The following is a 144,179-nucleotide window of genomic DNA, read 5'->3' as shown; positions in this document are numbered from 1 at the left end:
ATAATATTTTATATGTCATGTTCCCACAATTCGAACTATGAAGAGGGATGTCGTAATCATAATCGAATTTTGAGAATGCACTATGTATCCTTGACTAAATTTATTAACATTTCTCGATCTAAGCTTTAGAATTTTGAAACGAAGTATAATATTCTCTCCCTTAATTATAGCAAAACAACTTTTCAACCTTTGCAAAGTGAATCTTTGTTTTCTATAATTAATATTGCTAACTTGCAATACTTACCATAATAATCATGCTCTCACTAACATGATGATTATTTTCTTACCAGCATAACACTTATGCTCCCACTAGCTTTGACATGTATTCAGAAAACAATTGAACTTCCAGGGAACAATGCTTATTGAATTCCTTAAGTTCATATTTCTAATACCTAATGCTTTGATAAGCCTTTATCTAAGCTTTTTAAGCTCATACACCTTTGCCTTAGATAGCTCACATGTGTGTCTAAACAATTCAGAATTTATGTTACTAAGTCCCAAATGTTCAGACCAATTGCCAAATCTCACAATTCGACCTATGAAAAGGGATGCCGTAATCATAATCGAATTTGAGAATACAATTATCACAATTGCTATCTTCTTAAAATCTCTCTTAGTGAAAGCATTTCCTCACAATCATTTTCATGAAGGGGGAAAACCTCATGACACTTAGATTTTAAAGTGTATGTGTTCCTATCCATGTGAATTTGCCAAAACCAAAGTTTGCGACAAATCCAAACTCATATGGACCGAACGTGCTCAATCTCGATTTCTTGCCTCATGGTAACACGAGTGCCCACCATGTCTTCCAAGTGGTTCAACAACTCATCGTTACTTATCAATGTACTTGTTGGATTAGTGTCTAAGTCCGTAACTATATTTGATATGTACTTGACCCGAGTGTGCATGGTCCTTTTGGGTTGCCTTCACCAAAGCAACTTGACAAGGTAATTTGATATGAGAGAGAGGATATTATGGTTTATTAATATATTATAAGAATAATATATTAAAGGAGAAATCATATTTATTTAATTAGTATTAGTCATAAATTAATTAGGAATTAATTTGGTGACTAAAAGAGATTAATTAAATAAAGGGGTATAAACTGTCAAATGTGTGATAGTTGAGTTTTGGGCTGGGAAACCTAATGGACTAAGGGGGAACGAAATTATGATGAGGGATGAAATTATGATGAGGGATCATCATATTTTCGTCCAAGGGCCCTATTCCAGAAGGTTCCTTGGGCTACTTGGTGGCTAAGGTATCCATTAGGGTTTAGACTGAAACCCTAGCAGCCTGCACTATAAATAAGACCCCAAGGCTTCAATTTTCGGCCACTTGCTTCCAAGGGAAACCCTAGGGCTGAAATTAGTATCCTCCCTCCTCTCTCATAATTGCCTTCTTGCTTCTTGGTGTTTGTGAGTCATTAGAGGCACTACATTTGTGGTGCTTGCTTTCAAGAGTCTAAGAGATCAAGGAAACTAGTTGTTATTGCAATATAACAACAAAGGTATGTCTTCTACTCTTCTATATGATTTTCGAAAATTATAGGAGCATGCTAGGGTTTATTTTGTGTTCATAAAGTTGTATGTCTTATAGTGAAAACATAGATCCAATTAGGGTTGCATGCACACATAGGATTGTTTGTATAAATCCCATCAGTGGTATCAGAGCTTTTGGTTTTGTTTTCAATTGGATTTGATACATAATATGAACTTGACAAATTAGGGTTTATGGCAAGTAAACCCTAAGGCTTGGCAATTTTCGCAATAAGGGTTTCAAAAACCCTAGTTGGCGATTTTTGATAGGGTTATTAAACCCTTTTACTTAGCCTCCATAATTTCGAAATTAGGGTTAAGAAACCCTAGGGTTTTCGAAAATCCCATGTCCCCAAGACAAGATCCCAAAATTTTAGGGATTTGGATATTGCCATCTTTGTGATTATCAATTTAATTGTTTAAACTAGATAATTGAAGATTTTGAATATCCTTTCCATAAATTTCGAAATCTAGGGGATAAAAAGGATTAGGATAAATTAATTGTTTAATTTAAAGATGATCCTTCAAGATTTAATAGTTTAAATTAATTGTTTAATTTAGGATAATTATTAAATCAAAGTTTTGGTGTTTAAAAATTTTAAAATTAAATAGTTTTTAATTTTCGAAAATTTTAAATATAATTAAAACACTAGTATTTTGAAATGTTTAAAATACACCCTTATACAATTATGATATTATAAGATTAATTATTATATATGTATAAGAATATGCTAGTCTTATCGCTAGTAGACCTCATTCACGAAGCCAGTCTATAAGGTGGGTATAAGGTTGTTGCCTATAAAATGGCGCTTAATGGATGTACACTCACGTCCACCGCTTGCTTGACTGGTGGAGGGTCGTTAGCCGAACGGATAGGATAGGGCACTTAATTCCTCATTATAAGTATAATGGAAATCTTAAAGTAACTACATTGTTTTATAAATTCTCAATCTTAGTTACTTTAAGGTAAAATGTGAAATTGATGTTATTCCATGGAATTACACTTTGTACCCCTGTCAAACGTTAGTGGAGCGTGCGTGGCTAACCGGCACACTAATTTGGGATTGACATTGGTGACAAAGGGTGGCTCGATGTTTTATCATAGATCAATGGAGCGTGCGTGGCTAACCAGCACATTGATTAGGTGATGAAGACATTGAGTGCACCATGTTGATTCGCATGGTTATTCACAAACTTGTTTGCGATCCTCGGCATCCCAGTCGCAAATTTGAAGAGCATATCGAGATTTAAACATGCCATTGAAATGTTCAATGAATCTCAAAAGAAATCTAGGAATTTTCAAATACATTTAAAACTTAATTTCTTTTCGTTTTTCATGGTGAGAATTAGTGAATCGTCATTCACTTACCTTCAAATTATTTACTTTTAGATTACGGCATCCCTTTTCTAAGTTGTAAATAATGTTGTTGGATCCTAGCCCTAATTTCTCATTTGGGTGTTTAATTGGGGATTCATTTCTAATCAAACTTTGTTCCTTTCTATTTCAAATGTCTAACGCAAACGCAAACAACAACACTTATGGGTCATTCTCGTTGATGAACATGTGTCAAAAGGTGACATTTGATGGCTCGAACTTCAACGAGTGGATGAGATACATTCGCATGATAACTCGCTACGAGGACAAAGAATATGTCCTCGACGAGAAGCTAGAAAAGATCAACCCAGAAGAAGCTACTCCTGAAGAGATGGCCGCCTTTGAGGCCCACGAGCATGATGCAACGAAAGTTCATTGCATCATGTTGGCCACCATGAACCTCGAACTCCAAAAGTCCTATGAGGACATGTATCCATATGAGATGCATCAAGATTTGCTGGACAGGTACCACCAGAGTGCGAGGCAAGAGCGCTATGAGATCATTACCAACATGATCACCGCTAAGATGGGGAGTGGAGAATCCCTAACTGCTCATTTGCAAAGAATGCAAAGGTATGTTGATCGTCTTCTCAAACTTAATGTTAAGTTTGATGAGGATTTGGCTATCGATATCATCCTCCACTCCTTGCCTTCCTGCTACAACCAGTTCAGAATGACCTACCATTTGAACAAGGAAGAGGTCACCCTGAGTAAACTTCAAGGGCTCCTGAGGACAGCTGAGAGCAACCTCAAGGACAAATCTATCGCATCATCCTCTACTGTAGCTGCTCCTGTGTTGGCAATTGGCCAAGGAAAGGGTAAGAAGAGGAAGGCTCCTTATAAGAGCCACCATAAGGGTAAGACTCAAGATGGTTCCTCTTATAGTGGGACCAAAGCAGGTTATGTTAAGCCCTCTTCTGACCCCAAGGAAGCAGAGTGCTTCTATTGCCACCAGAAGGGCCACTGGAAACGAAGTTGCCCCAAATATCTACAGGATATTAAAGATGGGAAGATAAAGCCCACCTTTGCAGGTATGTATTTAATTAAATCTAATAACTCATCACTTGCTACTTCATGGGTCCTTGATACTGGATGTGGTTACCACATTTGTTCTGATTTGCAGGGGCTAAGAAAAAGTAGGGAAGTGGAGCATGGAAGGATAAACTTGATCATGGGAAACAAGAAGTCTTCACCAGTAACCAAGATCGGAGTTTATTCCTTAGTGTTGAGTAATGGGTTAGGGCTAGATTTAAATAATTGTTGCTATTCGCCAGATATGGCAAGAAACATCATTTCTTTTCATGGATTGTTTAGACAAGGTTTCAGATATTCGTTTGATAATAGTAATGGTTCTATTAATGCTTATTTGAATGGTGTCTTTTATTTCAATGCATTACCTTGTAATGGGATTTATGAATCTGTGTTAATTATTGATAATTTAGGAAATGATGTTTTGAATATCGATTCGTCCACAAGTTTAGACAAAGCATGCTTGTGGTATTGTCGCCTTGGCCATGTTAACAAGAGGCGCATAGCCCAACTCCAAAAGGATGGAGTCTTGGAGTCATTCGACCTTAGGGACGATGACGTGTGTGAGTCTTGTTTACTTGGGAAGATGACCAAGTCACCCTTTACTGTCACATGTGAAAGGGGTGAGGGTGTATTGGATCTCATACATACAGATGTATGTGGACCCTTTAGATCCACCACAAGGGACGCTTGTCGCTTCTACGTAACTTTACAGACGATTATAGCAGATATGTATATATCTACTTTATCAAGCAAAAGTCAGAAACCTTTGAAAAGTTCAAAGAGTTTAAGAATGAAGTGGAGAATCAGCTGGGCAGGAAAATCAAGATGCTTCGATCTGATCGAGGAGGAGAGTACCTAAGTCTTGAGTTTCACGACTATCTAAAGGAATGTGGAATAGTTTCGCAATTGACGCCTCCTAGAACGCCACAGTTGAATGGTGTGGCTGAGAGACGTAATCGAACCTTGTTGGACATGGTTCGTTCTATGATGAGTCGTGCTTCATTACCAATCTCATTCTGGGGGTATGCCTTAGAGACTGCCGCCCATATCCTTAACTTAGTTCCCACCAAGAAGGTTGCCAAAACACCTCACGAGATGTGGACAGGGAAAGCTCCCTCGTTAGCACATATCAAGGTTTGGGGTTGTGAAGCTTTCGTAAGACGAGAGACTCACGACAAGCTAGAACCTCGTAGTGAGAAGTGTTATTTCATCGGCTATCCACAGAAGTCTTTTGGTTATCTCTTCTATAGACCAAGTGACAATGTTGTCTTTGTTGCTAGGAGAGGAGTTTTCAGAGAGAGAGAACTCATAAGTCAAGGAGACGGTGGGAGTCAGATTGACCTTGAAGAGCTTCAAGAGTCAGGAGATGAAGGAACCTCTAACACTGGCGCTCAACCTGAGGAGGAAACTCCTGTTGAACCAATTGACCAGTCCTTACCTCTTAGGCGTTCCAATAGAGTTAGTGTTCCACCCCAGTTTTATGGTTTCCATATTACTACTGACGGGGATACGTTTATTAGTGATAGTACACTAGTAAATCTGGACGAACCTAATAGCTATAAGGAAGCCATGGCAGGCCCAGAGTCTGCTAAATGGAAAGAGGCAATGGACAGCGAGATTCAGTCCATGTATGACAACCAAGTTTGGAATTTGGTTGATAATGTACCAGGTCGTAAGACAGTTGGGTGCAAGTGGATCTTCAAGAAGAAGACCGACATGGATGGGAAAGTGCACACTTATAAAGAACGATTGGTCGCGAAAGGCTTTACTCAAACTCCTGGAGTTGACTATGATGAGACCTTCTCGCCAGTTGCTAAAATAAAGTCTATTAGGGTAATGCTCGCAATAGCTGCGTTTCATGATTATGAAATCTGGCATATGGACGTAAAAACCGCTTTCCTAAATGGGAAGTTGGCTGAGGATGTTTACATGAATCAGCCAGAGGGTTTTGTCGATGCGAAGTATCCAAATAGAGTGTGCAAGCTTGAGAAATCCATTTATGGATTGAAGCAAGCATCTCGCAGATGGAATCTTTGTTTTGACGAGAAGGTCAAAGAGTTTGGCTTTCTGCGAAACGAAGATGAGTCATGTGTGTATGTCAAGGCTAGTGGGAGTATAGTGAGCTTCCTCGTATTGTATGTCGATGACATACTGCTCATTGGAAACGACATGCCAACCTTGCAGGAGGTCAAGTCCTGGCTTGGGAAGTGTTTCGCTATGAAGGACCTCGGAGAGGCTGCATATATTCTGGGAATAAGGATAGTGAGAGACAGAAGTAAGAGACTGATAGGACTCAGTCACGATACATATTTGGAAAAGGTACTAAAACGTTTTAGTATGGAAAATTCCAAGAAAGGGGAGTTGCCAATCCAATGCAATACCAAACTGAGTAAGACTTAGAGCCCGGGTACAGAGGCAGAGATAGCTGATATGAGCCGAGTACCTTACGCTTCCGCAGTTGGCTCGATTATGTACGCTATGACTTGTACTCGCCCTGATGTGGCCTTCGCTTTAAGCATGGTCAGCAGATATCAAGGGAACCCTGGTAGAGCACATTGGATTGCTGTCAAGAATATTCTTAAGTACCTATGAAGGACCAAGGAATGGTTTCTAGTCCTTGGTGGGAGTGATGACTTAAGGGTGCGAGGGTACAGTGACGCTAGCTTCCAGACGGATCGGGATAATTACCGATCACAGTCGGGCTGGGTCTTTACCCTGAACGGAGGAGCAGTGACTTGGAAAAGTTCCAAGCAAGAGACCGTAGTTGATTCAACGTGCGAATCAGAGTACATTGCGGAAAGCGAGGCGTCAAAGGAGGCTATATGGTTGAAGAACTTCATTGGAGACCTTGGAGTTGTGCCATCCATAAAGGAGTCCATGGAAATTTTCTGTGATAATGAAGGAGCGGTTGCCTTAACTAAGGAACCAAGAGATCATGGCAGATCTCGACATATCGACAGAAAATACCATTTTATTAGACATCGGGTAGAAGAGGGACTCCTCGTTGTGAAGAGGGTATCGTCGGAAGATAACCCAGCAGATCCCCTTACGAAGGGACTGAGTAGGGTCAAGCATTTGCAGCACGCTAGGAGCGTTGGGCTAAAGGACGATATTAGTTTAGATTAGATAGGTAGGAAACTTGTAATGGATAATTTTGTATTCAACATTTGATGATTAAATAAAGGTGTATTATTTATAAGAAAGTTACTATCTTATGTTGATTATTTATCTATTGTTTCGATTTTGCATGTTTTGACTTCCTAAATAATAAGATTATTCAAACAGTCCACAATCGCTCATATGTTGGAAGTAGATATGAAAGAAGATTGTCATAAATTTGTTTGTAGATTGTCTAAAAGGCTTTGGACATTGCAAAGGTTTGCTACAAAGTTTATGAGTGCTTATGAAATATGTTTTGAGCATTGGAATAAACCCGCACTTGCTAATATCACTTCATGAAAGTTATCACAAGTGATCGCAAGATGATAATATCATATAATCTTAAGACCTAGAGATATGGTTATTGTTTGCTAGTTGATTATATATTGATAATACGAAAACGCATCAGTAACTTGATGTTATAAAACGTATTATTGTGTGTAACTTAGCTAGTAGATAATAAAAGCATATAAGTCGAAGTTTTCTGTTCCTTTTATTCTAAGAGAATAAAAGCGATATCTTGGCCACTCGATGATTTGGTTTGAGTTATGTGTCGGGCCCGGTCAGGATGAAGTTGATGTGTTCAACTGAGTTCTATGTCGAACAAATCAGAGATCGAGAAACAAAATGCTGGACAATAAGTGTTGTCAGCATGATATCTAGAACAGAGGATTATACGATCCCTTATCTGAAGGACAAATTATTGATCAGAGTTGACAGCGGCTATTGAAAGCTACGATTGCTAATCGGATTATAAAGTCATATGTGAGATATAGTTACTAGACTTATCCAAGTGGGAGACTGTTGGATTAGTGTCTAAATCCGTAACTATATTTGATATGTACTTGACCCGAGTGTGCATGGTCCTTTTGGGTTGCCTTCACCAAAGCAACTTGACAAGGTAATTTGATATGAGAGAGAGGAAATTATGGTTTATTAATATATTATAAGAATAATATATTAAAGGAGAAATCATATTTATTTAATTAGTATTAATCATAAATTAATTAGGAATTAATTTGGTGACTAAAAGAGATTAATTAAATAAAGGGGTATAAACTGTCAAATGTGTGATAGTTGAGTTTTGGGCTGGGAAACCTAATGGACTAAGGGGGAACGAAATTATGATGAGGGATCATCATATTTTCGTCCAAGGGCCCTATTCCAGAAGGTTCCTTGGGCTACTTGGTGGCTAAGGTATCCATTAGGGTTTAGACTGAAACCCTAACAGCCTGCACTATAAATAAGACCCCAATGCTTCAATTTTCGGCCACTTGCTTCCAAGGGAAACCCTAGGGCCGAAATTAGTATCCTCCCTCCTCTCTCATAATTGCCTTCTTGCTTCTTGGTGTTTGTGAGTCATTAGAGGCACTATATTTGTGGTGCTTGCTTTCAAGAGTCTAAGAGATCAAGGAAACTAGTTGTTATTGCAATATAACAACAAAGGTATGTCTTCTACTCTTCTATATGATTTTCGAAAATTATAGGAGCATGCTAGGGTTTATTTTGTGTTCATAAAGTTGTATGCCTTATAGTGAAAACATAGATCCAATTAGGGTTGCATGCACACATAGGATTGTTTGTATAAATCCCATCAGTGGTATCAGAGCTTTTGGTTTTGTTTTCAATTGGATTTGATACATAATATGAACTTGACAAATTAGGGTTTATGGCAAGTAAACCCTAAGGCTTGGCAATTTTCCCAATTAGGGTTTCAAAAACCCTAGTTGGCGATTTTTGATAGGGTTATTAAACCCTTTTACTTAGCCTCCATAATTTCGAAATTAGGGTTAAGAAACCCTAGGGTTTTCGAAAATCCCATGTCCCCAAGACAAGATCCCAAAATTTTAGGGATTTGGATATTGCCATCTTTGTGATTATCAATTTAATTGTTTAAACTAGATAATTGAAGATTTTGAATATCCTTTCCATAAATTTCGAAATCTAGGGGATAAAAAGGATTAGGATAAATTAATTGTTTAATTTAAAGATGATCCTTCAAGATTTAATAGTTTAAATTAATTGTTTAATTTAGGATAATTATTAAATCAAAGTTTTGGTGTTTAAAAATTTTAAAATTAAATAGTTTTTAATTTTCGAAAATTTTAAATATAATTAAAACACTAGTATTTTGAAATGTTTAAAATACACCCTTATACAATTATGATATTATAAGATTAATTATTATATATGTATAAGAATAAGCTAGTCTTATCGCTAGTAGGCCTCATTCACGAAGCCAGTCTATAAGGTGGGTATAAGGTTGTTGCCTATAAAATGGCGCTTAATGGATGTACACTCACGTCCACCGCTTGCTTGACTGGTGGAGGGTCGTTAGCCGAACGGATAGGATAGGGCACTTAATTCCTCATTATAAGTATAATGGAAATCTTAAAGTAACTACATTGTTTTATAAATTCCCAATCTTAGTTACTTTAGGGTAAAATGTGAAATTGATGCTATTCCATGGAATTACACTTTGTACCCCTGTCAAACGTTAGTGGAGCGTGCGTGGCTAACCGGCACACTAATTTGGGATTGACATTGGTGACAAAGGGTGGCTCGATGTTTTATCATAGATCAATGGAGCATGCGTGGCTAACCAGCACATTGATTAGGTGATGAAGACATTGAGTGCACCATGTTGATTCGCATGGTTATTCACAAACTTGTTTGCGATCCTCGGCATCCCAGTCGCAAATTTGAAGAGCATATCGAGATTTAAATATGCCATTGAAATGTTCAATGAATCTCAAAAGAAATCTAGGAATTTTCAAATACATTTAAAACTTAATTTCTTTTCGTTTTTCATGGTGAGAATTAGTGAATCGTCATTCACTTACCTTCAAATTATTTACTTTTAGATTACGGCATCCCTTTTCTAAGTTGTAAATAATGTTGTTGGATCCTAGCCCTAATTTCTCATTTGGGTGTTTAATTGGGGATTCATTTCTAATCAAACTTTGTTCCTTTCTATTTCAGATGTCTAACGCAAACGCAAACAACAACACTTCTGGGTCATTCTCGTTGATGAACTTGTGTCAAAAGGTGACATTTGATGGCTCGAACTTCAACGAGTGGATGAGATACATTCGCATGATAACTCGCTACGAGGACAAAGAATATGTCCTCGACGAGAAGCTAGAAAAGATCAACCCAGAAGAAGCTACTCCTGAAGAGATGGCCGCCTTTGAGGCCCACGAGCGTGATGCAACGAAAGTTCATTGCATCATGTTGGCCACCATGAACCTCGAACTCCAAAAGTCCTATGAGGACATGTATCCATATGAGATGCATCAAGATTTGTTGGACAGGTACCACCAGAGCGCGAGGCAAGAGCGCTATGAGATCATTACCAGCATGATCACCGCTAAGATGGGGAGTGGAGAATCCCTAACTGCTCATTTGCGAATAATGCAAAGGTATGTTGATCGTCTTCTCAAACTTAATGTTAAGTTTGATGAGGATTTGGCTATCGATATCATCCTCCACTCCTTGCCTTCCTGCTACAACCAGTTCAGAATGACCTACCATATGAACAAGGAAGAGGTCACCCTGAGTAAACTTCAAGGGCTCCTGAGGACAGCTGAGAGCAACCTCAAGGACAAATCTATCGCATCATCCTCTACTGTAGCTGCTCCTGTGTTGGCAATTGGCCAAGGAAAGGGTAAGAAGAGGAAGGCTCCTTCTAAGAGCCACCATAAGGGTAAGACTCAAGATGGTTCCTCTTCTAGTGGGACCAAAGCAGGTTATGTTAAGCCCTCTTCTGACCCCAAGGAAGCAGAGTGCTTCTATTGCCACCAGAAGGGCCACTGGAAACAAAGCTGCCCCAAATATCTGCAGGATATTAAAGATGGGAAGATAAAGCCCACCTTTGCAGGTATGTATTTAATTAAATCTAATAACTCATCACTTGCTACTTCATGGGTCCTTGATACTGGATGTGGTTACCACATTTGTTCTGATTTGCAGGGGCTAAGAAAAAGTAGGGAAGTGGAGCATGGAAGGATAAACTTGATCATGGGAAACAAGAAGTCTTCACCAGTAACCAAGATCGGAGTTTATTCCTTAGTGTTGAGTAATGGGTTAGGGCTAGATTTAAATAATTGTTGCTATTCGCCAGATATGGCAAGAAACATCATTTCTTTTCATGGATTGTTTAGACAAGGTTTCAGATATTCATGGATTGTTTTGATCAATGCACAACCTAGTGTACTCGATCTCCTAGTCCTTCTCTTGACACTTTGCCAAAGAATTAGTCTAATTTCCAATTATGAAGTTTCTCATTCATCACGCAACCTAGTTGTATGATTCCAAGTTTCTGTCCAATTGAAACTTGGGCGATGAGAATCTTCCCTTATTTGGCAAATTCTCGACATTTCCACAAATAACATAATTAAGAATCAAATCCATTATTGTTGATAATAGAAACAATTAAACATCAATTTTTCATACACACCATTGCAAGGATAAATAAATAAGACAAAATCAAAATTTATTTTATTGCGGAAAAATTTGTCCTTACAATGCAATTCAACTGAAAAACTATGATATTTCATATTTCTTATCATTCTATCCTAACTCTAGAGTAGCAGCACAAAAAATCTGATCTTCGAATCCATGCAATCAGAATCCATTTCTTCATGATCAGATTCAGCATGCTTCTTCCTTAAGCTTCCTCTCTTTTCTTTGATCCTGCAAAACATCAAAATGTAATCTTCTCACATCATGTATTAAGAATCAAAAATAGGAACTTACAGAGTTAGATAATGGATTTTACCTGAAGTAGAGCCATATTCCTTGACTTTCCCATCTCTTAGATCTCTCAGGTAGTTTAGGCAGCTTCGTCTCCAATGCCCCTTCTCTAGGCAATAAAAGCAAATGGACTCCTTTGGCACAACACATGGGACAATATCATGCTTAGTCCTTTCTGGACTTCCAATGTTGCCAGTGTCCATTGAAGTTTGGGAGTTTGATTCACCAGAAAAATTTGCTGGACCATCACGCCAAATCATTGCTGATTCAGCAGCTATAAGCAAATAGGTGAGATCAATGAGGGTCACGTCGTGGTCCATCATATAGTACTCTCTAACGAACTCACTATATGATTCAGGAAGTGACTGAAGAACCCAGTCAATAGCCAACATCTCTGAGATATCGACACCCATCATCCTTAAACTATCAATGTGTGACTTTATCTCCAAGACGTGTGCACACACAGGTTTCCCATCTTCGTGTTTACTTGCCAATAGGGCTTGAGTGAGCTTGAACTTTTCAAGCCTTTGAACTTGTGGGTTAGGGAGAATAATTGGAGGAGGTGGAGGAAGTGAAGCATGCCTCTCATTTCCTTGATCGTATCGTGGAACGTCATCTTCATTTGGAAAGCTTGCTCCAAGGGACTTGGGAAGACCATTGTAAGATTTAGACATCTACAAAACGGGAGAAAATTCAAGTTAGTTGATAAGAATCCTTGATGTAACACCCAAATGAAACATCAAGGCTAGGATCCAACACAATACTCTACAACCTAGAAGAGGGATGCTATAATCTAGTTGCAGAATATTTGAAGGTAGGTAAATGACGATTTACCAATTCCCACCATGAAAAACAAAAATGAAGTTTAAGTTTTAAATGAATTGAAACTCCTAGGTCTTTTGAGATTCATTGAACTTTTCAATGGCATGTTTAATCTCGATTATGCCCTTCAAATTTGCGACTGGGATGCCGAGGATCACAAACAAGGTGTGAATAACCATGCGAACCTACGCGGTGCACTCAATGCTACTACCACCTAATCAATGAGCCGGTTAACCACACACGCTCCATTGATCTATGATAAACATCGAGCCACCCTTCACTACCAATGTCAACCCCAAATTAGTGTGCCGGTTAACCACACACGCTCCACTAACGTTTGACAAGGGTACGAAGTGTAATTCCATGGATTAGCATGCAATTTCACATTTTACGTAAAGTAACTATGATTTGGGAATTTGTAAAAGCATTTAGTTACTTTGTACTTCATTATACTTATAATGAAAGGTTTCGTCTTATCCTACCCGTTCGGCTAACGACCCTCCACTAGTCAAGAGTGCGGTGGGTAAGAGTGGATACCCATTCAATCGCCATTTTATAGGCAATTTCCTTAAACACCCCTTATAGACCAGCTTCGTGAATAAGGCCTACTAACGGTAAGACTGACTGTTTACTCATACATATATATAATATTAGACTTTTAATGTTATATAGTATAGGGTGCATTTTACACTTTTAAAATACTAGGTGGTCTAATTTAATAAATTATACTTTTAATTTAATTAAATGTAAACCAAAACTTTATGGAATTATTAACTCTCTTTTAATTATACACTTTAATTAACTAATAAAACCATAAGGGTGTAATTTGAACCTTTTCAAAAATACGAGGGTTTTTAGAATTTAACATTTCAAAATTAAACTTTTAATCAACTTTTAAAAATTCCAAAACTTGAGGGCAAGTTTTGAACTTTTCAAAACATTAGGGTTTAAAATTTAAATCTTTCAAAATTAAACTTTTAATCAAAAATTTAAATTCCAAAACTTGAGGACAAGTTTTGAAACTTTTCAAAACACTAGGGTTTAACTATTTAAATTTCAAAAACAAAACTTTTAAGTTCAAATTTAAACTATAAAACCTAAAGGGGAAAATTGAAACTTTTTCACAAGATAATTCAAATCTAAATTACAAATAATCAATCTTTATCTAATAAAACAAAAGATTATTTAAATTTTGAAAATTATCTTCTATTTTGGCAAGGATAATCACCATATATACATAAAATTCGGATTTTATTGATAAAAACTGTTTTGGTAATTATCCCACAGCAAAATAGGCAAGAAAATCGCAAAAACAGGCTGCCAGATCCATCGACTCGTCGAGTCGGGGAATGGACTCGCCGAGTCGGCCTGACTCGCCGAGTTCATCCACTGACTCGCCGAGTCGGTAAGGCAGGGGCAAAAAAACTTCGTTTTTCATGCAAAAATCGATCAATCAAGCATCAAATTCACTAACAAACAGCCTTAGGCTCTGATACCACTGATGGGTTTCTAGCAATACATCATTCCTATGGTGTACATGCAAACCCTAATAGCTTTTGGATCTAGTTTGTCTAATGAACATGCAATCGAATATCCAAAGCTATAAACCCTAGATCTATCATATAAGAACTGAAATAAGGGTTTAGTAATTACCTTTGATTGTTATATAGCAATAACAATCAATCCTTGGCTTCAGAAAGCTTAGTGCCTCAAGTGTTGCACCTCTAATGGAGTCACAAAATCCACTAAGCAACTTGGATGAAGAGGGAGGAGAGAGGAGGCACCAAAAACGGCTGGAAACCCTAAAGGAAGTGTTCACCACGTTTTTGGGGCCATAAGGGTTCCTTATATATGCCGACTATTAGGGTTTACAGCTAGGAAATCCTAATCTGACTGCTTAAGCCCTAAGCAGCCCATAGACCCCTTCTGGAACATGCCTTGGACAATTTCTAATGGGCTTCCCCATAGAATTCGTCCAACCTATTATTCCAAGGTGATCCATAGCCCAATTGCAATTATCCTATAATTACAATTCCAGTCCCTTAAGTTTAATTAATCTCTTTTAGCCACATAATTAATTCTTTATTAATTCTTGACTAATATTAATTAAACAATATTATTTCTCCTTTAATATATTATTCTCATAATAAATTAATAAATCATAATTAAACCTTTCTCTCCTTAATTCATCCTACATATTGCTATGGTGAAGGCAACCCAAAAGGACCATGCTCATAATCGGGTCAAGTACATACCAAAATAGTTATGGACTTAGACACTAATCCAACAATGGAACTATATCACAATTGACCCCCAAAGAACATCTTAGTGCAATTATTTGACTAAGAAGAGGAATCAGATATTGTTGAAATAGTTCAGTCGAGAGATGTGTCATACTTCGTTTCCAATCAAGTTTTAGAGTCATACTCTTGTAACTACAAATCGTATCTTGAAGATTGTTTCGTACTAAGTAGGTTTATAACACCTCATAAAATGTGGAGTAATAATGTTTTCTTACTCTGGCACAATTTGAATTGGTAATTGTGATGTTTTTGGATTTAAAAACAAAGGATGAACTAAGAACAATTCAATGACGTGTTTTCTTGACAAGAATCCACACTAACTTTTGAATATTTGTTTTGCTCGTCAAGGAATGCTCCTTGAGAGAGAAACTTATATGTCAAGAAGTCAGTGGGAGTCTTAATGATCTTGAAGAGTTTCAGGAGTCAATCAAGAATAAACCTTTTAGTAATCACTAGCACATGACCTGAGGTTGATAACCTATCGTGTTAAGTTGACACATTCTTGTTTCTGTGCATCTTCCAGTTGATTTGGCGATGCTTATGAGTTCTATAGTTCTCATTTGATTGGAAAAGGCGGATCACGTTGGTCAGTGATTGTACATTGATCAATATGCGTGAACTTCTTAAACAACATGGAAGCACTGGTAGGCCTCTGTGCTGCCAGATGGCAGGAAATTAAGAATAAGTAAAGTTTAGTCCATGAAAGTTAAAATTGAATTTGTCATAAACCTTGTCTTATGTTTGTAGGTTGAAAGTGATAGATTCACATAGATAGGAACACATACACCATAAAATCTAGGCGACAAAAGGTTTTGCTCTAATTCATAAAAATGATCATGAGGAAACACTTTCGCTAGTAGATTTTAAAGATCTGATAAATATCATTATGATTAGTGGTTGTGATAATTGCATTCTCAAATTCTCAATATGATTACGACATCCCTTTTCATAGTTCGAATTGTGAGAAATGGCAATGAACTGTTTGAACGTTTAGGACTTATAGCTATAAGTTCCGAAAGGGTTTGAACACACACATATTCTATCTAATGAAGGTGTATAAGCTTGAGAAGTGTAGATGAAGACTCATCGAAGCATCACGTATCAGAAATATGCACTTTAGTAAGAAAGTCAAAAAGTATTGATCTCTAGAAGTCCAGTTGATTTCTGGATACATGTTAAAGCTAGTGTGAGCATAGTTGTTATGCTAGTGGGAGCATAATTGTTATGCTAAGTGTTGCAAGTTGGCAATACTATTCGTAGGAAACAAAGTTTTCAAATTTGCAAGTTACAAAGTTTGGAATTGTTTCACTACGATAAGCTTAGGGGAGAGGGCACTCATACTTCATTTGAAATCTAAAAGTTTAGATTGAAGTTTTATTGGAACTTAGTCTTGGACATATATGAATATCGTGTTGAAATGATTCAACATAGGAAATTCGATATATTGAAATATTATAGCAACAGACTGATCAAACATCAGGTCTCTATGTAAGACATTATGTATCGAATTCCATATGCTTCAGATATAGGATTGATTACATATGCTATAATATTCACTTGTTATGATTTTTCCAAATACCTTGGGTATTGAGAAGGGAAAAGGACTAGAACTTGGTGTGACTAAAGTTGTTAAACAACTGTCAAGAATTGTCTGGGGTTTACTGAAGATTGGTTGCTTATGGACAGTTGGAAGTATAATAGTATTTGGACGGACCATTTTGACATAATTCTGAGTGGAGGTGACTCTTGTTCAAAATTGATAGTCATATGGGAATATGGAAATATTTCCATATTGGAAGTTGATGATAAAATCTACATGTGATTTAGGAACTTTAATGCAAGGAAGGTGTTCAAGGACTGTGCCTTGAATTTGAATCTTCTTTACTTTGGAATTATTTTTAGTAACAAAGTTCCAATAGTACATTTTGTAATATCGTTGGCTAAGTCTCTATGACTTTGAAGCTTACACATAACAGAATAACAATGCATATAAAGTTGGAACACTAACACATTTAGTAGTAACAAAAATTTGAAATTGTGAAATGAGCACCATTGGAATAGTGTCTAATCGATCTGTTCACAAAGGAAGGACCATATAAAGACATAGTATGCATGTTTATAACATGGCATGACTGATGTTTAATTCAAGTGTTTAGTTGATTACTCGGAACATTATACAATAAATAAAGTCTAATTAATATGGTGATTAAATAATAAGAATTTTATTTATATTCAATAGTTTTGAGTCCATAGTTAATTAGGTTATTATTGTGTGTCACTTAGCATGTTTTACTTCCCGAATAATTGGATTATTCAAACATCCACAGTCGCTCGTACTTTTGGAAGTAAGTAGCGAATTAAGTCTGTCATGAACTGGATTGTAGATTGTCTGAAGAGTTTTATACATAGCAATGGTTTTGCTACAATGTTCATGAGTACTTGGAAATGGGGATTTTGAGTATTGGATAAACCCACGCTCAGGGAATTAATTCATGGATTTTATCACGAGTAATTTTGAGACGATAATATCTTATATTCTTGAAACGGATATATATGAGTTGTTTACGAGTCAGTTGTGCATCGATAATGCGTAAACGCATCAGTAAATTGATGTTATAAAACGTATTGTTGTGCGTGATTTGATGAGTGAATAGTACAAGCATATAAGTCGAAGTTTATCCGTTCCTTTTGCCCTAACGGGAAAAGCGATATCTGTAGGCCCCTCGATGATTTGATGATGACATCTAAAGCGCTTGACCAAGCCTGGACTGAATTGATGTGTTCAATTAGTAGTCTGATTTCAGTCGTCATAAATCAGAAATCGGGAAACAAAACTTGGACAATGAGATTGATTATAATCCACGTCTCATGTCCTTACGATATCTTGTAGAACGGAGGAATATATGATCACTTATCTTAGGACACATAACTGACTAGGTCAGAGTTCGTTAACGGCTTTGAGAGCTACAATTTGCTAATCAATTTTTGAAAGATATACTGGCAACTATAGTTATTAGAATTATCCAAGTGGAAGACTGTTGGATTAGGTGTCTAAGCTCATAACTATACTTGGTATATACTTGAATTGATAGTAGCACAGTCCTTTTGGGTTGCCCCCATACTAACAACTGGACATGATGACTTTTGGAGAAAGAGGTTGAATTTATTATTTGAATAATAAATTGAGATAATTGATTTTTTAATGTATTATGGAAATAATATATTAATTAGAAATCATATTATTTAATTAATATTTAATCAGAAATTAATTTGGAATTAGTTTGGGATTAAAGGAATTGATTAAAAATACAGGGGTTGTTTAGCAATTTATTGATAGTTAAGGAACTGAGCTCTTGGACCACCCTAGAAGGGTTCGACGGAAACTTCTAGGGAGGCCCTAGATATTTCGTCCAAGGCCTTGGATGGGGAGTCCATGGGGTTCTTAGGCCTTAAGTTAAGGAATTAAGGTTTCCTCCAGCAAACCCTAACTTTGACTCTAAGCTACATCAGCTATATAAATGATTTCACCCCTTCATATTTTTGGCCACTCTAACCCTAAGAAGGATAGCTGAAAATCTCAAGCCTCCTCCCCTCTCTCCTCTCTCATCTTCTTGCTTAGTTGTGAACCATTAAAGGCGTGACACTTGAGACGCTTGCTCTCAAGGTTGAAGAAGACTTGGTTTTTCATTGTTATTACAACATAACAATCAAAGGTATGTTTACTATCTTTTGTTATGATTTTCAAAAATAGTATATGCCTTCTAGGGTTTTCCTTTTGATGTTCAATACCTGTATGTTCAATTAAAGAAAACATAAATCAAAGCAATTATGGTTGCAAGCACAAATGATTGTTTGTCATACTCAAAACCCATCGAATAGAACATTTATTCCATTTGAATAGAACATTTATTCCAAATGAACTTAACCGATTGGGTGGAAATCATTATTGACAAGTCAAAATGATCAAATGTATGCTGTATCACTTGTTTTTCTTTGAATTTAGACATGAAAACGTAAGGTGCACGAGACTACTACAAAAATAATCAAGTCTATAATAAGAATTTATGACTGATGAATAAAAAAATATTAGTTTTACCATCCATTTCTCAGTTAAATGTTTTCATGTGAGGTGTGAAGAATCAAAGTCCCCAATTCACACATGTTGCTCTCAATAGTCAACAACATATATAAAATAAAATAGCTACCCGAGCCCTAGTACAAACAATATAAAAACCCAAAACTAAGCAAACAAGATACATCCATCCATATATATTAATTTATAGACCATGAAATTGGCATGGCAATCAACAAAATTTACAAAAAATAATATAATAAAAAATAAAAAAAGATTTACAAATTGCCGATTAAAGAGTTGGAGATGTGCTCATTAGTCAACTCTAACTTTCTACTCCAACTCCAATCCCTCTGTCTGTCTGTTTTATTCTTTGTATCGTCTTTCTTCCTCTATATATAATATAATATAATCTCAGGGAACCGACTTCTTATACATCACCAACGAGTTTATAAACTCCATCACCTGTGTACACCAAAATTTTCATCTCATTAATTAGTTAATTTATTCATATATAATCAAAAATAAAATTACAAAAATTAATTTATGAACAGAAACTCTATCGAACCTCTGATGGATCTCTGAGAGAGTAATACGCATTGCTTTCCTTGGGTGCAGGAGACACCAATATACCATAACCACGACCACCCTCTCTCAGAAACTGTTTAACATATTATATTTATAAGTAACATGTAAAATATAAGTAATCTCGATCACCAAAAACAGGATATATTTATAGGTATTATATGTATGATAACTAAGTTTAAGTTTAATTACCTTAAATGCATCTTCATCGGTTCTATCATCCCCTACATATATGGGGAACACATCATCGCAATTACTTAACCCAAGTGATTCAAGCAAGAACTCAACAGCCTTCCCCTTGTCCCATTTAAGCACAGGCCGAATCTCTAAAACCTAAATAAACAAATTTTGAAAAAAAGAAACAAGTTAATTCATGTGTCTATTTTATTTTGTGCTGGGTGGAGAAAGTAAATAAAGAGATCATAATATTAATAGTTCATACCATTCGACCATGTGTCAATCTGAGACGCGAATACTGTTTCAAAGTGTCGTGGACATATTGTGCAACTGTTGTCCAACTCTGTGATTATTAATTAAAAAAAAAAAACATATATTCAACAAAAGTTTAAGCAAATAAACAAAAATGTTGAAACTTAAACTAATGTATGTATACCTTTTCATCTACATTACGGTAGTGCACGGAGACACAGAATTTGTTGTTCTCAACTTTTGCCCCTTGAATGTTTTTGGTCAACTCAACAAGCCTCACAAAAACCTCATTGATCATTGGTAGAAATTCACTAGCAGGCTGGTATAACTTTCCTTCTTTAACCTATTTTTAACCAAACCAAATAATAACATTTAGATTAGAATTAGATTACTCTCTTTATTTGTATATTTATTTATTTATTTATTAAGCAAAAAAGTTGTACCTCATCATTAGTGGCAGTGGTATTATTATGATCAGTTGGAGGTCGAACAGGGCCCATGATGTCCATCCCATGACTTCCAGCATAATAAAGTTCTTTCAGTCCTACAAACTTGCGCACCTAAACAAAATAAAAATAAAAATCATACACCCGAAAAAATAAAATAAACAAATATCCAACCAAAAACTATGAAAACAACTTCAAATACCTTTTCACGACTTCTGCCACTGATAATTGCAGTTGGGATGTATTTTGCAATATTTCTCACAGCTGCACGCATCTGTTTACAGCTATGGGCATTAGAAGGAATTCCATATGTGTGTATTTTGTGAGGTTTGAAAAAACTAAGAAGATTAATTAGATTCTCACAGCATTAGACATGAAAGCATGATCTGGATTATCCACAATCGGGGATAGTGTTCCATCATAATCAAGAAACAATGCTATTCTCTTGCCTCTTGCATTGTTTGCAATTTGTTCGAATGATGTAAGAGCAGAATGATACTTAAGCTGAAAATATAAACCCAAGAAAGTTAAATTAGATGTTTTGCTTTTCGTGGTAGAAAGGTAGGTAAATAAGTTTATATGGGAAGAGCCAAGAGGAATAATACCATCCAATCACGGTAAGCCATGTCAGCATCATTTGATGAAAAATCAGTGCCATAATATTTGGTTACATTCCTAGGAGAAGAGGATTTCATGGCATCCAACCAGTTAGTAGAACGAACATCATCAAGCACTCCTCCAGGTTTCTTCCATGCGATTGTTAGAAAAGGGGTTTGAGAGAAGTGAGTACGTAGGCCCAATGAATCATGAATTCCTAATCGTGGTTTGTTAACCGGAGTAGGATCATTGAGTACAGGGGCACTATGATTAGCCTTAAGATCCATTACGTCTTCAACAGCAACTGCCATCTTCAGATGTTGAAAACTGTAGAGACAAGAGAAGTTCAAGATTAAAGAAAAACTTCAAAAGAATCCAAATTTCAACCTAACTTATAGTGCAAACTTTGCTAATAATCGAAAACCACATGGTGGGGACTAGGGATTTGTTAGAAAGAACAATTGCATCTGGAATAATCCAATATGGTCCAATGTTTGGGAGGCAATGAATAAGACAAGAACACAACAATTAATGATATGCAAATAAACTCGGGGCAAATCATAGCTTGCTAATTCCATGACAACGCATAATGCACGCGTATACATAGCTGTCTGAGCATGACTACTTTATGTAGTCATAACCATGCACATTAAAGGTGGAAATAGAACAAGAACAAACTTGGCTGCAATGATACAATAAAAATTACCACATATGTGCCTATTTATTAAAAAGAATCTGCAAAAAAATCTTTTTTCTATACCACCTATGTATAGAAAAAAAGAATCTTTTTTCTGCAAAAAGAATATGTGCCTATTTATTAAAAAGAATCTGCAAAAAAATCTCATCTTCTTTTGTTTCTTTTTTCTATACCACCTATGTACTTTTTTTATTGTTTAAAATCTTGCCCTCTAAGGAAAACAATAGAAAAACACCAGGGCTCGTTGTTCAATTGTAGAAAAGGTCAAATGAACCTGGACATGACACATAACTATCACATTAAAATAAGTCAGTCCAGATTACAGAGTCAAACAAAAAGAAAAAAATATAATATTCAAATTGAAAAATGTTAAAGATCATAAAAAAAAAAATTAAAGCAATCAACACCATCTTCCCTTTGTTCCAAAACACAGAATCCCTTTTCCAAAGGATACAAGAACTTACAAAAAATTATTTTCAGCAATACCATGAGAAAATAAAACTCTTTTGCAGATGCAATAGAAATGGAAACTAAAAGATTCTTAACTGTAAGCGGATTCAGGAAACATACAGAGCTTCAGTTATATGCAAACAAAAACAACAAAGAGATACCTTCATGCAATCAATGACAATAAGCAGTCAACTGCTACACCTAAAACATCATCTCAATCATAAATTACACAAAACCCTTTAGAGACAGAAAAACAGATGCCAGATATCGTAACCTAAACATTCATTTCGTACCAATCAGAAATTCATAAAAAGCTCGGCAGGCTTGATTTCAAATGCACGCTAAAGAAGAAACTGAGAACCTTATAACAATCGTCAAAAGACTACTCAACACGCATATTAATTTAATTTGAATACGAAAACTTAGAGCGGAAGGTCATAACAAGCATACTTAACACGTTTTGCCGAATAAACAAAGCAAAGAGAATTTTTTATATCTCGCAATAATAAATCAGATTAAATGATTGTTCCACATACGTTCGGTGAGAAATCTGTTCCTGAAGCTGTGATATGACTCTCCAAGTCGAAACGAAATACCTCAACACGATTTGAAGTAGAACCTTCAAAATCAAAGAAAAAGCCTCGTCAACAAACAGATTAATAACCGAAACGGAAATGGCAAAAACACGATAGGAAGTAAAACTTTAAAAACACAGAATAATGAAACAGCATTACCTTGAAGATTATAGAAGCCCTAAGAACTGAGTGTGAGAGAGAGAGATGAAGGGGATATAGATACAAAACGCGTATACGTAAGGAGAGGAAGAAGGAAAGAGCATATGAGGGTTAAAGATGAGGTTTATATAGAGTTGAAGGGCGCGCTCGAAACAGCAAACGTCCGTCGGTAAAGCTTGAAAGGGTCCAGTCAATGCTTAGGTACACGCGTTTAGTAGCGCGTGAATGAGCGTTTGGAAACGGCGACGCGGACAAAGAGTCATATACACGTGGAAACAAATGAGGACACCTGTGACATTGTCAGATCTGACGGGGCCATGTTGTACGCCGAGTGGTGAAAGACTCGTCGCTTTCGGTTACAGCTGGATTGGGCAAAACGTCGGTGGCGGTTAGGACTTACCCGCCGTTTGATAATAACACCCTAACTTGCTTTCCCCACCTACTTTTCCAAAAAATTTAAATATCTTTCGATCTTTTATTTTTATTTATTTAAAATAAATATAATTTTATAAATTTAACATAATAATCAAATTTAAATTAAATTTAATGACACTTATTACCGGTCTAAAATAGATAGAAAGATAATAGAAACAAAAAATAAAAAGATATTTAATTTCTTTATTTTTTTTATAAAGATTGGTTGGTGTTAATAATATGTTAATTGTTAAAGCATGTTATCAAGTAAGAAAGTCAGCGACATTTTATAACACATATTAATTTTTATGTTATTATTTTTTTTTTTTTTTATTTGTTTCTTTTTTCAACTTATTTCTTATCAATTTATTTATTTTCTATTTTTTCAATTTTATTTTTTTTTGTATTTTTTATTTACGTTATTATATTTATAAAAAAATAAGACATGTAATCTCATTAAATCCTAAATCAGGTGTAACAACTAAAAACTAAAAATAACATTACATACACATAATAATAACTAGAAAAGATTCTCGGCGTTGCCGGGGTCGGAAGGTATTGCTTTGTAAAGTAAAGTAGTATATTGGTTGCTTTTTGTCCGTTAATGTGAGGGTAATTTGGTCTTTTCAGGTAGTAGGGACTGAATTTGTCACCATGGGTAAACCATATGGACCATTTATGTAATTTTGGCGGTGGTGGTGGTGGTGGTGATGGCAGATGGTGGGTGGGTTTATGGTATTGGGTAGGTATTTTCTAATAAATAAAACATTAATTTAAAACCAAAAAGAGAATGTTAAATTTGCTAAACCACAGGGACCAATCGTGTAATTTTGTCTAACAATAATAATAATAATGATGAGGGACCATTTCTACCAAAAGACTAAATAGTAATAATATGTAATAAAAGGCGATGGTCATTAAAATTCAAACCAAAGTGAAAGGGTTGTTTGTGAACAAAAGCATAAAGATGAAGGGTCAATGTTATAAGTTGGAGGACCAATTAACAAAAAAGTGTCACTTTACTGTTAAAATCTTTCATAACTTTAATATATATATATATATATATATATATATATATATATATATATATATATATATATACACACACATAATAATAATAATAATAATAACAATGAACGCAAAAAATGTGATAGTCCGAATTTAAAAACATAAAAACAATACAATAGTCTTAATCCAAATATTTCTTTTAGATCCTCTCCTTCATTGTTCGGAGCACTTACACTTGTCGTGTTCCATATATTCCTCGCTAGTCCGAAAAATTGCTAAATCCTTCATCATTTTATTTATCTCCTCTTACCTGCGAAGGAACTCCAAGTGCTCACATTGCGAACTTCATTAGAACAGATGTATTTGTGTTTGGTGGAAGGGTGTTCAAGTTTTGCTTCATAGTTTGGTTGAAAGAAAATGTGGTTGATTTTTGTATAAAATGAGAGTAACAGAAGAATCGTGTAAGTAAAAAAATGGGTGTATGTGTGTATTAATATGTAACGTAAATAGGTTGAAAAATAATTATTTTTTCACATCTTCTATGACTGTTCCTTCCATTTTGAACATTTTTGAAGTCGTTACCAATCGCTACCATAGCAATGGGAGGCAACGCCACGGCCCTTAACGACATAGGGGCGATGTGCATGCGTTATGGCGTCGTGATGACGGTTCAACGTACACAAAAACGGCTCTTCACAGCCCCACACCACACAGTCTAATTTTTTGTTTAAAACTCCCAACAAATAGCCACAAAAGCTTTTTTTTAATCAAGCTATTCAAAGACACAAAATGCAATTTTACGGGGTTATTAGGGTAGGATGTCATCTTTTTCGTCCTTAACTATATTTCTTTTCATATCAATGTATATTTCTTTTTTCACTTGGTCCCTAAATAAACTTCAAAACCAATATTGTGATGACTTGTACTACATGGAATAAAAAAATATAAGTTTTATTTGATAATAGTCAAAAGACTAAGGGATGGTCAGGTTGGCCATGACAAATTGGCTTCAAAATCTTACCATAATAACGGAGGCAACATCACGGCCCTTAACGACAAAAGGGGCGGTGTTCATGCGTTATGGCGTCGTGATGGTGGTTCCACGTAGACTAAAATGACTCATCACAGCCCCACACGACACAATCTAATTTTGTTTAAAACGTCCAACAAATAGCAACAAAATCTTTTTTTTAATCAAGCTATTCATTAAAAGACACAAAATGCAATTTTACAGGGTTATAAGGGTAGGGTGTCATCTTTCTCGTCCTTACCTATATTTCTTTCCATATCAATGTATATTTCTTTTTTCACTTGATCCCTAAACAAACTTCAAAACCACTATTGTGATGATTTGTACTACATGCAATAAAAAGTATAAGTTTTATTTTATAATAGTCAAAAGACTGAGGGATCGTCAGGATGGCCATGCCAAATTGGCTTCAAAATGGGAGGCATTACGTGGGTGAAGTGGTGTTCCTTTAGGGGTTTTAGAATAGCTTATTCAAAAGTTTACCGAACATCTTTCTTAGTAGCAGGGTCTGAGGAAAGAATAGGAAACATGATTTCATTATATTTCTAACTAAGAACAGTGTCTATGACAAGAATATTTTTTTGATTGGGGCGATATGAAACATCCCAAAAATATAGTCCAAAAATTTCTTTTTAAAATCATTTAAGAAAACCATAATGCATCCACATCATAATAAAATCACAAGTCATGTATCCAAAACATCATATCCAAATACTGTATCAAAATATCAGAGTCTAAAACATCCCAGGCTGAAAACTGTGGTGTGTGTTATGCAGTCATCCCAAGCTCTTCCTCTTATTAGCGGAAGTATCTGAAACCAAAACTGAAAACTGTAAGCACAAAGCTTACTGAGTCTCCCCAACTACCACATACCATACACATATCACATAAACATATCTTGGGCCCCGCCCCTGCTACATCGGGTCATAGCCCGACCTCGGGCCCCGCCCGGCATCAAACCATATTCGGCATCGGGCCCCGCCCGGCATCGAACCATATTCGGCATCGGGCCCCGCCCGGCATCGAGCACATCTCGGAATACATATGAGCATAATCAATTAATACACATAAAACTAAACATATAACATGTAAACATTCCTCAGGCCCCGCCCGTCATCAGACCGTAATCCGGAAGCATACTAACATTCCTCGAGAACCGCCCCGACATCGAATCGTGATCCGGAAACATACAAATACAAACACATGCAATAATCACAAAGACATCAAGCATACAAGAATTCTTTGGGACCGCCCCTGCATCGGATCGAAATCCGGAAAAACATATAAACTTACTTCGGGCCCCGCCCGGCATCGGACTGTACTCCGGAACTACTACTAACTAAACGGGCCGGCCTTGGTGCTTTATACCCGTTCCTACTGGAAGAGGACTCACCTCGTATGCTAGCTGTGAAATCTCGTGTGAGGAATCTCTGACGGCTGATCCAACGACTCCCCTGCTATCAATTTCACAATAACCCTTAATCACAATCTGATAATCCTTCTTAAGGTAAAATGACTATTTTACCCCTGATCAAAGTCAACATCCTGGTCAAAGTCAAAGTCTAGGTCAACTCCCAGTCGACTCAACTCATCGAGTTACCTCCTAACTCGACGAGTTCGTATACTACTCAGGCACGTGATCAACCGAGTCAACTCGTCGAGTCCCTTCATAAACTCGTCGAGTTCTACCTGGCATAGAATCGGGACAACCCGACTCAACTCGTCGAGTCGCTTTCTGGACTCGCCGAGTTCCCCTGTCTGTTTGGGCTATCTTAATGGATTAAGCCCCTACACCTCATATCCAAGCTTCATACTTCAGATAAACCCTGAAATTTTCCTTTTAAGGGTAAAGTTTCTAACTTTACCCATTAGTACCTCTTCTTTAAGGGTTTAGCTCAAACCCTAATTCATTAGGACCTAGAACTTGGTCCTTAAGCCATCCATACACCAAACTAAAGCTTACAACCTCAGATCTAACCCCTAACATTTACTTGGACACGTAAAGTTCCCACCTTTTTCCACATGCATGGCCTTTTGGGGCTAAAAAGGCCAAATGACACACTATGGCTTGCATGGGGGCTCCAATGGCATAAAGTTTGAACCTTTATGTCATATCAGCCCCTCTAGGTCCTAGATCTGGAAGAATACCCACTTGGATCGATCATTCTCCAAAAGCTATCATTCTTGGACCAAAAACCCTCATAAAAAGGACATAAAGAGATCTAATGAACTAATAGCCAAGATAGAAACTTGATTACCATAAAATGTAGCAAATGGTGTGTAGTTTCTGGATCTACTTTTTCCCTTTTGAGCCGTCTATCTTCTTATTCTTCCACAAGCTTCAAAAGTACACAAAGATCACTCCAAATGTCTCACACTCTCAAATAAAGCTCTAGGGTTTCGTGTATTAGGGTTTGGGACATGGAGGCTGGAAATGAGGCCAATGGGTGGGGGTTAAGGAGCTTAAATAGGGTGCACAACCCTGAAACTAGGGTTTCACTCTGGCCGATCTACTCGCCGAGTCGAGGGCTCTTGACTCGTCGAGTAGATAGCTTAAACCCCGCGCATAATCTGCCCCCTACTCGACGAGTTAGGGCCACCAACTCGTCGAGTTGCCCTTCCAAAATAAATAAATTAATGAGTTAAATGCATACCAGGAACCAGGCGTTACACGATAGCTCTGAAAAGATAGATTGTCAATCTTTGCTTTTATCTCAGGGAAAATATGTATGGTAGGGGCTAATTCAAAACCCTCTGGTAAAATAAGAACAGTCCCCACATTTAAATCCATTTTGTAACATCCCAAAATTCAAGACCAAAAATTTTATTTTTAATTTAATTATTATAAAACTATTTCTCTGAAAACATCATAGAAACAACTCATATCCAAAACCAATGTATCAATAGTCAAAAAATATCATGATAAATCATCATCAGAGTCATAATCTCAAAATCACTAGTGCGGAAATCATAGTGTGATGCGATGCGATCATTCCGGCTCCTTTCCTCTCGAATAAGAAGTACCTGAAACCAAAACTGAAAACTGTAAGCACGAAGCTTAGTGAGTTCCCCCATCATACCACATACCATACAATAAACATATTGTCAGGCATATCTGGGTGCCCGACCTACCCTGTTGAGCATACCTGGGTGCTCAACCTACCCATGTCAGACATACCGGGGTGTCCGACCTACCCCTTTCAGGCATACATGGGTGCCCGGCCTACCCATGTCAAGCATATCTAAGTGTCCGACCTACCCTCCGGTTTATTTCACCCGGTTATGGGGACTATTTCACCCCTTACCACTACCACATAATATTGTCAGGCATATCTGGGTGCCCGACCTACCCTCCGGTTTAGCTCAACCGGTTATGGGGTCTAATCCACCCCTCCTACCACTACCACATAATATCATAGCATACGAGCACATACTGTCAGGCATATCTGGGTGCCTTTGACCCAATTCTACTGGAAGGTAACTCACCTCGAATATCGGAAAGTAACTGAAAATCCTCAGCTCCGAAAATCCACCCAACTCAAGCTCCTATACATAAAAGATTTCCTTAATTACCCTTTCATATTCATCACCCCTTAAGGGTCAACTCTAGTCAAAGTCCAAGTCAAAGTCAACATCCTGGTCAAAGTCAACATTCTGGGTTGACTCAACTCGCCGAGTTCCATAAATCATAAAACCCTGAAATCGCGATCCAACTCGTCGAGTTCTTTCACGAACTCGTCGAGTTCCTCCTATCAACAGAATCGGGACTTCCAAATCAGTTCGTCGAGTCCGTCCTTGAACTCGCCGAGTCCTTCCTTTTTCAGAATCGGGACACTCTGACCCAACTCATCGAGTTCCTCTATGAACTCGTCGAGTTCTTCAATATGTTAAGGTGTCTTAATGTATTAAGCCATTATTCTTCGAATCTAAGTCCCATATTCCAGATCTGAGTCGAATAAACATCTAGGAGGGTAAAGTTTCTGACTTTACCCATTATGACCCATCCTAGATGAATTGAGCCCTAACCCTAGTTCAAAATAGCTTAGTTCCATCTTCAAAAGCCTTCAAAACTTCAAGATAAGCCAAGGGGTCATAGATCTGGACTCTAGGGACAGTTTATCCACGTAAAGTTCCTATCTTTACTTGCATGCATAGCCTACTTGGCTCAAAAGGCCAAAAAGATGATCCATAAGTTGCATGGGACTTCCATGGCCCTAAAGTTGGCACCTTTATGCCATGAAGTCCCCTAAAGACCCTAGATCTGAAGGGTTTTCCCATAAATGGCGTCCAAGTCCCAAAAGCTAACATTCTTGGACCAAAATATGGAGAGAACATCCTAAAACTAGTTCTAAGCATACTATAAGCAAGATAGGAGCTTTATACCTCTGATGAACTAGAAATGAAGCTAAACTTCTGGACCTACTCTTCTCCAACATGTCCTTGTTCCTTCTCCAAGTATCTTCTTCTTCAAAACCACCAAGAAAGCACAAAAAATGGCTCAAAACTCTCAAAAGTGAATTAGGGTTTCGTGGCTAAGGTTTGGAACAATGGAGGCTGTAAATGAGGACACCTTATGGAGGTTAAGGTGTTTAAATAGGGTGCAAAACCCTGAAAATTAGGGTTTCATTCTGCCAATCCTACTCGTCGAGTTGAGGCTCCTCAACTCGTCGAGTTGACTTCGCATCCCGTGTCCCAATCCATCTCTACTCGACGAGTTTGGGGCCTCCAACTCGTCGAGTTTCTATACAAAAATGAATAATTTAATAATTAAATACATACCATGAACCAGGCGTTACACAATTTTTTACCATTAGCAAGAACTTGTTACAGTTGCATATCATAAGGAATTCGAACAACTGCTTCAAATACAGTACCGGGAAGTACTATTTGCGGAACCTCAATATCCATTGGTTTATTAGCTAAATGATTACTCGTGAATTGATTATGTGCTTTTGAATGTTTGGATTGTACAATTCTACTTCTACTTATTGTGGTGTGGTATTATTGACAATAAGAATTGTATTAGTTCGTTTATTTAGGGTCTTTGGGGTTGTTTATTTAAAACAACTCATGTTTTTTGTTTTGTAAATAATGTTATTAGATTATATGGTATCAATACGAAGTTTCAAAAATATTTTTATTAGTTTAGAAAAAAGTATTAGGAAGAAACGACTTCTCAAATACGTCATCCTTATTTCACACTTGACGATGTTGTCTTGCACTATGCGTTTTCTACAAACTTTATAAGTCCGAACTTACTCATTGTTAGAGTTTTTGAATTATAAAAAAAAATTACCATGTAATACATTGGATTCCTGATAAGTGGATATTTGACATGCAATACATAGGATTCTTTAAATTGGACATCTGGTCGATTTTCTTGATATTTTCGTCCTTAATATACATTTTTTTTGGAATAATACATTTCCATGTTAGCCTTTGATGGGAGTCTAGTTGTTGAGGAATGAAATTCGATACATGAGGTCCAAGGTTCAAACATTGGCACATTTAAAATATCGTTAGTGTTTCTTGATTGACTTCACATATGGATCTTGGAACGGATTCACATTAACTGTTTAGATTGTACGGTCTACCATTTTTTTTACATTTATATGTTATTCTTTTGTTCCTTGTGCGTCTACAAGACAGAAAAAGTTTGTGTCTAAAGCTGGAAGGAGTGTTGCCACTGAAACCACACTCCCTCTTATGCCACGTAGACACCAACTCATATTTATTCTCATTTCATCAATTTGATACAACAGGGTGGGAATGGAAAAAATGTTAGGAGAGAGAAAAGAAAGAAGATGATTGGTTGAGAGAGGGAGAGAGAGAGAGAGAGAGAGAGAGCAAGTAAAAGAGAAAGGATAGAATGGGGAGTGTGGTCGGGGATTACCGTGGTGCGGCCTCCACCGCACCCAAACCGCGGTGGAGGGGTGGTGTTCATGTTGAGGTGACAGGAAGATTGTGGTCTGTACCGCAGCCACTACCTCAAGTCTAAGGGTTTTTTTTGTTAAGTACTGAATTTATAAAGTCGACTGATTTGATAAAGATATTTGAACAGGTAAAACGTTGCTGATATAAATTTTGTTTCTTTTTTGGACAAAATGCAATGACTGAATCTAAATAAATAACTATTTTACCCTTTTGTTTTAAAATTATAAATTATCATTTATTTAATAATTATTGTAATTTTTTTGGAACGGCTGAAATATATTAAACTAGCAAGAAGCTAGAGAGAAACAATTACATCAAAACAAAACCTAGAGCGGTGTTATGAAGCCAAGCAGCCTAACTTATCTTAGCTTTGTTACATCTATTAGAAACCCAAAAGAAAGCCTTATATATGACATCATCAAATAAACAAGACTTATTTGGGATAACCGTTCCAAAAATGGTGGAATTTCAAAAATTTTAAATGCACCAAATCGTTGTCAAAACGACTTCATCAAAAACCTTTCGTCCCCCCCCCCCCCAGCTCAACGTGACACCATCAGACCAAGAGAGTAACGACTGCACATAAATCTTGTCAGGAAGACATAACCCCCACCAAATAGCAATTTGGCTCCAAATATGATTCAACTCATAACATTCTGTAAAAAGATGATCAATGGTCTCCACTGCACAAGAGCAAACCAGGCACATAATCGACGCCACCGTAATAGCTTTGGAAGATAATCTCTCTATCCCTCTCTCTCTCTCACATATAAATACTATGAAGTTGCACCCTCCAGATGAGAATATTGAGTTTAATGGGAATCTAATTATTCCATCTAATAGTTGTATCACCTGAAGTAATCAAACCACTATCAAGAGAGAGAGAGAGAGAGAGATTGAGACGATCTGAAGAGACTGAAAAGGTGTTAGAAGTATCTAGATTCCATCCCAATCTATCTGGGATGGGCCGAGGCTGAACACCCTGGATCAACATCGAGAAAGTATCCCAATGGTCAATACCTCCCTAGCACCCGTCTGAAATTATCCACATCCCATCAAATTAAAAAAACGGTCTCTAACAGTAGAAGTATGGTGGTTATTTAATGTGAACACTCTATGGAAAGAAACAGCAAGCATAGTATCACCCAACCAGACATCAAGCCAAAAAGAAGTGTACGCTCCATCCCCTATCCTAATAGGACAAAGAGCATGAAAATCAAAACCACGATCATTAAGATTAGCTAACATCATTGTAATACCGTTTTGTGGACCTAACCAAGTTCGGCTCAGGATCAAAGGAAAAGAGTGACCATCCAACCCATACAAAATTTTCACCACCCTAACCCACATCAAGTTTGGGTGACGAAAGAATCATTAACGCCACCGAAGTAGTAAAGCCCTATTATAGGCAAAAAAAAGGTTACCAACTCCCAAACCTCCATCATCTCTCGAAGCAAGAACTATATCCCACCAAACTCAATGAATACAATGGTCATCCAAATTAGCTCCCCAGAAGAACGAAGCTCTCATCCTCTCTAAAGAGTTCAACATCGTGATTGGAACAAGAAATATGGACATCATATAACTACCTATGGACCCCAAAACGGACTTAATCAAAGTAAGACGCCCACCAAAAGAAATACATTTTGCCTTCCAACTCGCCACTCTACTCCTAAAACGATTTATAATAGAAGACCAAGCCTCAACTCTAGTCATATTCTGACCAACTGGCACTCCCAAATGAATAAAAGGGAGGGAACCCAAAACACACCCCATACGAAGAGCCAAAGAAGAAACTTGATCAGCACAAACCCCCCACACCATACAACTTACTATTGAGTAAGTTGATTTTCAGACCTAAAGCCAAAAAGAAACATCAAAGAATACGAACTATGTGAAGAGCATTCGTCTTATCCCACTCTGCCATCAAAACTACATCATTGTCATAAAGAAGATGAGACATATCAATGCCCCCAATGAAAACCCCCTATAAACATTAGCCATATTCGTCATATTCAAAGCTACATGCAAACCCTCTATGGCCAAAACAAATAGAAAGGGTGATAAAGGATCAACCTATCTCAGACCTCTATACATGTGGAATTCTCGAGAAGGAGAACCATTCACGAAAACCGAGACTGTAGAAGAAGATAACATCTCCATAATCCAGTCACACCACAACGACCCAAAACCCATAATCTGCATAATCTCCATCAGTTAATCCCAAGATAAAGAATCAGTCTTTCTCAAAATCCACTTTGAAAATCAAAAGATGATTTTTAGAAGCCTTACTCAAAGCTACGATCTCATTAAGAAGAAAATGACCATCTAAAATTTTATGCCTTTAATAAAAACAGATTGCTCCATGCTCACCACGCTACCAATAAACTCCACAAATCTATTAACTAACAGTTTACCAATAATCTTATATTGGCAACCAATTAGATTAATATGTCTAAAATCTATGACAGACATCGAGTCTCTAACTTTCGGAATCAGAGTAAAGAATGAAGCACCCCTTAGGAATCAAGGAGTGGGTGTAAAAATGAGTCACAAAATCAACAACTTCATCCTCCAAAATATCTCAATAAAGTTTAAAAAACCAAAAGAAAACCCATCCGGTCTAGGATCCTTTGTCGACCTACAATCCCAAACTGCCTTTTTTATTTCCTCATGAGTGAAAGGAGCATGAAGGAACTACATAAGAGAATCCGACAACATGGAGAAATGAAAAGCATCCATCAGTGGTCGAGGGTCACTCTGCTTCGAGAAGAGAGATTGAAAATACTCTCGAAATTCCTCCTTCACAATAACCGGATCATCAACCCAAACCCCATCCTGTAAAACACCACGAATATCTATTTGACGCCTCCTACGCTTTATGGATCCATGAAAGTATCCTGAGTTTTCGTCCCCCTTAATACCCCCACTGAATCTTTGCCTTTTGGGATTAATCCAACTATATATATTAGGTTTTTTATAGATTAAATGCATCAAGTAAAAAAGAAATACACCCTAAATTTGGTTCATATGGAGTATAAATAATATAGAATTTGTCATGGTAATATGATTCCTGTAAAATGTTAAGTTCATGATCACTAAACTCATCATAATTCCTATATTCATAAAAAATAAATTGGTTATCAGTTATCACCAACCGATGGCTTAAAATATACAATAATTCTTTTAAAAAGAGGTTATCTTAAATGTACTCGCTAGGGGTGAGCAAACCCAAACCAACAAACCGAGAAACCGAGTAAAACCGACGAAACCGAAACCGAAAAAACCAAAACCGGAGCAAAACCGACGATTAGGGTTTGAATTTTTTAAAAACCGAAAAGTCGGGTTCGGTTTCGGTTTTTTACCCAGAAACCGACCCATCCAACCCGAGAAACCGACCCATACTTAAAACCGACAAACCGCCCCAAGAAACCGATTCATCCAACCCGAGAAACCGACTCATACTTGATTGTTTTTTGGTTATAATAGACTATTCCAGGCTTTTGTTGTAACTTGTATTAGACTATTTGGTTGTAAGACTCATGTTTTTTGAAGTATTTAACTTCAATTTGGTGTTTTTGAAGTATTTAACTTCTTGCTTCATTTCTCGAAAATGGGTTAAAACCCAAAACCCATGGGTTTAAACCCAGAACCCATGAGTGTATGGGTTAAACCCAAGAAACCGAAAAACTGACCTCAGAACCCAAGAAACGGATCCTATTGGGTTCTGAAAACCAGAAACCGAATATTTATGGGTTGGGTTGAGTTTGGGTCCAAAACCGATCCAAACCGACCCATGCACAGCCCTAGTACTCGCATCCACATTTACATGACATGGCTCCCATACACATAAAATCATTATTTTTGGAGTTATTTAGCAACACCTTTAAAAAAAAGACAAAACTAAAAAATAAATAAATAAAATTAAAAAGATAGACTTTGGTGGTAAGATCGGTGGTTTCCACTTTTCATAAAGACAAAACTAAAAAATAAATAAATAAAATAAAAAAGATAGACTTTGGTGGTAAGATCGGTGGTTTCCACTTTTCATGTATTTTGCCTACTCTCTGAACAAAGATTCACCGATTCTCACGTGTATGTGTGGATTGTTAGGGTATCATCTTTTTTGGAAAGTGGAAAGTAAATCAAAGACTTGAATATATATCTTATATGGTATAAAGTGTCTATCTTCGTCAAGTCTCCATATCTAAAGGGAATGTTGTTACATCCCAAATCAGTGTAACATTGTGGTTTATATCATTATATATGTTCCAGTCTTTTTTTCATAATGGCTCTTTTCCATAGTAAAGCAAGGCCTCCATATATATCGTATATGGATGGATATCGATGCCACTAACACTCTTTCGCTCGTCTTGCCGTTGGATGGTATTGTCATATCCCCGTTAAGAATAGATCATGTTTGGTGTGTCGTGTTGTGTTCAAAGTTCAACACAAACTTAATATGATTTAGCATGTGTTTTTCGTATTAAATATGATTAACTGTAAATCAAATAAAATAATGATTATTTTTTTGTTATTTTGATCATGTTCGTATTATATAAAATATTGTCGTGTCATACAAAATAAATCACAATTGCTTGATTTGACACATCTACTTGTAAGTTTAATGGTAAATGATGTACAAATAGAAATATAAAAATTATATATATATATATATATATATATATATATATATATATATATATATATATATATATATATATATACCCATGACATAGTTTGTTACTCTATCAACTCATTATTCATTTATATAAATTGGCAAGAAAAACACCTATGTAAGAAAATAAAATAATGAAGTCAAATACATCTAAATGACTTAGATGAGTTTGCATTTACGAAAACATGATGTTTCAATACTATACATATGAATTTTATTTATTTATTATTATTATTATTATTATTATTATTATTATTATTTTTTGCGATGGTGAGTATTGATAAAAGAAATTACAAATTAAACGTATATTTTTCTAACGAGAAATCATCTCAATGTTAAAGTCTATACAATTCCACCATGAAACAACATCATTTGAGATACTTAAATCTTATATGATTATCGCTATAGCATATTTGATGATGATGCAAAATTAAATGTATTTATCAAATACTACTTTGTTGCAATTGAATGGCAAAATATAACAACATTTCATGCAAGTGTTATTTGTCTTGATAAAAAAAATGGTTGGTTGATTAAAATAATAAGTATCAATTATAAAGAATTTACGGGATTGTATGCTAGTTTTTTTTATTAGTTAGAAGTAAAAGAAGTAAATTAGAAGTAAACTAGTTAGATTTAAAGAAACAAAGTAATTAAAACTATGATTATTTATTCTCTTTATTAACCGGGCGTGTTTAAAATAAAGTTTTTAAAAGCTTTTTTTAAAATAAAAGATTCATAATTTAAAAGTTATTTTAAGTAGTTTTCTGGAGCTTTTAGTTTTTCCAATGTTTTAGCTTTTAATTGTATCTAGTTTTATATTTTTAAAATCGAACTATTTTTACCAAATATTTATATACAAATAAATACTACAATTTACAGTTTCAAACTACCAGCTACTAATTACAAACTATCATGTATAATTTTTCAACTACCAGTTAATTTTGTCAAACACATCATTTGTCTTTTAGCATTTATATCACCATTTTATTAATTTAAAGATAATATTAAAAAGTAAGCTCTAAAAAGTAGAAGTATAATAATATACATATAATGTGTGTTTGTCAAAACTAACTGTTATTTGAAAGTTAGTAGTTGGTAGCTTTTATTTATACATAAATATTTGGTAAAAATAGTTGTTAGTTTTTAAATATGTAAAATTAGTTAGAATTTAAAAACCAAAAGCTTCTAAAAAGTATATGAATTTTGATGTAGTTTTTGAATTCATAGATTTTTTTAAGTTAAAAGATAAATATTCAAAAACTTTCAAAAGTTTCGTGTCAAATACGTTCATAATACATATATTGTAGATGGCTATTATTACGAGCTTCATATACATACAATTAAAATTTAAAAACCAAAAGCTCACAAAAAGTATATGAAGTAGCTATAGAATTCATAGTTTTGTTTTTAAGTTAAAAGATAAATATTCAAAAAGTTTCAAAAGTTTCGAGTCAAACACGCCTATAATATATATCTTTTAGATGTTTGTTATTACGAGCTTCATACATATACATTTAAAATTTAAAAACCAAAATCTACCAAAAAATATATGAAGTAGCTTTTAAATTCTTAGTTTTTTTTTTTAAGTTAAAAGATAAATATTCAAAAACTTTCAAAAGTTTAACGTGACATGCTCATAATACATATCTTTTATATGTTTGTTATTACGAGCTTCATATACATACAAGGAATATATGTAATACTTTGGCAAAAACATGCAATCGGCCCGTTTACAAAAATCTTACATCATTTCAATCTTTTTATTAACTATTACCAAAAAATCTTGATAATTTTTATTTTAAATTGTCCTACATATTGAAGATGTTGAATAAGAAATTATTACATAAAATTTTATTATCGTGTATGTTACTACATATTTGTATGTTAAATATGATATTATAATTACATTTTTTTTTGTAATCAACTGGATAACCGGTTATATACTAGACATTTTTATGTGATGTATATGTTACGTCATCCTACACATCTATAATCTTTGGGCTATATATGTTAAACTAATGTAACATCCGGTCCACCAGGGGCGGAGCTTCAACGATTGATTCGGGGGGGCGGAAATATAGTATGTATAAAAATTGGTAAGCAGGGGGGGCCACAGCCAAAATTTTATAGTTTTGGGCCTAAAACGTATAAAATGAAACTAAAAGGACTATTTATAACCAAAAATTCAAGGGGGGGGGGGGGGGGGCACAGCCCCCCCTAGCCCTAATAAAGCTCCGCCAATGCGGTCCACGTATGAATCAATTTTCTTGTATTTTCTTTAAAAGGGGTGGCCACGACGTGGTGGAGCATCACCACGACATGACGTATCAGTTTGGATCGCGGGATTGAAATAACCCACCACGAAGTGGCAGATGTTTTTAAGTGAAAACCCTAATTTCGGGTCTTGGACCCTATATAAGGAACATTAAGGTTAGGGTTTTAGCCTCCATCTTCCTCCTAGCCTCAAAAACCCTAACTTTAGCCTCCATTGAAGTTGTGAGTTCATTCTTGGTGTTTTTTGGTGATTCTAGAAGGAGAATAAAGCTTTTGGTGAGGTGGTTACGTGGCAAGCATCATTTCTTTAGCTAAGCTCATCTCTTGGACCTTGGTGAGTGCCCAAGACTCAACCTTTTCTAGCCATGTTGCTAGATCTCTTGTTTTTGTCCCCTTTTTCCATGATTTAGATGTACTTAAGTGATAGGATCTCATAAAGTTTGCAAATTTATGAATCTCCATGTCAAAATGAGCAGGTAGTGTCGTGGACCTGGATTATGATCAAGTTTTGATGTCATACATGGGATTTTAGTCATTAAACCCTATTTTTTTTCCCTAAAATGGAAAAAGGGTGTTTAGACATGCAAATTCATAAAGCCAAAATTTTAAGGTCACTTTGGAGTGTGAAACCATTCTGGAAACATTTGAGGTGCAACTCTAAGGATTTGGTTCTTAATGAAAGTCTTGATGCATTAAGTCACCATTAGTGGTTGGGTTTGGGAGTTTGGCTTATGGAAGGGTTTGAGGGTTAAAGTTGGAGACTTTACCCATTAAGACCATGGGAAGGACCAGATTTGAGCCTTGGAGTTTTTGTAGTTGAAGGAAATAGGACTTAATGGATTAAGTTGTCCAGACGCATCAACACGGTGTGGTTGAGGTCGCCACAGCGTGGTGACTTGGTCAAGACCCGCCTGTTTTGTCGGTTTCCGGCCACGACGTGGCCAAGGAGACCACGACGTGGCGACTGGCTGCATTGACTTTTGACTTTAACTTGGATTTTGACCAAAGTTTGACCTAGGGGTATTTTGGGTATTTTGATCTGTGTTATGAGTTTTGGTCAATGTATTTATAAAGGTGACTGGTAGATTCGATTCCGGAGCAGCGTGTTGTTTTAGTTTCTCATCTGTCTATGAGGTGAGTTTCCCCACTGTATGCATAGGTCGAAGGCACTAATGTCGGCCTATTATTCGGTTATGTAGAATAATAGCTGATATGTGATATATACTTGTTTGTATGATCGGGTTGAAATATACCCCTGGGCGGGGCCCACTATCATATTATCGGGCTGAAATACACGCTAGGGCGGGGCCCACTATTGTATACCGGGTTGAAATACACCCCAGGACGGAACCCACTATGGCATGTTCAGGTTGAAACATACCCCAGGGCGGGGCCCATATTTGTTTATTGGGTTGAAATATACCCCGAGGTCTAGGCCCAATTATATGTTTGGTATGTGGTACTTTGGAGAATTCACTAAGTTTTGTGCTTACAGTTTATGTTGATGGTTTCAGGTACTTCCGATTCGAAAGTGAAGGGCCCGACGTGATGACACAGCATCCTCCCCTCATGATTTCCACACTTTTCGAATATTATTACTCTGATAATCTTGATATTGTACATTATGAATATTTTGGAACAATTTGCTGATTGAAACTACTTAATTTAAAACGAAAAAATTTATCATTGTTTTTGGGTCGTTACAAGTTGGTATCAGAGCCTTGGTTTGAGGGATTAGGGCACACTCTCGGGTGTGTCTGAACTCAAACTGAGGAATTGGTAATCTTTTGGAAAAAAAACAAGTGTCTAAAAAGTTCTTTGTAAGGAAAATAAGTTTCTGGAAAGATTTTTATAAAGAAAAAGGGGTGTGATGCGTGCAATTAGCCGAACTCTAGTAAGTGATTCCAACAATGCCCATATATGTTGATATGATATATGATATGAATGTTTACATGCTAGGATAAGGCTAGGGATACTTTCAGGAATTGCATGATAGATCGGCATGATATGTGATGCCTTGTAGCCTAGGAGAATTGGATGATATGCTAGATTTGGAAGATATATTGGTAGAAGTGATTGCTAAGTGTATGCTTTCAAAATTGTATACGATTAGGATCATATTTCCTATATTGTGTATAATTTGCATGCATAAGGCAACCTGCAGTGAGAGTGGAAATTCTTAGCATGGTAGTAGTAAATGAGCTTGAGATGTCCTTTAGTTGTTTTGTAGCTTGGAGTGTTACTGCACGAATGCTGCTTGCTTTGTGCATTGTGGGACCCCTAAGTGATAGGATTTAACTATTAAGTGAATATGTTAAGTTTAATGTTGCAAACGTTAAATAAACCCAGAGTCATTGTAACGTCCCAAAATTTAATACCAAAAATTTCATTTTCATAATAATAAAATCACCAATCAAACATGTTTATAAAACCATAAAGGAAAACAGAGTATGTCAATCAAACATCCGAAATACATCAGATTCAAGTAAGACGAAAATCATGGTGTGTGTGCGATGCGATCATCCCGAGCTCAACCCCTTTGATCCGGAAGTACCTAAAACATAAAGTTAAAACCGTAAGCACGAAGCTTAGTAAGTTCCCTAAAATACCGCATACCATACATATCTGCCAGCTCAAGGCTGTGTCGGGTCTATTTCACCCTCGAGTCTGTTTCAACTCATGTGTCGGACCAAAGCCGTACCGGGTCTATTTCACCTCGAGTCTATTTCAACTCATATGTCAGCACAAGGCTGTACCGGGTCTATTTCACCCCACATATATATACCAAACAGGCACACATTCATATAACACATACAACAGGAGTCACAAAGACTACAAGCACATAACATGTCCTAGTGTCCTACAATATAGTGAGAAAACTCACCTCAGTCTGTTGTCTGCCAAACAAACGATCGAGCTGTTGAACCGTAAAATCCCCACGCTAATCAATCAAATAATTATTTTACCTTTTCCTCACCTGATCCAATAACCAAGGCCCAACCCAATGGCACCAAAAGCCCAATATGACCCAATTTCCTAAATGATACCTAAAGCCCATTATGGTCCCAAATCTAAGAAGGCCCAAAGCCTAACAATGACCCAAAGTCAGAAAGACTAGTGGCCCAACAAGGCCCAAAACCCTAATAGTCCAAATATGGCCCAAATCACAAAAGTCAACGAAAGTCAACAAGTGTTGAGTACGCCCAGCGTACTCAGACTTAAGCCCAACATATGCCTCCTTTGGCTAGTACGCGTTGCATACGAGCTGGGTACTCCCAATGTATTCCACAGCAAGCCCAACTTGCCATTAAGTGCTTAATTGGCTAAGCCACTAAGTCCATTTCTCATATCTGATCCTAAATGATGTCTTAACACGAAAAGTTGGTAACTTTACTCCTTTGCATGTCTTAATCGGACCCAATACTTGATTTTTACCAATAAAACCCATAATAAGAACCCTAACTCATGCATGGTCCAATACAACACATCAAGATTGCATTTTTATGCACAAGGAACCTCCAAAATGCTAAGATCTATCATCCCTAGCTTCTGGAGTAGCTCATACTCACAAGCATGACTTAAGGGACCATAAATGTATAAAAACAAGCCCTAACTAGATCTAACATAATGAACCATCAAGTTAAGAGTTGTATACCTCCAAAAAGCTTTCCAAGTTAGTGATGATTCTGGATCCACAAGCTCCAACCACACCAATGAAACTTCCAAGTGTTCTTCTTCCTTCAAGATCACCAAAAACACCTTCAAAGGTCACTTCCACGCTTAAAACACTCAAATGGCAATTAGGGTTTCGTTCTCAGGGTTTAGAGAGGTGGAGGCTGGTCATAAGAAGGTCCAATAGCAACTTAAGGTGTTTAAATAGTGCACAAGCCCTAAAAATTAGGGTTTGTCCCAGGTGACCGTACGCCCTACCCCACGTACGTGGGTGCCTCCGCGACCAAGATATCGAGCCAGTACGTCCAGCGTACTCCTAGCGTACGCCCAACGTACTCGGGTAGGGACCAATATGCAACAGTTTTAAGGTTAAGGACAAAAATGAAAAATACCTAAAATGCAAAAGTTACAATTATCCCTCACTTGAATCAGACTTCGTCCTCGAAGTCCGTCTCTGCGAACAACTCCGGATAAGGCTCCATCATCTTGACCTCGGGCTCCCACGTCCATTCTGATCCTTTGTGGTGCTGCCATTGCACCTTTACCAGATCCACCGACTTGTTACGCAGAGTCTTTGTCTTCCTATCAAGGATGGCAATAAGTATCTCAATATAATTCAGACGATCATCCACCTGAATATCCTCTAATGGAACCACCGCGGAATCATCAACCAAACATTTTCGCAGTCGAGAGACGTGAAACGAGATATGGATCTAACTAAACTCCTCGGGTAGATCTAAGCGATAAACAACCCTGCCCACCCAGGCCAAAACCCTGAAAGGATCGATATACCTGGGGCCCAACTTGCCCCTCTTCCTGAATCAGGTGACACCTTTCCAAGGTGACACCTTCAGGAGAACCATATCTCCAACCTGGAACACTAGATCTGATCGACGCTTGTCGGCATAGCTCTTCTGTCGTCTCTGTATTGTCTAAAGTCTACCCCGAACCTACTGAATCAACTCAATAGTCTTGAGTACCACATCAGTACTCCCCATGACTCGCTGACCGACCTCACCCCAACACATCAGGGTCCTGCACTTCCTCCCATAGAGCATATCAAAAGGAGGTCGATCAGTGATGGCGTGCTAACTGTTGTTATATGAAAACTCCGCCAAATGAAGATACGTATCCTAACTCCCACCGAAATCCAATAGACATTCCTGAAGCATATCCTCCAAGGTCTGGATAGTCCGCTCACTCTGTCCATCAGTATGCGGGTGGAAAGTCATGCTGAAATGCAGATGAGTATCCAGCTCCTCGTGAAACCTCTTCCAGAACCTGGAAGTAAACTGGACATCCCTGTCTGAAACCACTAAATCCGGCATCCCATGTTGTGCCACAACCTCCCTGATTTAAATGTCAGTCAACTGTTGGATTAGATGTCTAAGCCCATAACTATTACTGGTATGTACTTGACCCGAGAGTAGCATGGTCCATTTGGGTTGCATATCATCAGGACAATTTGTTAGGATGGACTCTTGAGAGATGGTTAAATATGATTTATTAATATATTATAAGTACTAATATATTAATATGAAATCATATGGTTTTAATTAGTATTGATCAAGAATTAATTTAGAATTGATTTAGTGATCAAAAGGAGACTAATTAAATCTATGGGGACTAATTATGTTAATTAGTTATATTTATGTGTGTTGGGCTTATGATCCATGTTGGACCAAGTTTATGTATGGATACATAAAGAGTTGGGCCACATGAACCATGGGTCATAAGACCCATGGGTATGGATTTGGGTTATATCCATGACCCTAGAAATCCCACATATAAATACATACTTCATTGCCCAAAATCGTGACTAAGGGATTCTTGGAGTTCATGGTGGTTTTGGGTGCATGGAGATTCTCTCTCAAGTTCCTCCTTTGTTCATGATGTGTTGTGATTCCACTTGAGGCTTCCACACTATTGGGGCTAATCTCTTAAGGCTAGATACATCAAGACTTCAATCTCCACCATAAGGTATGTTATCTTAACTAGATTCATCTGTGGTATATGATAATTGTATGCTAGTTATAGGTTTAATACCTTGGAAACACCATTGCATGTATAATTAGTGAAAACATAGATCCAAGGTATTTAGGGTTGCATGAACACCTTAGGAGTGTTAGAATGCTCAAAACCCAACAGTGGTATCAGAGCCTAGGCTTGTTTTCAATTTATACATGCTGAAATAGCTTAAAAATCGAAAATTCTGGCTTCCTGGGCACTGGACTCGCCGAGTCCATGAAGAAATTCATCATACTCGTCGAGTAGGTTCATACACTCGACGAGTAGAAGCCCCTGCCAGCATATTTTCGACTTTTAAGGCTGGAATTGGTCTAGAATCATTACCTTAAACTGTTTTGGACTTATAAAACATGTTTTTGATGTGGTAATGATTATGGTAAACCAATTTTAAAGTCATTATCAAAGTTTCAAGTTTTATATATGTTTATATGATTCTTGAAAATTGTTGATGTGGATTGTTCATGCTTATGAGTTTTGGTAGATCATAGGAGTTATATGCAAATTGTTTGTTAGTGTAATTCTTGATCTTAATGAAATTGTATGGACTCCATAACTTGTCCTCAAGTTATGGATTACCTAAAGTTTTTTGTGTCACCTTGTTTTATGAGTTAATTTAGATTAATGAAAAAATTATATGTCAGTTGTTTTCAATCCAAATTGATCTAAGGGTAGTTCATAAAATGTGTTTTTGTAACTTGTCCTCAAGTTATATGAAAAGTCACATTTATGAATCTTAAAACTCATAAAAGTGTCATAGGTTACAAAATGAAGAGTCTTTTTCTCATAAATAGTTTTATGGACTTCATAACTTGTCCTCAAGTTATGGATGTTCAAGAGTCTCTTCATTAAAGTTTTTAAAACTTTAATTAAACTCATAAGTTATGAAAATTCCAAGAGTTTGAAAAGTTTCAATACTTGCCCTCAAGTTTTGGAATTTGCAAAGTTACATCCCCATGTATACTTTAATTCCAAATTAAACCTTAGAATTTTAAAAGTTTAAAATTCAACTTTATACTATTATAATATTAAAAAATTAATGGTTATATATATGTATAAGATAAAGTCAATCTTACCGTTAGTAGGCCTCATTCACGAAGCCGGTCTCTAAGGGGGGTATAAGGTTACTGCCTATAAAATGGCAGTTTAATGGGTGTCCACTCACCCACCGCTTCCTTGACTGGTGGAGGGTCGTTAGCCGAACGGGTAGGATAAGACTCTAATTCTCCTTTCATTAAAAGTATAATGATAAATACTAAGTAACTAAACACTTATAAATTCTCAATCTTAGTTACTTAGGAAAATGTGAATTTGGTGCTAACCCATGAAATTACACTTTGCACCCTTGTTAAGTCGTTAGTGGAGCGTGTGTGGTTAACCGGCACACTAACATGGGACTGACTATGTCTGGCAAAGGGTGACTTAAGTTTTATCATAGATCGGTGGAGCGCGTGTGGTTAACCGACACATCGATTGGGTGATAAAATTAAGGGTACCAAGTCAATTTGCATTGTTATTCACACCTTGTTTGTGATCCTCGGCATCCCAGTCACAAACTTGAGAGGGCACAATCGAAATTTAAACATGCCATTTAAAGTTTAATGAATCTCAAAATATCTAGGAGTTTCAATCCAATTAAAACTTAATAATTTATTTTGTTTTTCATGGTGGAAATTGGTAAATCGTCATTTACCTACCTTCAAATACTTTGTAGCTTGGATTACGACATCCCTCTTCCAATTTATAAAATAGTTTGTTGGGTCCTAACCTTAATATTTCATATTGGGTGTTATGTTAAGGACTTAAATCAACTGAAACTTGAATTTCTCCCTCATAGATGTCTAAGTTCAGACAACTATGGTCTTTCTCATCCTTTTGGATAGAGCTTCACTTCCTCTACCTCCTCCAATAATTCTCCATGACCCACAAGTTCAAGGTCACTCAATCCCTAATTGGCAAGCAAAGTCTATATGTTCTTACATCTTGGAGATTAAGTCACATATTGGCAAGCCAGGAGATTTGGGTGTCAAAGTCTTAAGGGAGTTGACTGTTAACTAGGCTCTTCAATCACTTCCTAAGTCATATAGTGAGTTCTTTAAGGACTACTATGTGACAGACCATGACATAACCCTTAATGATCTTACATATTTGCACAATGCTACTGAATCAGCAATGATTTGGAGCAATGGTAAAGCAAATATGATTGAAAGATCTATTTCCCATGCTTCCATGGACATTGGTAATGGGAAATTAAGACTAAGTCCTTACTCACATGCATGTGTGAGTCAAGTGAAGGACTAAAAGATTGGGTACACTTGGTTGTGCGCTGGTCAGGTCCACCACAAATATCGATAAGATTATTCGTTATGATTTACTAAAGTTTAGTAAATATGGTTATACTTACAAGTTTAAGTGTAATTCTGAAACATTGGAAAAGTTTCAATGTATGGCAGGACGAATAAGAAGAATCAAATAAGGGAGAAAGGTAAAAGTTTCTCCAATCTAAAGAGATGGGAGAGTACTTGAGTATCGTGTTTTATGATTATCTTAGTGATTATAAAACCATATCATAATTGATCCTCTAAAGACACCTTAGTGCATTTGTTTGGCTAAGGAGAGGAATCATGAACTGTGGAAATGGTCATATCAAAAGATAAATCATACTTCGTTCCAAAACAAGTCTTAGAGTCATACTCTAAGATTGTAACTTGAGTCACATAATTTTAAGAAAGGTTTATAACACTTATCAAATGTAGAGTAACATGTTTCTTACTCTTGTACATTTGAAGTTGGTAAGTTGTGATGTTTTGGATAAAACAGAGACCAACTAAGACCAATTGTGAGAAGTGTTTATCTTGATAAGAATCCGCACTAACTCTTGAATATTTATTTTGTCAAGGAATGGTTCTTGACAAGAGAATCTTATATGTCAAGAGGTCAGTGGGAGTCTTAAAAGATCTTGAGATAGTTTCAAGAACTAATCAAGAGTATTGTTAATCACTAGCCCACGACTTGAGGTTTGTAACCTATCGTGTTGACATATTCTTATTTCTGTGTCTATTCTAGTTAAAAGTTGACTATGCTTGTGAGCTCTATGAGTTCTCAATTGTTTGCATAACAACCTGGAAGCAATGGTAGCCCCTGCACTACTAAGTGGCAAGAAAATGAGATCGGTCAAGTTCAGTCCATATGAATTTGGATTTGTCACTAACCTTGTCTTATGATTATGGTTTTGACAAATTTGCATGGATAGGAACACTTACACCATAAAAAAAAATCTAAGTGTCATAAGGTTTCTCTCCGATTCATGAAAATGATGGTGAGGAAACTCTTTCACTAAATAGATTTTAAGTAGATAGCAATTGTGATATTTGCATTCTCAAAGCCATTAGTGGAGCGCGTGTGGTTAACCGGCACACTGGCATGAACTTGTGAGAATGGCAGAAGGTCTAAACATTATGATTACGACACCCCTCTTCATAACTGCTTAGACACACATGTGAGCTGTCTAAGAAAAGGTGTATGATTTTGATAAAGTCTTATCAAAGCATCTTGTATCAGAAAACTGAACTTTGGTAAGAAAGTCAATAAAGTATTGATTTCTAGGAGTCCAGCTGATTTCTGGGTACATGTCAAAGTTGGTGGGAGCATAAAGTGTTATGCCGGTTAAATTATAATTAGACAAAATTACAAAAATGGTCCCTGTGACTTACCAAAAGTCACAAAGTCAGTCCTTATTAATATTTTTTGATGCAAATGGTCCTTGTGGTTTGCGAAACTTGCAAAGTTGGTTCTTTTTACTAACACCGTTAGTAAAACGCCGTTAGGGACTAAATCTGTAAGGGCGTTTTCGTCTTTTCAAGTATAGAAGGACTGAATTCGTGACATTTGAGAAACCACAGGGACCATTTTTGAAATTTGTTTGAAAAAATAAATTAATTTGCTGAAGGTAGGGGGAAGGCTCGAACTCACGACCTCCACCCCCTTTATTTGACCAAAACCATAACCAGTTGAGGTGATTGCTCACTTAGTTATAACACCCTAAAACTAATTTATATAATAATAAAAACGTTAATATTTAAATAATAAATAAATTACAAAAAACATTTTTTTTACTTAACTTTTTTTTAAATAAAACAAAAAGTATTTTAGTCGTATTACAAAAAAAATTGTTTTTTACAAATAATTTGTATGTATTTTTATGTATTTATTTTACGTAAAATATATTTTTTTATTTCTTTAAAAAATAAGTTTTCATATAAAAAATATGTTTTGGTATATTATATTTTTTATGTCTTTGAAATAATAATAATTAACACTACTCATGACATAAAAAAATGTATAAATTCTATTGAGCCGCTAGTTCTAAAACCGTTTTTTCGGTTATATGTATTAAAAACAACTTAACAACGATTATGTTATGTATCTAAACAATTAATACGGTTTTTTTATGTCAAGAGTACTATTAATTATCGTTATTTTAAAAAGATATATCATTATTTCTTTTCATCTTCATTTCAATCATACGATTTAAAACTTGCAATTAAGATGAAATACGTATTTTAAATAAGATATATAATCGAATATGTTTTTTATGTTTTGTTAAATACATATAACCAAAAAACGGTTTTCAGAAAACTGATTGGTCCAATCAGTTTTCTAAAAACCATTTTTCGGTTATATGTATTTAAAAAAAGATGAAATACGTATTTTAGAACTAGCGACCCAAAAGAATTAATATTTTTTTTTTATGTCATGAGTAGTATTAATTATTATTATTTCAAAGACATAAAAAATATAATATACGAAAACATATTTTTTATATGAAAACTTATTTTTTAAAGAAATAAAAAAATATTTTTTACGTAAAATAAATACATAAAAATACATACAAATTATTTGTAAAAAACAATTTTTTATTTTGTAATACGACTAAAATACTTTTTGTTTTGTTTAAAAAAAAGTTATGTAAAAAAAATGTTTTTTGTAATTTATTTATTATTTAAATATTAACGTTTTTTTATTATATAAATTAGTTTTAGGGTGTTATAACAAAGTGAACAATCAGCTCAACTGGTTAAGGTTTTGGTCAAATAAAGGGGGTGGAGGTTGTGAGTTCCAGCCTTCCCCCCTACCTTCAGCAAATTAATTTATTTTTTCAAACAAATTTCAAAAATGATCCCTGTGGTTTCTCAAATGTCAAGAATTCAGTCATTTTTACTAACAAAAATGATCCCTACCTTCAGCAAATTAATTTATTTTTTCAAACAAATTTCAAAAATGATCCCTGTGGTTTCTCAAATGTCACGAATTCAGTCCTTCTATACTTGAAAAGACGAAAATGCCCTTACAGATTTAGTCCCTAACGGCGTTTTACTAACGGTGTTAGTAAAAAGGGCAAACTTTGCAAGTTTTGCAAACCACAAGGACCATGTGCATCAAAAAAAATTAATAGGGACTGACTTTGTGACTTTTGGTAAACCACAGGGACCTTTTTTGTAATTTTGTCTTATAATTATCATGTTAGTGGGAGCATGATTATTATGTTACGTGTTGCAAGTTAGCAATGTTAATTATAGAAAACAACAGTTTCAATTCGCTTTGAAAAGTTGTTTTGCTATAATTAAGGGAGAGGATTTTATATTTCATTCCAATTCTACAAGCTTAGATTGAGATTTTAATCAACTTTAGTCAAGGATATATATGAATGTTATGTTGGAATGGTTCAACATAATGAAATTCTATATATGTGGCGTTCTCAAAATTCGATTATGATTACGGCATCCCTCTTCATAGTTCGAATTGTGAGAACATGGAAAATAAAATTTTTATAGCATGAATCGTGTCCCATATGCTTCGGGTATAGGATCGATTACATCCATTCTAAATTTTCCAAATGCTTAGGGCATTAAGAGGGAAAAAGGAATAGAACCGGATATGACTAAAATGATTAAGCAATTGTTGAGGACAATCTGAGGTTTACCAAAGATTGGTTGCTCGTGGACAATTGGAAGTATAGTGTAAACTTTGGAAATGACCATATTGACATATTCTGAAAAGAGGAAACTCTTGTTCGAAGTGATAGTCAAAATGGTAATATGGAATTGTTTCCATAGGTGGAAGTTATTCTCTGAATCTGTGTAAGATTAGAAAACTTAAAGCAAAGAAGGATGTTCAAAGGAATGTACTTTGAATATGAGACTTCGTTTCCATGGAATTGATCTCCATTGGAATACTTTGTAATGTCTGTTGCCAAGTCTTTGTGACTTTTGTGCATAGTCATTACAAGAGAATCATTGCATATAAGTTTAGAATCTAACAGATTACAGTAAATGGCAAGAGTTTGGTATTCTTACATTTACAAAAGGGATTGGGATTGTGAAATGAGCATCATTGGAGTCGTGTTCAATTGATCTATTTCACAAAAGAAAGGACCATAGGTAAACATAGTGTGCATGCTTGGAGCATGGCATGACTATTGTTTTAATTAAAGTATTAAGTTGATAATTCGAAACATTACATGAATAATGAGTAATCAATATGGTGCTTAGATAAATGGTGTTTTTTATTTACTCTCAAAGTGTTGGGGCCATATAGGATTAGTATTATTCTTGTGTTTCACTTTGCATGTTTTGACTTCCCGAATAACTAAGTTATTCAAACTGTCCACAGTCAATCATACTTTGGAAGTAGGTATTGAGGCAAGACTGTCATGAATGGGTCTGTAGTCTGTCTAGGTGGCTAGACTTAGCTGTAGTATTCATGAGTGCTCCTGGAATAAGATTCGAGTATTGGATTAAACCCACGCTCATTTCAATCACTTCATGGATTTTATCACGAGTGAATCATGAGACGATAATATCTTATGTTCTTCAAACCTAGAGATATGAGTTGTTAACTATGAGTTGGTTATACATTGATTGTACGAAAACGCATCAGTAACTTGATGTTATAAAACGTGCCTTTGTGTATGATTCAACAAGTAGTTAGTACAAGCATATGAGTCAAAGTTTATCCACTCCTTTTACCTCATAAGGATAAAAGCGATATCTGTGGGCCCATCGATGATTTAGTGATGACACCCCTAAGTGCTTGGCCAAGCCTGGACTGATTTGATTTGTTCAATTAGTCAGTTGTCATAAATCGAAAATCGATAAAACAACAAATGGACAGAGAGAATGATTATAATCCATGTCTCAGTCCATATGATATCTAGAATGGAGGAATATATGATCACTTATCTAATGGACGCGTCATTGATTTGTTCAGAGTTCGACAGTGACTTTAAGAGCTACGATTGCTAGTCGGGTTATGAAGTCGTACTTGCAATAATAGTTTTAGACTTATCCAAGTGGGAGACTGTTGAATTAGATGTCTAAGCCCATAACTATTATTGGTATGTACTTGACCCGAGAGTAGCATGGTCCATTTGGGTTGCATATCATCAGGACAATTTGTTAGGATGGACTCTTGAGAGAAGGTTAAATATGATTTATTAATATATTATAAGTACTAATATATTAATATGAAATCATATGGTTTTAATTAGTATTGATCAAGAATTAATTTAGAATTGATTTAGTGATCAAAAGGAGACTAATTAAATCTATGGGGACTAATTATGTTAATTAGTTATATTTATGTGTGTTGGGCTTATGATCCATGTTGGACCAAGTTTATGTATGGATACATAAAGAGTTGGGCCACATGAACCATGGGTCATAAGACCCATGGGTATGGATTTGGGTTATATCCATGACCCTAGAAATCCCACATATAAATACATACTTCATTGCCCAAAATCGTGACTAAGGGATTCTTGGAGTTCATGGTGGTTTTGGGTGCATGGAGATTCTCTCTCAAGTTCCTCCTTTGTTCATGATGTATTGTGATTCCACTTGAGGCTTCCACACTATTGGGGCTAAGCTCTTAAGGCTAGATACATCAAGACTTCAATCTCCACCATAAGGTATGTTATCTTAACTAGATTCATTTGTGGTATATGATAATTGTATGCTAGTTATAGGTTTAATACCTTGGAAACACCATTGCATGTATAATTAGTGAAAACATAGATCCAAGATATTTAGGGTTGCATGAACACCTTAGGAGTGTTAGAATGCTCAAAACCCAACACCAACTTCTCCACAGAGATACTCTCCTGAATCGGAATGAAATGTGCGCTCTTGGTCAATCGATCCACGATGACCCATATCGAATCCACTCCGCGCGCTGTCTGTGGCAACTTCGTGATGAAATCCATAGTAATCTCTTCCTATTTCCAAATGGGAATGTATAATGGCTGCAACTTGTCGTAAGGTCGCTGATATTCGGCCCTGACTTTCCTACAAGTCAGGAACCTCTCCACATACCATGCCACATCTTGTTTCATGCATGGACACCAATAGTCGAGCCGAAGATACCTATATGGAACCCACCAATAGAGAACATCGATTTGTATGCCTCCTCCATCAAAACCTGGCGCGCACCTCCCAAATATGGAACCCACACCCTCCGATGAAGGGTCAATAACCACGGACTATCATAATCGAAGGAAGCCATCTGACCAATTATACGCTCACTCTTTTGGTGCTCTTCCTTCATACCCTCAACCTGAGCCTCTCGGATCTGCCCTAAACGTGGAGTAATCACCTTCATCCTCAAGCACATATCCCTGATCGGAGCCGCTACCTCCTTGCGGCTGACAGCATCGGCCACCACGTTGGCCTTCCCCGGGTGATAAAGGATCTCACAATCATAATTCTTCACCACATCCAACCATCTACGCTGCCTCATGTTCAAATTTGGTTGATCTATCAAATACCTCAGGCTCTTGTGATCCATGTAGACAGTACAATAAGACCCAATAGAGGTAATGTCTCCTAATCTTGAGGGAAAACACCACAATCCCAACTCTAAATCATGTGTAGGATAATTCACCTCATGAGGCTTCAGCTGCCTCAAAGCGTAAGCAATCCTATGATCCCGCTGCATCAACATTGGTCCCAAACTTGTGATAGACGCATCACAATATACCTCAAAATCCACAATACCCCCCGACAAGCTCATAATCGGAGCCTCGCATAATCGCTGCCTCAATCTCGAAAGATGCCTGCTGCTTAGGCCCCCAACGAAAAGCGACGGTCTTTTGGTCAACCGAGTCAAAGGAACCACTATCTTGGAGAAATCCTGAATGAATCTCTGATAGTAACCCGCTAGTACAAGGAAACTCCAAATCTCAGATGGAGACCACGAAACCTCCCACCCATCACTGCCTCGACCTTGGCCGGATCGACCAGAATATCGTTCTGGTTGAAAAGGTGCCCCAAAAACTACACCTCGCACAAATAGAACTCACACTTGGAAAACTTCGCATATAGTCTCTCCCTCCTTAAGGTCTGCAATACCTCCCTCAGATGCTCCTCATGTAGCTACTGGGTCTTGGAATAGACCAGGATGTCATTGATAAACACAATCACAGACTGATCCAACATAGGTCTGCATATGCGATTCATGAGATCCATAAATGCGACTAGAGCATTGGTGAGCCCGAAGGGCATCACCACAAACTTGTAATGACCATAACGAGTCCGGAAAGCCGTCTCATGCGTATATTCCTCCCTAATCCTCATCTTATGATAAACCGAATGCAGATCAATCTTAGAGAACCAAGATGCACCCTGAAGTTGGTCAAATAAATCATCAATCCTCGGGAGTGGATAACGGTTCTTCACCATTAGCTTATTCATCTCCCGGTAGTCGATACACATCTGATGCGACCCATCCTTCTTCTTTACAAACAGGATCGACTCTCCCCATGGCGAACTACTCGGCTGGATAAATCCCTTGTGTAACAGCTCCTGCATCTGTGTAGAAAACTCATGCATATCAGGAGGTGCTAATCGATAAGGTGCTTTGGCTATCAGAGCCACACCAGGAACCAAGTCAATCCGAAACTCCACCTGTCTCTCCGGAGGCACTCCAGGTAAATCATCCGGGAATACATTATGATATTCCAGAACAACCAATACATCATGCAAATACGCCTTACCCTTCTCCCGGGTATCCATCACATAGGCAACAAATCCAGAACAACCCTACTGAAGATAACGCTTGGCCCTAACTGCTGAACATGAAACCATCCCACGCTGAACACCATCTCCCTGAATCACCAACTGTTGCTCATAATCAATCATTGCCCTATTGGGGCTCAGCCAATCCATCCCCACAATAACCTTGCTCTCATGTAGGGGAATATGAACCAAATTAATCAGATACCGCTCACTGAACAACCCTAGAACACAACCCCGATGAACCCTAGATACTCGCACAGGACGATCATCAGCAATCTCAACCTCTAATGGACAATCCAGCTCCCTGGGAGCATCGACAAACCTCTTGTTGAGCGCAAGAGATACAAAAGATCGGGTAACCCCCGAATAAAACAATACTAAGGCAGAGATACCATTCACAAGGAATGATCCTAAAACAAAACACACGAATATAAGCAGATGAATCAACATAAATAAAGAGATAAGTAAAAGATACATACCCGTCACCACATCAGGTGTTGCACGAGCCTCCTCGGCCTTCAGCTGGAAAGCCCTGTTCTTCACAACAGGTGCATCCTCCTTGCCCTGGCGGCCATCCGTGATCCTCAATTTAATAATATATAAATTGAGAAATCATATTATTTAATTAGTATTGATTAAGAATTAATTTGGAATTAATTTTGTGATCAAAAGAGACTGATTAAATTAAGGGGACTGATATTGTAATTAACTGTTAATTGCAAGATGGGTTGTGGACTCCCAATAGAAGGGATGGACGAATTCTATTGAAGCCCATAGAAGAATTCATCCATATGGGGCCTTCTGGAAGGGTCTACTGGGCTGCTTAAGGATTAAGCAGTTTAATTAGGGTTTTGACTGAAACCCTAGCAGCTCAGCTATATATAGAACCCCTATCCTATGACTCCAATTTTCGGCCACTTGATCCCAAGGAGAACCCTAGCCGATTTTTGAGTGCCTTCCAACCTCTCTCATATTCTTCCAACTTGCTTTTGGTGTTTGTGACTTATTATAGGTATCTGTTGGATTAGATGTCTAAGCCCATAACTATTATTGGTATGTACTTGACCCGAGAGTAGCATGGTCCATTTGGGTTGCATATCATCAGGACAATTTGTTAGGATGGACTTTTGAGAGAAGGTTATTTATGGTTTATTAATATATTATAAGTTATAATATATTAATATGAAATCATATGTTTTAATTAGTATCGATCAAGAATTAATTTGGAATTAATTTAGTGATCAAAAGAGACTAATTAAATCTATGGGGACTAATTATGATAATTAGTTATATTTATATGTGTTGGGCTTATGATCCATGTTGGACCAAGTTTATGTATGGATACATAAAGAGTTGGGCCACATGAACCATGGATCATAAAACCCATGGGTATGGATTATGGGTTATACCCATGACCCTTGGAATCCTACATATAAATAGGTTACTCCATAGCCAAAATCACCACTTCTTTTCTTAGAGAAATATGGAGGTGTTTTGGTGCATGGAATTCTCTCTCAAGAGCCACCTTTGTCCTAGGTGTGTTGTGATTCCATTTGAGGCATTTCATACTATTGGTGCTAAGCTCTTAAGGCCAAATACATCAAGACTTCAAGCCACATAAAAGGTATGTTTCCCTAACTAGTATATTATATGGTTTATGTCAAATGCATGCTAGTTATAGGTTTAATGCCTTGGAAACCATTTGCATGTATAATAGAGAAAACATAGATCCAAGGTATTTAGGGTTGTATGTGCACCATAGGATGTTGTAGTATACTAAAACCCAACAGTGGTATCAGAGCCATGGGTTGTTTTCTATTATATTTGATGCAAATGTATTTTTTTTTCAAGTTGAAGAAAAAAAAAAGAAAAAAAAACATGAAGTTTGTCAAATTTTATGATAATTACTTGATTTTATGAAAAACGAATTATTTGTAAAATTTGAATCATTTGTTATATGAGTTGAATTAGGTCAAGTTTAGTAAAAGATAAAATGATATGATTATTTTTTTAGTTTTAAAAGTTTGATCCAAATGTTTTAAGGAGTTACATATTTTGTCATAAAATTTTGGAGCTCAAAAGTTTTTTTTAAGTTGTGATCTTAAGGGTTTTTGAAACTTCCATAAGTTATGGATATGAAAGTTTTTTAAAAAAAAAAATTGATTCAAAGTTTTTATGGAGTTACAAAATTTGGTGTTAATGTTTTAAAGAATTCCATAACTTGTTCTTAAGTTATGGAACATGGAAAATTTCATCATAAAACACCATTAATTCCATAAGTTATGGAATCCAAAGGTTTTCAAGAATTACAAAACTTGCCCTCAAATTTTGGAATTTGGAAAAAGTTTTTTTTATGATAAAAAAAAGAATTGAATTCTAAAACTCTTGGGTTCATAACTTAAACAATTAATTAAATGGTTTTAATTTTGAATTTAATAATTGGAATTATGATGTTTTTATTGAATAATTCAATTAACTCTTATGGACTTTATTAATAGATAATTAAAGTGTTTAATTAAAAGAGAATTAATAATTCCATAATGACATGGTTTAAGTTTAATTAAATTAAGAGTATAGTTTAATTAATAGATTAAACCACCAAGTATTTTAAATGTCTAAAATACACCCTTATACTATTATAATATTAAAAGTTTAATATATTATATGTATAAGAGCAAGTCGTCTTACCATTAGTAGGCGTCATTCACGAATCCGGTCTATAAGGGGGGTATAAGGTTACTGCCTATAAAATGGCAGTTTAATGGGTGTCCACTCTCACTCACCGCTTCCTTGACCGGTGGAGGGTCGTTAGCCGAACAGGTAGGACAAGGACTATAATTCTCCCTTCATTATAAGTATAATGATAAATACTAAGTAACTAAACACTTATAAATTCTCAATCTTAGTTACTTAGGAAAATGTGAATAAGGTGCTAATCCATGAAATTACACTTTGCACTTTGTTTAAGCTGTTAGTGGAGCGTGTGTGGTTAACCAGCACACTAACCTGGACTTAACAAGGTAGGCAAAGGGTAACTTAATGTTTATCATAGTATCGTTGGAGCGTGTGTGGTTAACCGGCACATCGATTGAGGGGTAAATATTAAGGGTACCAAGTATATTTGCATGGTTACTTCACACCTTGTTTTGTGATCCTCGGCATCCCAGTCACAAAACCTGAAGGGCACACTCGAGATTGAAACATGCCATTGAAAAGTTCAATGAATCTCAAAAGAACCTAGGAGTTTCAAAAACCAATTAAAACCTAATAATACATTTCGTTTATCTTGGTGGAAATTGGTGAATCGTCATTCACCTACCTTCAAATATTTTATAGCTTGGATTACGGCATCCCTCTTCCAAGTTATAAAATAGTTTGTTGGGTCCTACCCTTAATATATCATATTGGGTGTTATATTAAGGACTTAAATCAACTTTACGTGAATTTCTCCCATTGTTGATGTCTGGTTTAGACAACAATGATCTTCCCAAACCAAGCTTTCCTAATGAATATGACTTCTCGAGTTTGGCTCATGGAAGTCATACTTCTCTTCCTCCACCTCCTCCAATTATTCTCCCTAACCCACAAGTTCAAGGTCACTCAAGCCTTAATGGCAAGCAAGGTCTATGTGTGATCACATCTTAGAGATGAAGTCACATATTGACAAGCCGGGAGAGTTGGGTGTCAAAGTCTTGAGAAAGCTGGATGTTCAATCACTTTCTAAGTCACATAGTGAGTTCCTTTGGGACTACTATGAAACATACTATGACATGAACCTTAATGATCATATCTATTTGCTTGGTGCTGCTGAATCAGCAATGATTTGGAACGATAGTAAAGCAAATTTGATTAGAAGATCAACTTCCCAAAAACTTTATGGGTAGTGACAATGGTGACACTGGAAATCCAGAAAAAGCATTCTCTTCCCAATGGAAAGGGATTGGCCATAGTCAACCCGGTTGACCAAATGGTAAAGAGAAAGGCTAAGTCTGAGATAGTCCCATTACCAAAGGGTCCATATGTTTATTTTGCCAAAGGAAGGGGCGTTGATTGCAAAGCTGCCAAATTTACCTAAGGATGTTAAAGTCAATAAGTTTGACTCTACATCAGGTAGAGCCCATTATCTAACTCTGTTAAGTTCTATTCTGAGATCCTCATTACATGATGTGACTGGGTCACATGTTGATGTTTTAAGAATCAAAGAATAGAGAGAAATCTTAAAGGAAGTATATGCTGATTCTGATCGCGAAGATGGATTTCGATCGCATCAGAATTTTGAGCAGTTGCTTAAGAAGTTATGATATATTGCTAACGAATAGATAACAACAATTTTCCATGTGGATTGTAAGGATAAATTTTTCCGCAAAGTTTTAAAATAAAAGAAAATTGTTTAATTTTATTTATTTGAAGTATCCTTACAATGGCATTTGTGGAAAATTGTTGCTTATATGATTCCACTGACAACAATATTGGAAAATGGATTTGATTCTTTCATTTGTGGTAGTGTCTAAATTTACCAAATCAGGAAAGTTCCTCATCACCCAAGTTTCAATTGGACCAAAACTTGGAATCATGCAAGTTGAATAGTATGATGAATGAGAACTTTCAAGCATTGGAAAATCAAGACTAATTACTTGTTCATATGGATGTGTGAGTCAAGTGAAGGACTAAAGGGATCGAGTACACATTCTTGTGCACTGGTCATGTCCACCACAAAGCTCGTTAAGACTATTTGATTTACTAAAGTTTAGTAAATATGGTTATACTTACAAGTTTAAGTATAATTCTGAAACATTGGAAAAGTCTCAATGTATGGCAGAACGAATGGGAAGAATCAAATTAGGCAGAAAGATAAAAGTTTCTCAAATCTGAAAAGATGGGAGAGTACTTTAGTATCATGTTTGTGATCATCTTAATGATTTAGAAATCATATCACAATTAGTCCTCTAAAGGTCATCTTAGTGCATTCTTATGACTAAGAAGAGGAGTCATGAATTGTTGAAATGGTTAGATCAGGAAGATGAGTCATACTTCGTTCCAAAACAATTCTTAGAGTCATACTCCAAGATTGTAACTTGAGTGACATATCTTAAAGAAAGGTTTAAAACACTTGTCAAATGTAAGAGTAAAAGTGTCCTACTCTTGTACATTTGAAATTGGTAAGTTGTGATGTTTTGGATAAAACAAAGACCAACTAAGGCCAATTGTGTGAAGTGTTTGTCTTGATAAAGAATCCGCACTATCTCTTGAATATTTGGCAAGATAGTTTTATATGTCAAGAGGATAGTGGGAGTCTTAAAGATCCTAAAAAGAATTTCAAGAACTAATCAAGAATAAAACCTGAGGTTCTACACTAGCACACGACTTGAGGTTTATAACCTATCGTGTTGACATATTCTATGCCCATTCCAGTTAAAGTTGGCTTTGCATAGGAGTTCTGAAAGTTCTCAATTGGTTGCATAACAACTTGGAAGCAATGGCAGGCCCTGTACTGCCAGGTGGCAAGAAGTTAAGATTGCATAAGTTCAGTCCATATGAGTTTGGATTTGTCATTATCCTTGTCTTATGACTATGGTTTTGACGATTCACATGGATAAGAACATATACACCATAAAATCTAAGGGTCATAAGGTTTCTCTCCGATTCATGAAAATGATGGTGAGGAAACACTTCCACCAAGTAGATTTGAAGCAGATGGCAAAAGGTCTAAACAATTGAGACTATGATTATGACATCCATTTTCATAGTTCTGAAATTGTTTAGACACACATGCATTCTATCTAAGGGAAGGTGTATGATTTTGATAAAGTTTTATCAAAGCATCTCGTATCAGAAATCTGAACTTTGGTAAGAAAGTCAATAAAGAATTGATTTCTAGAAGTCCAGCTGATTTATGAGTACATGTCAAAGCTAGTGGGAGGATAAGTGTTATGCTAATAATCATCATGTTAGTGGGAGCATGATAATTATTGTTAGTGTTGCAAGTTAGCAATGTTAATTATAGAAAACAAAAGTTTCAATTTGTGAGGCTGCAGGGATTGAAAAAGTTGTTTTGCTATACTTAAGGGAGAGGATATACTTCATTTCAGTTCTAAAGGCTTAGATTGAGACCTTAATCATCTTTAGTCAAGAATATATATATGAATTTCATGTTGGATTGGTTCAACTTAAGGAAATTCTATATATTGCGTTCTCAAAATTCGATTATGATTACGGCATCCCTCTTCATAGTCAAATTTTGAAAACATGGCAAATAAAAATATTGTAGCAAAAGACTGGTCTAGAATCATGTCTTTATGTGAGACATCATGAATCGTGTACCACTTGCTTTGGGTACAGAGGCATTAAGAATGGAAAAGGTCTAGAATTGGATATGACTAAAATGATTAAGCAATTGTCGAGGACAATCTGAGGTTTACCAAAGATTGGTTGCTCAGGGACAGTTGGAAGTATAGTGCTAATTTTGGAAGGACCATATTGACATATTCTGAAAAGAGGCATCTCTTATTCAGAAGTGATAGTCAAAATGAGAATATGGAGTTGTCTCCATAGGTGGAAGTTATCTGTGTAAGATTAGAAAACTTAATGCAAGAAGCATGTCCAAAGCAATGTACTTTGAATATGAGACTTAGTTTCCATGGAGTTGATCTCCATTGGAATACCTTATAATGACTGTTGACAAGTCTTTGTGACTTTGTACATATTCATGACAGGAGGGTCAGTGCATATAAGTTTAAAATCTAAACAAATTTCGATAAATGATAGGAATTTGAAATTCTCACATTTTTCGATAAGGATTTGGGAGTGTGAAATTAGAATCATTGAAATTATGTTCAATTGGTTTATTTCACAAAGTAAGGATCATAGACAAACATAGAGTGCATGTTTTGACTAGTGTTTTTAATTCAAGTATAAAGTTGATAAAACCGAAACAATGAATAATGAGTAATCAGTATGGTGATAAATAAAAGTGTTTATTTATATTCATAGGGTTTGATACCATATTTGATTCATTTATTCTTGTGTTTCACTTTGCATGTTTTGACTTCCAGAATAACTAAGTCGCTCTTCCTGAATGATTAAGTTATTCAAACCATCCACAGTCGGTCATATGTTGGAAGTAGATTTGAATCAAGACTGTCATGGGTTGGTTTGTAGAGGTCCAAGTTGGTGGACAAAGTGGTGCTACAACACTCATGAGTGATCTTAAGTTCCGAGTATTGGATTCAACCCGCGCTCATTTGAATCACTTCATGGATTTTATCACGAGTGATCATGAGACGATAATATCTTATATTCTTCAAACCTAGAGATATGAGTTGTTACTATGAGTTGGTTATACATTGATTGCACGAAAACGCATTGGTAACTCGATGTTATAAAACGTGCCTTTGTGTATGATTCAACAAGTAGTAGAACAAGCCATATGAGTCGAAGTTTATCCATTCCTTTTACCTTCGGGATAAAATCGATATCTGTGGGCCCCTCGATGATTTAGCGATGACACATGTGAGTGCTTGGCCAAGCCAGGACTGATTTGATTTGTTCAATCAGGCAGTCATCATAAATCGAAAATCGGGAAACAACAAATGGACAGAGAGAATGATTATAATCCATGTCTCAGTCCATATGATATCTAGAATGGAGGAATATATGATCCCTTATCTAATGGACAAGTCATTGACAAAGGTCAGAGTTCATTGACAAGATCAGAGTTCGACAGCGGCTTTAAGAGCTACGATTGCCAGTTGGTTTTTGAAGTCATACTCAATAATAGTTTTAGACTTATCCAAGTGGGAGACTGTTGGATTGATATCTAAGTCCATAACTATATTTGGTATGTACTTGACCCGACCCGGCATGGTCCATTTGGGTTGCACTTCACCGACACAATTTATATGGATAGTCTTTTGAGAATAGTATATTTATGATTTATATTAATATATTATAAGTTCTAATATATTAATATATAATCATATTATTTAATTAGTATTGATCAAGAATTAATTTATAATTAATTAAGTGATCAAAAGGAACTAATTAAATATGGACTCTTAGATATATATATGTGTAGTGGGCCAAGTTCATTTAGGTTGGGCTAAGTCTTCATGGATAGTCCATGGAGCTTTAACCCATGGATCCTAGGAAATGAAAGGTCATGGGTATTAGGGTTTAGCCCTAATCCTCCACACTATATAAATGGTCTTATGGTTCATGAAATTATGTTAGTGGCTAGTGTGGACACACTAAAGAGGGCAATAACCGATTTCATAGTGTGAGCCAAGTATCCATATTCTCTAAAGGTTTTCCAAGGTGTTTTGGTGATTTGTGATTCCACTTGAGGCTTCCACACTATTGGGGCTAAGCTCTTAAAGCTTGAAGACATCAAGCTACATCAAAAGGTATGTCATCTAACTAGAACTTTGTAGTATAGGTGCTTCATAATATGCTAGTTAGGATGAAACCTTGGAATATTTAATATTTGCATGTATAATAGAGAAAACATAGATCCAAGGTTTATAGGGTTGCATGTACACCATAGGAGTGGTAGAATGCTCAAAACCCAACAACTGGATCGGCTCACAAAATGCCTGATATCGCTCCTCAACATCTCATGGTATCTCACCTTCTTCATCTCCTCGTCCGCCACATATTGCAGAACCAATAACACCCTCTCACAGAACATAGAAGTGAACTCTTCCACCGTCTCAGTAGTCCAGAGCAGGTCCTGAAACTCCCTCGCCAACTACTGGACCTCAATCATAGGCACAAATTCAGCTCGGAACCTCGTCACAAAATTCTCCCAAGTCATCGGCTCAACCACCTTGCCTCCTAAGGTGTATCCAACTTCCTCCCACCATCCTCGGGCTCTGTCTTTCAGAATACAGGATGCAAGTATGACCTTTGCCTCCTCGGGACAAAGGCTAGATCGAAAGGCATTCCTGACGTTTTCCGACTAACGCCTACTCGCAATCGGGTCCTTCTTCCCGAAGAACTCCGGAGGCCCACATGCCTGGAACTCACGGAAAGTCAAAGAGCGGGTTCCCACCATCGCCACCATCTCAGAACGAAAAGCGACCAAGCCCTCATCCAGAATCTCCAGAATAACCTCCTTGACCGTGCCAAAGATCGTAGGAGTCTGCTCAAGAATACTGCAGGTAATCTCTGGTGAAATGAACTCTCGCATCTGATCATCCATATACCCGACTCCAGAGCCCGAACCCGAACCATCACCGGCACCAAAGCCGCTACCAGAACCTCCTCGAGTGACCACCATACTAAAAATAAACCATATAAACCATTAGAATATAGTCGAAGAATCTCACATTCTACAAGATTCCTGGTATCATCGTGACTTTCCTTTACTCGAGTACAGATCCTCTACTTCCAGTAGTACGGGCCCATACTCCCTTCCACATCTACCCGTACTTTCCTCAAGGATCGTCCCAATTCCTCTAATCACTCCCTTATCAATCTAACTAACCCTCAACAAGACAAGGCTCTCGGCACCGAATCGCCTCCTAGGTTTTCCTAGGGAAACCACCACACCACTCTCCGCCATCAGCTGCAGAAGGAACTCCACCTAATCCCCTCTAACTACCTCACGAATACAATTACATATCACTGACACCAGATAATTCTTCAAATGAAAGGTATCACGCTACAACATTTGGACTCAAACAAGAGCTGTGGAATAGATTTAAAACATAACCTTCTAAAAATATTTAGTCTTAATAATATGTAACTTAACATATTCGCTTACTAGTTAGCTGGTGTTAATGGGAACTCGTAAAATCACAAAGCTAGCAACATTCGAGCATCGAGTAATCGGAATCAATCATAACCTAAACAGGCCATCCTATCACTGACTGATCAGTACTAGTATGCAAGTCCACAAGCTCATACAGCAGGCATACAATGCATCTCTCTCCTAGCATCTTGTCATGAAATCTTGAGCAGATCCTTAGCCCTAATCTATCATGCGATTCACAGATTCACAATTCAAAGCATAACATAAAACATGTATGGGTATTTTGGGAAAACTTACTTGAGGTCGGTAGATTGCATGCACCACACCCCTTTCTTTTATTAGAAAAAATCTTTTTGTAAAACATTTTTTATGAAAAATCTACGAAATCCTCAGTTTGAGTACAGACACACCCGAGAGTATGCTTGAATCCATCAAACCAAGGCTCTAATACCAACTTGTAACGTCCCTAAATTTAAGACCAAAAATTTCATTTTCATAATAATAAAATCACCAATCAAACATGTTTATAAAACCATAAAGGAAAAACGAGTATGTCAATCAAACATCCCAAATACATAAGAGTCAAGTAAGGCGGAAATCATGGTGTGTGTGCGATGCGATCATCCCGAGCTTTTCCCCTTCGATCTGGAAGTACCTGAAACATAAACTGAAAACCATAAGCACGAAGCTTAGTGAGTTCCCTAAAATACCGCATACCATACATATCTACCAGCTCAAGGATGTGTCGGGTCTATTTCACCCCCAAGTCTATTTCAACTCATGTCTTGACCCAAGGCCGTACTGGGTGTATTTCACCCCTAGGTCTATTTCATCTCATATGTCAGCACAAGGCTGTACCGGCTCTATTTCACCCCCGGGTCTATTTCAAGCCACATACATATAGCAAACATGCACACAAGTATATAACACAAACTGTAGGAGTCACAAATACTACAAGCACATAACATATCCTAGTGTCCTACAGTATGGTGAGCAAACTCACCTCAGTCTGATGGCTGCCAAACAAATGATCGGGCTGCTAAACCGGAAAATCCCCGCGCTAATCAATCAAATATAACCCCAATTAATAATTTTCCACAAACCATAACTAGGAATCTAGTTCATTTGTCCAACACCCAGGGTAAAACACCATTTTACCCTTTCCTCACCTGGCCCAATAACCAAGGCCCAACCCAATGGCACCAAAAGCCTAATATGGTCCAAATTCCTAAATTATACCCAAAGCCCATTATAGGCTCAAATCCAAGAACGCCTATATCCTAACAATAAACCGAAGTCAAAAAGACTAGTGGCATAACAAGGCCCAAAACCCTAATAGTCCAAATACGGCCCAAATCACAAAAGTCAACGAAAGTCAACAGTTACTGACTTCGGTTTATTGTTAGTACACATTGTGTACGAGCTGGGTACGCCCAACATACTCCATAGCAAGCCCAACTCGCCATTAAGTGCTTAATTGGTTAAGCCACTAAGTCCACTTCTCAGATCTGATCCTAAATGATGTCTTAACGCGTAAAGTTGGCAACTTTACTCCTTTGCATGTCTTAATGGGACCCATTACTTGATTTTAAATAATAAAACCCATAATAAGAACGCTAACTCATGCATGGTCCAATAGAACACATCAAGATTGCGTTTTTATGCACAAGGAACCTCAAAAATGCTAAGATCTATCATCCCTAGCTTTTGGAGTAGCTCATACTCACAATCATGACTTAAGGGACCATAACATGCACAAAAATAAGCCCTAACTAAATCTAACATAATAAACCATCATGTTAAGAGCTTTATACCTCCAAAAGTTTTCCAAGTTGGTGATGATTCTGGATCCACAAGCTCCAACCATACCAATGCAACTTCCAAGAGTTCTTATTCCTCCAAGATCACCAAAAACACCTTCAAAGCTCACTTCTAAGCTCAACACACTCAAATGGAAATTAGGCTTTCATTCTTAGGGTTTGGAGAGGTGGAGGTTTGTCATAAGAAGGTCCAAGAGCAACTTAAGTTGTTTAAATAGGGCACAAACCCTAAAAATTAGGATTTTCCCCATGTGAACGTACGCCCTATGTACTTCCACGTACGCCCGCGTACGTGGGTGCCTTCGCAACCAAGTTATCAAGCCAGTACGCCCACCGTACTCCTAGCGTACGCCCAACATACTCGTCTAGGGACCAAGATGCAAGATTTTTAAGGTTAAGGGCAAAAAGGAAAAATACTTCAAATGTAAATGTTACAATGATGGATTTAACCCTATTGCGCAGTTCTTGTCTGAGTCCAACCATTGTAGGGTTGAGTCTTTTACCCGAAGTACCATCTAAGCTATGTTGCTTGTGATTATGTTCATCAAGTAGTTAGCTGACATTAGTGGGAGTTCCTCAGCAGTTGATGGCAGGTGAGGTCAGGAAACTAGGAAGTGTCGTGGTGAGTTTGGTTACGCTGTTTAGCAGGTACTTGGAGTACCCGTTTGAGAAGGTGACTTAGAGGATTCGGGATAATTTTTGAAGAAAGTATGGATAGGTGTAGAAGGTAGTATTGGGCCCGTACTACTGAAAGCATAGGATCCGTACTCGAATCAGGGAACCTCATGAGGATTCTAAGAAACCGGTAAAGGGTTAATGTGTAGATTTCTGATTACTGGGTAAAGTGTGATGGATTAATGATGACCTTTTGGTCCTTTTTTTAATAGGATGTTGATGCATGGACGAGAAGCATGGCCCTCTGAGATTGGTGTGGGAGATACAGGATTATATGACTGGATTACCGCTGAGGTTTCACAAATTTTATTGGAAGAGTTGCCCGATATCATTGGTCGGATCACCGATAGGATGATTGTTAAATTAGAGGAGCGGACCACAATCTTACGTGGTGCAAGAGAAGTTGTTGAGGTTGTTAGAGAAGGAAATCTTGATGTGGGGGCACAACCAGGAAAAAGAAGGCAGGCACATGATTCAGAATGATTGGAGGGAGGTGGAGAGTTCGATGTAGGTGACTTGGGTGCTGGAAGTTGGGGGACTATGATATATGTGGCAAGTGTGGGGGAACTCACAGTTTTTCTTATCACAAGTTTAGGTGTTTCAAGTGTGGAGAAAAAGGGCATGTGCACCGAGATTGTAAGAAGGATCATATATGTTTTCATTGTCAACAACCAAGTCATTTCAAATCCGGCTGTCCTGCATGGGTGGCGAAGGGAATGCAGACCCCAACACCCATCCTCTTGCAGGAGGTCAAGGTCGAGCCTCGAGAAATCCCCGTTATGTATTTTGAATCCCATTTCTGATAACCCCATCTAAGGTTCAGTGTTCCTTTATGATTGATTAAGTCATCATTTAAAGAATTCTTATACACCATTTTCCATATCGAGAGTTGTGCTTATACGAAGATTGGGTATTCTGCTTGGGAGACCAGCATTCAGATTGGCATGTAGAATTAGCACAATGGGTCAGAGGGGTTGCAGTATAAGTTCATTGGGTCATTGTAATTCAAGATAGTTGTGGAGTGTAAAGGAATGGTCGTAACGTGGATGCAAAGGAGTCGCTGCCAGGTTCATGTCTTCAGGAATTGTGAGTGGGATCTTCGCATCAGGAGATATTAAGAAAATACCTTATGAAAGCTAAATGTCCCCTTCTAGGACAACTTAGTCAGAATTCAAGAGCACCTGTGTCGCTCATGATGGATCTCAGTTGATTGTCGATAGGCTTTGAATTGATTGCTATTGCAAGTAGGGCACGACCAGTAGTGAACCATCACTCCAGAGTGTGAGTGATGAATTAACTGCATGGGTTTGTTTAGATGCTAGGATTGACAATAGGATCTAAATGGACTTGGTTAGAGATGTTCTGATTGCATCGTTTTCTTTCGGCAAGTGGGTAGTTGGATTGGTGATCCGTCTGTTTCGGTCGAGGGTTATAGATCTTGGTTAACAGCTGGAGTGGCTCAAGGATTTGGAATTATATCATGATTCACGAGAAGTGCTTTGGGTAGCGAAACATTCAACTTGGTTTGGAATATGGGTAACCTAGCTTGTACAGTCTTGGAATCCTAGTTCCTGGAAGCTCGGGATGATAGGAGTCGAATAGTAAGGTTGTGAGATGGTTCGGAAATCAAGTGATTATAAGAATGGCGGAGTGAAATTGAATCCAAGTGGGGAAGAACTGTTTGGATTAATGAAAATGATTCAGGGCATGGAACAAGGAAGGGTTCCATACCCTAGGTAGGTGGAAAGCCAATTCTGAGGATGGTTTGAGCTGATGTTTATCTAAGTAATTATGTGGAGTGGTATGTTTTTATCAGGAAAGCATATGATGGAAATTCAGGTTATCTTGTCTGAGAGCATAGGATATCAGTAGTAACGCATTTTGGGTTTGTAGCTAGACTTCGGTCGAGGGTTGTGTTAGAACCTCTCTGCATGTTCTTGTCTGATAAAGGCTTTGAGGTTTAAAGCATGATCCGAACGCTTGTTGGAATTCGATAGATTGGAGTTCCGAATTGTTTTGCCTCTCGACTAAATTCCTCGTGGATAGTTGGTAAGACCATGGGTCAGGACCATGGTAGTGATAGAAGTGTTGTAAGACTGTGGGGTAGCCGTAACATTCACTAGGGTGGAAGGTAGTGGTCGAAGTGTTGTAAGACTGCGGGGGTATCCATAACATTCACTAATTTGACTCAGTGTGGTAGAGTCTGGGTTCCGACTACTGGTGGGGTGAGACAGACAGTTCTTATGAGGCACATAAGTCAAAGTTTTCGATCCATCCGGGGGCCACAAAGATGTATCGAGATCTGAACTTGAGTTATTGGTAGCCGTGTATGAAAAGGGAATTAGCTTTGTTTGTTGAGCGGTTCCTGACTTGCAGGAAAGTTAAGGCCGAACATCAGAGACCCCACAACAAGATGCATCCGTTACCCATTCCCATGTGGAAGTGCGAAGAGATTTCCATGGATTTCATCACAAATCTTCCAAGGATGGAATGTGGAGTTGATTATATCTGGGTCATTGTTGATAGGTTGACTAAGAGTGCTCATTTTATACCGATTGTCGAGAGTATATCTGCTGAGAAGCTAGCCGACATCTATATTCGGGGGGGGGGGGGGTGGTGGTTCGGTATGGAGTGCCAATTTCAGTGGTTTTGGACTGGTATGTTCGTTTTACTTCCAGATTTTGGGGGAAGTTTTATGTCACAACTGTCATTTTTGCTAGGAAATTCTATTCTCGTGAAAACATCATCTATTTTAAAACTTGTACTCTAAGTGTATATCATATCCTATGCTCAATCAAAATCATTCATTTGAAATCAAAACACACTCAAGAGGTTCAAGATCTAATACAATACACCTCATATGTTCAACTAAGGGCTGAAAACCCTAAAAATCTTGGTTCAAGATTATTATGGACTAGGATTCTCTTATTGGGCCTAATGGACCAATAAACTTTCAATTTGACTATTTAGGCTCTAATTGGACCCAAAATCATGAAACTATATTATTTTGGGCCATGTGGGCCTAAAATAATTCATTTTATCTCTAATAGGCCTTGTTGGGCCATAAATGATCCCAATTGCCCTAATGGGCCGTAAAGCCTTCTAGTTGGGCTTCATAGATTCGAACAAGTCAAGAGAAGGCCCAAATTTTTTCAATCCCTTCTTCATAGCCCAATTATTGGCCCAAATATAAAAAAAATAAGAGGATTAAACTTGCATGTGCCACCTCAATATTGCATGGTGGTCACCCATGCACCAAAACCACCATAAAACAATGTAAGTTCTCATGTATCTAGGCAAGTCTTCTCTCTCCCTCTCCCCTCTTCAAAACTCATGGCCATAAGGCCTCCTCACCATCTTCATTTTCTCAAACTCTCACAAGAAGTCTCTCAAGAACTCATCCTCCTTCCTTTAAATTTTCGAGTTTTGGTGTGTAGTTTCAAGAGGATCTTCATCTAGATCATAATCTTTGGTAAGTACTTACTTAGATCTATGATTTAACTTCTTGATCTCTTCAAAGATCTCCTCTTACACCCATATTTTTGTGGATCATGTTCTTAGAACCATCTAAGTTCAAGATCTACTCAAGAAAGCTTGCTAGGATCAAAAATCTTCTTCCACTTCTTCATCAAAACCAATCCATCACCCCAAGGTGAGTTCATACCCCCTATTTTCGATTTTTACTTGGTTTTGGGGGAGAATACAAGTTTCTTTATGTAGATCTATGTGTATATGCATGAATATGTTTGTTTTTCATAACTTATTTGTTGATTATGTGCTATTTACTTCATAAATCTAAAAATATGTTAAGAATATTAAGTTTATCACTTGGATCTACATGAAAACCTTGAGGAAAGTATGTGTTATCACATATAATACATGTAAACTAGTAGATCTTGGATTTATACACTTAAAATAGCAAAAATGAGTGTTGTGTTCAAAGATCTATAAACTAAACTCAAAATTCAGCCCTTGACAGAAAAGTTTTGGTCCAATCTCGAACTGTTTTGACCACCTAAATGATAATATTTTTCAAAACTGTTTTACAAGTAAAAATTTCAGGTTTATAAATTTAAAATGACTACTCTCACGTTTTCATACGATTTTTCTACAATTTTTGGCAAATTTTACAAAACTGCCTATCAGATTTGATATAATTACGGACCAGCCTGTGAAGGTGAGAAATTTCACACTTGTTAGAGGCCATTAAAAATTATGAGAAACATTTTGAACAAAGTAGACAACATTTCCAAACTTCCAGAATTTACGGATCCAAATTTCGACTTACGATGATTTTTCTACAAATTTGCGAACAACTAGGTCAGAAAGGCCAAAAACCAGAAAAATGTGTGTTTTCACAAAAATCAAGCCAAAAATGATATTTTTGACAAAAATGGGTTTAAAATGTTATTTTTACCACAAACTAGTCATAAACACAAGTTTTGAACAAAATGGGGACTAAAGTGTTATTTTTACAAAATTGGGCCTTCATTGTAAATTTTTGGCTTATTGGGCCAAGAACGTCATTTTTACAAAAAGTGGGCCTTTTATGCTATTTTAGTGAATACTGGAACCAAAACCAACAATAAACTAACAAACGGATTAATTTTGATCATTTTCTAGGTTATTGGGCCTTAGTGGCCCATTTATATGTTTGATAGGTCCTGAATACTATTTATATGTTTATTGGGCCTTATTAACCCATTATCATGTGTGACGGACCTTGGATACTATTTCCGTGCTATTTGGGCCTGTAAATACTTTACATCTGAGATGGGCCTTAGTTGTCCTTTTACATATATTTCGGGTTCATGTTATATAAATCTCATTCCTATTAGGTCTTAAAATGACTCACATGTTTAGCGATGCCCTAGTGGTTCGCTTACATGGTTCGTTGGACCTGGAATGAGTTTTATATGTTTATCTTCGCATAAATTCGATTAAGGATCTAGTGAGTTTTTGTCGGTTGCACCTATTAAGTGTTCGATCGTAGCCTGTAGTTATAATAAGAGTCTCTTTGAGGGAGAGCGGGGTTTTGTGTATAGATCTATACGGGGATGACACCCCACACCTGAGTTGTTCGCTACAGTTAGACTACATCAGTCTAGGGTGACTATAACCTTATTCTATTTTTCAGTCGGCGTTCACAAACGCCAAGACAGGTGAAATTGTCATTATTTAGTATGGTTATGACAGCTCACTTAGAGGAATTAACGTTATGAAGTTTGCGGAAGACTATTTTCTTTTATATTAGATTACTAGGAAACTTATTCACACTGGTACCCCACCTCGGTGTTGGTACGACAACATTATCTATTTTCTTTTATGATTGGATTACTCGGTAACTTACTCACACTGGTACCCCACCTCGGTGTTGGTATGACAGCATTAACTATTCTTCTTTTACGGGCAACATCGGGTTGTCCGGGGACATTCTATATACATTCTCTTCAATCACTTTTGACATTCTATTAAACAATAACACACATGCATTAACACAGGATCAGACATAAACATACCAAACTATTTTAAGAAAATACAGGATTTTCTTGTGATTACAAAGTTATACAAATCATTTTCTCAAATATACTTATGAACTCACCAACATTATATATGTTGACGTTTTCAAAATAACTTGTATTCTCAGGGACTCGTTAAGCAGAAGAATCAACAAGAATAGAGGATTTTGTTTTGTGTACTGTCAAACATCATACATTGAATGTTTTGGTCATGTTATTTAAAAGATTGTACTTGATGTAAACAATGTCAGTTGTATTATATTATGCATGGTAATGATGATTTTATGTTTCATTTATATTCACTGTAATGATATTTCAAGATGAAGTCACGCACAAGCCCCCGAACGTTTCCGCCGTCTGGTTCGGGGGTGTGACATTTTATGAGGAGTTGGGTACTCAGTTGCATTTTAGTATAATATACTACCCCCAGACCGACGGTCAGAGCAAGCGGACAATTCATACGCTCGAAGATATGCTCCGAGCATGTGTTTTAGATTTTGGAGGAAGTTGGGATACTTATCTTCCACCGACCGAATTCTCTTACAATAACAGTTATCATCTCAGTATTAACCAACCACCATTCGAGATGTTGTATAGGAGGAGGTGCAGGACCCCAGTTTGTTGGGGCGAGGTTGGGCACCGGGTCATGGGGAGTACTGAGGTGGTACTCAATACTACTAAGTTGATTCAGCAGGTGCGTGACAGGTTGCAAGTCGTGCAAATCTGACAGAAGAGTTGTACAGACCGGAGATGTTGGGATCCCGAATTTCAAGTGTGGGACTTGTTGCTTCTGTAGGTGTCACATTGGAAAGGTGTCATCTGATTCCGGAAGCGGGATAAGTTAGGCCCCCGATTTATTGGTCCCTTCAGGATTACTTCCCGGTTGGGCAAGGTTGCATACCGCTTGGATTTTCCTGATGAGCTTAGTCAAATCCACCACACATTTCATGTTTCTCAGCTTCGGAAGTGTGTGGCTGATGATTTGGCGGTTTTTCCAATGGATGATATTTGGGTTGATGATCGCCTAAATTACGTTGAGAGACCAGTGGCGATCTTGGATAGGAAGACGAAGGCCTTGCGCAACAAGGTGGTATCTTTGGTCAAGGTCCAATGGCAGCATCAGAAAGGTTCCGAATGGACTTGGGAGCCTGAAGCAGAAACGCGAGAGCGCTACCCTGAGTTATTTGTAGATGAGGACTTCGAGGACGAAGTCTAATTTAAGTGGGGGGGGGGGATTTGTAACATCCGGTCTAGGTATGAATCAAGTTACTTGTATTTTCTTTAAAAGGGGTGGCCACGACATGGTGGAGCATCACCACGACGTGGCATATCAGTTTGCACTGCAGGATTTAAATGAACCGCCATGATGTGGTCTTGGGGCACCACGATGTGGCAAGTGTTTTTAAGTGAAAACAATAATTTCGGGTCATGGACCCTATATAAGGAACATTAAGGCTAGGGTTTTAGCCTCGATCTCCCTCCTAACCTCAGAAACCCTAACCCTTGCCTCCATTGAAGTTATGAGCTCATTCTTGGTGTTTTTTGGTGATTTTAGAAGGAGAAGGAAGCTTTTGGTGAGGTGGTTACGTGGAAAGCATCATTTCTTTAGCTAAGCTCGTCTCTTGGACCTTAGTGAGTGCCCAAGACTCAACCTTTTCTTGCCATGTTGCTAGATCTCTTGTTTTTGTCCCTTTTTTCCATGATTTAGATGGACTTAAGTGATGGGATCTCATAAATTTTGCAACTTTATGAATCTCCAGGTCAAAATAAGCAAGTAGTGTCTTGGATTTGGATTATGATCAGGTTTTGATGTCATGCATGGGATTTCAGTGATTAAACCCTATTTTTGCCCTAAAATGGAAAAGGGATGTGTTGGACATGCAAGTCCATAAATACATGATTTTCAAGGTCACTTTGGAGTGTGAAACCATTCTGGAAACTTTATAGGTGCAACTTTAAGGATTTGGTGCTTAATGAGAGTCTTGATGCATTAAGTCACCATTAGTGGTTGGGTTTGGGAGTATGGCTTATGGAAGGGTTTGAGGGTTAAAGTTGGAAACTTTACCCATAAAGACTATGGGAAGGACCAGATCTGAGCCTTTGAGTTTTTTTAGTTGAAGGAAAAAGAACTTAATGGTTTAAGCTGTCTAGACGCATCACCACGGCGTGGTTGAGCTCGCCACGGCGTGGTGACTTGGTATAGACCCGCATGTTTTGTCGATTTGCGGCCACGACGTGGCAACTAGCTGGGTTGACTTTTGACTTTTGACTTTTGACCTGGATTTTGACCAAAGTTTGACCTAGGGGTATTTTGGGTCTTTCGATCTGTGTTCTGAGTTTTGGTCACTGTATTTATAAAGGTGACCGCTAGAGTCGATTCCGAAGCAGCATGTTGTTTCCTTTTCTCATCTGTCTGTGAGGTGAGTCTCCTCACTGTATCCATGGGTCGAATGCACCAATATCGGCCCATTATTCAGTTGAGTAGAATACTAGCTACTATGTGATATATACTTGTTTTTATGATCGGGTTGAAATATACCCCAGGGCAGGGCCTACTGTCATATTATCCGGTTGAAATACACCCCAACGTGGGGCCCACTGTTGTATGTCGGGTTGAAATACACTTAGGATGGGGCCCACTATGGCAGGTTCGGGTTGAAATATACCCAAGGGTGAGGCCCTAGGGTGGGGCCCATATTTTTTTATTCGGTTGAAATATACCCAGGGATAGGCCCAGTTACATGTTTGTGCTTACAGTTTATGTTCATGGTTTCAGGTGCTTCCGATTCGAAAGTGAAGGGCCCGGCGTGATGACACAACATCCTCCCCTCATGATTTCCGCACTTTTTGGATATTATTACTCTGATAATCTTGATATTGTACATTGTGAATGTTTTGGAACAAGTTGATTATTGAAACTATTTAATTTAAAACGAAAAAGTTTATCACTGTTTTTGGGTCGTTACAACTAATATGTAACGCCCGCAGATTCGGGCTAGTCAATTTAGAGACAATAAACGTTAAAAATACTTTTTGATAGGAGATTATTTAGGATAAATAATCTTAACAAAAGTTATAGTTTATGTCACAATGAATTCATACACATAAAAAACGTTGAAATCGACATATAACGAAGAAGTTATGACCCGTTGAAGTTTCAAGAATAAACCGACACAACTTTGTGTATCGTAAAAAGTAACTTTTTGACAATTAATTTTTATCCTTAGCAATCAAAACGAAAGTCGTAGTATAGGTTAAACCGAGAGCGTGCATATAGATAATGTCCAAATTTGACTTCGTTTGAGGAAGTTATGATTTTTCTAAGATTTTGCATAACAGTATACTTCCCGGAAATCGGATTTTAGACCGATCAAATTTTAGACCACACAATCTAAAAGAGAATTGAAGATCTTGTTAATAGGAGTTCAACGATAAAAATACAGTAAAAACGGAGCTCGTATGCGAAAGATATGGACGAAACTTAGTCCATACTCTTCGAGTGCGGCGAATTCGATACAGATTTGTAAATATGAGATAGAATGAGAATTAGCCGATGGAGTCTAAATTAAAGTTGTATCACTCGTAAATACCAATACATGGATATAAAGAACGTCGATAATAGAGCTCGTATGCTAAAGATATGGACACAACTTAGTCCCTACTCTTCGAGCACGATGAATTCGATACAGACTTGTAAATATGAGATACAATGAGAATTAGCCGATGGGTTCTAAATGAAAGTTGTAGTACTCGTAAATATCTAAGAATGGATATAAAGAACGTAGAAAACAGAGATCATACGCAGAAGATACGGACGAAACTTATGGACTACTCTATGATCAAACCCCTATAAATAGAGGATGAATTCTTCATATTTCCTTACTCCATTCCTCTAAACTCTCTCTAGAATCCTTATTTCTTTATTGTTTGATTTCTCCTAGTTTTAGGGTCCGATATAGAAACTATGAGTCGTCAAAAAGCCAACGAAAATAAGTTTTAGAGTCGAAGTTCTGCCCGTGCAATTTCCCGGTTTTCGTTAAAAGCCCTGTAAGTTAAACTACACTATTCTGTTTTCAGTGTAACTTATATTTATAGTCATAAGTCGTTATTATGAACCTATAAATAAGATTTATCAGTAATTTCAAGTCATTATATTGATTGATCTAATTACGGGGATGATGTCTAGGTTGGATTTAGTGAGGTATTTAAAGTAGGATTTCCAAACAGTATACTTCCTATACCAAACGGACCCTACTTCCGATATGATCCTACCTGGTTGTTCCTTACTTGATAGATCATGAAAGTAGACTTTTTAGTTAATGATAAATCTAGACTAATAATTAGTCGCAATAAATATTAGACTAAAACTTAGTGATAATAATAGTAGGTTACGTCGACAGAAAAGACAATTGCTAGAAGCGAAGCGTTGTCCGATGAAGCGCTGGTATCAGATTAAGCGAACTAGGAATTTGTAGGATTTCTAGACTTCAACTTAGAATGTTAAGCGATGAATCTTGAGGAGTGTGTCTATTATATTTTATGTACTACACCTGAATAGACACGAGCACTAGCTTATTTCGGGAAAATGCCTAAATTGCTTTTACGTGCTAAATGATTTATGCTATAAGATGCCTTGTATGCTTTATGATGCTATCGTTTGATCGGATCTATGGTCTATTGCCGACCGGATATAGAAATTTCATGTGTTCAAATTTCTAAACGTTTAATTACGGTATTAGAAATGACATGTAACTTTTCAGAGTAATAAGGAGCATTTCACATCTAAACCTTCTTTATCTATATTCTCGTCCTGATATACTGAACGCATGCTTCGTTGACCACAACGTCATGGTGAAGACTCGTAGCGAATTGAGTAAATGGAGGAAATAAGAAGGTTTACGATAATGAATGACACCTATCAGAATATATCGTAAGAGTGGTATCTTGCCTTTAGAATGCATCTGATAAAATAACAGTATATCTATAGGAGTACGGTACATCCAAATGTACACATTTGATTGGCGGGATGATAGAACGATTGGTGTAGTTCCTGAAGTTGTCCTATCTTCTGTCGTTTCCAGCACCAACCGAGTTGAAGCAGAATTTATGTTGAAGATACGCATGGAAGAAGTCCTAGTAGAGTCTAGGGAAATTTTTATGATTAGTTGGACACATTCGTATGTGTTAAATCGTTTTGTGATTTTAGGAAATAAGAACTTGGGGATTGCGAGACAATACTTGGGACGAGTATGAGTAGGTGTGAAAGGTAGTAGAGGCCTATACTACCGGAAGCACATGCTCCCACTTGTATCAGGGAAAGTCACAAGGTTACCAAGGCGCTAGTAATTGATTCCGTTTTGTTCATGTCTGTCGTTACCATCATTTCGGTAATGACCAAGAAGATGATTGATATTCCGACCCTAGGTGTCATATCAAATCGATTCCGGATGAGATAAGTATGATACATGGTTCAGAGATCCAAGTTTGATGTAGCATCTGACTTAAGCCAAAAGATTGAAGTGAAAGATAATCAAAGCGATCAATAGAAGTATCACAATCACCGTTAAAGTAAGAAGCTTGTAGATAGAAGTGCTACATGCTAGAATGTGATTAAATCACATTAGAACATGAAGGAAGGTATATTCCATTTTGGAATTTGACTCTAAAAGACATGAGTCTAAGCATTGCATCATACGATGAGAAGTCATTAGAACATGACCCATCGGTCTATTACGATAATCGAAGTAAAGAACTTATCTTAAGATACGTCTGTTTACGAAGGAGTAGGAGTCTCCAATAAGGATTGATTTTGTAACTCGAAGGTTACAATTAAAAGTCCAACATAGTATGAAGAACGGGTGGAAGATTGAGCACTGCCAACAGTCAATAAATCCAAGAGTTGGATACTCATTTGAAAGGACATAAGAGTTACGGTTATTACCTAGGATGAAAAGATAATGTATGGAGTCATTATACAAGCTCTGTTACGTTGATGATTTCGGGAGATAATCATCCTAAGGGAAGATAATTGTAACGTCCACATATTCGAGCTAGTATAATGAATATAGTATAATGATGATTTCGGGAGATAATCATCCTAAGGGAAGATATAGTTTATGTTACAAGGATTTCATACATATAAAGAACATTGAAATCCGACTTATACCGAAGAAGTTATGACCCGTTGAAGTTTCACGAATAAACCGACACAACTCTACGTATCGTAATAATTAAATTTTTTACGAAATACTTTTTAGCCTTAGCAATCTAAATGAAAGTCATAGTATACGTTAAACCGAGAGTGTGCATATAGACAATGTCCAAATCTGACTTCGTTTGAGGAAGTTATGATTTTTCTAGGATTTTGCATAACAGTATACTTCCCATAATCGAATTTTATACCGATTGAATTTTAGACCACACAATCTAAACGAGAATTGAAGATCTTGTTAATAGGAGTTCAACGATAAAAATACAGTAAAAACGGAGCTCGTATGCGAAAGATATGGACAAAACTTAGTCTATACTCTTCGAGTGCGGCGAATTCGATACAGATTTGTAAATATGAGATAGAATGAAAATTAGCCGATGGAGTCTAAATTAAAGTTGTATCACTCGTAAATACCGATACATGGATATAAAGAACGTCGATAATAGAGATCGTATGTTAAAGATAAGGACACAACTTAGTCCCTTCTCTTCGAGCGCGATGAATTCGATACAGACTTGTAAATATGAGATAGAATGAGAATTTGCCGACGGGTTCTAAATGAAAGTTGTAGTACTCGTAAATATCTACGCATGGATATAAAGAACGTAGAAAACAGAGATCGTACGCAGAAGATACAGACGAAACTTATGGACTACTCTATGATCAAACCCCTATAAATAGAGGATGAATTCTTCATATTTCCTTACTCCATTCCTCTAAACTCTCTCTAGAATCCTTCTTTCTTTCTTGTTCGATTTCTCCTAGTTTTAGGGTCCGATATAGAAACTCTGATTCGTCAAAAAGCCAACAAAAAGAAGTTTTAGAGTCGAAGTTCTGCCCGTGCAATTTCCCGGTTTTCGTTAAAAGCCCTGTAAGTTAAACTACACTATTCTGTTTTCAGTGTAACTTATATTTATAGTCATAATTCGTTATTATGAACCTATAAATAAGATTTATCAGTAATTTCAAGTCATTATATTGATTGATCTAATTACAGGGATGATGTCTAGGTTGGATTTAGTGAGGTGTTGTTGGAACCTGAAAGTAAACCTCTAGCAATCCTAAGTCCGGATTCAAAAGTACTTGCATTCCGGAACAAATGGTCCGGAGTGAAATGTGAAGAGTGGTCCGGAATCTGTCCGGACCAGAAAAGAAGAAGATGCGAAGCTGAAGGCATTCCGGAATGACACTCATGTCCGGAATGGATGCTGATCCGGAGCAACTCTATTTTGTAATTGTGCATTTATTTAGTTTGTCTTTGTATTGATGTGACATTTCATAGGACTTAGTCTTTTGTTGTATTTAGACAATCAGAATGTCAGGAACATTTCTATTGTCCAGTCCTATGTAAGTATTCTAGTTAATTCATTGTATCCTTCACTCCTATTTATAGGAGCATTCAATACAAGTCAACCACGGATCTTTCACTCAACTTTTGGAATCTCACAGAGTTTATTTAAAACATTCTACTTGTTCTTCATTTATTAGCTTTACCTTGATCATTCATTCTCATTCCTCATTTAATGACTTGATCATTTATTGAATATATTATCTAAGACTTGACTGGTCTTTCCAGGCTTGGCTTGAACATCTATTAGCAAGCAGACATTGAAACTCATGCCAGAAGATGAAACTCGCCCAGCTCCTCTAACTGCAGATGATATCGAGAAGCTGCATGTTGATCAAGTTGCTTTCTAAGAAATAGTGTTTGGTGTTCCTCCCTCACTCTTCGAGCACATCAAGTTGTGTAAATCAGCCAAAGAGATTTGGGATACTCTTCAGGACCTGATTGAAGGTTCAGAAAATATGAAAGACAAGCGCCTCACCTCAGTTGTCAACGACTTCGACACCTTCACTACCACTCTTGGTGAATCAGTGGCCTCAGCCTCCAACCGTTACCGAATCGTGGTCAATAACATGACTGCTCATTGGATTGTCCGAACTCCTTTGGAGTACAATCTCAAATTCATAAACAGTCTCGGCAAAGGATGAGGAAATGTAAAATCTTGTCTCCAAAGCAATGGTTCCTTGAAAAAGTTGAAGCTCTATCAACTTTTTGATGAACTTCAAGGACATGAGTCTAATGTTGCTCAAACCATAAGGGAACTCTCCTGAGGTCCTCTTGCCCTTGTCAGTTCTTTCGAATCAACCATTCCGAGCTCATCTTCTTCAGATCCCTTTAAACCTATTGTTCCATCTGTTCAAAAATCCGCACCCATCTTACCCACACAAATCTATCATGTTGATGATTCCGAAGCCATGGACTCTGAACTCTGTTTCCAACAGGAGTTCGCTCTACTCTCAATGAAGTACAAACGTCCTTTCAATCCTTCTTACAAACCATTCCAAAACCGATTCCATGCTCCTCATCAGAACAATCCTCAACCATACTCAGGTCCGGAACCTAAACCAACTTAGGAAAATCCTCCTGCATACAAACCAAACATAACTAAACATAACTCTTCTCCGGAACCCTCTCAGAGTTCCAAATCGGACAAACCAAAAATTGTGTGTCATAAGTGTGGACATGCAAACCATTTTGCTAAATATTTTCTGGCTGATGCTCCACAGAAACCAAAAATCAAGGATTCAGCTTACTACGTCCAAAGAGCACAAGAGATGACTGAAAGCGAAAAAGCCTTTGTAACTACGGTTACAAGATATGTTGAAGGATATTGGTCATCCGGGGATGATGATGATATGGTAACTGGAAGGAACATGTGTCTGATGGCAAGACAAACGATTGAATATGATGAAGGATATTGGTCTTCTGGGTCGGAAGATGAAGATGATGTTGTTGAACCTCACTACTGCTACATGGCCAGCAATGATCCACTCGGTCGAAGCATCGTTCAGCAGGTAAAATCTATGATCTCTGATAATAATTTTGATTTGTCTCTTTGTAAACCTTATCTGACCCAAATCCAAACAGATATGAGCACCATTTATAAAGCCTATGAGTCCGCCATAGAAGCCAGTGAGAAGAAGGACTGTGAACTAAATCGTCTTAGGTTACGTTTTGAGGATAAAAAATTGAAAATCGAGTCTTTAGAGCATGAGCTTGTAATGTCAAACGATGAATGTATCATTTTGAAAGATAAATGTGAAATCACCTATTCTGAACGAAATGTTTTAATTTCTGATAACAAACGTCTCAATGCAAAGATAGATGCTTTGCATAATTCTGTAGACATGCTTGAAGCGGACATTCATATAGAATTCCGGACCAATCCTCTTTTGGTCCGGTTAGACGACTTCCGGACCACATGTTGGCCTTAATCCCTTCCGATTCTATTTATCTGAAACAACACTTAGAGACTTTGGTTGTGTTTGACCCAACACAATCTTCCCCAGTCTCAGTTGAGCCCACTTTGGAAGAGGCCAATCCTAACACGTCCGGACCTAAGGTTAAGAAATCTGCCAAACGAAAGAGTTCTCCCACCAAGCGAAAGCCTAAAAAGAGAACCAAAGTTAGCTCTTCCTCTCCAAAGGAATATGCTCATGACATTCAGGCTGACTCTAGCCGTCCGAACACCCCTCCTGCCCACTCATCTGAGGTACCCCTCAATGTTTCAACATCACCTACACACACTTACAGGGAGTCTCCACATAATCCACCCTCACCTTCTCAAAAAGGTGATGCCGGTGTTGACAATAGTTCCTTGAAGCCCCCCGGAACACACCCACAAGTCTCATTTGATATCCCTATCGTTTCTCACACAAGCACACACTCCGGAAACCCTTTTTCAGGACGCTAAACACTCCGGAGTTGGAGCAGCCCCTCCGACTCCGGATGCCCCAACTGGTCTGATACCCGAAAGGTGTACAGGACGACCAGGTGCTAACGATCCTCAATGGGAAGATTATGTTAACTGGGCTGTTTCGAGACATCCGGATCTGACTAGAGCTTAAGTGGAGGGCACTCTCACTTCAATGTATAACAGAGCTCATTAAAGCAATCTTCCGTATGTTCCTCCTACAGATGATGATGTCAATCGGGAACTTGCTTCGGAACAACCTCCTATCACCACTCACACCAACGTATTCCAAACTGATTCTGATGAAGAAATCTCCGAAGAATTTCTGATCACTGATGAAGGCAATTCTGTTCATGACCCCAACTTCATGTCATCCATCCACTTTCAATCCAAGCCATCAACTTCCAAGTCTGCTTTTGACTTCGGATCATCTTCTTCAACCACTCTGGATGGTGAACCCAGCTCCAAACTACATGAAGATGATGCTATCACCAAACCTGGTCCCTCCACACATACTTCATCACATCAAGCTCCTTCGCAACACTCAGATTCTGACTCCGAATCCTCTGCTGGTGATCACATTGACCCCTTTGCTCTCCTTGACATTCAAACCAATGTGTCTGATACGATGTAGAAGGTCTCCTCAATCAAAACATCCGTCACAGAGCTCAACACAAAGCTGGATCAAAAGGTTTCCATATTGGATTCTAAACTCGATGCCATCCTTCAGTCTCTCTCACATCAGTTCGGACCTTCAGTTGCGGAACGAGAAGCCCAACTGGACCAACTAATTTCCCTCCGGCTCAAGCACTCCATCGAGGAAGTTGAAACCAAATATGATATTTTGGTTGATCACGATCTCAACACCATTACCTCCATGCTCAAAGTCCATGATGACTTGGTGTCTACTACCAATGATCTGATTAAGCAGACCCACATTCGTCATGAGAAACAAATCCAAAGGCTGGAGAAGGAGATCAAGAAGAAGGATGAAATGAACCTGATCATTCAACAAGTCCTCATCAAGCTTCTTCGCTCCACTTGGAACATCGTTGATGTTCCGAATCGGAAGTTTGATGAGATGATAGCTATTCTTAGTCATTTGTTCGATCACCTTGCTACTCAAGCCCCCACTTCTGAAGCATACGATACCCTCACTCTTCAACTCAACACCGTCCTTAAGAAAGTTTTCTCCAAATTTGACGATCTCAAGGAAGCTTTAGTACGTGCACCGGGTCCAAGATCCACCGATGCAAGAGGGGGAGAAGGTCCAAGCAAACCATGGAAACCTGCCTCAGAGTTCACACTCCGAGATGAAGACTTGAATTCCGACGATGAAGTCCAAATTATGTCCGGACTTCTAGGAAATTCCTCTGCTGATGATGGAGAAGACAGTGACGAAGAAAAATATGTCACCAACGGAGTTCTAGGCCTTGAATCTCCAAGGAAAATATTTCCAAAGGTGCTGACTGAGGAAGAGAAGAGAATATGGTCTGCAACCTCTTGGTCATCCTCTTTACCAAATACTCTTCAAAATGCCATTCAAATGGCCAAGGCGAAATATCTCCTCACAGCTGAAGCCTTCCGAACCACTCCTTCTATGCTCCCTCCTATTCCGGCTCCAAAAATTGCTCCAATAGACCAGGGCTCTCCACTCCGGATCCCTGATGACATTCCGGAAGATCCTCTTCCGAATCCCACTCCGGAATTTGTGGTGGATGAAAACATGAAGCTCGTCATGGACGCTCTAAAAAGAAACAAAGGCAAAATGCCAATGACTGTTGAACAACAAGCCTTCCACTATGGACCTCCTCTCAAGCAAAAACAAGGATGGTCTCAGGAGGAAATCAATAAGGCATTAGAGGACAGCATCCGGATCCAAGCTCTTAAGGATAATCCTGATCTGATGTGTGGCATCTCTCCTCTTTGCCGTGAAGGCATTCTCCAGGATCACGAAATCATTCCGTGTATGTACTACGATGTTCCTACCAACGATTCCAAACAGCTCGATCTTCCTCTCTCTCCATACAGCAAGTATTACATCAAGTTTTCTCCTCTTCACCCAAATGATGTTCTGGAAGTGATCCTCCGGACTGAAAGAGAAAGGCTTGAGACATTCTACTCCAAGAATGCTCAACTCCTTAAGGAAGTATGGACTAGAAAGAGAATCACCAAAGTCCATGGATTTTCAAGAAAAATCCTAGTGAAATTCGAACTCAACTGCCCACTATTTCGATTTCACGTCTTCCGAAACAAGCCTAACTACCGAACCTTTTCTGATGCGGACTTCCCTTCCATGAATCCGAACGATATTCTGACTCTTGCTGCTCACTTTCGAGGAATGCAAAACAACGATATCGACATGGGTGCTTACCATGCTGCTCTAAGCTTCCTCAAAGATTACGTAACAGAATTTTACAGATGCGACTATGAGCTGGCTCATCTCTACGGAACTGAAGACTACGTTGCGAAGATCACCTATGTTCTTCCGGAAGCTGATCTGCTTGAAGATGGTCCAATTGATGACCCGGTTCTAGGGTTTGTTTACACAACCAAGAAGACAAACAAGAAGGACTTTTTCCGTGTCCTTGACAAACACCCAGTCCCGACCAAAGCACTCCGGAAGTTCATCTCTCGTGCATCAAAGTCTAAAGCTCCGGAACAGGTCAAAGCAAAGTTTATAAGTCAACTGACCTGGTACATTGAAATCAGAGAATGGTTGTTCCGAGCTTTCTCCTTCATCAAGGAAGAAGCAATGTAATTGGATGGATTGCTAAGTTCACTTAGGGGGAGATTGTTGGAACCTGAAAGTGAACCTCTAGCAATCCTAAGTCCGGATTCAGAAGTACTTGCATTCCGGAACAAATGGTCAGGAATAAAATGTGAAGAGTGGTTTGGAATCTGTCCGGACCAGAAAAGAAGAAGATGCGAAGTTAAAGGCATTCCGGAATGACACTCATGTCCGGAATGGATGCTGATCAGGAGCAACTCTATTTTGTCTTTGTGCATTTATTTAGTTTGTCTTTGTATTGATGTGACATTTCATAGGACTTAGTCTTTTGTTGTATTTAGACAATCAGAATGTTAGGAACATTTCTATTGTCCAGTCCTATGTAAGTATTCTAGTTAATTCGTTGTATCCTTCACTCCTATTTATCAGAGCATTCAATACAAGTCAACCACGGATCTTTCACTCAACTTTTGGAATCTCACTGAGTTTATTTAAAACATTCTTCTTGTTCTTCATTTATTAGCTTTACCTTGATCATTCATTCTCATTCCTCATTTAATGACTTGATCATTTGTTGAATATATTATCTAAGACTTGACTGGTCTTTCCAGGCTTGACTTGAACATCTATTAGCAAGCAGACATTGATCTTAAGCATTCACTCAAGGTTTGAGTTCTCAAACCTTGTCCCTGCGTATTAGATCTATCTTGTTTTCACAGGTGTTTAAAGTAGGATTTCCAAACAGTATACTTCGTATACCAAATGGACTCTATCTCCGATATGATCCTACCTGTTTGTTCCTTACTTGATAGATCATGAAAATAGACTTTGAGTTAATGATAAATCTAGACTAATAATTAGTCGCAATAAATATTAGACTAAAACTTAGTGATAATAATAGTAGGTTACGTCGATGGAAAAGACAATTGCTAGAAGCGAAGCGCTGTTCGAATTTTGAATCATCACTTTAACAAGTGAGTGCATAGTTACTTTTATCTTACACATAGATATGAAGTATTTAATATTAATACATGTTATACGTGCTTATTATCTGTGTTCCTGATATCTATGCTAGATGAATGATTTATACATGTTTTACTTGATTTAAACTGTATATGTATTTTTATACCTATAAATATATTGTGTAAAGATGGGTAGATGAAAGATGATATGGATGATGAGAGATGAAAGATGATATATATATATATATATATATATATATATATATATATATATATATATATATATATATATATGTTGAGAGGTGTAAGATGATGAGAACCCTTGACTTTAAAGTTGATCTAGTCATCTAGAAGAGTATAGATGACGACCACATACTATTTTAGACAGTCCAGTGGAACGCTAGCAGGCTCGCAACCTGTATGTGTTTGTGAACGACGTGTTCACCAGATGTACTCTAAAATCCCTGGAAAATATGGACTTAGTGCCTTATGAATGAACATTGGCACCTATGGACTTGGTGCCTAATGGATAGCATTGGCAGCTGTGCCTAACAGATAACATCACCAACTATGGACTTAGTGCCTGTCACATAAAATCTGGCAGCGATGGACTTCGTGCCTATTCCTTAAGAAAATCCTTAGGAATAAATATTGAAGAATAGATGATTCTTAGGGTAGATCCTTAAGAATAAAGAAGATAATGGGGATGGGTAATCGGGTGAATTGTTGGACATGAAGTTTGTGAAGAAACAAATTAATTATATTATTGTGGGTTGAAAACCCTATGTAATCACTAGGTTTCCCAACCTGACCCACTCAGTATCACAGGTATCGATGCAAAGATAAATTACACTGAGAGATTAAAGGAGATGTAATCATTAGTGAAAATGAATGTAAGGTCTGTTTATACTTATGTTTCTATATTGACGATGACATCCTAATGTTTTAATATAAATAAAATACATTTCTTCGGAAATGCTTTGATAATATATTTATCATATTTTTTGGGACAAATTCCGCAATAAAATAACAGTATATCTATAGGAGTACGGTACATCCAAATGTACACATTTGATTGGCGGGATGATAGAACGATTGGTGCAGTTCCTGAAGTTGTCCTATCTTCTGGCGTTTCCAGCACCAACCGAGTTGAAGCAGAATTCATGTTGAAGATACGCATGGAAGAAGTCCTAGTAGAGTCTAGGGAAATTTTTATGATTATTTGGACACATTCGTATATGTTAAATCGTTTTGTGATTTTAGGAAATAAGAACTTGGGGATTGCGAGACAATACTTGGGACGAGTATGAGTAGGTGTGAAAGGTAGTAGAGGCCTATACTACCGGAAGCACATGCTCCTACTTGTATCAGGGAAAGTCACAAGGTTACCAAGGCGCTAGTAATTGATTCCGTTTTGTTCATGTCTGTCGTTACCATCGTTTCGGTAATGACCAAGAAGATGATTGATATTCCGACCCAAGGTGTCATATCAAATCGAGTCCGGATGAGATAAGTATGATACATGGTTCAGAGATCCAAGTTTGATGTAGCATCTGACTTAAGCCAAAAGATTGAAGTGAAAGATAATCAAAGCGATCAATAGAAGTATCACAATCACCGTTAAAGTAAGAAGCTTGTAGCTAGAAGTGCTACATGCTAGAATGTGATTAAATCACATTAGAACATGAAGGAAGGTATATTCCATTTTGGAATTTGACTCTAAAAGACCTGAGTCTAAGCATTGCATCATACGATGAGAGGTCATTAGAACATGACCCATCGGTCTGTTACAATAATCGAAGTAAAGAACTTATCTTAAGATAAGTCTGTTTACGAAGGAGTAGAAGTCTCCAATAAGGATTGAGTTTGTAAGTCGAAGGTTACAATTAAAAGTCCAACATAGTATGAAGAACGGGTGGAAGATTGAGCACCGCCAACAGTCAAGAAATCCAAGAGTTGGATACTCATTTGAAAGGACATAAGAGTTACGGTTATTACCTAAGATGAAAATATAATGTATGGAGTCATTATACAAGCTCTGTTTCGTTGATGATTTTGGGAGATAATCATCCTAAGGGGAAGATAATTGTAACGTCCGCAGATTCGGGCTAGTTAATTTAGAGACAATAAACGTTAAAAATGACTTTCTGATAGGAGATTATTTAGGATAAATAATCTTAACAAAAGTTATAGTTTATGTTACAAGGATTTCATACATATAAAGAACATTGAAATCCGACTTATACCGAAGAAGTTATGACCCGTTGAAGTTTCACGAATAAACAGGCACAACTCTACGTATCGTAAAAGGTAAATTTTTGACAAAATACTTTTTAGCCTTAGCAATCTAAATGAAAATCATAGTATACGTTAAACCGAGAGTGTGCATATAGACAATGTCCAAATCTGACTTCGTTTGAGGAAGTTATGATTTTTCTAGGATTTTGCATAACAGTATACAACCCAGAATCGGATTTTATACTGATTGAATTTTAGACCACACAATCTAAAAGAGAATTGAAGATCTTGTTAATAGGAGTTCAACGATAAAAATACAGTAAAAACGGAGCTCGTATGCGAAAGATATGGACGAAACTTAGCCCATACTCTTCGAGTGCGGCGAATTCGATACAGATTTGTAAATATGAGATAAAATGAGAATTAGCCGATGGAGTCTAAATTAAAGTTGTATCACTCGTAAATACCAATACATGGATATAAAGAACGTCGATAATAGAGCTCGTATGTTAAAGATATGGACACAACTTAGTCCCTACTCTTCGAGCGCGATGAATTCGATACAAACTTGTAAATATGAGATAGAATGAGAATTAGCCGATGGGTTCTAAATGAAAGTTGTAGTACTCGTAAATATCTACGCATGGATATAAAGAACGTAGAAAACAGATATCGTACGCAGAAAATACGGATGAAACTTATGGACTACTCTATGATCAAACCCCTATAAATAGAGGATGAATTCTTCATATTTCCTTACTCCATTCCTCTAAACTCTCTCTAGAATCCTTATTTCTTTATTATTCGATTTATCCTAGTTTTAGGGTCCGATATAGAAACTCTAAGTCGTCAAAAAGCCAACGAAAATAAGTTTTAGAGTCAAAGTTCTGCCCGTGCAATTTCCCGGTTTTCGTTAAAAGCCCTGTAAGTTAAACTACACTATTCTGTTTTCAGTGTAACTTATATTTATAGTCATAATTCGTTATTATGAACCTATAAATAAGATTTATCAGTAATTTCAAGTCATTATATTGATTGATCTAATTACGGGGATGATGTCTAGGTTGGATTTAGTGAGGTATTTAAAGTAGGATTTTCCAAACAGTATACTTCGTATACCAAACGGATCCTCCCTCCGATATGATCCTACCTGGTTTTTCCTTACTTGATAGATCATGAAAGTAGACTTTGAGTTAATGATAAATCTAGACTAATAATTAGTCGTAATAAATATTAGACTAAAACTTAGTGATAATAATAGTAGGTTACGTCGACAGAAAAGACAATTGCTAGAAGCGAAGCGCTGTCCGAATTTCGAATCATCACTTTAACAAGTGAGTGTATAGTTACTTTTATCTTACACATAGATATGAAGTATTTAATATTAATACATGTTATACGTGCTTATTATCTGTGTTCCTGATATCTATGCTAGATGAATGATTTATACATGTTTCACGTGATTTAAACTGTATATGTATTTTTATACCTATAAATATATTGGGTAAAGATGGGTAGATGAAGGATGATATGGATGATGAGAGATGAAAGATGATATAGATGTTCAGAGGTGTAATATGATGAGAAGCCTTGACTTTAAAGTTGATCCAATCATCTAGCAGAGTATAGATGACGACCACAGACTATTCTAGACAGTCCAGTGGAACGCTAGCAGGCTCACAATCTGTAGGTGTTTGTGAACGACGTGTTCACCAGATGTACTCTAAAAACCCTGGGCATCTATGGACTTAGTGTCTTATGAATGAACATTGGCAACAATGGACTTGGTGCCTAATGGATAGCATTGGCAGCTGTGCCTACCACATAACATCGACAGTTATGGACTTAGTGCCTGTTACATAAACCCTGACAGCGGTGGACTTCGTGCCTATTCCTTAGGAAAATCCTTAGGAATAAATATTGAAGAATAGATGATTCTTAGGGTAGATCCTTAAGAATAAAGAAGATAATAGGGATGGGTAATCCGGTTAATTGTTGGACATGAAGTATGTGAAGAAAAAAATTAAATATATTATTGTGGGTTGAAAACCCTATGTACTCACCAGGTTTCCCAACCTGACCCATTCAGTTTATTTGTATCACATGTATCAATGCGAAAATATATATTACACTGAGAGATTAAAGGATATGTAAATCATTAGTGTAAATGAAATTAATGTTTGTTTATGCTTATGTTTATGTATTGACGATGACATCTCAATGTTTTAATATAAATAAAATACATTTCTTCATAAATGCTTTGATAATATATTTATCATATTTTTTGGGACAAATTCCGCAATAATATTCTTCAAAAATGATACTCCAATTTTAAAATAAGCATAAATAAAATTTTTAAAATGACCGTGAATTTGAGGATATCACATAATACTTCCTCCGTCCCATATTAATAGTCCATGTTTTTTTTTGGTTTGTCCCGAAATAATAGCCTACTTCTAAAAATAAATATCCCTTTTACCAAAATACCCTTCATTATTAGTTAAACTACCATGAAATTAAATCCAACAAAAGTGTACAACTGTCATTTCATTTAATAAAGTTAATGATAATTAATGTTTCCTTAATTTGTGTGTTTTTTGTTTATAGACAATAATTTTGGGACGCAGGGTTTATTTTATATTAATTATGTCACTAAACTAACATTATTATTCCAATTAAGTAGAAAAATAACATTTTATCCGTTTAGTAATTGGACATTTAATTCTATGGTAACAAAATTATCCAAATAGCTGATTTTCTAAGTCTATGAACTTTTTGGTAAGACCATCTGGAATACTGACCTTGAAGGCGTTCGTGGTTGACGTGGTCACAGTCGTGGTCCGTGCACACCACCCCGACCATTCGTGGTTGGGCGTTTTCATGATCGAGTGTTGTGACGAAGACGAGAGACAAAGCCCAATCAAGGCTTCTTTGATCGTTTCAAGCTTGACTAGCCATTTCAACGACTATTTTTTCAAAAAATTAATTTTTTTTAAAACAACCATTTTACCTATATAAATACCAATATATACAACTTCATTTTTTACATCATTATTTTCTTTCTCTATTACACAATTACACACAACTTTCACTACAACAAAAAACCATGGATCCCAATCAAAATTCCCCACCCCCCTCCCCCCCAACTATTAAAACCGCAGACCCGATAACGCTTTTGCGTTAGATATAACTCCCCGCCAATTCCCGACCATAGAATCACCTCATGGTGGTTTTGTGAATTTGCTCCAAGCCGGTTCCTCTATCCAATAAACACCACTTTTTCAATCACAATTCCAAGCTTTCTCACCGTATCAACAACAATTTTAACCCGATTTCGTATACTAACAATTTTTCCAACCACAACCTTCACAACCACAATAATCACAACCACCACCTTCACAACCCCCTCTTTCGCCATATTTTGTGTTGGAAACACAACCTTCACCACCACCACCCCTAACCACAAAAGAAAGAGGAAAAAAACTTGACCGAACCAATACAACCGATAGGGTTCCATGGATAAAAGAGGAAGAAGAAAAGCTAACGGAGGCGTCATATCGTCTTGACAAGACCCAATTGAAGGAGATAGTCAAACCATCAATTGTTTTAGGAGAAAATGAGAAGCGTGTTCTACGCGTTAATGTGAAGTGAAAATCGAAATCCCGACCAAATTAGCTTGAAGTGACGTGATTTGCAACTAAAATGCACCGAGTTTGGTGGAATTTACAACAATCTCAAAATTTTACACAAAAGCGGGTCAAAAGATTTCAATGTCTTTAAAGCGGCTTTGGATCAATTTGAAAAAACAACGCCAACCCGCAAAGCTTTTTCATTTGTGAAACCGTGGCTAAAATTGAAAGATGTTCCAAAATGAAAAGAGCAAACAAAAAGAATTCCACAAAGCTCTTTCGGTTTAAAGCGTTCAAGAAACCCCGACGCAACTTCTCAACAATCGGACGGACGAACACACATCGACATCAACGATCATCTAATAGATCTTGAAGACGAGCAACCTTTTCATCGGTCCGTTGGAAGAAATTAAAAAAAAAAAAAAAAAAACCGAGTTCGTCGGCTTCAGGATCTAGCGTCATCGATCATTTTGGAGACAAATTTGATCGGTATGTCCAAATTCAAGAAACCAAGGTGGAGATGTTGAGTCAAGTTAAACAGGAAAATGATAGAAGCGCAAACGTCATTTCAAGAAGGCACAAACGACGTTTCAAACAAAAACCGATATGGAGATTTTGAAGATGAAAGCGAACGATCTCGAAGGCGAAGATTTGGATATATAAGAATATGGGTAGTTTTTTTAGTTATGTTTGACATTTTTAGTTTTTTTTAACGTTGCGTTTTTTTTAAGTGGTGTAATTTTTTTAAATGTAATTTGGTATTTTAATTCAATACTAGTTTAAAAAATATATGTTTTTAATGTATTTTTCAATTAAAAAAAATAAAAAATGATATGAAATAGTATGTTTAGTGATAGATTGTGGTGATATGTGATACTTTAGACGCCGTTATAATAGTTAACGATAATATTATGGATGACCTAAAAATAAGAATTTCTCAATTTCTATTCGTATCAAAACAGATAAAATAATCATTCGTTTAAATCAATCAATTAATCTCTTACGTTAAAATTGTATTTGTACGTTTGCAATTATTAACAAACTTTAGACGCCGTATCGACGGAATGTTTGACGAAACCCTGATGTCTTCGACACTTTCTAGAAGTTCTAGAATTAAAAAATGTTTCGTTCATTAATTTGAATTTTTTTAATTAAACAAACATTCACATTGTAAAATTGTGAAATATATAATTAATTTATAAGAGGCTTAAAATGGAAGTGAGAATGACGCGCTAAATATGTGGTCTTTGGATACCTCGAAGCGCACAGTCCTTCGTTTTCCGTAACCATTGGCTGGCGGATAGTAATGGCCCTTGACCAAGTCAAATATTGACGACACACAGAAAACAAAGGCCCCACGTTTTGACAGTAAGATTTTTTTAATTTTTTTTTTCCTTTTCAAGGAAGTTGAGGCCACCATGACCATGACCATGTATGGTGACTTGGTCCCATTTTGACCGCAGCAATTTTAATTTAGTTTTGTGTTTTTTTTTTTTTTTTTTGGAACGGTAATAATTATTTATTTTTCTTTTTTCGGAATTGAAATTAGGACCTCCTAATTAATTGTTAGTTTTGTATTAAATGATGATAATTTAAAATAAAGTTTATCAAACACTGTATGATGAAATATATGTATACTACAGCCAGGAAAACAAAAAAGCATATCCAAGAGAAAAAACACTTCAAACTGCATACAAAATCAGTCAAATATGAGAAAGATAGATACGAAATCCGGATCAAAAAGATAGAGATATCAGAAATCCGGTATGGAATGCTAGATCAATCTGAAAGATGAGGCATGAATGCTAGAAGGCAGGGATAGGTATTCAACCAGAAACCTGAACCCTTTAAGTCGTTCCTTCTATGGGTAAGTCAAGTTCAGTTAGAAAGTCCTTCCCTCTCTGCTCATCCTTCCCCGTTCCTAGCTTAGCTCTCACTATTGAAGCTCGTACGCAATGAGCCTCTCACGTCATGACCTGAAGAGTGTAGGTTCGAATCCTGCCACCTTTCTTGTGAATCATCCTCTTACCACAGTAAGAGATGATGGAAATAACAAAACATAAATTTTGAAATGAGACGACTCTTTCTTGAACTATATGAATTGTTTCATTATTCGTTATTTCTGGGTCTTTTCATTATTATCATAGAGCAAAAGCTCTATAAATGTTGTTATCGATTTAAAAATTTTCTAGTGTTCTATTTAGACTTACATCACGATATCTTTTTCTTCCTCATTCTTATTTTGGTTTTCGTCTCACGGATCTTGGTTCGCGCTTTATGGCATTTCCACTATAATAAGTGTAGGGATTCATGGGTACCTAAGATTGAGAAAACTTTTTCCATTTCTACGTGTATTGTTTGTTTCTATATGTATTTCACAGGGGTCGTGCAAATAGCGCAATGCGCTGACAATCCAGATCTGGAATTGCGCTTAGGCCCACCAGGAACGCCCCTAGAAAGGGGGGAGTCTCTTCCTAATCTAAATGAACTGCCAAAAATAGTGTATGAACAACGGATTCAAATTCCAAACAATAAATTTATCAACGTTGAACTTCAGGACAACGAAATGGCTTCTCTAATAAATCGACTTCCTAAGGCAGAACTTCAAGACGTAATTAGGGCAGACTCCATTCTAAAGCCACTAAAGGAGTTCAACGCAGAGCAACAAGCCCAATTAAGGGATATAGCTATTCGACACTTTGAATTCAAAAATGAAATCATCGCCAAAATGAAATCCCTTTATCCCAACGATGAATGGGAATTGACAAAAGTCATTCGAGAGAAATTCTTTCAAGGACGACAAAAAGATCGGGAGTCTTCCTTGGAAGATCTCCAAAGGATGCTTTCCGCTTTAAACGAACAAGGAAAATCCGCAAGTTGTTCCAAAAGACTCCGATATAATATTTCCTATTGGAATTGGAAAGAATGAGAATTACTATTTTCTATACAAGTCTATTCTACTTTGTACTTGGTCATGCAAGAGATCCCCCCCGAAAACATAAAAAAGTAGATTCGCTACCTCTGAACGGAATGGCACATGAGGTGGCGGGTTTGGCTAGGTAACATAATGGAAATGTATCGGACTGCAAATCCTGGAATGACGGTTCGACCCCGTCCTTGGCCTCGAGGAGTGGTGAGCAGCACGGAACTTGAATCAATCTTTTGGCATATAATATAGGGGGCTAGAAATCCACAGACAACATTCTGGAACTTCCAAACCAAAGAAATGCAACAGGAAATGAAATGTTACGCTTCAATAGAATGAATTCGGTAGTATTCTACCCTATGGTAGATCGAAGGTCCTGTGCCACTTGAACTCAAATCTATCTTACCTTCAATCCATCGTTGTCCAGCCAAGCCAGCCCATAACAAAATGTTAGACCGGCTGACACAACCGAATTGGTTGAGGAAAAGGAAAGCCCAGCGACCAAGCACTCCCGCCCCCAAAAGCGGAGACCGAAGAACCGCCAGGTTGTCGAGGACACGTCTGAAGAGGAGGCCGGCGGCCTCTAAGTTTACCACCCTACCCACTAATGGACTCTGAGGGGGGAAGGTGAACGGGAACCGACCGAAAACCCGAACCGCTTGACCCCTTCATACTCGATTCATTAGGGTTGGGGATGGATGGAACCAATCAGAAGTGAAAATCGCGCAAGCGAAGCCGGGAAACGGACCGCGGCGACATGACACTGAAAACAATGAAAACCAAGGATAAAAATAACTACAATAAAAAAAACCAAAAAACAAATCCAAGAAAAAAAACCATTTCAAAGCATCATGACATTGATAACAATGAAAACTATTGTTTTCAATGTTCTATTGCTTTGAAGTAGTTTCTGTTTTGGGTTGTTTTTTGGTTTTTCTTGGGGAAAATGACTTAGAAGAGTAACTACCTCTTATCCATGTTCACATATTGGAAACTTCTTCTTTTTTGTACATAAAAAAGCAACTAACTTGTTTTAACTGTGTAGCATCCCAAAAATCATGACCAAAAATTTCGTTTTTAATTTAATACTAAAACCATAATTGTCAAACCATTAATTTAATACTCCGGCATCGGGCCCCGCCTGGCATCGAGCCCCGCTCGGTATACAGATCTGTCTCGCTTAGGCCCCACCTATCTCCGGGCCCCACCCGCTAAACACATACAATCATATAACATGCTAATACATAAAGAAACATACTCTACTGTATCCCTGTCCTAAGAAACATACTATGCTAATAATGAGATACAAAACCTCGTCCGTACTCAACTAGTGATGAGATACGGGACCTCGCTCACACTCACCTCCCTACCAGGCACATACAAGTATCACACAGACAACAAGTATAATCTAACATACAAACATTCCTCGGGCACCCGCCCGGCATCGGACCTTGGTCCGAAATAACATACTAGCCTACAATGCCTAGGGCTAACCCTCGGGTCTTCCTACTCATAGACTACATGGGTTGGCATTGTGGCCTTAGACCCATTCACACAGTGAGGAGACTCACATTGCACTGCTGAAGCCCTGGCTAGAACTAGCTGAGGACGGACGAGGTTCTGTATCTCATTATTAGCAGAGTATGTTTCTTAGGAGAGGGATACAATAGAGTATGTTTCTTTATGTGTTATAATGTTATATGATTGTATATGTTTAGCGGGCGGGGCCCAGAGACAGGCGGGGCCTAAGCGAGACAGATCTGTATACCAAGCGGGGCTCGATGCCAGACGGGGCCCGATGTCGGAGTATTAAATTAATGGTTTGACAATTATGGTTTTAGTATTAAATTAAAAACAAAATTTTTTGTCATGATTTTTGGGATGTTACACAGTTAAAACAAGTTAGTTGCTTTCTTATGTACAAAAAAGAAGAAGTTGCCAATATATGAACACGGATAAGAGTTAGTTACCATCCTAAGTCATTTTCCCTTTTCCTTGTTGTAGTTGGTTGTTTTTGGATGTTGGTAGTTTGAGATGCCGTTTGGCTTGTTTGTTGTTGTTTTTTATTTTGTCGTTTTGGTAGTCTTGTTTGTTTTCTTGTTGGTTTTTTCTTGTGTATGTACTCTTTTCCAGCCTCATGCTGGTATTTTTTATTCTAATTTTTGATTGTCATTCAATCTATATATATATATATATATATATATATATATATATATATATATATATATTGTAACATACACGTTCGGTTATCGTGTTATGTAATTTTAAAGTGAATAATATAAAGAAATATTATGTAATTTGAGCGTTGAGTTCTAACATATAGTTTTTACTAGAAATGAAGTAAAACTATGTTTAGAATCGCTCTGAAAATATTGGAAGTCTTATGAGATTCCAATCAAAAGTCAAATATTGAAATTTAATGAAAATATAAAATTTAAAATAAGTGAAATTTTATTACTGAAAGTTGTATATAATTTCATTAGAAACATTTAGGCGAAAACCTCATCAAAATCCGAGTTATAACGAAGAAGTTATGACCGATCGAAGATCCGCGACAGAACCGGCACGACACCGTATAACGTAAAAAGTGAGTTTTCGATAAACTACTTTTTAGCACTTATGATCTAAATGAAAGTCATAGTATTCGTTAAACCGAGAACTTTCATAAAAAGAGCGTCTAAATCTGACTTCGTATGAGGAAGTTATGATTTTTCTAAGTTTCGGTATAGCAGTAAACAGCTAAAAACTCGAAATAAAGATCAAGTGATTTTTTAGCCGATACAACCTAAAAGAGAATCGAAGGTCTCGTTAATAATAGTACAACGGTAAAAAGACAGACGAAAACGGACGTCAGATGAAGAAGTTATGAAATTTTAACGGACTTTTCCTGTCTCGGCCCGTTAAAAATATAATATTAATATAATATTAAAAATAAAGTCAAAATTAGCCGACGAAGATGTAGAGCATAATTTCACCTACGCGTGGATATAAAGAACGTAAAAAACGGAGCTCGTATGCGAAAGATATGGATTTTTGAAGTTCGGAGCACAAACTTCGAGAATTTGACTTCATTCACGACGTGAACACAGTGTACACGATGTGAACTCAATGAACGACGCGTTTCGAGCCTAGAAGACACATGCCAAGCCTAGGGGATGACCGGGATCAAACCTCACGACGTGAACAAGCATGGTTCACGTCGTGAATCTCGAAATTCAGCCTATAAATAGGAATCGAAGCCCTCCGGTTTTAGGTTACAATTTCTCACTCTCTCTCACTTTTTACTCTCTTCCAAGCTACTTTTAACCCCCCTAAAGTCCCGGTATCATCCCTAAAACCCGAAGCAATTCCCGACGCCCCGAAGTTCCCGATAAAATCATCTTTCCAGTCGAAACTCTGCCCGCGTAAAGTCCGGATTTTAACTAATATCCTCGGTTTCATCAAAGAAAGCTAATTCCTAGAAACGAAGTGCTGTCCGAATAGTCATTTCATTATTTGGTTGATTAAGGTAAGTTCAATATATATGAATAATTGTATGTTATGTGTTATATGTGCTATGTGCTTTTCCGTGTTATCATATCGTGTTATTATTTCCGCTATTTTGATAGCAAAGTTGTACCTTTGGCCATGTGATCAGTGAAAGGACTTAGATTCACAGTGGTATTGGTATGTAGCCTCTGGCCATGTAGAGCATGTCTCGTAAGAGAATGACTTCTATTCTATGGCACTGGTAGAAGGTTAGACAGGGCTGAAAGCCTGAAATCTACCAAAATGTTTAATCGGAAAGTGTATGTCTTCTGTGCCATTTGGGCCGAAGTGTTGTTGATGTATATCAAGTATTGAAATTGTTATTTCTTATTGATTGATATGGAAAGTTTGTCGCATGATTCACATATGCCTTTGTTGTTCCTTGTACCCCGTTGCTTCTGCCATATTAAAGTATATATATGACATAACGTTATATTGTATCTATTATTGAACTCACATAGCGTCATCGCTTACCCCTCTCAATGTTTAACAATTGCAAGAGATAAGTAAACAGTATAGTCGTATACTGTTGGAAGGTTTAGAATAGTTATAATATTACTTTTGTATTTGGGTTTATGTTTGTATAAAAATTATAATATCCTGGGTAGTTATGTAATATACTAAAACTTAGTCGGTTTGTATCCAGTCCTTTGTAATCAAATTATCAATGTAAAATATTATTTATGAATATGCATGTAGCATGTTTTGGAGTGACAATGTCTTTAGTACGAAAGTTAGGGTCTTTCAATCATGGTATCAGAGCACTAGTTTAAGCGAACTAAATATCACGGATTGATATTTAGACTTAAACTGTCTAACGTTCAATATATGAACGGAGTCATTTGTAAGTATATGGATACAAACCATAGGAAAGATTTAAGTGGGGTATTGGGTAGTGATAAAGCCTAGTATTTTAAAATATTAAGTTACTTCCAAATTTTTATAGAATTAGTTTAAGTGAACTAGGAATTTTGAGAATTTATGGACGTAAACATGGATTGCTAAGGGATGATGGTACGATATGTGCCTAGTATATTTTAGGTTGAATACCTAAATGACCACAAGAACTAGAATATTAGAGGAGATATGCCTTATATTCTAATATGTGCTAAATGATAAATGGATATAGCATGCCTTAGGTTGCTTACTTATATTGCTATTACTTGAGAAAGTTAAAGGTCTGTTGCCGACCTTGGTCTGGAAGTGAAATTCCTTTCGACTTAGGAAAAATATTAGCATATGCTAGATCGAGCTTATGGATAAAAGAATTCTAGAAGATGAATTTAGGAAATCCAAGATATGTTTGATAGAAACGGGAAATTCACAGTTGAGTCTAGGAGAAATTGTCGTATGTACTTGTTTGAACACATTCATGTGTGATAAGTTCCTTTGTAAAATTTTTTGATATGGTGACTTGGGGACTGCGAGACAATTCTTGCAACGAGTATGAGTAAGTGTGAATGGTAGTAGAGGCCTATACTACCGGAAGCACAGGGCTCACAATTGGATCAGGGAAAGTCACAAGGTTACCAAGAAGCTAGAAATTGATTCCGTTTTTGTACGAGTATGTCATTACCTTCGTTTCGGTGATGACTAAGAAGATGATTTTCGTTCAGACCTTAATGGTCGTAAAGAATCGAGTCCGACTAAAATAGATCTGCGAAGTGAGGTGATTGGTTCAGAGAACCATGTCTCGTGTAGTGACGAAATTTCAGTCAGAGAATTGAAGAAGGAGATGGTCAGACGGAGAGAACAATCCAAACAGTAGAAGATATGCTTTGTACATATGTCTCGGAGTTGGTGCGCATCAAGTGGAAACACGATCGAGGCCCAAATTATAAATTAGGAAAATAAGAATGAGATAAGAGCGAAATATTCCCAATCATTTATATCGTTATGATTTCGGGGACGAAATCCTCAAAAGGAGGAGGTATTTGTAACATACACGTTCGGTTATCGTGTTATGTAATTTTAAAGGTGAATAATATAAAGAAATATTATGTAATTTGAGCGTTGAGTTCTAACATATATTTTTTACTTGAAATGAAGTAAAACTATGTTTAGAATCGCTCTGAAAATATTGGAAGTCTTATGAGATTCCAATCAAAAGTCAAATATTGAAATTTAATGAAAATATAAAATTTAAAATAAGTGAAATTTTATTATTGAAAGTTGTATATAATTTCGTTAGAAACATTTAGGCGAAAACCTCATCGAAATCCGAGTTATAACGAAGAAGTTATGACCGATCGAAGATCCACGACAGAACCGGCACGACACCGTATGACGTAAAAAGTGAGTTTTCGATAAACTACTTTTTAGCCCTTATGATCTAAATGAAAGTCATAGTATTCGTTAAACCGAGAACTTTCATAAAAAGAACGTCTAAATCTGACTTCGTATGAGGAAGTTATGATTTTTCTAAGTTTCGGTATAGCAGTAAACAGCTAAAACTCAAAATAAAGATCGAGTGATTTTTTAGCCGATACAACCTAAAAGAGAATCGAAGGTCTCGTTAATAATAGTACAACGGTAAAAAGACAGACGAAAACGGACGTCAGATTAAGAAGTTATGAAATTTTAACGGACTTTTCCTGTCTCGGCCCGTTAAAAATATAATATTAAAAATAAAGTCAAAATTAGCCGACGAAGATGTAGAGCATAATCTAACCTACGCGTGGACATAAAGAACGTCAAAAACGGAGCTCGTATGCGAAAGATATGGATTTTTGAAGTTCGGAGCACAAACTTCGAGAATTTGACTTCATTCACGACGTGAACACAGTGTTCACGATGTGAACTCAATGAACGACGCGTTTCGAGCCTAGAAGCCACACGTCAAGCCTAGGGGATGACCGGGATCAAACCTCACGACGTGAACAAGCATGGTTCACGTCGTGAATCTCAAAATTCAGCCTATAAATAGGAATCGAAGCCCTCCGGTTTTAGGTTACAATTTCTCACTCTCTCTCACTTTTGACTCTCTTCCAAGCTACTTTTAACCCCCCCTATAGTCCCGGTATCATCCCTAAAACCCGAAGCAAGTCCCGACGCCCCGAAGTTCCCGAGAAAATCATCTTTCCAGTCGAAACTCTGCCCGCGTAAAGTCCGGATTTTAACTAATATCCTCGGTTTCATCAAAGAAAGCTAATTCCTAGAAACGAAGTGCTGTCCGAATAGTCATTTCATTATTCGGTTGATTAAGGTAAGTTCAATATATATGAATAATTGTATGTTATGTGTTATATGTGCTATGTGCTTTTCCGTGTTATCATATCGTGTTATTATTTCCGCTATTTTGATAGCAAAGTTGTACCTTTGGCCATGTGATCAGTGAAAGGACTTAGATTCACAGTGGTATTGGTATGTAGCCTCTGGCCATGTAGAGCATGTCTCGTAAGAGAATGACTTCTATTCTATGGCACTGGTAGAAGGTTAGACAGGGCTGAAAGCCTGAAATCTACCAAAATGTTTAATCGGAAAGTGTATGTCTTCTGTGCCATTTGGGCCGAAGTGTTGTTGATGTATATCAAGTATTGAAATTGTTATTTCTTATTGATTGATATGGAAAGTTTGTCGCATGATTCACATATGCCTTTGTTGTTCCTTGTACCCCGTTGCTTCTGCCATATTAAAGTATATATATGACATAACGTTATATTGTATCTATTATTGAACTCACATAGCGTCATCGCTTACCCCTCTCAATGTTTAACAATTGCAAGAGATAAGTAAACAGTATAGTCGTATACTGTTGGAAGGTTTAGAATAGTTATAATATTACTTTTGTATTTGGGTTTATGTTTGTATAAAAATTATAATATCCTGGGTAGTTATGTAATATACTAAAACTTAGTCGGTTTGTATCCAGTCCTTTGTAATCAAATTATCAATGTAAAATATTATTTATGAATATGCATGTAGCATGTTTTGGAGTGACAATGTCTTTAGTACGAAAGTTAGGGTCTTTCAATCATGGTATCAGAGCACTAGTTTAAGCGAACTAAATATCACGGATTGATATTTAGACTTAAACTGTCTAACGTTCAATATATGAACGGAGTCATTTGTAAGTATATGGATACAAACCATAGGAAAGATTTAAGTGGGGTATTGGGTAGTGATAAAGCCTAGTATTTTAAAATATTAAGTTACTTCAAAATTTTTATAGAATTAGTTTAAGTGAACTAGGAATTTTGAGAATTTATAGACGTAAACATGGATTGCTAAGGGATGATGGTACGATATGTGCCTAGTATATTTTAGGTTGAATACCTAAATGACCACAAGAACTAGAATATTAGAGGAGATATGCCTTATATTCTAATATGTGCTAAATGATAAATGGATATAGCATGCCTTAGGTTGCTTACTTATATTGTTATTACTTGAGAAAGTTTAAGGTCTGTTGCCGACCTTGGTCTGGAAGTGAAATTCCTTTCGACTTAGGAAAAATATTAGCATATGCTAGATCGAGCTTATGGATAAAAGAATTCTAGAAGATGAATTTAGGAAATCCAAGATATGTTTGATAGAAACGCGAAATCCCCAGTTGAGTCTAGGAGAAATTGCCGTATGTACTTGTTTGAACACATTCATGTGTGATAAGTTCCTTTGTAAAAATTCTTGATATGGTGACTTGGGGACTGCGAGACAATTCTTGCAACGAGTATGAGTAAGTGTGAATGGTAGTAGAGGCCTATACTACCGGAAGCACAGGGCTCACAATTGGATCAGGGAAAGTCACAAGGTTACCAAGAAGCTAGAAATTGATTCCGTTTTTGTACGAGTATGTCATTACCTTCGTTTCGGTGATGACTAAGAAGATGATTTTCGTTCAGACCTTAATGGTCGTAAAGAATCGAGTCCGACTAAAATAGATCTGCGAAGTGAGGTGATTGGTTCAGAGAACCATGTCTCGTGTAGTGACGAAATTTCAGTCAGAGAATTGAAGAAGGAGATGGTCAGACGGAGAGAACAATCCAAACAGTAGATGATATGCTTCGTACATATGTCTCGGAGTTGGTGCGCATCAAGTGGAAACACGATCGAGGCCCAAATTATAAATTAGGAAAATAAGAATGAGATAAGAGCGAAATATTCCCAGTCATTTACATCGTTATGATTTCGGGGACGAAATCCTCAAAAGGAGGAGGTATTTGTAACATACACGTTCGGTTATCGTGTTATGTAATTTTAAAGGTGAATAATATAAAGAAATATTATGTAATTTGAGCGTTGAGTTCTAACATATAGTTTTTACTTGAAATGAAGTAAAACTATGTTTAGAATCGCTCTGAAAATATTGGAAGTCTTATGAGATTCCAATCAAAAGTCAAATATTGAAATTTAATGAAAATATAAAATTTAAAATAAGTGAAATTTTATTATTGAAAGTTGTATATAATTTCGTTAGAAACATTTAGGCGAAAACCTCATCGAAATCCGAGTTATAATGAAGAAGTTATGACCGATCGAAGATCCACGACAGAACCGACACGACACCGTATGACGTAAAAAGTGAGTTTTCGATAAACTACTTTTTAGCCCTTATGATCTAAATGAAAGTCATAGTATTCGTTAAACCGAGAACTTTCATAAAAAGAACGTCTAAATCTAACTTCGTATGAGGAAGTTATGATTTTTCTAAGTTTCGGTATAGCAGTAAACAACTAAAAACTCGAAATAAATATCGAGTGATTTTTTAGCCGATACAACCTAAAAGAGAATCGAAGGTCTCGTTAATAATAGTACAACGGTAAAAAGACAGACGAAAACGGACGTCAGATGAAGAAGTTATGAAATTTTAACGGACTTTTCCTGTCTCGGCCCGTTAAAAATATAATATTAATATAATATTAAAAATAAAGTTAAAATTAGCCGACGAAGATGTAGAGCATTATCTCACCTACGCGTGGATATAAAGAACGTCAAAAACGGAGCTCGTATGCGAAATATATGGATTTTTGAAGTTCGGAGCACAAACTTTGAGAATTTGACTTCATTCACGACGTGAACACCGTGTTCACGATGTGAACTCAATGAACGACGCGTTTCGAGCCTAGAAGACACACGTCAAGCCTAGGGGATGATCGGGATCAAACCTCACGACGTGAGCAAGCATGGTTCACGTCGTGAATCTCGAAATTCAGCCTATAAATAGGAATCGAAGCCCTCCGGTTTTAGGTTACAATTTCTCACTCTCTCTCACTTTTTACTCTCTTCCAAGCTACTTTTAACCCCCCTAAAGTCCCGGTATCATCCCTAAAACCCGAAGCAAGTCCCGACGCCCCGAAGTTCCCGAGAAAATCATCTTTCCAGTCGAAACTCTGCCCGCGTAAAGTCCGGATTTTAACTAAAATCCTCAGTTTCATCAAAGAAAGTTAATTCCTAGAAACGAAGTGCTGTCCGAATCGTCATTTCATTATTCGGTTGATTAAGGTAAGTTCATTCCTAGAAACGAAAGTTAGGGTCTTTCATATATATATATATATATATATATATATATATATATATATATATATATATGGGACAGTTCAAATAAAAACAGTAAATAGTGTGAGAACGTAAAAACACCTTTTTATGTTATTAATCTGCAATGAATTTTGTATCGACAACTTTATGTCATTATTTAGCAAAGAATAAATGAATAGTCAAAAGTTAAAATTAAAATTAGAATTTACTACAAAAATGCACATATATAAGTTTATTATAGAATAATAACATTGTAATGAATATATGACTAATCGAAAGTTAATATTTATATTAGAATTACTTCAACAATACATATATACAAAATTCATTACAGAATAATAACATAAACATAGTGTTTTTACGTTGTCACACTATTTACTGTTTTTATTTGAACTTACTTCTATATATATATATATATATATATATATATATATATATATATATATATATATATATGTGTGTGTGTGTATAAGGAAACTGGAAATATAATTTTTTAAAGAATCTATTGTTCTGAAGCGAAATGGTTACCAAAAAAGTAGAACATGTGTGGCACCGGAAGGAGAAACAACAAGTTGGTAACGGGTAGAGAATGAAGCCAAAGCCAACAGAAGAAGGAGAAGGCAATCTAAATTTTATGGAAAATGAGGTCGACAATAAAAGGAGCAGGATGCAAATCATGGAAGGAGGGTAGAAGGCGATGGAGATTGAAAAATGATGACATATCTTTAGCAATAAAGATTTTAGGTTTATTCAACATAATAATAGATAGGTTTTGTATATTTTTTGAGATTTTGATTAATATTGATATCTTATAGGACCTAGAGCGAACAAATTATAAATCGCCTTTTCTTAAACCTACAATCATTGGTCGTCATGAGTCATTAAGACCTTTCCTCCGATTGATCACACGTCAGCTTCTCGAAGACCCCTCTTCATCATCGAGTAGTGACCATGGTCAATCTTTTACAATTGAATAACTCACTTCATTATGTGTATAGGGTAACCAACGTGCAACACAATGTTCATGTTCTCAATGACACGAAGGTGATATACTCCTCGTGGGTCAAGTTGTTCAAGCTTCATGCTTAGATCTATAAGGTTTATCAATACATCGATGATATGACACCTCTACTCGCAATCGACCTATTTTTGAATTAGGGAGGGAACATTAACACTAGAACTAGGTATCAAAACCAAAACTTCGCAAATGGTTTTGGAAGGAAAATATTGTAACACCTTGTTTCGAATCGTTCCTATTTCGGGGCCATGATTCGAAGATCAGTTATCATAAGGCTATGGGAGTTTGGGAATGAGAGATTTAGACCCCTTTGGGTGTGGATAATGTAGATTAGGTTTGTGTTTTGGAGCCCAAGGGTATAACCATAAAGTGATAGTTCGGGCCTTTTATGAATTTTGGATTTACGTTTGAAACGTTTTAAGGCAAGATTGAGTTGATAAAAGTGTAGAGCTTCTCATTACCTTTTCGGGGATATATGGATCGTTGAAATCGGACTTAGAACGAAGAAGTTATGGTTTTCGGAAGTTTGGTGGTTTTAGGGTTAAGCCTAGTACACTGGGCGTACATAGGAGTACGTTGGGCGTACTAGGCAAGTGGATCGCGGGTACTCTTTGGAGTACGTTGGGCATACCGGGAGTACGTAGGATGTAATGCAGTATAGTGCAAACCCTAATTTAGGGTCTTGGACCCTATTTAATGGCCTTAACTCAACTCCAAACCCTCTTACCTTCAGCCTCCATCCCATTAAACCCTAGATACGAAACACTAGCCCCCATTTGAGTGATTCTTGAGTTCTTGGTGTGATTTCATGTGTTTTGGTGCACATTAAAGAAGAAGGAGCTTCTTGAAGGAGAGTTGGATTACTTGGAGCTTGTAGATCCAGGCTTGGTTTTCCCTTCTACATCTTCTGGAGGTATAAAGTTTCAACCTTGATGGCTTCTTGTATAGATCTAGTTTTGGGTGGTATTTTATCATGTTTTGGTCCCATGATTGTGGTTCTTGTGAGTAGAAGGTACTCCAAAACCTTTGAGCCTCATATTTGGTCTTTGTTGAGGTTATTAAGTCATAAAGTTTGGATCTTGAGGAGTTTAATCCTCTCATGCAAGTATTGGTGGTCTTATTATGAACTTAAGAAGCTTAGATTACCGTTTGGACCTCGTTAATCCATGCAAAGTCATAAAGTCAGGAACTTTATGACTTAAGACACCTCTTAAGGGTCAGATTTGTGTTTGGACGTTCTTGTCTTAACCATTAAGAGCTTAATGGTGAGTTTTGGTCCTCTGACGAGTACATTGGGCGTACGTAGGAGTACGCTCAACATAATACATGGATTAGGCTTCACGACTTGTACTTTGTGCATCGGAGAGCAGTATGCAGGGCGTACGAGTTCAGTATGCGGTACGTACTCCCGAGAAGTCCCTATTTTTCTGCTTTGTCGAGTTGTACCGTGCGCATTGATGGGCCATACGCAGGGCGTACAAGTTGGTACGCATGGCGTAAGCTTCTTGGGCCCTCTTGATTTTAGGCCACATTTTTGGACTCTATGGTTGTGGACCTTATGGACTTGGGCATTGGGCCTTAGGACTCTCTATTTGGGCTTGGGCCATTAGTGGGCCTAGTTTGGGCTTGGGCAATTTTTAGGCCTCATGATTTTTGGGCTTGACCTTAAGAATGTAACTAGGGTTGGTATTGATTGTGTTCAGTGTGAGGAGCCATTGTACAACAAGTTTGGGTGCGAGATTTGCTATATTCTGATTGAGGTGAGTCTCGTCACTGTACCCGTGGGTCGAAGGCACCCACTAGGATTCGTTATGCTAGTTGTCTTTCTGATTCTTGCATGGTATGTTGGGCTAGGCCCATTGTATGCTAGGTTGGGCCCATGGTTTAGGAAGGGCTAAGCCCATTGTATGTTATGTAGAGTGCTAGTTGTCTCAATGACTCTTGCATTTGTATGTCGATCTGGGCCTATTGGTTTGGCAGGGCTGGTGTAACACCCCAAATTTTTCAAAACTTTTTCAAATGTAAGGGTTTTAAAAACATTTAGGTGTTAACCCAAGTTTAACAAAAAACGGTCCTAAAAAACACTTACAAATTTAAAACATTAGGTGTTACCATTTAAGCACCAATACAACCATATCAAGCAAATAAGAATTACACCAATACAATTAACAAGGAACATAACAAGTTCCACTCCATTCTCTATCACGTGACTTCTAACTTCCATCTACCTTTCTCTCTCCTTAAGTGTAACCTGAGATACATGACATTAAAAAGAGATACATAATACAATAAGGTCTCATGAGCTACGCGGGTTTGTGACCCAAAACATTTATCATCTTTTCATCAAAAACGTTTCATCTTTGCAAAACATAGTTTTAGACCATAAATCAGTTTCAAGCATTTTCAAGGAAAACTCGTTTCGTACACATCATAAATATCATTTCATTTCATTTCATATCTTATCATTTCATTTCAAAAGACATCTTTCCATTTTCCATTTTATCTTATCACTAAGGGCTAATTCCGGTATTAAACCGTTGCCAATTTTATACTTAGGGTCTACGTCCAATAAAGGAATCACTCTTAAGTCTAGATCAAGGTGGAAAGAACAAATCAATCCACCAATGCATCATTTCCATTAGGACATCTATCTCGCAAAGGGGAGGCGCGACCCCGATAGATACCTCTAGTGCCTCTTATGAGATATCATGGCCCGGGAAGTTTTCATTTCATTTCTTTCCAATTCTTTTCATTACTTTCCATTCCTTTTCATTACTTTTCCATTTCTTGTCATTACTTTCCATGATTTGCATATTTCATATGTCAGTATCAAAATACTCATTTCAAACACGTTATCAAAACATATGTTCTTACAAAACATTCATTACTTTCAAAGCATTCTTACTTTCAAGGCATTCTTTCAAAACATTCTTTTCAAAAACATTTAACACTTTCCTTTAAAAACATTTCATATATCAAAGCATTTTCATTTTAATAAAAATCATTTTTCCATGTACCCGAAAGTGGGAAAATGCCAACACGTACTCATCTCAATCACACATAGGTTAGCTAGTGCTCTTCTAGTTCCTTTCTCTAGAGAAATCCTCTTCAAACACTACCTACACCATATATGGACACAAGTCATTAAAATGACCAAAATACCCCTCAAAGCTTCAAATACTAAATTTTATTGCTTCATACTATTCCTCATGAAAAAATATGAATGTAGGCGAAAACTGTGCGTAAATCCGAGTCTGTATGCAAAAGTTATGAAGAAAACAAGGAAACCTCTAAGAGGGACTTACACGGGCCGTGAAAATTAAAGCATGAATTTCCACGGGCCGTGTTTTCATGTCTGCACACACAAAAAACTCGATTTTTCTCTAAATAACACCCTACTTGGCATAGTTTTTGAAGACCCGTTTCCCATTCACTTTGTGCCATTTATTTAGGTTCACACACATGATTAGGAGGTGTTTTATCATCCTAAAACACCCCACTTAATTCATGTCACACCCCCAAACCGAGACGTCGGAAACGTTCGGGGGCGGATGACGTCATGTACAGTATCACAACAATTGTATAATAGTAATCAAAGCAACAACAACCATTGTTTTAATAATATAGAGTTTACATTGTATTCGAATCACAGTTTGATTGACTCCATAAGTAAATAGCAAAAACAAAGACTTGAAGCCACTATGCTCCATCTTCTCGAAACCTGAGCGTGTGCCTGTCTACTAGTTTCCTGAGAATACAAATGATTTTGAAAGTGTATCAACATTTAAGTTGGTGAGTTCATAAGCTTTTTGTTTTAGAAAATAAGTTGTTTGTTCCTTGAAAATGTTCGCGTGTTCCTCCATAAAATCCTATATTTTCTTAGTAAAATGGAATGTAGTCTTAGGCCCTTCACACCAAAATGTATAAATGTTATCTTACACTAAAGTAGTAATATTACGTAGTTTTAATCTATATAAAAGCCATTTGGATGTATGATTTCCGAAATGAAAGTTGTTCTGTACTTGAAAACAGTGTAATGTAGTTTTATGATGATAATAAAACCCCTTTTATGTGATTTTTAAATCCCCGTAAACCATATGTATTGTTAATACCCCATGTGAGTTATTATAACCATGCTATGACCCAGTCGGCCTTGTAACGACGTTCTTCAGGCGTCAGAATCGTTATGACATTTGTCACCCCAGACCTGCCGGTCTAGCTGTTGCATGCAACTTAGGTGCGGGTTTGTCAGACCCAATATAGATATATACACAACTATCACACTCTCACAACAAGAGACTCTGGTTACAATTACAGAACTTTAAATGCAGTACTTTAAAAGTACTGTGAAGCAGAATATCTCTCAAATTTATTCATTAATAGGTTAACGTAAAGTGAAATGAAAACTTCTTTTTGTAATGAAATGAACCTTTCCTAGTAAGTTTGTGGTGTAAATGAAACATAAACTATACCTATTATAATTTATCATTAATATTTTGTAGAGAAGAAAACCCATATATGTATGATTATTACTCTTTTTGTGGGAGTAAAATAGTATGGAAAATAATCATTTTGTATTTCTATGATATTACACACTTTGCTCAACAAGTTACAAAGCGTAAATAAATCTATAACCCATTTTTCTAGTTTTACCCTTTCTATTCCTGTTGTTAGAAAAATTATAGAAAAATCATCGTGAGTCGAAAACTGAATCCGTAAACTCTGAGAGTTTATAAAATGAGTCTAATTTCTTCATAATTTTTATTATGATTTTTAGTGGTCTCAAACAAGTGTCAAAATGTTCATCTTCATAGACTGGTCCGAAATCATTTCTGAAATGATAGGCAGTTTTGTAAAAATCGCCATAAATTGTAGAAGAATCGTATGAACGCGTGCGAGTAGTCCTTATAAATATATAAACCTGAAATATTTGCAACTTATACATTTTTGTAAGATATTAAGTTTAAGATGGTCAAAACAGTCCGTTAATGGACCATAAATTTTCTGTTGAAAGGTGTTGATTAATTTTAGAATATGTTTTGGGTGTTGTAACTTGTATTCCCCACCCCCCTCTTAAAACTTGAGGAAAACATGAAAAATGTAGGGGTATGAACTCACCTTGATTGATTTCTTGTAGAGTGGAGGGTTGAGGATGAAGGATTTCGAGCTAAGAACACTTGAAAGAAGCTTGAAGATTTGAAGATCCTAAGAACCAATATTTAGATATTTGTGTAAACGATTCACGATTTGTATCAAGATGTGAAGATTGCATAGGAGTTGAAAGAAGATACTTACCAAAAATGGAGGAAATACTCAAGAACAGCCCTTGCAAAAATCGTGACTGAGGAAGAGAGAGAGAGAGAGAGAGAGAGAGAGAGAGAGAGAGAGAAAGAAGTTTGCTTTTGGTGAGAGAAAGTGAAATCTTGGAGAAAAAGAATGAAGATTTCTTGGATGGATTTAATTAAAGGAATCTGATGGAGTGTTGGGAGAAGCGTAAAAAGGATAATAATTTGACTAGGTAGAGTGTGAATAGTGACATAAAGTAGATGTAAAGTTGACTTGTGTCATAACTTTATGGGAAAAGTCAAAGAGTGTATTTATGTCCTCTTGATATTATCCTAAACAAAAATAAGATTTATAATTAATGAATCTTCATGACGTGGATAATATATGAGTTTAGAGGGTCTAAAATGTCAAAATTATGAATTGGGTGTAAATCCCACGTCAAAATCATCAAAAACGGACTCGAAATGCGAAACTGGTCAAAAACCGGACTTGAGAAGCGAATCTGCGAAGCTGAGAGGGTTGGACGTGAAGGGAGGGTTCGCAGCGAGGGCGGCTGATGCGAGCGTGGGGTTCGTTGCGAGAGGTCGGTCCAAAAACGAAGGTTGGACCTGATGCGAAAGTCGGAAGAGGCTGCGAGCCTGGCCGAGGATGTGAATGGGTCCGACGTGCGAAAGTGTCCGGCGCGAGAGAAGGCTTCGCTGCGAGAGTTCCCGGTCCAAGAGGCTAGGGTGCGAATCTTCCCGGTTAGACACGATGAGAGGGTTTCGCTTCTTGAGAGGGTTTTGCTTCTTGAGAGGGTTTCACACCCATTTTGTTGTTTTTCATATTTTCTTCCCGTTTCATGTGATTTTCAAATAATTGAAGGGTCGGGATGGCACAGATGTTTATGAAAAAGTTGAAAGAGATTTTGAGAGTGATTTGGGAGAGAGAGAGAGAGCGATAGAGTGAGAGAGATTGAGAGAGTCTTTGTTTGTAGCCTTTTTTAGTGTTTTATCTCGTAGTGCTAGGTTTGTAGGCCCCACTACGCCATGTTATGAGTGTTATACGTCCCCGAAGGATACGAAATTGAGTTTTATCGAGTAGTTACGCTACTCACCCTATTTAGGGTTTAGATTTTTCTGAACATAGGAAACTTCCGAGTGATACTTTGTACCAAGATAAAGAGTTGTACATTAGTAAACATAGAGCAAGCCCTAACATATAAGTACTAGTTGGGTTGACCGGTTTGACTTGTTGACTTTATTTGACTTTGACTTGACCAAAAATATACGGTTGTCACAATTCATTAAGTGCTCATTGAAACCATTTAAGAACATATTGGTTCTCAAATTCCATAAGAAGGGTTAAGTAGCCAATTGTTCAATTGAGCATTCCAAAACTCACAAGTTTTATTCCCAACTTATTAAATACTCACATGTAAGTTGTCAAGCATATAAAACCCCCATTAATCTCATTTAAAATGCCTAATCTAACTATAGAATCCTCAATTCCATTCCATGTTCCAAAATTTCCCTTGGGTTATAACAATCACTAGAGATGGATCTTTGCTAACATTCCTTCATGTTTATGTTTCACTATCATCTCTTGAGTGTCAATTCATGTTCATGAATATCATTCACTTCTTATATGAGATTCATTATGTAATTATCAATAGATTTCCCAAAATGCTCTTATGGCCAATTATTCCATAAATTCAACTATAGATCACTCAATCCTTCATGTTCTTGCATTCAAATCATATTGTTAGTATCAACTCATGATTATGAGTATCATATACTCATCAAATGCTCACATTCCAAGAATTTCATTGTTTTCATCACAATTTCTCACATAACCATCTAAAACCCATTTTTATGCTTGATTCTACCATCATTGATGAATTTGAGCATTCCAATTAGTTTTATTGCTATCAAATATCATATAGGTCATAGAATTCGATCTCATTTCATCATCAATTGCAATATCCCCAATTTGGGTTTCGAGGGTTCATGGAGCTTTTACCCAATTAATCAAATCCACCAATACAATGATTGGATTGAGATTAGAACCATGGAAACCACTCAAGGGAGGTTAGAAAACCAAACGCTAATCATTTATTGAGGAAAAAATTGACATTAGGGTTCAATCCCCAATAATAAACTCGAAAAATAGAGGTAGTGTAGAAGGATTTATACATTCTTAACCTTTAAAAGTATTGGTGATCTTATTAAGTCATAAAGTTTGGATCTTGTGTAGTTTAATCCTCTCATGAAAGTATTGGTGATCTAATTATGAAGTTAAGAAGCTTAGATTATGGTTTGGACCTCATTAAGCCATGCAAAGTCATAAAGTCAGGAACTTTATGACTTAAGACACCACTTAAGGGTTAGATCTGTGTTTGGACGTTCTTGTCTTAACCATTAAGAGCTGAGTTTTGGCCCTCTGACGAGTATGTTGGGCGTACATAGGAGTACGCTCAGCATAATACATGGATCAAGCTTCATGGCTTATACTTTGTGCATCGGAGAATAGTACGTGGGACGTACGAGTTTAGTACGCGGTGTGTAATCCCGAGAAGTCCCCATTTTTCTGCTTTTTTGAGTTGTACTGTGCGCATTGATGGGTCGTATATGGGGCGTACAAGTAGGTACGCAGGGTGTACGCTTCTTGGGCCCTCTTGATTTTGGGCCACCTTTTTGGACTCTAGGGTTGTGGACTTTATGGACTTGGGCCCGTATTGGGCTTTAGGACTCTCTATTTGGGCTTGGGCCATTAGTGGGCCTAGTCTGGGATTGGGCCATTTTTGGGCCTCATAATTTATGGGTTTGACCTTAATAATGTAATTAGGGTTGGTATTGATTATGTTCAATGTGAGGAGCCGTTGTGCAACATGTTTGGGTGCGAGATTTACTATCTTCTGATTGAGGTGAGTCTCCTCACTGTACCTGTGGGTCGAAGACACCAATTTCGGCCCACTAGGATTCGTTATGCTAGTTGTATTTGTGACTCTTGCATGGTATGTTGGGCTAGGCCCATTGTATGATGGGCTAGACCCATTGTATGATGGGCTAGGCCCATTGTATGTTGGGTTGGGCCCATGGTTCAAGAAGGACTAGGCCCATTGTATGTTATGTAGGGTGCTAGCTGTCTCAGTGACTCTTGCATTTGTATGTCAGGTCGGGCCTATTAGTTTGGCATAGGTTGGGACCCATTATGGTGGGATGGGCCCAATTTGTGGGCTAGGCTCAATCATATGGATGATATGTGGTATTTTGGGGAACTCACTAAGCTTTATGCTTATAATTTTTATGGTTATGGTTTCAGGTACTTCCGATTCGAAAGGGAAGGGCCCGACTTGATCGCTGCGCATCCACCCATGTTTTCGCAACTTGATGATTTTGAGATTGTACTTTGATAACTGTTTTATTATGATATACTTTGAATATTTAGAAAAAGATAATTGATGTTTTTGGTTGAATTAAAAATGAAATTTTTATCTTATAATTTTTGGGACGTTACAACTATATTGTAAGTGTATCGGTCGCTCTAGTTGTAACATACGTTATATCTTGGATAGTATAATGAACCACCCCTATTTTTTATACTAATCAAAACTATCTAATTCCTTTTTTTTTTTGCAGAAAATATGATGCCATAGTATTTAATCAAAAGTTTAATAGTAAGAGGGTTATCCAATCACGATATCAAAACATAAATTTAAGAGAAATCACTACAACAATGTGGCCTTCTAAATATCTAGCCCTCTAATCTCCTCAATTATTAGTCTCACCTGAATACATGTCAATATATGTATTTTAGACATTAAGAATGCCTAGTGAGTCATAATAGGATTTAAAACATTTATGATCGAAGGAATTGACACATTCCTTAAACCAATAAAAACCCTCAAAATCATTTGTAAATCTTTAACTTTTATAAAATAATCGTTTTCGTTCAACACTTCTAATCTTTAGTCTTTAAGCATCTTCTTTGGACATTTTCTCAAGTCAAAATATTTAGTCTTATTTCCTTAATTATATGTCTTTAGTTATTCGTCTTTAGTATTACGTATTTTGCCATACGTCTTTCATATTTAGTCTTGTGTTTTTGGTCATACATCTTAGTCTTATAATTTTAGTTTTACATCTTAAGTTATAGAAAAATGAAAAAATTCTTAAATTATTTTCTTCTTTACTTCAATAATTTAAGTTTTCAAACTAACAACATTTATAGTGTAGTATTAATAGTTGTAATGCATTATGTTTCAAACCTTATCCTAAGCCATCTTGTATCCTATCATCACTAGTCTTTCGTCTTTTCATATTTTTGTCTTTAGTCTTTAGATAGCGTGTGGACCATATGTAGTAGTTAGCACAAATCACAATACACATTTCTCCTCTTAATCCTTTTTGTTTTCTTAGGTATAAGTATACTATCGTTACAAGTACCACACATGAGGTGATTAGCCTAACGTACAAGTGAGAAATGTCTAGAATATCATCACTATGGACGATTATCCATTGTATTTTGTCTTTCCATCTTTTGTTTTGCCTTTTACCATGGATTTAATTGGACACAAAAAAGTTAACCCAATCCTAAGTAGATACACAACTTCATGAGGAAAAATGTTTCCAAAATATTGTAGTCTTTTAGTCTTTAAACCAGATACTCTTTAAAATATCATTTTTTGTGAATGCAAATAGGTTTACATATACTAATTCACATATCACATAATTTATGAAATATAATTATCATCATTCAATTTATAAAAACCATCTTTAATCATGTAAGGGGCATATTTTCGGTAGTTACTTGCCCATGGTATGAAAGTTATCTTCTAACAAACTTTACTAAGAGTTGAATTATCAAATAACACATATACATGCATAAACCAACAAAAAATCATCATTACATGATCTAATTTGAACTATCAAACTAATTATTCAAAGTTACATTTGTAAAGGGCTTGCAAATGAATATACAAGGCCTTACAAGTCTCCAACTAATGATAAATCCTTTTTACCTAATTCCGACTTTGTTGCAAGGCCTTGAAATATATTCTTTAAAGGCCTTGCATAGTTTAACAAAAAAAATTAAATCAATGTAATAATGGTTTTTACCAAAAAGTTCCCCTAACTCATCTGAAACAATCCCAAACCTATCCACAAACTTTCTTAATGGCTTATTCATGTGAAATAAGTCCTAATCACATATATTCATATTTAAGTGGTTCCAAACCCATCCATTTATAAATGATCAATGGTCTTAATGTCTAGTGAGCTTAATGGTGAACATATCAATTCATTAAATACACATTTCAAGCCTCAAGTCACAAATGACTTCTTAAGTCACAAATGACTTCTTATATGACTATAGATTACTTCCTTAATAGATATTTATTAATAATGAAACTTTTCCACCATGATTCATGAGGTTTATTGCAATAAAAAACAAAACCTCGTCTAATTATTACATTTCTTATCATGTGATTCCAATCTCAACATTAGGATCGGGTGGCATAGACCCTTCTATGATGTTTATGAGCTCATAACATTGTTTAATCTTTCTCAAAACTTCTCATAACTTATAAATCCACTTTAGTTACTTTCATATTATTAGAATAATATTTTTTTTGTGAAGCCATATTAGAAACACCATCATAACAAAATAATTATACCTTCTCTAACCCTAATATCATATATTTAATCTCATACTTTTAGTATTAAGTTTATATATAAGTTTTTATGGCCAATGTACAACTACACATCAATTAGGGCTCCAAATCGGCAAATCCCCAAATTCACCATTTGAAGTGAAATATGAAACACCCCAACAACAATTATGGCCTTCTAAAATTCAAGTCCTTCTTTAAAGTCTTAATTCTCTACTTTCACATAAATACATGTAAAAAAATAGATTACGTATTGAGAATTTCTAGTGAGTAATATCGGAATTTCACATCTATGAAGTCAAACGAATTGACTAATTCCTTTGACTAATGAGAAATTCTGAAATTCATTTAAAAAACTCATGATAAAAATATGTCCTTAATCACCCACAAATAGAAATTATTTGAACTCATTGGAAACACTTAAGTATTTAATCATTGATAAACAACAAATCATTTTAAATAAAAATCATAAGTCATTATCCATCATTTAATCATAATGAAAATATTTTCATTACAGTCATAATCAAAATATTATCATTATAATCATTATCAAATTATTTTCATTGTAGTCATAATCGAACTATCATTATTATAGTCATAATCCAATTATCATTATTGTAGTCATAATCAATGTATCATCATTATAGTCATAATAAAATTATTGTCATCATAGTCATAAGACCATCTACATCAGTGCAATGTCACATATCTTTCAACTGTGTCACATCAACTCTTGCAAAAACTCTACATCAGTACAATATCACCTCTTTTGCTGAAAAAAATATCTTTTGGACCGAGTTAGTGAACCTAAAAAACTCGAGACCTGGACCTTGGATTATTTTCGGCGATTTTAGTTCTGTTAGGAATCCAGACGAAAGACTTAACTTGTTTTATTGTCCTTACACTGCGGCGACTTTCAAAAAATTTCATTTGCGATGTGGGGTTAATGGAAAATAACATGGGTGATCGACGATTTACCCACCTTTGGGATGACGGGGCCAAACTAAGCAAGTTTGACAGATTCTTATGTTGCGCCAATTTCATCGACCTCTTCCCTTTTGCCTCTGTCACCGCTCTACCTCGTGAAAACTCCGGTCACTCTCCCATCACCCCCATCACGAAAACCTTGAACTTCGGCACCCCCCCCTTTAAATTCTTTAACACGTGATTATTCAGAGAAAGGATCAATGAGGTGGTTATGAGGGCATGCTATTCCTACTCTCTCTATGTCACCCCAGACATGAACTTCCTTGCAAAACTAAGAAGTGTTAAAACTGACCTAAAAATATGGAGGAGAGCAGAAACGGAAACGGAGTTGAAGTTGCACTCTGATCTAAAAGGGAGGTTACAGGAGATTGACATGGTAATTGAGTCTCGTGGCCTTACTATACAGGAGACCACCGAATGGAAGGACGGGAAAAAGAAACTATTAGAGATGGAAAACATTATGAGGCTTGACCTTAAACAGAAATCCAAGATCAAATGAATTAAGATAGGGAAGAAAACAACAAGTTCTTTCATGGCGTAATTAAAGGTAAGAGCAAAAAAAACAAGATTCACGGTCTCATGATAGATGAAATTTGGCAGACGGATGTGGAAGCTATAAAACTAGAGACTTGGAGGTTTTTTAAAGATAAGTTCATGGAGAACCATCCGCCGAGACCTGCTTTCATTAACCCTAACTTCCAAAGGACGGGGCTTGCGGAGTGCATTGAACTTGAAAAACCATTCACTGAGAAAGAAGTCAAAGCTGCAATATGGGACTGTGGGGGCGTAAAGGCGCCAGGACATGATGATTTCTCCTTTAAATTCATGCAATATGGGAAGGGATGCAACTCCTCCTTCATTACTCTCGTGCTAAAGGTGAAGGATCTGTTGACTCTCAACGAATACAGGTCAATTAGTCTTATTGGGTCCCTCTTTAAGATTATTTCCAAATGCCTTACTTCTAGAATCAAGAAAGTCATCTTCCCTCTCATTGATGATATCCAATCAGCGTTTATCGAAGGTAGAAACATTCTAGACGGGCCACTAATCATCAACGAAGTTTCTATGTGGGCAAAGAAAACAAAATATGTTCCTCAAAATCGATTTCAATAAGGCCTTTCACTCAATTAACCAGGGGTATTGGGATTCGACGATGGCTCAAATGGGTTTTGGTACGAAATGGTGATCTTGGATAGCTGGTTGTTTGGAGTCTGCCCCGTGCCTCGGTGTTATTAAACGGAGTCCCGACCGATGAATTTCCTCTTTAGATGGGTGTCCGCCAGGGGGACCCTCTCTCCCCTTTTCTCTTCATTATTGCCATGGAGGGATTAAACGATGCCTTGATATATTCCTGCAACAAGGGAGTCTTTCGTAGTGCCCAAATTCCTAAGTTCAACGGTTGTTTTTCTGACATATTCTCCGCAGACGATGCGCTCTTCCTTGGTGATTGGTTGAGGGGGAATCTCAAAACTCTTGCTAGAATATTTCGATGCTTCCATGATGTGTTAGGATTGAAGGTTAATTATTTGAAGTCTAAAGTATTTGGAATTGGGGTTACTGAAAGGGAATTGGCTTCCAGTACCCGAGTCTTAGGGTGTGATTCTGGCTCCTTCCCGTTCACTTATTTGGGGATCCCGGTTAGGGCGAACATGTGTACGGTAAAAAACTGGAAACCTATTTTAGACCGTGTCCAAGCCCGTCTTTCATCTTGGAAAGCTCTCTCCCTCTCGACCGGGGGTCGCCTCACCCTCGTATGGTCTGTTTTAGGCAACCTCCCACAATTTTACTTCTTACTTTTCAAAGTACCAGTGGGTGTAATTGACGTTTTGGAAAGGAGTCGAAGGCGATTCCTATGGGGGGTAGTGAAGACAAAAAAAGAATTCATTTGGTAGAGTGATCCAAAATGAAAGCAAAAAATAAAATGGGCTCTCAACATTGCACTATTGGTGAAGTGGATCTAGAGGCTAAAGAATGAAGAAACCTCAATCTGGAAATCGGTTATCTCGGGTATTCACAACCTTCAAGGAAAACCTATTTACGTTCTTGCTATGAAGACTCTAAATGGAGTTTGGAGGAATATTACAAAAGCGTTAGGCGAGATCGATGACATGGAGAATGGTCCAGATAATTTGTTTTATGTTGTTGTAGGTAACGGTGTGGACACTAGCTGTTGGATAGACATTTGGCAAGGAAACTCTACTCTCTCCACAAAATTCCCGTTTTAGTTTAAATTGGAGAAGCATAAATCAGCCCGAGTTGCGGAGAGACATTTAGAGGTGGAGCTTCGCCATGCTTGGAGGAGGAGACCTAATAACCTGATGGAGGAGGCGGAGAGGTAGTAGCTGGTTCAGATGATCAATTCTTACCAATTTCCTCAGCAAAAGACTTATGGCGTTTTACCCCAACTCATGATGAAATTTCCGAGTCAATGTTATTAAGTAAATCATGGACGTAGCAACTACTTCTCCTTCACGAAATACTATGATTTGGTACAACACTTTGCCTTTAAAGGTGTCGATTTTTATTTGGCGAGCTTGCCTTGATCATCTCCCTAAGGCGGCTGCTCTTGCTAAACAAAACGTTCCTTTAAACTCTACTATGAGTCACATGTGTTGTGCGGGGAATGAAGACTGCAATCATCTATTTACCGACTGTAAATTCGCACAGGATACATTTGCATGGATCTTCAAATGGTGTGGTTTAGACACTGGTGATTTATATTCAGTGGTGGATATTATCAAATTTGTTGCAAATTGTGGCCACTCTCCTAAAAAAAAGAAAAATACTTCTAAGTGTGGTGTATGAAACTCTGTGGTGTATTTGGTTGGAGAGAAACGAGAGAACATTCAACAATGTGCCTCATGTTGCCTCAAGAACGACGGATCACGTTATCTCTCTAGTCTATGGGTGGATTAAGCATAGGCGTAAATAGGTAATAGCAACTGGGTGAAATGGTGTGGTAACCCAACTGATATCATGTAAATGTTCTAATCTTTTCCCATGTAAGCTGTGTACTTTCCTTCCTTGGTGCCTTGCCATGCTTGGGTTTTTCTTTTAAAGTTTCTTGCATTTTAAATATATATATATATATATATATATATATATATATATATATATATATATATATAGAGAGAGAGAGAGAGAGGTAGGTTTAATTGAGAAAATAAAAAAGATTGAGAATGAGAGAATCATTATCAGCCAATCATTTATTTTTGCCGCAAAACCTATCATCGTATCGGCGGAAAAGGGAAAGCAATACACGTATGTTTCAAACTAAACATGTTTCCTTAAATTATGTTAATCATTACCTTAATATATACAAAAACATAACTTTTTTATTTTTTTAATTTTTAATGAGCTATTTTTATCGAAAAACTATTTTAAATATATCAAAATTCATAATTTTTAATTCTCTATAAATAGTAATTCATATTGATATAGTTTTAAGATAAATTAATATTTCTTATAGTTCAGATCTCGTTGTTCATAAGTAAATAAAAATGAATCAGATTTTTATTACACTACTCGTTATTCATAAGTGAATAAAATGAATAAGATTTTTATTACATTACATTCGTTAATCACTTATAATGTAACGCCCTGTTCCGAATCGATTCCTAATTCGAGGCTCTGGCACGAAGATCGGTCATTATAAGGATTAGGGCCTTTGAAAAGGTGAGATCTAGGCCCATTTGGGTGTGAGTGATGTATTTGAAGTGACCCGGATGTTCGACTCGTGTTTTGGAGCCTAGGGGAATTTCGGTAAAGTGTCAGTTCGGGCTTTTGTGGAAATTTGATTTTTGTCGGAAGGTCTTAAGGATGGTATGATTTGATAGAAGTGTAGGGATTCTCGTTACCTTTTTGTGGATATAAGGAACGTCGGAAACGGGCTTATAACGAAGAAGTTATGGCCTTCGGAAGTTTGGCGGTTTTAAGGTTTCGCAGGGTACGCGGGGTGTACTAGTGAAGAGAGCAGTACGCGGGGAGTACCTTGGTGTACGTTGGGCGTACTGACCAGGATGGTCGTGGGTGCTCTTCGGAGTACGCTGGGCGTACCATATGTACGTTGGGCGTACTCCAATCAGACCCGAGTCCTATTTTAGGGTCTTGAACCCTATTTAAGCTCCTTATCTCACAACCTAACCCTAATATCCTCAGCCTCCATCCCTCTAAACCCTAGAAATCGACCATTAGCCCCCGTTTAAGTGATTTTAGAGCTTCATAGTGATTTATGTGTGTTTTCGTGCTTGAGGAGGAAGAAGGAACTTCTTGAAGAGTCATTGCTTGACTTAAAGCTTTTGGATCCAGGCTTTGTGCACCTAGATCTAACTTCTAAAGGTATAAAGTCTCAACCTTGACAACTCTTTCTTGTAGATCTAGCTAAGTGACACTTTGTTATGATTTTGGTCCCTTTGTGGTGGTTCTTGTGAGTAGAAGTTACTCCAGAACCTTGGAGCTTTATATTTGGACTTTGTTGGAGTTATGGAGTCATATAGTTTGGATCTTGATGAGTATAAACCTTCCATGCATGTTTTGGTAGTTTTTTGGTGAAGCGTGGGACTTAGGGTTTTGATTTTGGGCCCCATTAAGTCATGCTAAGTCATAAAGTCAGGAACTTTATGACTTAAGAAGTCCCTTTGACTCAGATCTGGAAGTTTGGACTAAGGTCTTATGGTATTAAGAGGATTTTAAGACATTTTGGAGTGATTTTTGACCTTTGGAATTCATCTTTGGTGTTTGGGTTTCATTAAGCCATGCAAAGGCTTAAAGCATTCGACTTTATGGATCAAGTCACTTATATTTAGCTATTATGAGGTTTTGGACGTATTGGCTTAATGGATTAAGAGCTAAAATTAAGAGTTAGTCAAACAGGAGGAGTATGTCGGGCATACAAGCCTGTACCTGGAGCGTACAAGCTCTTAAGCCAGTACACTTAGCGTACAAGCTGAGTACGCCCCACGTACTCAGCAGAGTGGGATTTCGGTTTTTGGGCTTCGATTTGGGCCATATTTTGGGCTTTATTGTTTTGGGCCTTGTTGGGCCATCAGGTTTTGGGTTGATATCTATTTGTGGAGGCCTACTATGGATTTGGGCCCAATTTGGAAAATTGGGCCATGGATTGTGCCTTGGGTAGTTTTTGGTATTTCGGCCTTGTGGACTATTAGGTTTGGGCCTAAGTCTTGGTCTAAAAGTAGGTGAGGGGTAAATTCATCATTTACCCTAGTAATGGATTTAGGGGTTATGGATTGGAACCCAATTGTTGATTTGGGTGTTGTTTTGACTTTAATAGTTCGGGGATCTATCAGCCAGCGGACATGGATTTTCTAGTTTGATTCGGCAGTGCGAGGTGAGTCTTCTCTCACTATATCCATGGGTCGAAGGAACCAATGCTGGCCCATTACGTGTTATGTGGTATGCTAGTTGTCTCTGTGATACTTGCATGGAAGACCCCGGGGGAGCCCGTGGCAATTGGATATCAGACCATAGGGGAGCCCATGACATTCCCGGAAAATACCATGGGGCAGCCCTTGCATCATGGGCAGATCTTATATAGGACTAGGGGGGCTGTAGCCCCCCTGATTTTTTTGGCAGAAGTAGTCCCTATACTTTAACTTTATATATATTAGGCCCAAAAATATAAAATTTTGACTATGTTTTCGCTATTAGTTATACAACTTTATGAACACAAAAGAACCCTAGCATGTATCTACTATTTTTGAAATTAACATAAGAGAATAGAATACATACCTTTTGTTGTTATGTAGTAATAACAACTAGTTCCTTGAGTTTCCTTAGCTCTTGAAAGCAAGTACCACAAGTGTAGTACCTCTAATGGCTCACAAACACACTTTGAGTGAGAGAATGAATATGAGAGAGAGGAGGAAGGGTACTAAGCTCCAAAATTCGTCCCTAGTAGGGTTTTCCCAAGGAGTGGTCGAATTCTAGTGCCTTAGGGTGCTATTTATACTTGAGGCTGGCTAGGGTTTCAAGGTGGAACCCCTAATCCCTTAGCTTAGGGCCTAAGCAAGTCCATGGACTCCTTTCCTTAAGCCCTTGGACGAAAACTCCTAGATCCTTCTAGGATTTTCGTTCAAGCCTTAATAAAGGTGATCCAATAGCCCAAAGTCTCAACTATCAAATAATTACAAAACAACCCCTGTACTTTTAATTAATTCCTTTAATCCCGAAATTAATTCCTAATTAATTTCTGATTAAATACTAATTAATAATACGATTCCAAATTAATATATTATTCATATAATATATTAACAGATCATATTTATACCCCAATTTATTATTCTTAACAATAAACCAGCCTCTCTCCTCAACAGTCATCCTCTCTAGTCACTAGTGTGAAGGCAACCCAAAAGGACCATGCTCACAATCGGGTCAAGTACATACCAAAATAGTTATGGACTTAGACACTAATCCAACAGTCTCCCACTTGGATAAGTCTAATAACTATTCTGCGTATGACTTCAGAACCCGATCAGCAATCGTAGCTGTCAAAAGCCGCTGTCAACTCTGATCTGATCAGATACGCGTGTCCTTTAGACAAGGGATCATATATTCCTCCATTCTCAAGATATCGTATAGACACAAGACATGAATTTCGATCATTCTCTCTATACTGTTTCCCGACTTCTGATTTAGGACGACTGACAACAGACTACAATTGAACACATCAACTTAGTCCCGGCTTGGCCAAGTGCTTAGGTGTCATCACTAAATCATCGAGAGGCCCACATATATCGCTTTTATCCCACTTTGGGTAAAAGGAATGGATAAACTTCGACTCAAATGCTTGCTTGCATTTACTCGTCAAATCACACACAACAATAAGTTTTATAACACCAAGTTACTGGTGCGTTTACTTACCATCAATGTGCAACCGACCAGCAAATAACAACTCACACGTCTCGGTTTCAAGAATATACAATATTATCGTCTCACTAATCACCCGTGATAAATCCATGAAGTGATTCAAGTGAGCGTGGGTTTAATCCAATACTTTAATCTTATCAAAGCACTCATGAACTCTGCAGCAAACTTGTGCTATGTCTAAACACTTTATACAATCTACATACATATTCATGACAGTCTTCCTTCACACCTACTCCCAACGTATGACCGACTGTGGATGTTTGAATAACCTAGTTATTCTGGAAGTCAAAACATGCAAAGTGAAACACAATAATAATACCTAATCCTATATGGTCCCAAAACTTTTGAGCGTAAATAAAACACATTTTATTTAAACACCATATTGACTACTCATTATTCATTGTTTAATGTTTCGGATAATCAACTTGTTACTTGAATTACAACAATAGCTGTCCCATGCTCCGAGCATGCACACTATGTTTCCTATGATCGTTACTTGTGAAATAGATCAATTGAAGACATTTCCAATGAAACTCATTTCACAATTCCCAATCATTATCATTAGTGTAAGAATACCAAATTCTTGCCACTTTTAGAATATGTCAGATTCTAACATTTTATGCAACAGTCCTTTCGTGAAGTCACAGCACAACAGTCACAAAGACTCGGCCAATGAAATCACAAGGTACTCTATCAGAAATTGTTACAAAACAGTTATATAGATGTGATGTCTCTCACTCAAAGTACATTCCTCTGAACATCCTTTTTGCATAAAAGTTTCTAATCTAGACATATTTCTTAATATCCAACTCCCATTAATGGAAACATTTCCATATTTGCCATGTGACAACTCATTCTAAATATAATCTTATCTATTCACAATAATGTCAACATGGTCCTTCCTTTACTATACTTCCAACTGCTCACAAGCGACAAATCCTCAGTGAACCTCAGATCGTCCTTTGATAGTTGTTTATTTATTTTAGTCAAAACCGATTCTAGTCCCTTTTTCCCTCTTAATGCCCTAGGCATTTGGAAAATTTTAGAACGGTCAAATATTATCAGTCTTCTGCCATAATATTTTGTTAGCCATGTTCTCACAATTCGAACTATGAAGAGGGATGCCGTAATCATAATCGAATTTTGAGAACGTGCTATGTATCCTTGACTAAATTTATTAACATTTCTCGATCTAAGCTTTTAGATATTGAAACGAAGTATAATATTCTCTCCCTTAATTATAGCAAAACAACTTTTCAACCCCTACAACTTTGCAAAGTTAATATTTGTTTTCTATAATTAATATTGCTAACTGGCAATACTTGAAATAATAATCATGCTCCCACTAACACGATGATTATTACAATACAAGCATAACACTTATGCTCCCACTACCTTTGACATCTATTCAGAAAACAGTTGAACTTCCAGAAGACAATCCTTAAGTTCATATTTCTAACACTTGATGCTTTGATAAGCCTTTATCTAAGCTTCTTAAAATCATACACCTTTGTCTTAGAAAGCTCACATGTGTGTCTATACAACTTCAGAGCTTATGTTACTAAGTCCCAAATGTTCAGACTAATTGCCAAATCTCACAATTCGAACTATGAAGAGGGATGCCGTAATCATAATCGAATTTGAGAATACAATTTTCACAATTGCAATCTTCTTAAATTTTTTTTAGTGAAAGCATTTGCTTACAATCATTTTCATGAAGGAGGGAAACCTTATGACACTTAGATTTTATAGTGTATGTGTTCCTATCCATGCAAATTTGTCATAACAACAATCATAAGACAATGTTTGCGACAAATCCAACTCGTATGGATTGAACTTGTTCAATCTTGATTTCTCGCCTTATGGCAGCATGAATGCCCACCATTGCTTCCAGGTTGTTCACAAGCTCACCCTTACCTTATCAATGTACTTTCCATTGATCAGGGTTCCTTGCCTTTATGCAATCATTTGAGAACTCACAGAACTCATATTCATAGATGACTTAAACTGGAATGGCACAGAAACAAGATTATGTCAACACGATAGGTTGTAAACCTCAAGTCGTGTGCTAGTGATGATCGATAAGGTTTATTCTTGATTTGTTCTTGAAACTTTTCCAAGATCATTAAAACTCCCACTGACCTCTTGACATATATGATTCTCTTGTCAGGAAACTTTCCTAGACAAAACAAATATTCAAGAGTTAGTGTAGTTCTTATCAAGACAAAAACACTTCACATAATTGGTCCTAGTTGGTCTTTGTCTTATCCAAGACAACACAACTTACCAATTTTAAATGTGCAAGAATAAGAAAACCTTTTTTTTCAATTCCACATTTCTTGAGTGTTATAAACCTACTTAAGACTTGTCACTCAATTCACAATCTTGGAATATAACTCTAAGACTTGATGTTGGAACGAAGTATGATTGAATTCTTGATTTTAACCATTTCTACAATTCTCGATTCCTCTTCTTAGACATACAAATGTACTAAGACTCACTGGAGGATCAATTGAGATATGGTTCTTAATCATTAAGACTTATCATAAAACACAATAAAAGGTACTCTCCCTTCTTCTTAGAATAGAGAACCTTTTATCTTTCTGCCTTCTTGATTCTTCTTATTCGTTATGCTATTGATTGAAACTCTTCCGATCAACTCAGAATTATACTTAATCTTATAAGTATAACCATATTTACCAAACTTTAGTAAATCATGACGAATATCTTTATCACTCTTGTGGTGGACTTGCTCAACGCACAACCTAGTGTACTCGATCTCCTAGTCCTTCTCTTGACACTTTGCCAAAGAATTAGTCTAATTTCCAAATATGAAGTTTATCATTCATCACGCAACCAAGTTGTATGATTCCAAGTTTCTGTCCAATTGAAACGTGGGCGATGAGAATCTTCCTTTATTTGGCAAATTCTCAATATTTCCACAAATAACATAATTAAGAATCAAATCCATTATTGCTAATAGTAGAAACATTCAAAACATCAATTTTTCATACATGCCACTACAAGGATAAATAAATAAGACAAAATCAAAATTTATATTATTGCGGAAAAAGTTTGTCCTTACAATGAAATTCAACTGAAAAACTATGCTATAACATATTTCTTATCAGTCTATCCTAACTCTAGAGTAGCAGCTCAAAAATCTGATCTTTGAATCCATGCGATCGAAATCCATTTCTTCATGATCAGATTCAGCACGCTTCTTCCTTAAGCTTCCTATCTTTTCTTCGATCCTGCAAAACTTCAAAATGTAATCTTATCACATCACATATTAAGAATCAAAGAATAGGAACATATAGAGTTAGTTAATGCGTTTTACCTGAAGTAGAGCCATACGTCTTGACTCTCCCATCTCTTAGATCTCTCAGGTAAACAGGGCAGCTTCGTCTCCAATCCCCCTTCTCTTGGCAATAAAAGCAAATGGACTCTTTTGGAATGACACAAGGAACTATCTCAGAATTTACCTTTTCTGGATTCCCAATGTCACCATTTTCAATGTCCATTGAAGTTTGGGAGTTTGATTCACCAGACAAATTTGCTTGATCAGCACGCCAAATCATTGTTGATTCAGCAGCTATAAGCAAATAGGTCAAATCAATGAGGGTCACGTCATGGTCCATCATATAGTACTCTCTAACGAACTCACTATATGATTCAGGAAGCGACTGAAGAACCCAGTCAACAGCCAACTCACCTGAAATCTCGACACCCAACATCTTTAACCTGTCAATGTGTGACTTTATCTCCAAGACGTGTGCACACACAGGTTTCCCATCTTCGTGTTTACTTGCCAATAGGGCTTGAGTGAGCTTGAACTTTTCAAGCCTTTGAACTTGTGGGTTAGGGAGAATAATTAGAGGAGGTGGAGGAAGTGAAGCATGACTCTCATTTCCTTAATCGTATCGTGGAACGTCATCTTCATTTGGAAAGCTTGTTCCAAGGGACTTGGGAAGACCATTGTAAGATTTAGACATCTACAAAACAGGAGAAAATTCAAGTTAGGTTGATTGAGTCCTTAATAAAACACCCAAATGAGTTATTAAGGCTAGGATCCAACAAAACACTCTACAACCTAGAAGAGGGATGCCAAAATCTAGTTGCAGAATATTTGAAGGTAGGTAAATGACGATTTACCAATTTCCACCATGAAAAACGAAAAAGAAGTTTAAGTTTTAAATGAATTGAAACTCCTAGATCTTTTGAGATTCATTGAACTTTTCAATGGCATGTTTAATCTCGATTATGCCCTTTAAATTTGCGACTGTGATGCTGAGGATCACAAACAAGGTGTGAATAACCATACAAATCTACGGGATGCACTCAATGCTATTATCACCTAATCAATGTGCCGGTTAACCACACACGCTCCATTGATCTATGATAAACATCGAGCCACCCTTCACAACCAATGTCAACCCCAAATTAGTGTGCCGGTTAACCACGCACGCTCCACTAACGTTTGGCAAGGGTGTGAAGTGTAATTCCATGGATTAGCATACAATTTCACATTTTGCCTAAAGTAACTATGATTTGGGAATTTGTAAAAGCATTTAGTTACTTTGTACTTCATTATACTTATAATGGAAGGTTTCGTCCTATCCTACCCGTTCGACTAACGACCCTCCACCAGTCAAGAGTGCGGTGGGTAAGAGTGGATACACATTCAATCGCCATTTTATAGGCAATTTCCTTAAACACCCTTTATAGACCAGCTTCGTGAATGAGGCATACTAACGGTAAGACTGACTGTTTACTCATACATATATATAATATTAGACTTTTAATGTTATATATAGTATAGGGTGTATTTTACACTTTTAAAATACTAGGTGATCTAATTTAATAAATTATACTTTTAATTTAATTAAATGTAAACCAAAACTTTATGGGTTTATTAAATCTCTTTTAATTATACACCTTAATTAATTAATAAAACCATAAGGGTGTAATTTGAACTTTTCAAAAACTAGGGTTTTAGAATTTAACATTTTAAAATTAAACTTTTAATCAAAATTTAAATTCCAAAACTTGAGGGCAAGTTTTGAAACTTTTCAAAACAATTAGGTTTAAATTTTTTTTTCGAAAAATTAAAACCTTTTAATCTTAAATATTAAACTTTGATTTAATAATTATCCAAAATTAAACAATTAATTTGAATTATTAAATCTTGGAGGATATCTATTAAATTAAACAATTAATTTAACCTAATCCCTTAAATCCCCTAAAATTCGAAATTATGGGATGGGATAATTCAAAATCTTTAATTACCAAATTTAAACACTTAAAAGATAATTACAAGATATGACATTATCCAAATCCCTAAAAATTAGGATCTAATCTTGGGGAGGAGGCGAATTTCGAAATCCTAGGGTTGGATAACCCTAGAATTCGAAATCTTGGAGGCTAGGGAAAGGATTTGGGAAACCCTAACCAAATTTCGAAATTTAGGGTTTATGAACCCGAATTTCGAAAATCATGCCTTTAGGGTTTATTGGCTATAAACCCTAATATGTCAAATTCATACTTTTGTATAGAATCTAATTGAAAACAAAAACCAATGGCTCTGATACCACTGATGGGTTTTATACAAACAATCATATGTGTGCATGCAACCCTAGATTCAGATCTATGTTTTCGCTATTAGTTATACAACTTTATGAACACAAAAGAACCCTAGCATGCATCTACTATTTTCGAAATTGACATACGAGAATAGAATACATACCTTTTGTTGTTATGTAGTAATAACAACTAGTTCCTTGAGTTTCCTTAGCTCTTGAAAGCAAGTATCACAAGTGTAATACCTCTAATGGCTCACAAACACACTTTGAGTGAGAGGATGAATATGAGAGAGAGGAGGAAGGGTACTAAGCTCCAAAATTCGGCCCTTGTAGGGTTTTCCCAAGGAGTGGTCGAATTCTAGTGCCTTAGGGTGCTATTTATACTTGAGGCTAGCTAGGGTTTCAAGGTGGAAACCCTAATCCCTTAGCTTAGGGCCTAAGCAAGTCCATGGACTCCTTTCCTTAAGCCCTTGGACGAAAACTCCTAGATCCTTCTAGGATTTTCGTTCAAGCCTTAATAAAGGTGATCCAATAGCCCAAAGTCTCAACTATCAAATAATTACAAAACAACCCCTGTACTTTTAATTAATTCCTTTAATCCCGAAATTAATTCCTAATTAATTTCTGATTAAATACTAATTAATAATATGATTCCAAATTAATATATTATTCATATAATATATTAACAAATCATATTTATACCCCAATTTATTATTCTTAACAATAAACCAGCCTCTCTCCTCAACAGTCATCCTGTCTAGTCACTAGTGTGAAGGCAACCCAAAAGGACCATGCTCACAATCGGGTCAAGTACATACCAAAATATTTATGGACTTAGACTCTAATGCAACAATATTCACATATGAATAAAATGTGTATTAGCTCTCATCACAAGTTATATTAACACATTTATCATAATTTTGTTACAATTCATTTGTTATTCATATATGAATAAGTAGTTCTAATTTTCAAAAACACTTCGTCATTTATTAACATACTACTTATTCATATATAAATAACAAATAAATTGTAACAAAAATATGATAAATGTTTTATTCATATATGAATATAACATATGATGAAGTTATTCATATATGAATATAAAATGTGACGAAAGATGATGTAAAAATATATATTTTAGGTAAGAAAATTTTATTACATGTTATATTCATATATGAATAATACTTAAAATGTAAAAAAAAAAAATTAAACATACGTTTTATTCATAAATGAATAACGAACATATTGTAATAAAAATCGGATTCATTTTTATTTACTTATGAATAACGAGAGCTGAAACTAAAAAAAAATTATTTTATCTTAAAACAATATCAATATGGATGTCTATTTATAGAAAATAAAATATTATGAATTTTGATATATTTAAAATAATTTTTCGATAAAAGTAGCTCCTTAAAAATTAGAAAAACAAAAAAAACTATTATTTGTATATATTAAGGTAATGAGTAACATAGTTTAAGGAAACATGTTTGGTTTGAAAACACACATGTATCCTTGTTCATTTTCGTCGCCCAAGTGTTTTGCGCTAAAAATAAATGATTGGCCGAGAATGATTCCCTCATTTTCAACTTTTTTTCTCAATTGAACCATCATATCTCACTCTCTCTCTCTCTATATATATATATATATATATATATATATATATATATATATATATATATATATATATATATATATATACACCGTAATAAATAAATATCATTTTTGTCAATTGTCATATTTTCATTGTATATGACACATTATATTTGAGAATTTTAGATTTTGTTTCATTTGACGATTTCTTGTGTTTTTTTTTTCTTAAATTAAAATCCATATTTTAGTAAGGAATTATACATGGGAGGTGATATAGTAACATTTTAAATTTTTATCCATCTACTCTATATAAAAGCATCTCCCATGGCAACTTTTTACAACTTATTATTATTGACCATTTTTTTTAACATCTTATTATCTATTGGAGTATATAATTTATTTGTTTTTTTTATTGACGACTTAATATATATTAAATGGTCAATATACTTCTATGGTTTGTCATTTAACCCCTCATGCTTTACTTATATTTCATTTTATCTTCTTAAATATATTTTATTTGTGAGTATGTTTTATTTATTTACTTATTAATTATTTGTATTAAATATTTAATGATATTTCATTTATGAAATATAAAATTATAATGATTATATAATTTTTTTTCAATATATTTTATGACTATTCCGTGATTGTTTTTTTTCGTATTAATTTTTCCGAACGATATGTTGCAATATATTTCTTTTGAAACAATGTATTTTAATACTTTTAATAAACTTAAAATACGTGTGTTTAAAAAAATAATAATTAAACAAGGTGGTTTTATAGAACATTTTAGATAGATATGGATAAATTAGTTAAATTTTTATAGAAAACACTATTAGAAGATATTAACCATTGAAATTATTATTAAATTATAGGTTAAACTATTAGAATGATGATTTGGTAACAATTTTAAGTTTTAATAAAACTTAACCATTGAAGATGTTCTAATTATATTTTTCCATTTATGCCTTTAACTACCATCCCCGCCCCTCATTCTGTTTTTGTTTCTACGTAATTTCAACTTTTATTTTTATAACATTTGATTTGGACACAACTTCTTGATTTTGCTTTCCTAAAGACCACCTTTAAATCTTAATTGGTTTTACCGTTTTACTTTTACTTTTACTTTTTTTTTTATATTACTTATGTTTTTATTTATATATTATTAAATTAAATTAAATAAAAAATCATATAGATGTTTATGATATTTTGATCTTTAATAACTTATACGGATACCACATAATGTAGTATATGTTTAATTTATTAAGTGTTATATCTAATAAAAAAACTTTATTTTTTTATATTAGTGGTGTAATCTAAGTTGTTATCATGGTTACAAATAAAGTAACAATTATAGCTGCAATTTGAAATTAAAGTTCTTGTGATGTAATAGTCGGGTAAAAAAAGATCCACCCTACTTAGATAAGATGTCCAACAAAAATATTCAAATGAATGCATTTCACAAAAAAAAAAATTCAAGCTAATGCATAGCGAGAATCACTATTTCAAATTGTGGTGGACAACCGTTATGAGTCATGTATTTGTGACAGTCATATATGCTTAGATTACACAACTAATATAAAAATATTAAAGATAAAGTTTAATGTTTACAGCTTAATTTTCAGCATCATTTTTTAAAATACGTCAATAGCTTTTTTTTTTATTATTATAGATTGAATTACTTACTTATTTATTATATCATTTATTTTTATGTGAAACTATTATTTTAAAACATGTTTAATGTTTAGACCTTGATATTAAATTTTTATTTTTAATAAACTCGTGTAATACACGAGTCTCCCACCTAGTAACCATAATAAATGATAAATATTTTATAAAATAATATATACAATGATACTATAATCATATATACATATAAATTTTGGAAGGCCAAATGAATAGTAAAGTTTTGCCCCCTTCATATTTTGGTCACAATTGTTTGTGATATTGACACTTTTGGTCCCTTGGTTTTAGCTGAAATATGGAGTCGGGCAAATTTAGTCCCTCCGCCTCCCTCGCCCATAGATTTTGTCCCTCCACCGCCTCCCTTCCAAACAACCTTCTAGTTCCTTCTTTCCACTGCTCCCTTTTTCCTCTCCCATACTAAATCGTCGTTGGATTCTCGTTGATTTGGTGAAATCGTTGATTTCTCCTTTTTCCTCAATGAGAAATCACATATTTAGAAACCAGCTCCACCGCCTTCTGTAAAAGCTTGAAACCCTTATTCTCTACGATTTCTCACCTTCACTATCCATCACTGAAAATCCAATGTTTAATAAATCCCACCGATTTGACGTCATAGCCGAACAAACACTCATCAACCAAATATCTTTAAAAAATTTGCTTTTTTCTATTCATTTGTTATCCTGGCTACCTGAACACACCGAAGAACAAGAAATCGGCACGTCGGCCCAAGCGACGACAGAGAGCGAAGACGACGACCGAGGTTTCATCTGCATCGTTATCTTCCATCGATATACAACCATTGATTTAGGGCTGGAATTGAATGGTCTATTGCTACCTGTTGTCTTAGTTTCAGACCTGAACTTCCCACTTGATGGTTCCGTTTCCTACCCTAGAACCCAAGCACGTTTTTCTCTGTGTTTCCTTTTTATTTCAAGGTGAATACACAAAGTCCCTAAATTTCTAATTGAATCTGTTAAATTTTAATAAACCTTCTGATAATCCAAATGATCTTGTGATTTTTGACTCAGATGCTAAAAGCTTGCGACGGATGAAAAAGATGTTGTGGAAGGCATAGAGGAACTAAAATTTGTGTGTGTGTATGGGGGTGTGAGTTAGGGTTTGTGTGTGATAGAAAAGGGTGAGAATGAATATACAGAGAAGGAATCATGTTTTAACAAAGAGGATGGTGGTTCTTTCTGAATCTGGAACACTCAAACTTATCAATGATGATGTTACCATTGCTAAAGGCATATAACTTCACGGTTCAATTGAAAACACATGTGTAGTGGTATTCAAGTGGTATTTCTACTAATCGGACATTGATTACCTTATGTATTTAGTAAGAATATTCAAATTTTTTGTAGGTTGCAACTGAAACGAATGATTTACCAATGATGAAACCACCATTACAATTGTTCTTGAAGAAAAATGGTCAAATTTGGATTATTGGTTGTATCATTTATAACTTATTAGCTGTAGCATTTACAAAAAATCATATTTCTTTAAAGAAAGGAATGGAGAATACTATAGGAAAAAGGATGATATAAAAGGTAAATTTATTTCTTTTAGTGTTTTCTTCCATGAGATTTTATAAGATTCTTCATGTTCACATCCATTGCTTCTATCTCTGTTGGAAATGATGGGTCATTGTCAAGCTTTAATGGATGATATTTCCCTCATGGAAGGTAATTGTTTAACAATTTAAATATTTCATATATAAATTAGGCTTTTCTGGAGTCTTATGTATAAGGATAAATGGTAAGTTGTATGGAAGAATTTTGTATTTTTTAAAACTTTAGTCTTATTCATCAATCAGTTCTTACTTGCATTCATTTAAATGTGCATCTCTTGATTGCCTTTGCCACCAATGCATATATTCTCTCTTTTTTTATTTGTAAACTTGATGGTGTTCTTCTTAAAGAATCCAATTTGCGACTGATTGTTTCCAGTGGGGGTGAAGTTGCTTCAATTATAGGTATTTCTATTCAAACTAACACGACCACTTTCTATCATTGGTTATTGTTTGATTTGTGGGTGTTGTGAGTGCATCAGGAAATTGTTTGTTGAAATTCTTGTATGAACTATACTTATGGAACTATTCTAAAATAGAGGACTTTATTTCTCGACACGCATAGAGGAATTCCGATTTCATGAAATGGTTGAATAAACTTCTTAAAGGTTGATCAGGTCGTGGGTTACTGGTAGAAATCCTCATCAGTTTATTGGAGATGAAAGTATGTTATTGCGTGATCCTGTTAGATCCTTGGTAAATCCCATCTTTACTGTTTTTTCTTAATTTTACATGCCATATGTATATATTAATTATAGCTATTAATGCAATAATTTCATATATGACAACCACACAAGGATTGGTAAAGAAAAGGAAGAATTGGATCGAGCAATTGCACTTTCTTTGGCTGAAAGTTTAAGGAAACCAAATGGTAAACTTTAACTAAATAAAACATAATTACCCTCATTTGTAACCCCTCATTTTCAATCTTTATATAAATCACACATGAACATTTTGTATGCATGGTTGTAGAACTCGCTACTCAGTACCTGTTCAGCCGACTGCCGAGTAGCGAGTACTCGGGGAGTATTCGGATTCAGTAATTCATGTAGAAATATTTTTTAGGGAAATTATATATGTCGAAATCATAAGTTAACATCATAAGTTGATTGAAATTATAACAAAATTAGATACACGTGAATACATAAAAACTGAAAAACACACAATGGTCTCACTTCGTGAATAATTACTGAAAATTTAAGAGATATATATATATATATATATATATATATATATATATATATATATGGTAATAATCACATGTGTGTGTTAAATAATAAATCATTAAGTATATTATACATATTAATCACCGAGTTGGCCGAGTTTTACAACACTGCTCACTTCAGTAAGGGGTTGATTGGGGAGTACTCGGATTTTTGTAACTCGCCTCGTTAAGGGGTCGAGTAGGGAGTACTCGGCCGGGTAATCGTCCAACTCGGCGAGTTTTACAACACTGTTTGTATGTTTGAATTACTTTAGGATATGGGTGGAAACCAGGATATAATAATGATCTTGCAAAATTAAATCAGCATGACACTCATCCATCATACCCTCCATTTGTACCCATGGGATGTAAGTACTTATTATCTTATTGCTACTAAAAACATGATATAACCTTGATTTAATCTTTCTATGCATATCTAAATTTTAGGGTATGTGGTGGCATACATACTTTCATTTCTTTCTATTACAGATTGCATTTTCGATTATTTTCTTAATCAGGGAATTGCATTCTGGAAAATCTACCTAATAATAGCATTTTATCTCTAATGGTTACAAATGGTCGATTGAAGTACATTTTACTGTTATTGGATCAACAACATAAAATGAAAGGTTGATTAAAATAAATTGAACTTAGTTTTGTTTATTTGTTTGTTATAACATCATACCTCCATTATTTTTATTACAACATTGCACTTTAATTTATTTCTTATTACGGAGCTATAATTTGAGAGATGTAGCTCATACCTTTGTACTTTATACTTTTTTTCTTATTAGGGCATCATACTTTGAAAAATCTATCCAAATATAGTGTTGAAATTTGTTGTTAATTGAATGAGATTGCTACATTTGGGGCTGTTGCTTCTGCTGCCAGTTATAAAGTTGTTTTTTTTTTTCAGTTTTTGACTTGGTTATTACAGGTGGGCAGTAGGCATTGAACTATAATAATGCAAGCAAGCCTCACAGAATGTTGGGTGAAGTGTTTGGAAGTAAGTCGATGTAAGGTTAACCATTCGAGACTAGAAGAAATAGCAACATACTTTTGCTTATTTATTTATTAATTTTCTTCTATTACACCGTTGTAGTTTGAAAATTATATGCAATTTCACTGTTGTAATTGCGTAAATTTTTCAAAGTATAATGTCGATAACTATATATATATATATATATATATATATATGTGTGTGTGTGTGTGTGTATAAAGACAAAATTTATGACCAATATAATAATATGTAAGGGTAGAGAATGAAAGTTAGTTTTTATTATATGCAAAAAAAAGAGTATGTTGCCTATTTTGGTAAAAATGATTGCAAGAAATACCAATATACTTTCATTTATTTGTTTATTATTTATTTATTTATGTAGAATAATTAAATGGGTTTTTCAAAGTACAATGCCTTAATAGAAAAATTGATACCTTGAAATAATTAGGAATTATAGCATTCATTCACAAAAAAGTTCAATTATGTTACTGTTGTGTAAATTTTAAAAATGCTTTGAACTCTTTTACATAATAGAATTTTATCCTATTTTTTCTCTATTGATTTTGTTTTATTAATAAGTTTAAATAAAGGCATTTAATGATTTCATGGTGAAATAGGAAGCTTTAAGGACAACATTGCTGAGATGGAAGTATATAGTGTCCATCTTGGAATACTATCATCATGTCGTTCTTCTAAGATAATGGTCCTAGAAATACGCATGTTGGTATGATTTTTTATTTCATTCTTCAATCATTTAGTTACATTTAATGCATCATGATGTAGTATATGTGTTAATTGGATTTAATAAAATTAGTATGTTATTTATACAACTGATAAACATGATATGTTTCTTATACACATACTCTGTTTTATAGCTTAACTATTGTTTTGGTAACAATATTTTGCCACTTACTAACTTTTGTACTAACTTATCAATTAAAATGCATATATTCAAGTAATAGAGTCTTGGAGAACTTAATCATGTTTGCCTAATTTTCTAATGATCTATGTTAATTATGGAAGGACAAGCTTGATAAATCTATGGTCGGAGTTGTTAAGACTCGTAGGAGCATAGGAAGTGTTCTCAACAAAAGCTAAAGGTTTAAAAAGCATCATTACTATCTTTACAACAATAAGTGACATTTGACTAGAGTTTCAAAATCAACAGTTTGATAAAATACATTATTCTCCTTTTAATTTTATAGAATGAATGGTTGGTTCAAATAATTTGACTGTATCGTTAGGTCTCTTATTGAAAGTCGATTACTTACCAAAACATTTAAAATTACAAGAAAATAGTGAAAATGAGGCAAATACAACAACACTTTACAATTCAATGATTATTGGGACCTAATATAGATGAAGTATACCAAATTTTAGAGCTTTTAGGTGCCGAAGGTAAATATCTTTCGATTCATACATAGTCATGGGAAAATTTGAGAAAGGTGTCGAAAACACCGCCTTCGCTGCTATTATCAATACAAGAAATGGTATTTTTTTCTAACATTATTTATAAAACGTCTAAAATTTTTGATTATTCTATATCTATCATGTATATATTATTTTAGGACAAGGAGAAAACATTTGCTGAAAATTTATCAAATTTGTTGGAGGTTCAACATCCAGGCTCGCCAATCCTGCTATTGGTTGTAATGAAAACATTAGGTAATTTTTCAGCAAACATGAGTCTTGGAAAAGTTTCAGTTTCATTTACTTACACTATCAAATCAATGGTTTAAAATATGTCATCTTTAAGCATATTTTTCTTATTATGGCATCGTACTTTCAGTTTCATTTACTCACATTCTAGCAATGTACTATAGAAATGTACTTTAAAATTCGTCATTCTAGCATCCTACTTTCATTTCCTTCTGTAACATTGTACTTTTAGTTATTTTTTTTATAAAGAGACCTTTCATGCAGTCGACTTCTAAAGTCAGAGGGCATTGAAAAAAATGTATTCATGGCATACGTGTTTGCCATGGAGACGTTAATTCAGAAAACATACTTGTATACATCCATCATGCAGGTAAAATCTATGTTTTTCATTCTTTGTTATCTACTTTTATTACATTTTAATTTATTAGAATTTAAATACTCCATTCATACGTAAATTCTAAATTGTTTCCACCAACAAGTATATGGTATGATATTGATATAGGCTTGATTACATGGATGCATGGTAGGAAGCAAGAAGGTATCAGTATTGATCTTAATCTCTTTACTTGGTTCTAATGGAATGGAATTTCAATTTCCATTCCATGATTTTGTATATGGCCAAAATTCAACAAGTTGGTTTAATAGATTTCACCTTTATTATTGCAGGATGATGATGAACTCGATATGGTTGGTTGTTGCACGTTCAAAGTAAAAACATCAATCTAAGTGAATTTGTAAAAGAGCTTTATCTTTGTGGCCATGTAAGACACTTTTACCAACTTTAAATGAAAACAACCTCCACCCCACGCGGGTTTGGAGTGAATCACATTGATCCAAAACTATTTAAAATTCTGAAAACACGATCCGCTCCGCTCCAATAACCCTTTGGAATTTAAATAATCGAATCAATATATGTATCCACCGAATGAACGGATACCTTACCCATTAACACGACCCTTTTAGAATATTAAAATTACGTAATTTTGATGTATGCAAAAAAGTAATATTTCTTAAACAAATATCTACTAAAACAAGAATTACATTATTTAATACTCAAAATCCTAATTAGTGAGAATGTGTGTTAATGACAATAGTTATGTAAGATTGAACGTATTTATATTATCAAACAACATATTTTCTTTATAATTCTCAGAATATCATTGTCCATACGTCCGCACAATAATTAGTTAGAATAGAATAACCTAAGCCTATATATATATATATATATATATATATATATATATATATATATATATATATATATATATGACGGTTCACCTGAGATACTTAAAAAAAATAGAGATATTGAGATTCAACCTCAACCACATATTTCTCATTTATCGCTCTAACGCTCCAGTGTATCGGCAGCAGCGGGGTATGCCTAATCATAAAATGATCATACATATATGTATGTTCACAGATTGAGTAATCATCTATGATTATGGTGGTTGGTGGCAGAGGTGGCGGTGGTATATGTGACGGAGGTGGCAGTTGTGGGGTCGGTTGGTGGCAGAGGTGGTGGAAAAGGCGGTTGTGGTGATGGGGAAGGTGGCGGGGAAAAAATAAAATGGTGACGCTGAATAATCATATTTATGATTATAACTTTTCCACCGCACCGGTACGTCGGAGTGCTAGAGCGGCAATTGAGAAATATGTGGCTAATGTTGAATCTCAAGATCTCTATTTTTTTCGGAATCTCAATGGAATATATATATATATATATATATATATATATATATATATATATATATGTGTGTGTGTGTGTGTGTGTGTGTGTTATAAATTTAACGTAATTAAAACTAAGCTAACAAAACTAAACTAAAACATTATAAAAGAAAGAAGGGGATTTTGAGAGGATTTTTGAAGACTTAGAAGATTGTATTCAAGATGGTGTAATTTTTTCTTTACATTTGATGGGTATTTATACTACATAACATCCTATTCACACATCATCAAAATAGTAACTCAATAGGTAAGGAAAATTATCCAAGGGGTGAAAATTGTTCATCCACATTCTTTGTCTAACTCAATAATTTGATGTATTTTATAACACTCCCCCTTGGATGACAATTTTTCTAATATGAGTTCAACGTTGAAGTATTGCCTCGTTAAAAACCTTGCTAAAGAAAACCCAGAGGGAAATAACTTTAGCGAAGGGAAATAAAGTGCAGTGTATAGTTGACTCCCCTTAATTTATATATATATATATATATATATATATATATATATATATATATATATATATATATATATATATATATATATATATAGAGAGAGAGAGAGAGCTAGGTTCATTTGTTTAAACTAAGCATTGTGTTATCGTATGCATAAATGTGGGCCAATCAAAATTAAATAATTAAATAAATAAATAAGGGTAAATTAGTCATTTGTTTAATAACTTCAAAAAATAATCCCTATAATCATGGTATCTCTCCAGTTTAAATCTCCTTCCCCTCTTTATCTAAAAACCGATTTCTAAAAACCCTAAATTGAACAAATCGACACCCCCACCCTTGTCCCTCCAACCGTCATTTTCCCATTTATTCCAGTCTGCATCAAGTTCCGATTCCAGCTCGGAGTTGGACAACGAAGCTCATGCTGCTCTCGAATTACAAACCCTAGAAACGGAGCTCTCGACAAGGAGCAGCGAAGCAGCGGCGCAGGTGAGTATAAAAACTATTGGGAGACCAATATGTTTCTCCAAACCGAAGAACTCGATAGGTAATCATACTAATTAACTAATCATATGATCTTCTCCTTTTCTCTTTGTTGTTTAAACCTGAATCCATCATTTTCTTCTGCAATTTCTGAAATACAATTGGGGCGGATTGGAGGAAACATTTTCGGCTACTGTGATTCAAGTTCGTCGGACGGAACTCAGTCGTCGGCGGCCTCCAAGGGAGGATTATTCAAGAGGAGATAATGAAACTAGAGTCTCAAAAATCAGAATCTGGGGTTTACGATTTTGATCAGGACACGGTGTTCATGTCAACGGAAAAATCAAAGAAGAAAAGGATTCAGCAATCTCCAGATACAAGTGATTCAAGGGCCTTTCCGATTGAAATTATTGAAGTAAGTCAAAGTCTTGAACTGTTATTACGTACTCTCATGATTTTATCTCAAATTGATGATTGTGTTAAACTGTTAATTAACAGTTAAAAGTGTCATATGTGGGAGAGAAGATAACATTGGTGAGTTTGAAATGCAGGAAAAGAAGAGACACGATGGTATTTTCAATTATATTCAATTCAATAATATATATTAATCACTTTCTTAAAATAAGTAAATTTGATTGGCCCACATTTATGCATACAATAACACAATAATTACTTTGACTAGAATAACCTAGGCCTATATATATATATATATATATATATATATATATATATATATATATATATATATATATGTTACATTATATGCTATGCACATGTTGCATTCTGATGTCATGCACATGTTTTCTGAATATTGTAGTAGGAAGTGTCGTTGTGAAGAGGTCTGTTGCATTGTTGCTGGATTCAACCTATTCTATCTCAACCCTTTGTTATTTTATATGCTTTTGAATGTACTAAAAAAACTTCGGAGGTATATGTTATTTCATGTCGCTCTTGATATATTCTTCTTTCATTTGAGTAACACATGTTGAGTTATCTTCATAAATTAAAGTTGGACCCTTATCTTTATCCAGTACATATGAAGACAAAATGAGTTGTCTCGTCGATTTTAACCATGTTCATTTTCTACTAGCTTCATTTAGTGCAATCACTTCATCATAATTTGAGGATGTGGCAACAAGTGTTTGATTTTGAGAATGCCAAGAAATTATGGTACCTCCAGTCATGAATACATATCCAGTTTGAGACCTAGCTTTATAACCGTTTATGAGGGTCATGTAAATAGACTGCATATGCATAACCAATCAAGCCTTGGTTCGAATTGTTACGATAAAATAACCCTAAATAAGTAGTTCCTCGAAGGTAACAAAAAGTATGTTTGATCGCATTCCAATGTCTTCTTGTAGGGATGAACTGAACATTGCTAGAAAGTTTACAACGAAAGAAATGTCGAGTCTAGTACAATTGGTAAGATATATAAGATCCCCAATTGCATTTAAATATGGTACTTATGGACCAAAATCTTCTTCATTTTCTTCGTGAGGAAGAAATGGATCTTTGTCGATATTTAATGATCTAACAACCATTGGGGTGCTTAAAGGATTGGCATTGGCCAAGTTGAAATGTTTCAAGACTCTTTCTGTATAATTTGATTGATGCACAAGTATTCCGTTAGGCATATGCTCAATCTGCAAACTAAGACAATATTTGTTTTTTCCAAGATCTTTCATTTCAAATTATTTCTTTAAAAGTTCAATCACTTCAAGGATTTATTTATTCGTTCCAATGATGTGTACATCATCAACATAAACCGCAATGATCACGTACCCACATTTGGTTTTCTTAATAAATACACATGGACAAATAGCATTATTTTTATAACCTTTACTTGTCAAATAATCACTTAAAGGATTGTACCACACGCGTTTGGATTGATTTAACCCATACAAAGATCTTTGTAATTTTATAGAATACATTTCTTTGGGTTTTACACTTAATGCTTCAGGGATTTTAAATCCTTTATGGATTTTCATGTAGTTATCACTATCAAGTGATCCATACAAGTAAGTTGTAACAACATCCATAAGACGTGATAGAAACCTTGAGCCACAAGCCTAGCCTTGTATCTTACAATTTCGTCTTTCTCATTTCTTTTTCGTACGGGGATCCATCTATACCTTAATGGTTTTATAACTCTAGGCGTGAGGATAATGACCCCAAAAACTTTTCTCTTATTAAGAGAATTTAATGAAACTTGCATAGCCTCCTTCCACTTAGCCCAATCATTTCTTTTTTGACATTCAATGACAGATTGTGGTTCGGGATCATCACCCTACTCCCCTGTGTGAACCCTAATCGTGTTAGTGAGCTAAGAGAGAAAGAGAGAGGCTAATCTTGTGGTTTTAGTGCACTTTTGGAGGAGAAGTGAGAAGCATCAAAGTTTGGATCAAGAGAAGGCTTTTGGATCCAGAGATTCTTCAGAGATTTGCGCCAGTTGGAGGTAAAAAGATGCTAACTTGATCATTTCCTTATGAGATCTTGGTTTAGGGAGTTTCTAGGGTTTTCTCCTATCCATCTTGTGTCATTGGGTCATTTGAGCATGGTTTGAGGTTGGAACCTCATATCTGGACTGTAAGAGGCCTTGTGAGTCCAAAGACCCGAGCTTTATTGAGCTAGAGGCAAGCTCTTGTGCATCTAACCCTTGTTGGAGCTTGTATTGGCATTATTAGCCTAATATGCCTGCATGAACGTAAAGCTTGCAACTTTACATGATATTCGAGCTTTAGGATGATAGATCTAGAGTTTGGATTTGTAGATTTGCCTTTAAACGTCTGAATGAGAATATAGACTGAATGGACTCGCCGAGTCAATGAGCTGACTCAACGAGTCGGCTAGGGTTTTCCCCGATGAGTCTGGACATGAGTAACTCGGCAAGTTAATGAGACAACTCGACGAGTTAGGTTTGGTTTTCGCGACTTTTCTGAAGGAAGAAGGGGACTCGACGAGTCGGGTCAACATAGACTGTTGACTCTAGTGTTGACTTCAGTTGACTTTAGGGTTTGGTCAAGACAGAGATTATTGAGACCATGGAGGGGTAGAATGGTCTTTTACCAATTC

The 144,179-nt window shown here is 36.3% G+C and overlaps 1 protein-coding gene across 1 annotated transcript; it reads right to left on the bottom strand.

Moving 5' to 3' along the window:
- Window positions 1-19,225: 19,225 nt before the first annotated feature.
- LOC145161545 (trehalose-phosphate phosphatase A-like) lies at window positions 19,226-23,121 on the bottom strand. The gene is made up of 11 exons (XM_079081091.1): window positions 22,995-23,121; window positions 22,797-22,879; window positions 21,122-21,440; window positions 20,880-21,020; window positions 20,719-20,790; window positions 20,514-20,630; window positions 20,255-20,413; window positions 20,084-20,161; window positions 19,834-19,974; window positions 19,625-19,717; window positions 19,226-19,521 (listed from the first exon to the last, which is right to left on the bottom strand). Exons 3-11 carry the CDS (start codon window positions 21,422-21,424, stop codon window positions 19,471-19,473), a joined length of 1,155 nt encoding a protein of 384 aa, XP_078937217.1. The 5' UTR covers window positions 21,425-21,440; window positions 22,797-22,879; window positions 22,995-23,121; the 3' UTR covers window positions 19,226-19,470.
- Window positions 23,122-144,179: the final 121,058 nt, after the last annotated feature.

This window comes from Lactuca virosa, chromosome 2 (assembly GCF_052849685.1).
Source record: "Lactuca virosa cultivar CGN04683 chromosome 2, Lactuca_virosa_CGN04683_v6, whole genome shotgun sequence".
Classification (NCBI taxonomy): domain Eukaryota; kingdom Viridiplantae; phylum Streptophyta; class Magnoliopsida; order Asterales; family Asteraceae; genus Lactuca; species Lactuca virosa.
This window is presented reverse-complemented; position numbering and strand designations above follow the sequence as displayed.

Bases quoted from the DNA above. Each gene is read 5' to 3' on its own strand.
- LOC145161545 (XM_079081091.1), bottom strand. From the start codon at position 21,424: ATGGCAGTTGCTGTTGAAGACGTAATGGATCTTAAGGCTAATCATAGT. The intron at 21,021-21,121 runs GTATTATTCCTC...TTATATTTTCAG, and splicing joins TGGCTTACCGTGATTGGATG to CTTAAGTATCATTCTGCTCT. The intron at 20,791-20,879 runs GTGAGAATCTAA...AGCTGTAAACAG, and splicing joins ATGCTTTCATGTCTAATGCT to ATGCGTGCAGCTGTGAGAAA.